Source organism: Equus quagga, chromosome 3 (assembly GCF_021613505.1).
Source record: "Equus quagga isolate Etosha38 chromosome 3, UCLA_HA_Equagga_1.0, whole genome shotgun sequence".
NCBI classification, from domain to species: Eukaryota; Metazoa; Chordata; class Mammalia; order Perissodactyla; family Equidae; genus Equus; species Equus quagga.
In genome coordinates this window covers 35,282,670-35,426,848 of record NC_060269.1, presented here as the reverse complement: position 1 = coordinate 35,426,848, position 144,179 = coordinate 35,282,670, and the positions used below count along the sequence as shown (strand labels likewise).

General features: G+C 39.6%; 1 protein-coding gene across 4 annotated transcripts; it reads right to left on the bottom strand.

Moving 5' to 3' along the window:
• Positions 1-40,475: 40,475 nt before the first annotated feature.
• Positions 40,476-120,747, bottom strand: EDNRA (endothelin receptor type A). Of its 4 annotated transcripts, none has more exons than XM_046657057.1 (11): positions 120,651-120,747; positions 112,372-112,490; positions 107,430-107,601; positions 93,678-95,214; positions 89,271-89,757; positions 63,966-64,093; positions 52,180-52,378; positions 48,911-49,063; positions 44,618-44,751; positions 44,079-44,187; positions 40,476-42,068 (listed from the first exon to the last, which is right to left on the bottom strand). In XM_046657057.1, exons 5-11 carry the CDS (start codon positions 89,688-89,690, stop codon positions 41,928-41,930), a joined length of 1,284 nt encoding a protein of 427 aa, XP_046513013.1. In that variant the 5' UTR covers positions 89,691-89,757; positions 93,678-95,214; positions 107,430-107,601; positions 112,372-112,490; positions 120,651-120,747; the 3' UTR covers positions 40,476-41,927. The 4 variants fall into 4 exon arrangements, with proteins under 4 accessions (XP_046513013.1, XP_046513015.1, XP_046513016.1 ...); XM_046657059.1 differs by having other exon boundaries at positions 94,984-95,214; XM_046657060.1 differs by lacking the exon at positions 93,678-95,214.
• Positions 120,748-144,179: the final 23,432 nt, after the last annotated feature.

Here is a 144,179-nt window from a genome sequence, read left to right as displayed (position 1 = left end):
TTTCTCCACACATGGTCAGGTAATTCTGAGTTCATTTCTCCCACTCGCCAGGAGTCTGCAGTTTAAATTTCCCATGCCTCGGTGTCTTCCTCTATAAATGGGGATAAAAATATTTAGCTCAGAGATGCTGAGTGGATTAAATAAGGAACGTGTTCAGTCCTTGTGTACAAGAGGTACCCAATGTGTGATGATTTTCTTCTGCCTTTCATCATCGACAGGAACACAAAAAACAAAACACAAGTCTACCTAAATTAAATAACTCCATGTTGGCAAAAACCAAAACTTATTTAAACTAATTTGTATAGCATCTAACATTCCAGTATATGCCATTCTTGCAACCCAATCATAGACATGCTTAATGAAATTAGCTTTGGAAACAAGACTTTGAAACCCAAAGTATAAATTCTAGTGGGTAGGGTTAATATTTTAATATTTTGTTAATGTTCATATGTTCATTTAATGTATGTTTATCTTTTGTGCATAGCATACATTCCACACTGTAAATCGATGTGAACGTTGAAAGTTTGTTTTAGAAGAAATCACCAAAGCATAGTTCTATGAAGGTATTTCAGGTTTTGTACTTCTGTTTACTCCAAAAACTGAATTATTAAATAAAATTTTATTCTGTAGCAAACTGGAACGTAGCCAGCTCCCCTTATGTAGTCACCAATAACGTAGAGTGTCTATGAAAATCAAACAAGGTGAGGATACCTTATTTTTCTTAAAAAAATTTTTTAAAAGTCCATATATTCAATGAGAGTCATCCTTTTCAAAGGAGTTACTTTGGAGGTCTAGACACTTCTTTCAACCATATTGCTATTGTTCTGAACATTTTAGGAACTTCTTTTGGAATTACCTTTAGGACTAAAGGATTATATATTAAAGAAAAAGCTAATATTATTTGGAAGGTACCTATTATTTAGGTTAAAACAGTTCTATCCAGTTAATGACCATCTGCCATATTGAATGACTTGGTTGTTTCTGAAAATGAAACTTATACCGATGTGAAAAAGATTCTGTTTTTAACCCTTAGGGAATTTCCTCAGTGTGTGAAGGAAGGCAGTTCCTAAATGGAGTTCCAAAACCATTTTAAACAATAGCAATATCTTTGGAATGTCGCTACCTATATATGGGGGAGACAGCATTTATGTGTATCGATAAATTCAGGTGTATTTGTTAATACCCTTGCCTCATAGTCAGATCTTTTGAATGTAAATATTATGGAGTCAAATAATCCTTTTGGGCTGAAGGACCTCATAAAAAGACAAATACTATTATTTCAAAGGAATCATTGTGGATTTTTAACCACAGTCCACTGTGTTCAGTAACAGACTCCAGAAACTTTTGAAAATAAGGAGAAAAATTTTGTGCCTAGACCAGGCCATCGATCTTCCTTTTATCCTCCCATGGATTTGCTTAGCAATTCACTGAAGTGCTTGTGTATATGATTAAATCTAAGCTAGTCATCATTCAGGAAAATTATAAAGACTACATGGTCCATCTTTTGAAACAGAAGCAGGAAAATAACATGAACTCATTGGAGGATGAATCCAGACTTTGATCTTAGCAGATATATAAATAGTAGCAGGATAGAAATAAAGACAAAATATTTGCAATGTATTTGTGTTTGGCTATTAATAAAAAAAGGGAGATTAGGAAAAAAGGAAGAGCTGAGAAAGAAAAATAAAGCCTCTGCTAAGGTACATTCCTTAGACCAAACAAAGCTGTGGAGTTGGCTACAACCCTCGAGTGGGACCTCCAGTACTTCAGCGTTTTAAAGCGTTTCCTGAGGACCCTGAGTCTTTCTGGCAGGGCATTCTCAGACCCTTTAGACTGAGAGGCTGCCAAACTGCTCATTTCCCACAAAACTTCAGCTGACTTGTGGTCTGGGCTGGCCATCTGCATGGTACATTCCCAATAAAGCTATATATTCTTTCAAATTACCCACATTGTAGAAACTGTCTCTTAGAAAACCTGGGATCCTTTGCTAAGTCATAGCTGTGCAGTCTGAACTATGAAGGGAGTGTCTGACTCACATTTGATTAGAAATCTTCTTCTTCTTCTGGAAATGATTTTTGGAATTGAAGTGGTATCCTTTTTTTTCTTTTTCTATAAATATTGTCTTTTTAAATAAGCCCATGAATAATTTACTTTGCTGCCAGAGATGTGCTTGCTTTTATTTTTATCAAGTCCTAAAGTGTCCTGGGACAAGCATCCTTGTGCCCCTCAGGGCTGCATGACCTGACGACCCCTACAGTCCTGCCAGGTCACTTTCCGGGAAGGAAGGCCAGCCTGGAGAGGGGAAATGGGCCCCCTGAAGTGTCCTCATATTCTCCACCCTGGCCCCATGTCAGCGTGTGTTCTGCTGTCTCAAACCTCCACGGAAAGAAAGAATTAATAGCACAGAACAGAAAGTCTGGGGCAGATGGATCGCAGATGAGTTCCCCAAATCTTGGTAAAATAGCTAAGTAGAAAGTTGGCGTGGTTTTAAAGACACCTGAAATTGTTTATATTATGGAATATATTCCACTTTCCATTTTTTACCTTCTCTTAGCGAATGGGACTCACAGTCTTCCTTAGCTAAGTGAGGGAAGCCAGACACAAAAGGCCACACAGTGTACGATTCCATTTATATGAAATGTCCAGAATAGGCAAATCCATAGAGACAGCAAGCAGATTAGTGGTTGCCAGGGGCTGGGGGAGGGGGAGTGAGGAATGACTGCTTAAGGGGGATGAGGTTTCCTCTCAGGGTGTTGAGAGAGTTCTGGGACGAGGTAGTGGGGATGGCTGTACAACACTGTGAAGGTGCTTAATCCCACTGAATTGTACGCTTTAAAACAGTTAAAATTGAGTGTTATGCTATATTATTATACCACAATAAAATTTTATTTTCTCTCTTAGGTAGAGCACAGTTTACATGCAAATAGAGAGAAGAATTTTTAAGTCATTTACACTCATCGATATCTTAGTAATTTTTAGGGCAATTAAGCAGTCTCTCAGCAAGGCTCCGATTATTGGCAAAAATCAGAAAATTGTGATGACCAGGTGAAGCTAAGGTTAAACATGTGAGGAAAAGACAAGAAAGCAGGTCAAGGTAGATTGACCAGGTTAAGTTTATGTGTCAACTTGATCCAGCCACGGGGTGCCCAGATATTGGGGTAAACGTCATTTCTGGGCATGTCTCTGAAGATGGTTCTGAATGAGATTAACATTTGAATCAGTAGACCGAGTAACGCAGGCTGCCCTTCCCAAGGCAAGCGGGACTCATCCCCTCTGTTGAAGGCCTGAATAGGAGAAAAAGGCTGAGCAGGAAAGAATTCTTTCTCTCAGCCTGACTATCTTTGAGCTGGGACATTGGTCTTCTTCTGCCTTTGTACTTGGACTCAGACTGGAACTCACACCAGTGGCTCTCCTCGGTCTCCAGCTTACCAACTGCAGATCTTGGGACTTCTCAGTCTTCATAATTGTGTGAGCCAATTCCTTATAATAAAAGATGAATTACATATGTATGTATATTTTTCTGAAGAACCCAGACTAAGACAGATTTTGGTCCTGAGAAGTGGGATGCTACTATAACAAAGACCTAGAAATGTGGAAGCAGCTTTGGAACTGGGTAATGGAGTAATGGGTAGAGGCTGGAAGAGTTTTGAGGAACACTCTACAAATATGGACATTAAGGGTGATTCTGGTGACATCTCAGATGGAAATGAGGAACCTGTTATTAGAAACCTGAAGGAAGGCAATCTTTGTTATAATGGGGCAAAGAACTTGGCTGAACTGTGTTCTAGTGTTTTGTGGAAGGTAGAGCTTTTGAGTGATGAGAGCGATATTTAGCTGAGGAGATTTCTAAGCAAACTGTTAGAGGAGTGGCTTGGTTTCTCCTGGCTGCTTATAGTAAAACAAAAGAAGAGAGAGATGAATTGAAGAAGGAATTGTTAAGCAAAAAGGAACTAGAAGTGGAAGATTTGGAAAATTCTCACCCTGTCCATATTGCAAAAAATGAGAAAGCATGTTCTGAAGAGAATACCAAGGGTGTGGCTGCACTATCACTCAATAAGTGTTTATGGGATTATAGGAGCAGAAACACTACCAGTGTGGACAAAAGGGACAGAGAGAGGAGGAAATGAAGAAAGGATGTTGGACTTCTTGGATTCTACAAGACAGGACCATAGAGCTACTTGGCTGCAAACCTGTGCTATCCATTTTTTTAAAGATTTTACTTTTCCTTTTTCTCCCCAAAGCCCCCCAGTACATAGTTGTGTATTTTCAGTTGTGGGTCCTTCTAGTTGTGGCATGTGGGAGGCTGCCTCAGCGTGGCTTGATGAGTGGTGCCATGTCTGCGCCCAGGATGCGAACTGGTAAAACCCTGGGCCACCAAAGTGGAGCGTGCAAACTTAACCACTCGGCCACAGGGCCAGCCCTGACCTGTGCTGTTCTTCAAGGAAAGGGAAGAATTATTTCGAAGACACTCAGAGATCCTTGGGACTGCCACTCCCACCACAGGCCCAGGGGGCAAGGCTGTTTCCTCCTCAGTTGCAAAGGACAGGGCCACCTCTTCTGTTTCTGTGGGCCAGGAAGATGCCATCAGTACCTCAGGAGTGGGGCTGCCCTGTAGAACCTTAGGGCCCTGGTCTCCCAGAGCCTTAGGGGCACAACCCCTGTTTGGCAAAGCCTTGGAGGTGGGACTGCTGCCCCAGTGGGTCCTGAAGACAGAGCATCAAGCCAAAGAAGATTTTTCTGGAGACTTAAGATCTGATAGAATTTGCCTTGCTAGGCTTTGGACTTGCTTAGCACTGATACCAAACCTCCTAATCTCAAGTTCGTGTGCCTGATGCACAGCAAGCCAAACACTGAGACATCAGCTCTTAGAGATGGAGAAAGATTTATTTGAATTGGCCAAAATGAGTAGGTGGAAGCCTGGGTTGGCTCAAATCTGCCTCTCCAAGAACAGAAAGCAGGGGGGTTTTATAGAGCTAAGGGGCTTGGCAGGAGGAGCTTCAGAGAAACAAAGGGGTCACTCCTGATGAGCCCTGGGCGATCTGACTTCTGGGCTTCAACAGCAGTGGGCCTGCCATTCACCATTTGGTGATCACAACCTCCCTGAAGGCATTCTCTTTCTTCTGCAGAACAAGCTCACAAATCCTCAAGACCCCTGAGTCACCCCTCAAGTTAAACAGGAAAACAGCAAATTGGTTTAATATCTACTGTAAGCATCAGGTACCTGGCTTCCGGACCTGCCTCCCTTTCCTTCCCTATTTCTCCCCCTTGGAATGGGAATGGCTAACCTATGCCTGTCCTACCACTGTATTTTGGAAGCACATAACTTGTCTGGTTTCACAGATGTGCAGCTGTTTCAAGTTTCTCTCAAGTTTCACCCATATCTGATTTAGATAATATTTAAATGAGACTTTGGACTTTAGACTTTAGGATTGATGCTGGAATGTTAAGACTTATGGGACTATTGGGATGGAATGAATGTATTTTGCATGCAAGACAGACATGAATTTTGAGGGGTCAAGGGCAGAATGTTATGGACTAAATGTTTGTGTTCCCCTCAAGCTCATATGTTGAAGCCTTAACCTCTGTTGATGGAAAATAACCAATAACCATTCTATAGATAAGAGAAATAAGGTGAGTTTTACTTGAGCCAGAGTGAGGATTATAACCTGGGAAGGCGTTAGAAAGTGTTCCAGAGAAGCATGGTTTTCAGTACGGTCTTATATCTTTTTAGAACAAGAAACATACATTAAACACACCCAGGATACATTTTCAAAGTTTCAAAGAGGTATTTAGTCACAAATTAGCAGGTCAACATGACCCTGATGTTGGGAAAAGGACTAATCTGGGCATTAACAATAGGGTGTAGGAGGGGAAGTATGCATTCTTATCTGAAGAGAATGTGTTCTTTAATGGTTAAATCAGATGTACAATATCTGTGTGATAGCTATAAGTCAGGTTTCTTTAGTTCAAGCTGAATCAGTTTGAAACCTGACTAGTTACTCCACATACCTCAATATGGGAAAATCTCTTGTCACCTCCAATGTGATAGTATTTGGAGAGAAAGGTCTCTCTTTCTTTTTGCAGGCTAGTGTTGGGGACTGGAATTGGCCACCCCAAGATATGTCTCTTTGGCATGAGGATTATTTTGGGCTGGTTACTTTTAAAAACTGCAGACATGAGAGAAACTCTGAAAAGTAGAATTTACTTACCCTTTGTTAAGAGACATTTACATTTGTAAAGGAAATCTCCATCTGTAAAGGTGTCTCCCTCTCTGTACCAGGAAGAAGTGGGGATGACCTTATCTCGAGAAACTCTTAATGTGGAAGGCAAGGACTTAAATCTGCATAATAACTTTACTTTTGTTTACTGTGCTTTTCTGGTGATCTCCCATAACTGACTCTCCCCACCCCCGACATCCTCCTTTGTCTTTAGCTGAGGGTGGTATTTAAGGTGACAGCTTCCGCCATTTTGGTGAGTTGCTCAGTTTGCCTGGGTCTCTCACATGTATACATGTTATAAAGCTTTGTTTAATTTTCTCCTGTTATTCTATCTCATGTGAATTTAATTTGTTGTCCGGTCAGAAGGACCTAGAGTGGGTGGAGGAAATATCTTCCTCCCCTACACTAGCAAAGAGGAAAGGCCATATGAGGATGCAGCAGAAAGCAGCTGTCTGCAACCCAAGGAGAGAGAGCTCTCACCAGATACTGACCCTGCTGGCACCTTGATCTTGGCTTTCATTCTCCAGAACTGTGAGAAACAAATTCCTGTTAAGCCACCCATTCTGTGGTGTTTTCTTATGGCAGCCTGAGCTGACTAAGACACCTGGTATGTCTCAGTGGGAAACGGAAAGAACAAGAATGAAGGTGTGCATGAGATGGGAGTGGGCTGAAAGCAAACCTACTATCTTGCATTCGCTTCGGGCTGGTTGTGCTTTGGAGCAGGAGAGCTTAGATTCAGGCAATGGTGTGAGTTTACCAAAGTGGCCGTCTCTCTTTCCAGGCCTCTCCTTATCATAAGTTCACCAGGCATGGGGAGGCACATTCTTGTGGAGAGCCCAGTGCTAGCCATAAGCAAGGCGACTGATGTCCATATGTCCCTCAGGAGACCCAAATCAAAGTGAATGTGTATTTGAAATTCTTTCGTGAAGAATGATCATATTCTTAGACCCAAATTCCTGAGTCATTAATGCACCATAAAGTATTTGGAGTTACTGCAACTATGCATGTTTACTTCTACTGATGACTGCTCAGTGACTTCCTGATAATGGAGATGATGTGGGCTCAGCGAGCCTCGGAGTTGACAGAAAGATTCCTTGGACTCTCAAGGTATGGTAGTAGTGCTCTTTTATTTAGAGAATAGCTTGGGGACAGGACCCATGGGCAGTGAAGAGCTGTCAGGGGTCAAGGGTAGGGCTAAATGTATAAGGCATAGGTATATGAGTTATTTCTTTACAAGACAAACGAAAGATCATGTAAAAGAGTCGTTAAAATGGTATCAGTGCAGGTGGGGTCTGGTTATGGGGCGGTCCTATAACTTTGGATATGAATCAGATCAAATCAAGTCAGGACATCCTATACTTCCTGGAGGATGACATGGATTGGTATGTAGGCCAGGAGGCCTTGGCCTTCTCTCCCTGGGGCAGCCTTGATCCTCATCAAAGAGAGGGGGTGGTGTGGGGAGGGAAACATTATCACTCCCATATGTTTGTGTGGAGAAAAACAACCCCCCCTAACTACACATCCATTTTCTGTAGTTGTACTTTTCAGCAAACATTAGGGTCAAACAACTTCTTGGTATTTGTCTGTGAGGAAACGCTATTAGTTTGAATGAGTACCTCAAAAGAGAAATTTCAGAAGTCATATCTCCATGTTTTGTTGAATTATGAGGAAGCAGATCTGACAGAGGCCTCCTCTTGTGAGCTTCCTGGCAGGGCAGGGGGTGGTTTGGCCCTGGCAGTCTAGCTCTCATTTATCTTTTCGGGCTTGCCTCCTCCTGATCCTCTCTCTTTCTCCCTCCCCCACCCTACACAGCCCCTTTACAGCAGCCACATTGAACTACTTACTCCCCATGCTTAGGACGCTGGGCTGCTTTGAAGAGTCCATGCTTTGCACATGCATTTCCTTGGCCTGGAAGTTCCTCTTGAATTCTTTGTTTGGCACAATTCCTTCATCCTCCAAACACCCCACGACATTTTATGAGCTATGAGAAAGCTTAGAAATCACATCACACTTGTCAGCAATTAACATTAGAAACAACTCTTGGGAAAATCTCATTTGGTTTTCTTACTGGGTCTTTCCTTTAGATAGAAAAGATACCATCAATATTTTTAACTGCACTTGGCAGAAAAATATACATGAAAGCATACTGTATGTGCCAATTCCCTGAGGGTGACTGACCTTGAGGACGCTTGCCATGTTGTGTGAAGAAGCACGGAGAAAGAATCAGGACTCCTGAGGCTTGCCACGCAGGCCTGAGTAATTGTCTATTTAGGCTACAAACTGATCCTCAGAACGTGCATTCTCCTGACCCAGCTGGAGAAGCCTGAGTGTGGTTCTGGAAAAGGAAATGGTGAAGAAAAGAGAAAGGCCATTACTTGTGCTATTATTATCTACCTCTGGGCTAAACTGAACATGAGATCAAAGTGGTTTGTTTGTTCAAAGTAGTTTTTTAGTGAAGTTCTTGTTTGTTTTGTTTTGAGGTAGTTTTTCAGAGAGATTAAGGGCAAAGCAGAGTGGAAATCCCTTGTTTCTTCCATGTAATCCTATAATAACTACAAATTTGTTATAGTCTTTTGGTTTCCACAAAGAAATTTGTATTTGTGTGTATGTGTATCAGGATGTGTGGAGACAGGAAGCTGAATACCGAAGAACTGAACCTTGATAAAGTAAGAGAAGGAAAATAGGGCATGCTGTGGTGGAAAGTGAAATAAAGAAAATGAATACAGCAGTATCTGGGAGAAGCTACGAGAAACTTGTAAAGGATAGTGATGAGAAACATAAGGATATGTGATACAGTCAATCACAGGAAGTTAAGCTGAGCTGGATCTTCAAGAATCTTGAATCCATTCTGTTCGTTTCAAAGATGAGGGAACTGAAGTCCGGGGAAACGATGTGAATTTTCAAAGTGGTTAAGATCAGAGCAAAGATTGGCACCCGGGCCTCCTGCCTCATGAAGTCGATGGCTGTGTATGGTGGGTGGCAGTCAGAGGGGAAGAGCTCTGAACTAAAGACAGGACAGTGGTGTCATTTTCCTGTTCATTACTGTTAGAGAATAATATTTTTAATTGGAAAAATCATGTGTCTGATAAAAATATAAGATGAACATGCATCATAGATTTTGTTTAACTTCTTAATCATTGAGGAAACCAGTAAGATGCTACTGGCTGAAGGAATTCAAAATACTACACATACATACGTAGGCAGATAAGGAATGCTGAAACGACTTAACAAATAAATGAGACAGATTTTATTTAACTCATTAATTATTGAGGAAACAATAAGAAGTTACAACTGACTGGAAGGAGAATTCTACAAACTCATACCGTCATGTGCTGCAGAATGACATTTTGGTCAATGACGGCCTGCACATACGAGGTGGTCCCATAAGGTTAGTACCAGATAGCCTAGGTGTGCCATAGGCTATACCATCTAGGTTTGTGTAAGTACAACTCTATGATGTTTGCACAATGGTGAAATTTCCTAACAATGCATTTGTCAGAACATATCCTCAATGTTAAGTGACACATGACTGGAAAATAAGGAATGCTAAAATGAACTTACAAACACATGTAACACAGGCAATAATCAACTGCATTCTGACACAATTAATTTGCATTTGTATGGACAAGAATCATTTGTATTATTTTCAGCTGTCTACAAATTACAGGTTCCCCCCACTATCCGAGAGTAGAATATTCTATGAAAACTTTTGTAAGCCGAAATGGAGTAAAGTGAAGAAGCAATTACTAGTAACTTATATAGGAAAAATTTGTGAGCCTCCCCAGACCCAAAAAATAACCTACCAAATCATATCAAATAATACATAAAACCTAAAATATTACTAACATATAGTAAAAGCCAGAATGATATGATAAATACACAGCCTATATAAAGTAGAAATGATGTATGGACGGTGTAGTTTCACTCACCAGAATTGGGGAGACAGCGAGCGCATGGGAAGGCTGAGAGGTGGTGGTGGTCATGATGGGGTGTTAGGCTGAGTCGCTGGAGTGGGGGGAGATACAGGAGCCTGGGGTGTAGGAGAGAGAGGAAGAGGGGCCTCTATTAACATCTCATCATCGTCTGAATCTGTCGGCAGGCAGGTCAGTAACGTCCACACCTTCTGTGTCTGCCTGCCTGGAGGTCAAAGGTTGAGGTCCGTGGCCTGCTGTGGCTCATGTGGAAAGCTTGAAACACAACAGTATCTCTATAACGGCTTGCTGCAAAACAGCGCTGAAGGCTATTTTTGCTTTTTGCCTTTTTTCGTAAAAGTGAAAATGCTCTTCAGATTTCTTTCAGTTAGTGAAAGCGGGTACTACTGTAGGTCTTCTGTAAAAGCAAAGTGGCATAAAAGGAACTTTCAGATAGCGGGGGAAACCCGTGAAGAGTTGTAAAATAGCTCAGAAAGAAGAAAAGGCAGAAATAACAGGAAGGATACACTAAACAGGACACTCAATAATCTTCTTTTTTTTCCATTCCAAAGTTTTGCACACTTTTTCCCAACAGGAGTACGTAGTTGGAGCGGAGGGAGATGCTGCCTCATCTCTTTTGGCTCACGGATTGTTGGCAATGATGAAACCAGGCTGAGAAGAGGGAAGGGATCAGGAATACAGCCAAGGTCCTGCTGTAGGCACTTCTGGTCAGGGTGCTACTGCTGCCACGGCCTCTGCCGGACCCTTGCTGCCAGCATTGCTGGATGCCCCATGTGGTCAGCTGACCCTGCCTCTTTGGGCCACAGCCTCAGGATTCTAGTCCAGGTCAGAGGCATCAAGTTGACCCCAGTCCCATGCTCTCACCCCAGCTGCTATGGGCTAGGGAGAAGGACTATCCAGTCATTTGGTTTTACTATGGCAAGCCAAGACTCACACAAGGGGGACTTCCCTCCAAACAGGAAGGATATGTGATACGCTGGGTAGTGAAAAAAAAAGCAAATATTTACGGCAAGTACTACACTAGAGATACACAAAGCAATTGGAGAGGCTCGAAGCTTTCTCTGCAGAAAGATAAAATAGTCAAGTACAAAGAGTAAGGGCTTTAGACCCAGAGGTACCTAGGTCTGTGCCAGCCTCCACCGTTTACTAGCTAAGTTATTACGGGAACATTACAAACCACTCTGAACCCCGGTTATCTCATTCACACCACTATTACTATTTATCTCACAGACACTCAAGACTCTGCATGATCTAATTCATTGTTATTTCTGTGATCTTATTTACTACTACTCTTCCCTTGCTAACTCTGCTCCAGCTCCACTAGCTTCCTTGCTGTTCTTTGAGTATACAAAGACTCACCTGCCTCAGGCCCTTTTCACTTGCTGATTCCATGCCTGAAAAATGTCTCCCTAATATGACTTGCTTCCTTATCTCCTTCATTCAGCTGTATTCTCAAAAGTCACTTGACTTTAGTAATGCCTTCTCTGACAACCCTATCAAAAATTATAGCTCCTAGTACCATCTCTCCCTTCTCCCTGATTTATTTTTCTCCATAACATCTGATTCTTGTCTATCTCCCTTCTCTAAACTGTGACATCCACAGGAGCAGAAACTCAAGTCTGTTTTTACATGGTTGTATCCCCAGCACCTTGAACAATGTCTGGCCCATAAAAAGTGCTCAGTAATATCTGTTGGATGAATGCATGATTGCAAAGTGCCTCGCATAGAGTAGGCACCAATACATGCTAGTTATAGGTATTTTTATCAGAGTCTTCTTCTTCTTCTTTTTTGTTTTTTCCATTTGTTGGCCAGCCACCCTCAAACTGACCTGCTTTCTCAGACGACTTCTGATCTGGTGATAGAATTTTACCATTCCAGGAACTTAACCTCTGAACTTCCCAGCTGATCAGCGTATTCGTACCAGAATATTATGGGACTCATTTTAGCCGTGACATTTGGGAGTTCATATTCATTCTGGTCCTTTGTTCTTTAATGTATCTGAACTATGGCGGTGGTACCAAATGGTTTACATTTGCAGCTGGGCAAAAGCTCATAAAATTATCTTGAAAGTGTATTTTGAGGCACATGAGAAATACAACATCTGAACATTCAGAAAGGTCACTGTATTAGTTAGGATTCTCCAGAGAAATAGGACACATACACTTAAAAAGACTTATTATACGGAGCTGGCTCACATGATGATGGAGGCTGAGAAGTCCTAAGATGGGCAGGGTTGACTGACAAGCTGGAGACCCAGGAGAGCCAATGGTTTAGTTCTGGTCCAAAGGCTGGCAGGCTGGAAACACAGGAAGAGCTGATGTTTCAGTTCAAATGGAAAGGCAGGGAAAAAGTTGATGTCCCAGTTCAAAGGTTGTCAGGCAGAAATTCTTTTCTTACTTGGGGGACAGACAGCCTTTTTGTTCTAATCAGGCCTTCAACTGATTGGATGAGGCCCACCCACATTAGGAGGGTAATCTACTTTATTCAGTCTACTGATTTAAATGTTAATCTCAGCCTAAAACACCCTCACAGAAACACCCAGAATAACGTTTGACCAAATATCTGGGCACTCCATGGCCCAGGCAAAGTTTATGTTGACACATGAAATTAGCCATGACAGCCACCTATCTTTAGATCCACTATTAATTCTTTAGTGTCATAGTATAGCTATTATAAAGAAACAATGGGCAACAATATTATCTTGAGTGAAAACAAATGCAGGTCAGCCACCCCACCTAGGTAAACCCCATTTAGTGCATGTTTGAAGGCTTTTAATGTTGAAATTAGCACAGAGAGACCATTAGCAAAATAAAATCAAGACTGCAGTGAGGGCTGGAGGACCCGTATTCTAGTTACTAACTAGAGATCCAATCTGAAGCAATTCACTGAACCTTTCTGGAATTTTGTTTCCTCTTCTGAAAATGAGGGGTTTGGACTAGATGATTTTTTTTTTTTGAGGAAGATTAGCTCTGAGCTAACATCTGCTGCCAATGCTCCTCTTTTTGTTGAGGAAGATTGGCCCTGAGCTAAGCCTGTGCCCATCTTCCTCTATTTTATATGTGGGACGCCTGCCACAGCATGGCTTGATAAGTGGTACTAGGTCCACCCCCAGGATCAAACAGGACTAGATGATTTTTAAAGATCACTTCCGGCCCCAGGATCTTGGGTTCTTGATGAATGCATAAACTGCAGGGGAAGCCTGGTGTGCTGGCTGGCACTGTTACACACAGGGACGTGTTCTTGAAGTTAAGTACTGCAGTGCCACCTGCGTTTGCAACTGAACTACAAAAATAATTTGGCCTGCTTTTATTTTTTCCCAGTCAGCTGAAAGTAAACAGAGATTATTCTGGAAAATATCATGTCTTCTTCATGAATTTCCTCATTTCTGCCCTCACATGTAATCCAAAATGGCTTCCCCACCTTGACTGATCATCCTTAGATCAAAATTTATTTATGACACAATATTACTTCAGCCAGACTTGGGGAGTTTAATCTTGTTATTTCTATTTCTGAAGTGAAAGGCTTAGTCCTGGTTCCAGCATTAGTAAACTGGGGAGAAAATGCGGGGCTCTGTAGTCCCCAGAAATCACATTTTGTTTAACCCAATGGATTACGAAGACTAGCATAACAATTTTGCTTTGCAGAATGAGAAAATACAGGGCCTGAAGAAATGGGGCATGGCTTTCCCACCACTGTCCCCAGTCCCGCAGTGAGGATGGAGGGGGGAGGGGGCGGGGAGCCACACCCAGGTTGCTGCTTGTTGGGGGTGGGATGCAGGAGCGCCCCCTGGAGGACCCAGCCAGCAGGGAGTCCGTGGGGCAAGTGCATCTCTCTTGGCCTCTTTTAACTAACTCTATCCTCTCCTTCCTCCCCTTCCAAGGCCCTCAGAGGTGTTTTATGTTTTCTGACACAATAATATTCCTTTATTTTGAGTGTCAGATGGTAAGTGAATACATTCACAGATCTTCTGTTTTTAAACCGTTGGTACATAGTTGGGTCATTGAACATATTCCTTTACCAGGAAAGACATTTTTGCCTTCTATATTGAAAGTCAGTGTTGCTAAATCCACTAAAGAGAGACCGCTTGCTAAAAGGAGTGAGAATTCAAGAAAAAAGTTTTGAATTTATTGAAAAGTTTAAAAATTGGCTGAAAAATTTACACAGAGGATTAACAGCGGTTATCTCTGGCATTTTCATTTTTCTGTGCATTTCTCTCTCTCTTTTTTTAACCCCAGTAATGAGCAGGTGTTATTGTTGTGAACAGGAGAGAACAATATTAAAACAATTTACAAAACAAAGCAAATCCACTTCAATGAACACCAGCACAATGAAACCATTTGGAAAAAAAAAAATCAAGAGCAAGTTTGCATCTGAGAAGATAATCGCACATCTATTTTCATAGAGCTCAAGAACTGTGAGAAGGGGCTGGCCCTGTGGCCGAGTGGTTAAGATCTCGCACTCTGCTGCAGGCGGCCCAGTGTTTCGCTGGTTCGAATCCTGGGCGGGGACATGGCGCCGCTCATCAAACTACGCTGAGGCAGCGTCCCAGATGCCACAACTAGAAGGACCCACAACGAAGAATATACAACTATGTACTAGGGGGCTTGGGGATAAAAAGGAAAAAAATAAAATCTTTAAAAAAAAAAAAACTGTGAGAAATTTTGGCCCTTTGAATAAAACTTATATCTCGTTTCAGTGTTGAATAAGTGGCTTCTTTATCACATTTAGCATACTATTAATTTTATTACTTTTTTTGCTTTACATAACTTTTTAGAAACTAAATATTATATTAAGTGGGACTTAGTTTGAAAATTATTTTCCTTATTAGTAAAGACTCAATTCCCTTAAATAATAGAACAATTACCAGGAAAGATCAGAATATATTGTTTCCCACATTACTGTGACATAACCATCCTCTTTGCTCTGGCTCATTAGTTATAGAATTGTCTAGGTGCCCAGGATTTCTGATGGTTTCAGAAGTTTTATTGTATACCAAATATCTGATGATAGTAATAACACTGCCATATGATTACAACAACAGTAACGTGTTTAGTGTTTTATAGTTTACACAGCACTTGTATATATATTCTCAAATGATCCATGATATTGTTATATCCAGATAAGGAAACCGATTCTAACTGGTCAAGAGGCCTACCCAGTGTCAACAATGCATGATGTACTGAAAAAAGATTGTGCACTTGAGAATTAGGCAGACTTGGATTCAAAACCAAGGCTAGTTATGTACCAATGGTAAACAAACCATTTATCCACTCAGAAACCCATTTTCTTCCTCATTCCTGAAGATGTCTTGAAATAATGAATGTAAAGCGTTTATAGTAGCGTACCCAGTACATAGTCGGTACTTAATTAGTTTTCTCTCTTTTTACAAACTGCATCCTGGGTTTAGAGCATCATTTGGGAGATGGATCTCTGGGTTATGAACTGTCTGGCCTCTCTATTCCTTCTTATTTTCATACTGAGAGGCTCTTGGGCATTTTCATGCTCTTGTAGACCAGGTTTGCAGGTCCACGAGAGCCGGGGCATCCATTCTCAGCACCTCGCGTGGTGCCTAGCACTAAGTAGGCCCTCTTACATGTTTCTTGTGTGAATTATTGAGCTATCGAATGAATGGATACTGCACGGGAAACACCATAGGGTGCCTGACCCACTTAGCAGTTTGCTCCGGTTGGGTTAGTTGCGTGGTGGGCTGTGAAGCCCTCCCTTCCTGCCTGCCCTAGGACTGTCCAGTCGAGACCAGACAGTTTTTATTCTCCATTCTATCTCCATTTTTTGAAATCTCTGATACTAGTGACAAGAGCGCTGTTCCCCATGCCCCAGGGATGGTAGTCCCTGATGTGCCGAGGAGCCCCAGCCAAGCTGGTGGAGGTGGGATATGAATGATCTCCACTAGAACACCCATGAGCAGGAACGATGAGAATTGGGGGTTCTGAGGCCGTGTTTCTTCATCCAGGCCTGTTGTCCCTTGTGAGCACTGAGGAAAGGAGAACTTTTGAAATCAAAGAGAGCCTCGTGGAGGAGTTCTCAATCTGGGGGCTCAGTGTGTGGACGGGAAAACATTACATTTTTATTTTCACTCACTTCCAACTGACATTAGCATTTTCTTCAATTATGAACATAGGCAACACATCACAGTAATGCTAGTAGTACCTATGACTTTGTCACCAATAGAAATCACAGATATTTTCACATCATATTACAGTGATTGGCAGATCTCTCAAAATATCACCTACACTCATCACTACTTTGAAATTATGATAGTTATTTGACCTGCCTCTAGATCTTATTATTTAGTGTGTTAAATACAGAGGATATGCAGTGACTTATCACAAATTTGTTTTTAAAAAATATTCTGATCACTGTATTTTGATGTAATTGATGTTCTTATAATTCTATATATTTTGTTTTATTATTCTTTTTTCCTTGTAGGGGGACAGAGGAGACCCCTAAACCAGAATTCCACCTCCAATTAATGCTTATTGTCATGTGTGTGAGTGAGTGTATGTGTGTGCATACGCACACATATTGTAGCTTTTCTATTCTCTCCCTAGAAATATATTCTATATATTTCAAAAATGCATTTAAGATTATTATTCACTAAACTTCCAAAGGGGTCCATGACCCCCGAAAGGTTAAGAGCCTCTGCTATGGTCTGAATGCTGGTGTGACCCCCAAATTCGTATGATGAAGCCTTAATCCCCAGTGTGATGGTATTTGGAGGTGGGACCTTTGGGAGGTAATTAGGTTTAGATGAGGCCTTGAGGGTGGCGCCTCCCTCAAGATGGCAAGAAGGTGGCCATCTGCAAGCCAGGAAGCAACCTTACCAGACACTAAGTGTGCGGGTGCCTTGAGCTTGGACTTCCCAGCCTCCTGAACCATGAGAGAGAGTTGTTTGAGCCATCTAGTGTGTGGCGTTTTGTTATGGCAGCCTGAGCTGATGAAGACAGCCCCTGGAAGAGGGGAGCCTTGCCCTGAGAAGAACTAGTCACTGAGGCGGAAGTGGTAGCACAGCATTCACTGAACAAAATATCCTTTATTCAGACCTTTCATGAAATGGTTGTAAGACTGCTTAGCAACATTTTGACATCAGAATTGTTCCCAACTAGCTCTTTGCCCCATATCACACTCAGTTAGTTCTAAGATGTGAGAATGAATGGGTTAAACTATTAAACTGTTTAAGACAACAGATAAAAGTGCTTTCTTGGGAGGCTGACTTTAGACAAAATTAACCAACCCATGGACTCACAGGCCCTGGCATCTTGACAGATGTTTCCCTGCTTTGGTAAAGACTCTGAAGACATGTCAGATGGCTTAACGTCTCACTTTTTTAATGTCCTGTGTGTTTGCGGGGAGGGATAGTTCTTCCTTTAAATGCCATTTTATTTATTTTTTTCTCCACATATAAACATTTCTCTTTGGAGAAATCAAGAGATATAAATTATTATTGATTTATTTATATTGAATGCTTTTATTTGGCCTTCCATGCGTGCTGAGTGCTCACAGAAGGTATTAGATTAATAAGTCTGGAGACTAAAGTCTTCTGTTTATCCACTTATTTGGGAAACAGCAGATCTCTAGGTCATTCAGTGTAAACTTGCCTGCACTGTGTAGCTAATTGCCTCAAACTTGACCCAGGAAACTCTAGAGCTTCATCCCTGAGTCCATAATAGGGCCAGAGAAAGACTAGCCTCGACTCTAAATCACTGTATAAGGAAGTCCTTCCTTCCTATTCCCTTCATCCTGTTCCCCTCTCCCCTCATATTACCAGGAGGCCACAGATTGGTATTCTGTGACTTTTTCTCTCCCTTTTGCTTCCTAATACTTAAGATAGTATCAATTGAGGAAAAAATTCACTACAATTCAAATAGCAGGTATTTATTTGGGCAATTAGAATTGCAATTTGGGAGACACAGATTCAGGTAGAAACCCAAAACGTGTTCCAAAAAAGACAAAGGAGGCAACAGTTTCAAAGACAAAAAGGGATAAATTACACAGGTTGTTTTGCAAAATTTGTGATTGGTGCTGGCAACAACTGTTGCCTCTTGGCTATACATGATGGGTTGTTAAGGCCATCTCTAAGGCAAAAAGTTTTATCTATGGGAGTAAGCTTTTTTTTTTTAAAGATTTTATTTTTACTTTTTCTCCCCAGAGTCCCCTGGTACATAGTTTGTATTTTTAGTTGTGGGTCCTTCTAGTTGTGGCATGTGGGATGCCACCTCAGCATGGCTTGACGAGCGGTGCCATGTCCGCGCCCAGGATCTGAACCGGTGAAACCCTGGGCCGCTGAGGTGGAGTGTGTGAACTTAACCACTCAGCCTTCAGGCCGGCCCCAGCATATTTCTTGAAAGAAGGTCAAGACGACAACAGTGAAGCACAGTTTCAAGAGTTACACTTCACCCGGGTAGAGATGCGGTGCGTGTGCATAAGCCCCATTTCCAATGGCCTCCTAGCCCCACTTCAAAGTCTTGCCATAGTTAATCCATTTTGTGATCACTGTCCACAGGGGCCATAGCCATTTCTTCTCTAGCCCTTGATAAATTCGTTTTGTTCTTCTCTCTACCTTTTCTGGTAGATCCTATGTACCTATTTTGCTCAGTGTTACTTGTGCTTATCAATTGCTTCCTGAACTAAACAGAAAAGTGGATAAGTGAATTTCCAGTAACCTGTGCAGCTCTTTTCCTTATAATCTGCCCAGAGGAGGAGACCCTGGTCCTTCCAGCTCCACTTCTACGAGAAAAATTTTTATCCATTTTATTTGTCTAAACACTCCTAGTAAAATTTCATTTGAAAAAAAAAAAAAGGGTTCTGTGAGTAAAGGAATCTAGAAACCACAGAAAATAGGGAATGCTCTTGGCATGATATACCACTTTATTTTGGCTCTGGCACATGCTTGTGAAGACTATGATTATCCAGTTATCCAATGATGTAAACCAGGATAAGTGTGTAGTAATAGTTACTCTGTTTTCCCCCTGAAGCCACATGTTTATGTGGCCAAAAGGACAGAGCTATGTGGTTAGTTATTTGTCTTTGGAGACTGTACTTGGTTGAATAGTGTTCCCCCCAAATCCATGTCCACCAGGAATCTCAGAATGTTACCTTATTTGGAAATAAGATTTTTATAAATGTAATCAAGTCAAGGTGAGGTGGACAGGATTAGGTTGGGCCCTAATCCAAGAACTAGTGTCCTTATAAGAAGAGGGAAATTTGGACACTGAGATACAGACATGCAAAGGGGAGGACACCGTGTGAAGACAGAGGCACAGAATGAAGTGATAGGTCTACAAGCCAAGGAATGTCAAGGATTGCCTGCAACCATGAGAAGTTAAGAGGGAGACATGGGACGGGTTCTCCTTCAGAGCTTCCAGAAGGAAACAGTCTTGCCAGCACCTTGGTTTTGGACTTCCAGCATCTGGATAAATGTGTAGTTTTAAGTCACGTTGCTTGTGGCAGTTTGTTACAGCAGCCATAGGAAACGAATGCAGAACCTTTAACAATTCCTTCCTTGTCCCTTGGTCCTCTCCATGATATCATTCTTCCCCCCTCATGAATCCAGTATCTCATGCAGTCCCTCCCCTTCCCCCATTGGGATCTCTTCTAGTTGTTTAAGCTTTGGTTTGGGTCTGTCAGTTTCCTCTCCAAAGAGTCTAGCATTTGAAGTCTCATTTCCATTGAGTGGAAAGTTGCTTTCGGCATCCCCAAGCTGTGGCACAGGTCCATTGCTTAGTCACAGAGGCTTTCTGGTGGCTTTGTGAAATTGCCTGCTGGAAGTAGACACTTAACTCTACCCTTTTATTAGGCTTCTTCTGGTAGTGAAGAGCCCTGAATAATGAGCCAGAGGATTGAGTTTGAAAAAACATGTGATTTTTAGGCATTTTTTAGGTTCAATGGAAATCTTAAGAGTAAGAAGAATTAACACCCTTTGGGACGAAGTAATAAAGGAATAATAAAGAAAGTAAGTCATAGAGGAGTGGGAGCTGGCAGATCAATGCTCTTGCTTCTCGTTCTTTGGGAGAATAATTCTGAGGTACATTTATGTGATTCCTCTGAGAATCCCAGCGGGATGGAGCCCTAATTGCCCACCAGCTAAAAATTTACCCTTAGTTGACTTTTTTCCCTTTCCTTTCTCTCTTCTGCTCCTTTACTCTGCTCCTGAGATCATTTCCCAAGTAAACTACCCAGTCTTGTGCTCAAGTCTGTGTCTAAGACAGGGAGCACTGACGGTGGCTCTAGAAAGTAATAATAATAATAATCAGCCTGGGATTGTTTAGTGGGACTGGATCACTCAACCACCATATGGCAACAGGAACCTTATTGCTGTTGGCAGTAGCATCGCAATAATCACAGGGATTGAGAGTCTCTGAGGAAGTCTCAGCTAAGCCAACAGGGAGCCCCAGGACAAAGATCGCCCATTAGAGTCCCGTGATGGACGGGAATGAACCAGCTCTAGAACCTCCGCCATGCTTAGTCTTTGACTGAGAGGAGGCTGGGGAGTGTGTGGCCTTGGAGTGAATGCTTCAGTAGAGCTGAAACTTAAGGCAGCCAGAGGCTGTCAGTTAACTACTCCTTACAGCAATTTCTCTCTTGAAAGGAGATCTGAGCAGTACACTCACTCCCATGGCTGCACTCCTAGAGCTCCATACTGCATAGAACTGGGTTCCATAGAGTCCATGGTGATGATGGAATTCCAGAATAGCAGAGGTCAGGTGATGGCACTTAACCATCTGAGGCATGGTAGACATAATTATTAAGTCAGGCAGACGGAGTAGAGTTGCACCCAGGGCATTGTGACCTGCAGTGATCTGTGACAAGGTCTAATAGATCATGGTTTTCTTGGGAGTGAATGAGATAAACAGTGAGCCAAATCATGACTTGACTTGTATAATCAGAAAAAAATTAAGAGCTGCTGAGAAGAATACTGATATCAGCTGTCATATTGGAAAGTTGCGATCTCTTTTCCAGTCTCCCGATCTAAGTCAGTTCTTATACCTGAGCCCATCAATCGAAGGTGAGGCTTTGTCCCCTAAAGGAAGAACCCTTTAATGTCACCGCAAGTATATGCAATAAATGGTTCCCATTCTATCTCAAAGGGAACTGTGACTGTTTAACAAAGTAATTGTACACTATGGAAAGAGATGGACTTTTGAGAGCTATTGGACGCAGGGTCTAAATTGACACCCATATCAGGGAATGTGAAAATGCCCTCATGGTGCCAAAGTTAAGAGTGGAGACATATGGTGTCCAGATGATAAATGGAGTACTGGCCCAGATCCATCTTATAATGTGTCAGTGGGTCCACAGACCCAGCGTATGGTCATTTCCTCAGTCCCCTTGTGAATAATTGGGATTGATATTCTTAGAAACTGGAAGAATGCTCACATGGTTTTCCTGACCTGTGGAGGAAGAACCATTATGATAGGAAGGCACAGCTGGTTAAGTACAACCACTTGGCTTCTGCTATTCTGAAATCCTATCATCCTTGAAATTGCTTCTCCCAGCAGAGACAGTAAGTCAGAAGGAATATTGCATCCCAGGTAGAATTACAGAAATTAATACCATTTTTGAATATTTAAAGAATACAGAAGTGGTAGTTCCCAGCACATCTTCATTCAGTTCACTGCTATCATCCCTGGAAAAATCAGATGGATCAAGATGGGTGATGGTGAACTTCCACAAGCTTAGTGAAATGGTGGCCCCCAAAGCAGTATCTTATTAGAGCATATTATCATAGGTCCAGGTCCAGCCTCTGGAACTTGGTTTGTGGCTGTTGATCTAGCACATGTGTTCTTTTCTTGTCTGGAAGGAGGATCAAAACAGAACATTCATACAGGAAGGACAGCAATATATATTCCATGCTGCAAAGATATGTTAATTCTTCTGCTTTCTATCACAGTGTGGTAGGAATGGACTTTGATCATTTTGATATTCCACAGAACATCATAGTATTCACTATCTTAATGACATCATGTTAATTGGGCTGATGCATAGGAAGTAGAAAGTAGTCTTGATGCCCTGGCAAGCTTGATACATTGGTGCCACAGTCTGGGAGATAAATCCTACAATGATTTAGGGCTCTTTCATATCTATGAAGTCTTAGGAGCTCAATTGTTTGACCTATGTAGGGATATCCCCTCTAAGGTAAAGGAAAAGTTATTGTGCTTTGAACTTCCTACAGAAGTTCAAAGAACAAAAACATGGCACAGCAGCAATGGGCCTCTTTAGATTTTGGAAGCACACATATTATTCTTGTGATTATCTGACCCATTTATTAGGTAAGTCAGAAGACTACATTTTAGGTGGAGCTCAGAGAAGGAGAGGGCTCAGAAGCAGGTCCAGGCTTGTAGTGAAAGCCAGTCTACTGCTCAAGTGACAAGACCAGGCATATCCCATATAATTTGGAGTAATCATGCTAGATAAGGATGATATGTGGACTTTCTGGAAGCCCCAATAAGAGATTTATAGGCAAGACTTCTAGAGTTAGCAAAAATATAACTTCTGTGTTAAAGAAGTACCCATCATTTGAAAAACAGTCTCTAGAAGTCTACTGTCCTAGAAACGGAATGCCTGAAAATGGGGATATCAAATAACCATGTGATTAAAACTGCCCAGTATGAACTTTGTCATAAGTTACATTCCTAAGTCATAATGTTAGAAAGATGAAGTTGCAATGTGATAGGATGAAGTAGTGCATCTGGGAGCTGGTCAAAGGGCATAAATAAGTTACAGGGATAAGTAATCCTGACCCCCATGCCACCTACTTCTCTTGCACCCATACCTTTCCCTCAGCTCACCCCTGTCACTTCTGGAGGAGTTCCCTATAACCAGCCTGGTTCATGGATAGCGTGGCTCAATATGTTAGTGATATCTGAAAACGGACTGCTGCTGCACTATGGCCCCCCTTGGAGTGTACCCTATAGGGCAGTAATGAGGTGAAATTCTCTCAGTGGGTAGAGCTTTGAGCAGTATGCATCTGCTAATTTTGTATGGTAGAATTGGTCTAAGCATTGGCAATGACTTGGCTGGTTGGTCAGGGGCCTGAAAGGAGCAAGATTGGAAGACCAAAGTAAAGATCTGGGGAAAGAGGAAGAGGGATGGGCCTATGAGTTTGGGCACAAAAATCTTTGTGTTCATAACAGTGTATGCTGGGAAGCATCTGTGGCAGAGGAGTCACTTGGCAATAAGGTGGACAAGATGATACATCTGGTGGATGTTAGCCAGCCTCTGTCAGTGCTTGTGCAATGGGCCCATGAATGGAGTAATCATGTGTTTCAATTATCTATTGTGGTGTAACAAGCCCCACCAAAACTTAGGGGCTTAAAAATGATTCTTTGGCTTTGTTTTGTTTTTTTTTTAATTTCTCCTGATTCTGTGGATTGTATTGGTGGTTCTTCTGCACTACTTGATTCTATTTGAGCTAGGACTATTGGCTAGGGAGTCTTGGAGCTTCTCCACAAAGCCCCTCTACTTAGCTAGCTTGGGCTTGCTCATAGTATGGAGGTCTCGAAGTAGTCAGACTTTTTACATGGTGGCTGGATTCTAAAGGGAAGCATTCCAAGAGCATGAAAACAGAAGCTACTGGCTTCTTGCTGCTAATAAGCCATCTCCAAACTTAGTAGCTCAAAATAAAAATGATTTATTATTTCTTATCATCCTGTGGGTCAGGAATTTGGGCCAGGCTGGTTCTCTGCTCCATGTGGTGTCAGCTACTCCATTAGCTGCATTCAGCTAGTGGTTGGTCTGGTCCTGTAGGTCCAAAAAGTCTTCACTCCTTAGTGCCTCAGTGCTGCTCTAAGTGGCCTCTATTTTAGTTCAGGCTCAGGTTCATAATTCAGTTATCTAGCCCAAGCTTTTGTACAGCAGAAGATGGGTTTACATTCCTTGCCAACAGTGCCTCTGATATTACTAGTGCCTTCTGACCTCCTGTACCTGATTTCCTGACATGGATCCTCCTAAACATTGTCATAGACCAAGTGACCCATTTTGGGGGAAAAAGATGTCTGATCATGGGCTCATGACCACAAGATCCATCAGTACTACAACATACCTTATCACTTAGAAACAACGGCCTGATAAAATGTTGGAATGGCCTATTAAAGGCTCAGATAAGATGAGAGCTTGGATACAACACACCTGTGGGTTTGGGGCACTGTCCCCCAATTCTGAGATGCACAATATCATGTTCTTCAGAGGATCCTCAGCAGGACCTTAGACCCAGTTACCTACTGATGTAACCAGCTCAAAATAGACCATTTATTGCTTTTTCTTTGATCTCTCCTTTAATTTTCTATCTTCTTTACTGTTTCCTAGAGTTACTTTTCAAATAAGCAACCTGCCCAAGTCTGTGTCTCAGGCTCTGTTTTAAAGGGAAGCCATACTTAGACACTTCTTAGAGTACACTACTTTTGGTATTATGAAAAAAATGGAAATTAGCATACGTAGTATGCAATGTGCTTTTCAGATTATTTTTTGGGTAGATTCCCAGAATTGAATTGTTGGGTCAAAAGATGTGGATTATGTTTAAGGCTCTTGCTCTGTCCATTGAAAATAGTGTACCTACTTGTATTATTTCCAGAAAAAATATGATATTGTTGTGTCTCACTTTCCTTGTCAATTTTCATTTCTGTAAGTTGCAAGGAAAAATTTTGGGAAGTCAATGGCTTGTTTCAAAGTTATGAAGTAAGAGTGACATGAAACAATGGTTCTCATGTCATGTTTCATTGTAAAGTCCACTTCTCCCTAATTGACAGAGTATAGCTAGAAACAGCTAAATGCAGTCGTCCTTCACAAAGGAAAACTCTCAGAAAACAATATGTTCATGTAAAGGAAATCCTAGGACTCTGAACACTTTCTGATAAATCATTTCAATAAAATTGCAGTGGGTTTTAGAGGGGCAAATGAGAGTCTCTTCTCCTTTAAGGGCTTTACCAGGTGCTAAAGTGTCAGTGAAGCCTTTCATCTTTTGATGGTGGTGGAGTTTGCGAAGATGTGCGCATAAAGAGAAAAAAATAATAATGTAAATCAGAAAATTCCTTTCCTCCTCTCAGATTTATAGGGTTCATTTATCTCTGTGTATAAACCACATCATTTGCTGAAGAAAAATGGACCTTAAAAATAGCTGACTTTCCTGGTAAAGTGATGCTTCTTTGTACAATAGGAAACTCCACCAACTTTGAAGCCTGACAACTTAATTGATATCCAAGTTTATTTTTAAAATGAGTTCCTATAAGAAATGATGTGAAACTTTTTAAGGGGAAGTACACAAGTGCCCCAGCAATGTATTATTTTAGTGTTTCTAAACTTAAGCTCTAGTTGCTACTACTAAGGTTAACAAATCAGAAGGGATTGGATAGTTTTAAAAGCAGAATACCGCCCACATATTTCTGGTTACTTAAACATTTGTTATTAGAAGAAACTGGGTTTTGGTTCAAATGGACATCTATTTCCTCTTCTTCTCGAAGATTCAAAATAACAGAAAATACACTTTCCAAAATAATAAAACCAAAAAATCTTTGGAAAGTGAGGAAAGGTACCCTCAGTAGACCAGAAGATCTGAGGAATTCCTGAATGATAGAAAGCAAAAGGTGTTGTATCGGGGCTGGCCCCGTGGCCGAGTAGTTAAGTTCGTGAGCTCCGCTGCAGGCGGCCCAGTGTTTCGTTGGTTCGAATCCTGGGTGCGGACATGGCACTGCTCCTCAAACCACGCTGAGGCAGCGTCCCACATACCACACCTAGAAGGACCCACAACGAAGAATATACAACTATGTATCGGGGGGGCTTTGGGGAGAAAAAGGAAAAAATAAAATCTTTAAAAAAAAAAAGGTGTTGTATCGATGGAAGAAGCAGAACAGTAGAAAAACAGAAAAATGGTAATGGCAAGGAGTTTAAGCGTATTTATTGGTAGAAGAGCTTGGAGAAATGCTTACCTGGGAGTCAGGGCCATCTTGACAGGCGTGCGACCTGTACAGCTGCATAGTGCCCTGTGCTTAGAAGGGGCCTCTACTTGGTTTAATGCCCTGCTATTGTCTCGAAATTCTGAGTAATTTTTAAACAAGGAACCCTGTACTTTCATTTTGCACCAAGGCCTGCAAATTATATTCCAAGTCCTAACTGTTAGTACTGTTCTTCCACTCCTTAAACTGGGGCTATGGGATCGGTTGCTTTACCCTCAGGCCCCACGTTATTAATGCTTCTAGCCAACAATAGGCTTGCATGAGGCCCCTAGAGGGATTACTCATGCCTGAGAGAAAGTGTAGCACAGGATTTAAGATAACTGTAGGCTTGTAAAATAAAACAAAATGAAGAAGAAGGAAGAGGACAGGAAGAAGAGGAGGGGGAGGAGGAGGAGGAGGAGGAGGCCAAGTCTTCCAGGGGTAAAATACACTAAAAAGTCATTCATAATTTGGTATTTGAAGGAGTTCTTGGTTTCTCACCCATATTGGCTGCCTGTAAACACAATTCTGTCTACTTTTTTACTGTCAGTTTTCAAGGGAGAGCCCCCTGGAGAAATGGACCTATACAACCATAGAGAAAACCTGTCTCAGTTGCCTATGTTAACAAATATCATCCATCATTGATAAACAGGAAGAGAGAACAGCTCACCAGACACAGGAGGAAAGCAAACAATGTGAAATGGAAGACCAAAGGTGAAATGATAATTGATCCAGGAGAAAACAGGTAATTCAAGGAATAGAAGAGAACTTTAAAAGTTTAAATTCTATTCCCAGAGATATTCAGGAAAATATTGTATATTTATAGTATATATTTATATCGTATATTTAATATTTAGGAAAAACCAGGCAACTATATAAAAGGAGAAAGCAGAGTTCAAGAAAGAATACATAGAAATTTAAAAAAAATGGCAAAATTAAAAAAAAAAAGGACTAAGTTGATTATGAAATTGGGGGGGAAAAAGATCAAGCTGATAACTAAAAGATAAAATGAGATAATCTCCCAGAGTTTAGAGCTGAAAAAAAAAGAGATGGAAAGCATGAAAAATCTTTTCCTTTATCTCTTATACCTTGCTTCTTTGAGTAAAATAAAAATACAAATAAATAATAACACATTTCCTTGAATTTTAAAAGACTCTAGTTTTCAGATGGACAGTGCTCACAGAGGTCCAAGAAAAGAAGAACAAACAAAACAAAAATGAAACTGAAAACATTTTAATCTGTTTTGTTCACAGATTTATCACGTGCACTCCTATACCACTTGTTGAGTAAAAATTTGTTGAATGAATGAACAGATGAAAATATCCTCTTGAAGCCTCAAAATTCCAATGAAAAAGACAAAAATCTTAAATGCGACCAGAGAGAATAAAAGAACAGATTATCTCAAACGAACAGGCATTTGTTGGTAGGTGTCTCTTCAGCAACTAGGGACATGTTGACAAGCAATACCTTCAAAATTTTGAGGGAAAATGATTTTGTACCTAGAATTCATTACCCAGCAAAATTACCATTCCAGTATGAAGAAAAAGACATTTTCTTCCATCTGAAAAAATTACCCCAAGATATTCAATAGAAAAAAATATAAAGAAACAAGAGTAACATACAGAATCCAGAAACATAGAAGCCAGAAGTTCAATGAATAGCAATTGGAGGATGACAGTTGTATGGAGACTTAGAAAGCAATAGTCCATAATAGAACAGGAAGACAGAGGCTCTGTAAAGCCTCTTTAAGGCTTTAAGAAGAAAATTATTTCTACCCACAATTTTTGTGATTAAAAACACAGAGCATCTTAATATCATGAAAGCACATTTTTCTTCAGTTGTCAAACTAATAAGAGGAAGACAATCAGAAGGTCTAAAGCTTTACGCCATACATAGTCTAAATACAAACTAAAGTCAGTTCCACTCCTCTTCTGGTTTGTAGGGCAATTTCTGGACACTTCTGCCTGATCCTGTCTTGGTTGGAAGATGAGGCTTTCCCCTTACGTTACTGTCATCTCACAAAGTATTAAAGTCTCCAGTGATGGATGAACATTATTGCAAACTGTATACTCATCGATGATGAGTGGTGGATGCTCCTTGGGTGATAATCTGAGTGACAGCTTGGATTGAGTCAGGTTCTATTCAGTCCTTTTTATTGAGATGGAAGGGTCTTCTCCCAACCTCTCCTTGAGGTTTGTTCAGTTCTTCCTTGATGATGATACTTGATTTATTAAAGGAATACATGAACATGACTTCCACAAAGACTCTCTTGGCTGTGGGTGATTGTCTAAGACAGTGTTCTCCAGCAGCTCCCAGACCATGGCCAAGAAGGGCTGGACTTCAGGGCCACAGCTGGGACCAAAGTCTGTATGCCTATAATCCAATGCACAGGGATGGGAGTACGGTGAGACTCCTCCTGGATCCCTTAGCATATAGTGCTGGATTCCCATAGCTCCTGCAGGGGCACCTTTGTCTGTAGATGGATGCCAAATTGTTGTTGTTGAGGGGGGCAATACAAGTGGGGGATGTCTTATTTGGCCATCTTGCTGATGTCACTCATAGTTTGAATAATTCTGGAGAGCGCTAGGGCATAGGGGCTGTCCCTAGTTGTTTGGTACCTGGCCCTGGGGTGATTAGGGCAGGGGAATAGTGGCCCCCAGAGGCAGATAGAGAAGGTGATTGGGGTATGGGCTGTGGATTGGTTGGTTTGTGTATGAAAGGTGTGCTTGCAGGCCAGTTGTTTGCTATCTTAGGGTGACTAGAAGGTTGGGCTCAGCTGGTTACCTCTCTCTTAATGCAGTTTCAGGGCTTCTCCATGTGGTCCCTCGTGGGAGGTGGCTGGTCTTCTTACATGTTGGTTCAGGGATTCATGAAACCACAGTGGAAGCTTCTAATCCTCTTAAAAATCTAGGACTGGAAATAGCAGAGTGTTGTGTCCACTGGTACGTTATTGGTAAGCAGTTATAGGCCAACCAAATTCATTCATGAGAAGGGGAAATAAACTCTATCTCTCCATGGGAAGAGTGTCAAAGAATTTGTGGCCGTCTTTAATCCACCAAAGCTAATAATGAAGAAAGGAAGCCCCTCGTCCCATCCTTTACCTCTCCTGATACCTGTTTCCCAGAGGCAATTATTTTCAACTTTTTAACTATTGTTACTGGTATTTATATTTTGAACAATGTGGTTACACTGCCATTTCCCTGGATTTATCAATTTTACACATTATTTTTTGGCTTCTTTTCAGGTTAAATGAGGTCTTACTTCAATCTCTCTCTCTTTCTCTCTCTCTATCTGTTTACACACACACACACACACACACACACCGCACACACATTTTCCCTTCTCTGATTACCTCAATAGAGCAATGTCATTATTTGGACGATATTAGATAATCTACTAATTCTATCTTTTCTTCCTGGAGACAAGATCTCCTTTCCAGAACTTTCTGTCCCCCTGCTCCTATCTGGACTGGCTGCTCCAGGCCTGCTTCTGCTCATCTGTCATCCTGGGACTTCTCTTCACTATTATTCTGGGAAGTCTCTTTGCCTTTCTCCTATGTTGAAGTCTCTGTTTTCCTGAATCCCATGTTTTCTCTTTTTTGATTAACCACCTTGTTTTACTGGAGTCAATTTCTTTTATCCCTAAAACTCATCTTGGGTTTTTCTTTTCTTTTTGGCATTAGTAGAAGTCATTTGTCTTATTGGGGATGGAAGGAAGGTGATAGTGAATGTTTGAGCAACCTTCTCCAGCATGGAAAGCAAAGCTCTTGCTTCCCTTTCAGGAATGGGAGATCTGGGAAAAAAGTTTCTGGAGAAAGCTCTTCCTGCTCTTGAGGAAAAGGAACTGATTCTATGGGACCCAGGTTTAATGGATGATCATGGCTCTACCTATTAGCCATTAATAGCTGCTGTCAGAAAAAGAGAAAATAGAGCTTTTTTGGTACGGTAACAGAAGAAGAGGAACATAGGTTTAGTTGGGAGAAACTGAGGAAGGGAGAAGAAGGGTATATGAGGTGTGGAGGTGAACTCAAAGGCTAGGAGATAGGGGTCACTGCCAGAGAAGTTCAAGTTCACACCATTGATGGTCCTGACCTTTATGGAGAATTTCATATTGCTGGCCTCAAGCGTCCTGCCAGTATATCATACAGCCACTGTGGGTATGAAAGCAATACCCAGCTGAATCTCCTCTCAAATAGAGGAAACTGCTTTCTTATTTGCACCCTCCCTTTACCTCCAGGACAACGATAAGATCAAAGGAATCCTTGAACACCTAGTGAGGAGGTTTGTGAGTTGAACTGAGCATGCTCGAGCATCTCAAGCTGGAACATTCGAATTGGTCACTTGCACTATATATACAGAGTAGGGTCAAAACTGAATCAATCTAAAATGACTGTGCAACAGTTTAGCTTCTATATTTCTATAACTGACTTCATCTTCCTCTGGAGCTACTTAAATTCCTGGTGATTGTAGAAAATCATTTTTTAAAGCTTATGATTAAAAGGTAATTTAATCTCTTCCAGTTTAATAGTTTCATTTTATGAGTGTATATATATATACTTGTATTCAAACAATTTAAAATTCAAACTCTCCACCAGAGTTGTTTCTCTTCTGAAGAGTCTCCCTTCCTTCTCCTTATGCCCAAGATGGTGTCTGGGTACAAGGAGGAGCTTATTTAGCCTCATAGCTTTGGGGAAGGGCTCCTTGTCCAAGTGATATTGTTCACTCTATTTTCCTGTTGATCACCACTGGGGTATATATTCACCTCTGCAGTTAGTGACTTCTATCCTCTCTGCATCCCCTGCTGAAATGTCCAGTTTTGTCCTCCATTGGCTGTGTGGCTTACCCTGTCTAACCTGTGGGCTTCAGTGTCATCTCACCTCTCTTGATAGTGACACAAAGGCAAGCCCTCTAGCTCTTGACTCTTGATTAGCTTCCGTGACCTTCTCTATATCCTTTCTACACTGCATGGGAAAGTATGGGAGACTTGAGAATAGCTAATACAATCCTCTCTGTCTAACAACTCATGCTTCTTTCTCCTTAGCTGCAGATACCCATGTTGGTTTAGGCCAGGAGACACTCTGAGGTGGTCTGCTCACGCGTTTCAAATAGGAACTGTAGCACACAAGGGCCTTTTTCTATGCAGGACACAATTCACCAGTCTGAGGCTCCCATCTCGTCTCTTCCACATCTGATTTCTGTCTCCACAACCCACCCCTCAACTGTCTGAATCTTAGGGGTGTGGGGCGGGAGCACTGAAACCCTAAAGAACCCAGGTGGGATGTGCATGTTGTTCCCTCCTAAGCTTTTCCACTGCTCACTAGAAGAGTATGTATTCTCCCCAATCTAGTGGATAGTTCTCTTATCATGTCCTCTTCTGTGGACTTTTGTTCTAGATGGTATCTGCCATCCCCTCTCCTCAGGCGATTAGGCTGTAATGGTGGAAAGAGCTTCAGAGACAAAAACAAAAACAAAAACAAACTCACAAAAATCTGGATTACTAAAAAGGAAAATGTTCTGCGAGGCATTGAAAATGATTTCTCATTACCTCTTTTAAACCCACTCTGCAGGTCTAATCCTATATCTGTTCTCTTGAAATCTTAGGCCAAGCCGAGAATTTCTGTGGTCACTCTTTAATAGTTATAAAGTGTTTTGTTCACAAGAACAGTCTTATATCAACAATAGAAATGTGCAGGCCAGTGTAACAACCAAAACCCATACTTGTATCTAATTGTCATTGTATAAGTTTCAGCTCAAAAATCTTCTCCCCAGAGAGGCCTTCTCTGACCATCCTATATTAAAAGTAGCCTCAAGGCAGCCTCCCAGCCACTTTCTATTGTATTACCTTGATTTAATTCATTTAACATATTTATACTGAGGGCTTACTATGTGCATCCAAAATTAGTCCAGGCACTGGGGATATTACAATAAACAAGATAGACCGGGTCCTTTCTCTAGTGGGAAGGGGTAGACAATAGACAAACTTAAATGAGCAGGGAAAATATCATTTAGCCATATGTGCTGTGCAGAGAATTAAGACAGAGTGCTATAGAGTGACTGGGTGACTAATTTACATTGTGCGGTCAGGAAAGGTCCCTCTGAGGAGGTGACCTTTAAGCTGAAATCCAAATGACAACCTTTTACTTGTTGCATATTGTGTAATCAACAGAGGCAAGAGCTTGTAAGATTGTACGTCATGCAGCATAACTCCTAGATGAGCATACTCGAGCGTAACCACACAATGTTCCCTGAGGTATTGGGACAACCTGGTGGAATGATGAGTGATCCCAAGCATGGTCAGAAGTTATGCCGTTATTTTGCCTGAACCAATTCATGGTTCAGTAGAATATTAATTTCCCATGACCCTTCTACTATTTGCTTGAAAGAGACCCTGGGATGCTGGGCTGATGACAAAAGTGGATGTCTGTATCAACTAACCAAGCCTAAGGAATTGTGCAATTTGTAATGGAGTTGCTAAATGTCCACAAATGATGCAGAATCTGAGAAACAGAAGGTCATGTGGAGGAAGTACTGAACTCAGGCTCTCTTCTGCCTGTTGAATTTTGGGCCCAGGAACATTTGGAAATTGCGCACTCAGTGGAGGAGGAGGACTTAGAAAAGAGTATACCATTTTATAAATTCTCCATGGACACACGGGAAAGGAAGAGAAGCCTGTTAGATGGCTTCAGGGCTTCCTCTCCACCAGCCCCCCGACCCACAGATTTGGAACACTGAGAAAGACTCTAATGTGGAGCAGCTATGAGACTGGGAGACATTTGTAGACAAAGGCTTTAAGGTACAGTTATTGAGGATAATATTCATCTCTAGTTTATTGGAATTATTTGAGCCAATTCCTGTAATAAATCTTATATATAGCTATATATGCATATTCTATTGGTTCTGTTTCTCTGGAGAACTCTAATACAATAATCAGTTGTTAAATTGAAGAAAGTTTAACACTATCATCACCAAAAATTAGAGATAAATTTTCTCCCTCTATATAAACTCATTACAGAGCAACATGTTCATTATAGAAAGAAGTCATAGTTATGGTTTCTATTGGTACCTATGGATAGCCTTGAGTGTGGATGAGACCCCTCTGACTCCAGCTATAGGTCAGTCTGCCCTGAGTCCCTGAGGAGCTGACCAAGGTGAAGAGTTCATCCATACACGTGCACTTGGATGGGTATCCTTCCAGGATGTTCCTGTAAGGTACTATTTAAAAATGGCACTCTTCTATCTATAGTACAAACAGGCCCTGTTCTTGTCCCTAAGTGTAAAATGTAGAAAAGGGGCATTCATGAGTAGGAACTCGTAGGAAATCACAGCCTGAAGAAACAGACGCTGTTGATTAGTCAGAGAGGAAGAATCTTTCTTCCTTTCTGAGGCTGCCATTTCCAACTCCTCTCATCTCTTCTGGGAGCTTGACCCATCAATAACCTTGCTTTCATCCACCTATTATCTCTTCATTTTACTGGCCTCAATTCTTCTGTCTTGAAAACGCTGAGGTTGTTTTTCTCTTGAAGAAATAAAACCCGTTCCTTTGAACCTGCTGTTCCCTCAAGCTGTCATCCTAGTTCTCTAGGACTCTCACTGTCAAACCCTTTGGAAGAGTGGCCTGTGCTTGCTACCTGCACTTCCCAACCCCCTGCTCACTAATCTCCTTACCTCTTTCGTTGATTTCCAGCTTCACAAATGACCTAAACCTTCATTTGGCAGCCACTTGGGAGAGGCATGTTCTCTTAAAGGCAATTGCAGTTAGATTTTGATACGAGGAATATTTAGATACACAGAAAAACTTAACAGCCATGCTCTAAAGAGCCTGAAATGGAGTTCCTAGAGTGGTCTATGGGAGCACCCAACAGAAAGGTCACGCTCCTTCACAGCAAATGGGACTGAAGTTGAGGGGGAGGAAGTTGGATTGCCAATTAGCAGGGAGATCTCATATACACTAAGATGCCCCAGATCGAGAAATTGAGAGAGTGGTTTCAAATATGAGCCCCAATTTAATTTGCTAAAGAATCTAACATTTTCAATGTCTGGAATTTGCCATTTATGTTCAGCAGTGAAAGAGAAATGTGTGCTGTCCTTGGTCAGTTTCTTCCGGAAGCAGACCTGGAGGCAAGGATTTGGGTGTAAGTGGTTTGTTAAGGCACAACCCCAGGAAGAAACCCATAAGGGAGTAGAAGCAGCATGCTGGGGAAAGGGAAGAAGCTAAGAAAGGTGAGGTTTCAGGTGAAGTTGCAGACTCAGCCTGATCTCCTGGGGTGCTTGGTGTTTACCTCACCTGAGACACAAGAGCTGGGCTTTTGCACTCCCACACAGTAGGTCAGGTCCTGGTGGGGGTGGAGGTGGACATAAAATCCCCAGGCACTGCCTGTTCCCCTTGCAGGCTAGGAGGCTCCAGTGTCTAAGGGCAGGCTGCTGAAAGTTGCAGGTGCAAATAGTTAGTAGCAAAAACACTGAAGCTGGGGATGGGTGAACAGAGCCCGTACAAGAGATCCAAGAGGATCTGGTCAGGTCTCCGACACTGTCTGCTACATACGCTTAAAGGTAGATGCTCCTTCAGGGTGACCGGGCCCGTGTAAAGTGGAACAATTGCAAGGCACCCAGAGCCCTGAAATCTTTAACAATGAATCAATCTAGGACTGGTGGGGCCATTCTGGAGACGATCTGGCAGTAGTAGGGATATTAACTATGCAAAAACCCCGGGACCCAGCAGCAATTCCACTCCTCTTTAATTGTCCTGGAGAAATCTACAAGTCTCCATGGAGACTTGTACAAAGATGTACAGTGTAGCCTTGTTTGTGGTAGCAAAGGACAGGATAAACTAAACATAACATACACACACACACACACACACACACACATATATATAATGTGCAAAGTATAGGCATTTTTCCTCCTTGCATACATGGATCATTCATTAATTATTGTTTTTTTCTGTAAGGGCTTTAAATATATTCTAGATCTGTTTTATATATTATTTTTATAATTTGAAGAGAAAAAATTATTTTTAAAGAAAATAATAAAAATTGAGAAATTGAGCTAAAAACGTGAAAAAGCAGCAGAACAAGGATTAGCAGGATATATGGACAATATCCTCCCAGATGAAGAAAGGAAGTGGCACAGCTATTCTCCCTGCCCTTTCTAAGGCCATGTGGGTTTTCCTTTGGGAAGTCACCCCCTTATCGCACCCCCCTACTCCAGCTCCAGGATTTGGCCCTTCTTGGCCTGAGCTGGTCAGCAGAATTCCACCCCTCTTAACAGGGTCTAGATTGAGAGGGAGGAGCAGTGATCAGGCCTAACTCCATAAGGCTTCAAAAAATAGAGAGAAGACTGGACCTCGGAGATCATTTTTTTCATTAGGCACAGATGTACACATGAAAAGCCTAAAAGAGCACAGATGTTCTTTAACCTTGTCACATTTAGTAGGTTTTCTTATTTCAAGATATTTTAAAAACATAGGAATTTAACTGCAGTTAATTCCAACTGTCACACTTTGAGAGAAATAGGGAGCTATAGTTAGGAGGAGAAATGGCTGTAATTCTGTAAAAACTTGCATAAACGGGAGTGAGTCAGGGCTGTGCCCGGTAGGCGCCTGGGGCCTGTGATTTGGCTGATCATATGCCACCACGCAGTCTGGGCAGGGTCCTTTACTCTCTCTCATCTGGGACAAATCTGTCACCCAACACCAAATATACAATTGTATCTACTGTCGTAGAATCAAATCCAATTACAGATGATCAGTTCTACGTAGATAAATTAGGTAAGGGACTGTGGTTTAGGACCAAAAAGGAAAAATGTGTGGAATTATCTATATTCCCTTGGGAAGAGTCCATGACTCTTCTGATCATATCTAGGTTTGACATTGCTGTTCCCAATTTATTACCTCCCAGGAAGAAAAGTAGAATCTACTGAATAATATTGATGCTAAAACCTTGGGAAACCACGAGATATTAGGACTGCTGGCTTCATCAGATCAAAACTGAACTCTGCTAGCATGCTTCATGGGGAAAGCGTGGCTTTGCAGTTACAAAATTATTTCCAGTCCTTGATTATTCCTTGATTCTAAGAACTGTGGCCTGTCTCCTTTCAGTTTTAGAAACAAAAAATTCAGAGTATCAGTGCTGACCAAATATAGACACTGGTTTCTCTTTGTTACTACTTAGAGGAAAGTGTGACACAAGCTTCTCCAAATGTAGGATTATTAAAAAACCCACTGGATGGGGCCAGCCCCATGGCTGGGTGGTTAAGTTCACGTGTTCTGCTTTGGTGGCCCAGGGTTTCTCCAGTTCAGATCCTTGGTGTGGACCTAGTATCACTCATCAAGCCATGCTGAGGCGGCATCCCACATGCCACAACTGGAAGGACCTGGAACTATGTACTGGGGGGCTTTGGGGAGAAGAAGCAAAAAATTAAAAAAAAAAAAAACCCACTGGAGTTTTTCAATGTGAAGACCCCACTGAAATTTTAGAAATAATCAATGGCATATAGTGGATTTGTGCCCTGATTTAACTTTGCTTGTTTGAAGTATGGAGAAAAATCAATAAATACAGTGCCGTACTAGATTATGTTACAAATAAAGGAATCCTAGACTCAGAAGACATAAATAGTATCTAATACTATATCGTGGACTGGTAATACTATTAAAAATAACAATAGAGGTAATAGGAAGTGAAAGATTCACATTTGTCTTGGCTGTTTCTTGGGATTAATCTCCAATTTGTTTCATTACCTTAATTATTTTAAATTTACTGGATAGGTTTCTTTTTGGATGGAGAAGAATATATGTGTATAGACTGAAAAAACTCATGATGTAGAGACAATACTATATTGCTTATTATTATGTGACTCTCCTAGCAGTAACATGCTCACTAAAATAAGAATTGTAGAAGCAGGAGACCTCACACTGTGTTCACTGGTGTTACCAGCTTAGGTTTAAAGAACTTTGACTACTTTTGCCTTTGTGCCTTTACTGTCCCCTATGCTGACATCTACTAAGACACCACTAAGCGTGTCAGTGCATTTATTTATTTATACATCTGGTTTCATGTTCCCAGCAACTAGCACAGTGTAATACGGTGGAGTGAAAAGATAAATCAAGAGGGAGAAGTAGTGGGGGAAGAACAGGTGGAGCGCAGGGGATTTTTAGGGCAGTGAAACCGTGCTGAATGATACTGTAATGGTTGGATAACTGTCACTGTACATTTGTCCAAACCCACAAAACGTACAACACAACAGTGAACCCTGATGTAACCTACGGACCTCAGTTAACAATACTGTATCGACATTGGTTCATCAAATATACCACACTAGGGGCCAGCCCCATGGCCAAGTGGTTAAGTTTGCGTGCTCTGCTTTGGAGGCCCAGGGTTTGTGGGTTCAGATCCTGGGCGTGGACCTACACACCGCGCATCAAGCCATGCTGTGGTGGCATCCCACATAAAAGAACTAGAATGACTTCCAACTAGGATATACAACTATGTATTGGGGCTTTGGAGAAAAAAAAGAAAAAGGAGGAAGATTGGCAACAGATGTTAGCTCAGGGCCAATCTTCCTCACCAAAAAAAAATGCATACCTTGAAAAAAAAATCACACTAACACAAGAGGTAAATAATAGGGGGAACTGTGTCTAGGGAAGGGGGAGAAAGAGAGTATGTAGGAAGTCTCTGTACATTCCAATCAATTTTTCCATAAACCTAAAACTACTCTAAAAAACATAAAGCCTATTAATTTAAACAACAAGAAGAAAAGATAAATCAAGATACCTTAGATGAGATGCTCTTAGAACATGTGTATTGTAAGCAACAGAAAACCAAACTTAACTGGCATAGGCACAAAGGTAAATGTGTTAGTTTGCTTACTCAAGTCATAAGAAAGCATTAGGGAAAATTGAACCAGGGACTTCAATGCTCTTTTCCATCTTTGTAACACTCTAGATTGACTTTCTTCATAATGCCCAAACCATGGTGGCCAGCAGCTCCCAGGCTCACAACCTTTCAGGCTTCCTACAGGGAGAAAGAGTTTTTCTTACTTTAGTTGTTATTAGAAAACTCCCCAGGGGATGCTGGGCAGCCTAGCTTGGAAATGTGAACACCTTTAGACCATTTACGGAGGTTGAGAGACAGGCTCCAATTAGAGGGTGGCGTTTATAAGGCTGGAAACAGGCATGATAGGAAGCAATTGCAGTTTTCCTGGCAAGAGAGGTTGGTGGCTGAGAAAAGGGAAGTAGTAGAGAGAAGTGGTCAGATTCTGGATATACTCAGAAGATACGGTTGTAAGGTTTTTTTTGAGGCATTGCATATAAGGTGTGAGATAAAGGAATGGGAAATGACTTCAAAGTTTTTGTCCTGACAACTCAAAGCATGATATCATTTGATACATGACAGTGCTAAAATAAAGCTGCCTTTAACTGAGCTGTGATGGTTAATTTTATATGTGAACTTGCCTGGACTAAGGGCTGCCCGTAAAGCTGGTAAAGCATAATTTCTGGGTGTGTCTGTGAGAGTGTTTCCGGAAGAGATTAGCATTTGAATCAGAAGACTGCGTCAAGTAGATTTTCTCTCACAGATGTTGGCAGGCGTCATCCATCTGTGGAGGGCATGAAAAGAACAAAAAGGTGGAGGAAGGGTGAATGCTGTCTGTCTCTTGAGCTGGGACGTCCATCTTCTCTTGTCCCGGACATTGGTGCTCCTCGTTCTTGGGCCTTTGGACTTGGGGACTTACATCAGTGGGCTACCCCACAGTTCTCAGGCTTTTGGCTTCAGATTGGGAGTTATACCATCAGCTCCCTTGGTTTTCAAGTCTTTGGGCTCAAACTGAATTGTATCACTGGTTTTCCTAGTTCTCCAGCTTGCGGATGGAATATTGTGGCATATTTCAGCCCACATGATCATGTCAGCCAATTCCCATAATAAATCTCCTCTTCTATCTATCTATCTATATCCTACTGGTTCTGTTTCTCTGGAGAATTCTAACACATGAGCAGAGGAATATTGTGGTGGCACAGGTGACAGGGATATCAGCTTAGTTTTAGATATAGTATATGTGTTAGCCTTCCAGTTGGAGATGTCAAATAAGCAGTTGGAGATATATGTGTCTCTTCCTCCAGGGATCCACTTGACACGTTGTTTATTGACTGTAATTGTTTATTGTCCGACTCCTTCCTCTAGAATGCAAGCTCCATGAGAGCAGGAACTTAGCCTGTTTTGTTCACTGCTATATCCCCAGTACCTAGAAGAACTCCTGGTGTATAGTAGATGCTCATTAAAATTTAATGGAAAGGTGAATGAAGGAATGAAGGAGAGAGTTAAGTGCTCAGTACAATAAAGTAGGTTGAGAATAGAGTACAGTTAGGAAGTATCTGTTTGAAAGTAAAATCACTTTCCTGGCTATGACTAGGGAGAGGTTTGCAACAGGTACTATGTATCAAACATTTTCTATGTAGAACCATGTAAAAATGAAGAGACACCTACAAGGCTCTGTAAACTTTTATTTTATCCTTACGGGCCACTACCAATGCAGGGCCTTGGCTTCTGGCTCATTTCTACAGATTTACTTGGAACGATGTGATAAAGGAAGAGACTGAAAATATTCCTACCAGTAAACCATGGTTACTGACTGGCCCATAACAAAATGCACATTGAAGCCTGTGTGGTTATTCAGAAATCTATGACCTTCTGAACTTATAAAATGCATTTTTCATATGCAAGAGACAAGGCATCTTAAAAAGAAAGACAATTGTCTAAACAAAATGGTGGGAACTTATGGCTTATATTATAGGCATATATCATTGCACGTGATACACCAGTGGAGTAATGGAATTTGACTGCTAACATATCAAGGAGCCCTGCAATTGGATCACCTGGAACCTGATATCATTTTATAGATGACTGTGCTAAAATATAGTCCAACAAATCAGCTTAGCTAATTTATCCTCAGTAATATGTCTGATGAAGTCTGATAGAAACATCAGACCACTTGTCAATCTCATCACCACATTGCGTGCAGGATTGGGACAATATAATACTTTAAAGTTTAATGACTTTTGCTCCAGCACAGGAAAAAATACAACCCCAAATACTGCTTTATCAAACCAACCAACCAAACAAAGCCCTATTGCTAACTCATGGCTCGTCCCCTTTCATGCTGCCTCCCATATTCCATTTGTAATGATAACACGGTCACAAGATTTATGAACACAGATAGATTAAAACTGACTGAGGCCAGTTGTCATGAACAACCACCTAGATTTCACTCCGAGTGTGTGCTTTGGCATCACTCCAGGGCGTTATTACTAGGTCACATTAAGTCCATCCATACCATCACACACATGCATGTATCACACACACAAATACATTGCATAGAGACAATCACAAAAAAACTGGTTAAAAGAAATGTACAGTTGTTTATATATATTTATGTACACACAGTAAAAGATTTTCTGCTATACTCACAGTCTGTAAACATCTTGGAAAATGCCCAGCAAAAGTCACTGTGGGCCTTTGAAATGGTGACCATGTGAGGAGTGGGGGTGGGGGAGGTGTTTAGGTTCCTACTGGAAACCCAGAGAAGTGAAGAACCATAAGTTCATGGTGGCATTTGGGGGTAATTATATTTCACTGACATGATAAACTCAGCTGGCTACTTTGAAACTATATTTCCTATATGGAAAAGAGAATGACCACAAAAGTCTTACTGCCAGTTAACATTTTAAGAGAAATCAAGAGACTATGAGGTGATATGTATAATGTTTATATATGTGTACATATATATACATATATGTACATATATATGCATGTACACACATACACATGTTACTATTACAAAAAAAAACTCAATGAAAATTTCTAATTCTTCTAAAAATATTTGACCCTTTTCTCCAGAGTGTGCTTTAGCTTTCTACGCATTACACTGACAGTCTTGGGCATAGTTAAATGACACATACATTTAAATTTTGGTACATGATATTGATTTTACAGACGATACATTAAAAAATGATTTGGACCTGTGAAAAATAGAACTATTTGACTCAAGCATTATTTTTAAATTTAACATAAAAATATGCTCAAGAGCTATGATGAAACACCATTAAAAAAAACCCATTAAAAATTCTTTGAATAGCAGCTATTAAACTGCCATACATGAGTATCAGTCTGGGCTGTAAGTGCTTGTATTTACTGTAGCTTGAGAATTCATGTTTTAAAAATAAAACAATGACATGAGAAACATTAACCTACTTGCTTACCTGAATTGTTTCACTTCTTTTTTTTATCTTTTGCAAAATATGTGTGAATAGGCTCAAATTAATCATTTTTAGGCTACCGTGAAGTTCAACAGTACTGGCACTGAATGACGTTTCAAATAAAGGTGACTTAACCCATACTGTGTTTGGCAAGAAAAAAAAACCACTTAAAAAAATAGAAAACATTGTCATAAATCTCTAAACTCTCATGGCGACCAGTTCTCATTGATCATATGACAGAACTGCCATGAAAGCTAGTCATGTCTTCAAAAACTGTATTTTCATGCAAAAATACTAAATATCCTTCTGGTTTAATTCAACAGTCTCTTTTCCCCCTGCCAACTCCCACCATTTTTTAGTGCTGAATGTAACATGCAGAATATGCAAATTAGATAAATTAAAGAAGCGAGATTCATTGATTTTATGGGTATAAAACAGTCCACCCTCCAATGTTTTGGAAAGCACTTTTCAGGGGGTGGGAGTGCGTCACAGGAGAAGGATCAGAGAAGAGATTTCTGGAGACACAGTTGCCGTGATTTTTTTTCTCCAATAGGATTTGAAGGCATATTGACTAATGTTTCGTAATATGTTTAGTTTATACTGTCCTTATGGCTGCTCCTCTCTGTGTTGTGGTTGTTTTGTTCGTGGTTCTTCCACTGGATGCTTGTTCCATTCATGGGGACCGAGGTCATCAGACTTTTGGATTGGTAACAGCAGCAGCAGAGGCAAGACTGGGAGAAGGAACAGACTCTAAACAACATGAGCCTCACAACCCATTCCCAGCAGAGTTTGGAGGCCTTGGGCCCCCACCAACAAGGGTCAAATCCAGACACATCTCAGGACAGAATGTGAGCCTTAACAGGAATCTAGAGTATGGAGCCTGTTATCCCTAGGTAGAAGTTAAACTGTCCATTCTAGTCCAGAGAAATGGATCCCTCGTTTCTTGTTTTAATTTATTCATCATGTCAAAGAGGAAGGGAAGGCAGTGTTGGCCAGAGGGAGAGCCTTCTCTGACTTGGGAAGGGCTGGGAGGGGCCTGGCATTTATCCCTTGTGCACCAGCAGCGTGACTCTCTGCATCGGGCACCTCATCTGATGCTCATACCAGCTCATAATTCCTAGGTGGTAGGTGCTATTTTCCTCATTTTTATGAATGAGGACAGTCAGGCTTAGAAAGGATATTAAGAGGCAGAACTGGAATTAGAACCCAGGACTCTCTAGATTGGGCTCTTAACCCTGGGTATGATGCCTTTTTATGAAGATCAGTCAAAAAAATGTGTTCAGGGGACCGGCCCAGTGGCCAAGTGGTGAAGTTCTCGCGCTCCGCTGCGGCGGCCCACGGTTTCACCAGTTTGGATCCTGGGTGCGGACATGGCATTGCTCATCAGGCCATACTGAGGCAGCGTCCCACATGCCACAACTAGAAGGACCCACAACTAAAAAATACACAACTATGTACCAGGGGGCTTTGGGAGAAAAAGGAAAAATAAAAAAACTTTAAAAAAAAAGTGTTTAATTTCTAAGAGTTTGCACCTTGATTTTCCCTTCCCGTCTAATTAATATGTAAATTAATGAGCAAACGATATTAACTCTAGATTATATAATGTATTAGTGATGACCTGCATTTTAGTCAATCTTTCTTAGGACAGAATCTTTCTCAGAGCATTTCACGACTCGCAAACATTATCAAGCAGACTTCAAAAACGTGGCATACCAAATTTCATCTACTTGTATGATTCTTTGCTTAATATATATATGTCTGTCTCCTTTTAGACTGTAAGTTCCACGAGGGCACTTACTGTGTTTTTCCTCTCTTCTCTGTCCCTAATAACAGTAAACTCATACTGAATGCTTATTATTGTCTCAAGAGCTTAAGATACATTAACCTGCTGACTCCTGCTTATGAGATAGATACAGTGACCATCTGATTTTACAGATGAGCAAACTGAGGAAGCAGGAGGGGCACCACCTGGACCTGGGTTAGACAAGTTAGCAAGTGCAGAGCTGTGACGTAAATCCAGACTGTTTGCTTCCAGATCCGGCACCCGTGACCGCTATGCTGCTCTTCCTAATACGGACCATAAAGTGAGGTTAAACATCCTTGGCCAAAGATAACAGAATCCAGTTAGGATTAACTCTATGCTAAAGTCATTCCAGGAACTGGAAAAATGACAGCTCAGTAGGAAGTGCTGGGAGCTTCTGGACGACATGGGTTGACTGAGTTGCAAGGAGGTCTGAAGGAAGGAAGGAAACTGACATTGCATGAAGTTACTTAGTTCAGATTTCCAAAGCAAGAAGCATTTACTTTCCTTGAAAAGACTGTTATTAAATATACTATTAAACAGCATTTAATAGGAGCTTTCTTAACAACAAAGTTTATGTTTTTTGAGACTGTGGTTAAAGTTTAAGACTATGTAAGGCATGAATAAGTTTATTTATCCTCTGTGGCCTGGAGCTCACATTTGAGCATTTCTTTTTAAAGGAGGGTACTAAATTGGCATGTTATTAAGTTAGCGCTCTTTAACTGTAACCAGTAAATATGCTGTTGTCTGAACAGATACTGGTTTTCTGTTATGCTGACAATCTGACCCTCTTCCTGGGTAACAAAATAGGATTTTCACTTCTCTACTGAAAACTTCAGCTGATGAAAGTAATATTTACAAGTGGAATTAGCGATGTCTGTTGGCTACTTATTATACTCATTTGGTTGCCCTTAAAAAAATACTTGCAAAACAGTCTTACCTGAAAACAATTTTTAAATTTCTTGCTCACAAAATATAGGGCTATTGGGTTTATACATGAATTCATGGTTGCCAAGTTAATACCGATGTAATCCATGAGCAGCAAGAAACTAGAGCAAAAGAAAATTGAGTAGAATAATTAGAACATAATGTTTTTAAATCTGCCACCTGGCATTTATCCCTAGAGTAAGCATTTTTCTTGCCCAGAAGCCATTTCTTATAGGTGGCAGTCAGAGTTTTCTTTAAAGTGCTTGTTTAAATGGCAGTTTCAGTCCTGCAGAACCTTTACAGATATACCCACCATGGATTAGCTCATACCATTACGCACAGCATCAGGAGGGGAGCAACAAAATTACAGATAACATGGCTTGCACGAATTTTAGGATCAGTTACGGGCTATGTCAGCTAAAGAACAATCATCAACTTTGCAGTTTTAATTTACAGGGCTAACGAGAATGTAGACTAGATGGTTTTGTAAAAGTATTATAAACGTGAAAATCAGAGAAACTCCAATTTCATAATGCGTGCATAGGATCGTACCTAAGTAATTCACATCGGTTCTTGTCCATCTCATCATACACGGTTTTCTTCAAAATACGACTTAAATGAAGAGGGAACCAGCAAAGAGCAAAAATTACAACCAAGCAGAAAACTGTTTTTGCCACTTCTCGACGCTAAAGGAAAGTGAGAAAAAAAATACAATTCAGTTTAGTGTTTTTCTACTAGAGGAAAGAGCTACGCAACAAGGAAGTAGTAGATAGCAGAGAAAGAATAACTCAGAGAAGAGCCAGAACAGCCCGCCTCATGTGCCTCCGCCTCTTCAAGATTTGGGGTCCAACTTTCTAATCAAGGAGTTGCTAATGATTCTTTTGGGCAGCTTCCAGGAAGGATGGTGACCTCAGGCTTGTTACTAGGGCCAGGGCAGAGCTTCGATGGCAGGGCAGTGGCGGGAAATAGCTGGAGTTGAGCCAACACTGTGGCTGAGTCTGTGTGTGTATGGTGAAAGTATGGGGGAAAGGGTTAGCAAAAAGCCTCAATAACAGGTAACTAGCATTAGTAAGGGCATGGCAGTCAAGGTGACTGAACCTAACATTATAAAGAATGGACAAATCTACAAAGAAGTTTGGAAAACAAAACAGGAGTAGGAAGCAGAACAGAAAAAGCAATAGCAACGTGTTTTCTCCATTTCTTGATCTTCTTTTTCTTTTTCAGTGAGGAAGATTAACCCTGAACTAATATCTGTTGCCAATCTTCCTGTATTTTATGTGGGATGCTGCCACAGCATGGCTGGACGAGTGGTGCTATGTCCACACCAGGGATCTGAACCTGCAAACCCTGGGCTGCTGCAGCGAATCATGTGAGCTTAACCACTACACCATTGGGCTGGCCCCCATTTCTTGATCTTGAAGAAAGCTAGCATTGGGATTCTTTGCTTTTAAAATTCTTTAATAATAACATGTAGTTTCCAAAGATATACCGTTTTCCAAACAGAGGGATGAGGGTAAAGGATTATCAGCAAAGATAATTAGAAAAACTGGGACATGTTGACCCTGGACTGACTTCCATCAAAGGTTTATATGCTTTCAAGTCTGTACAGGATCAGAAAAACCATAGGTTATGAATTATCTGCAACCAGTCATTTGTGTGCATTATGCTTGAATATTACAGTGCGTGCATTTGGAAGCCTAACTGGGAACATAAAGTGCAACTTGTCTGTAACTGGGATCAGTTAATGTTGAAATAAAACTGATTGAAAACAGGATTTGGAAGGGTGATGTTGATTCAACGTGAAGCATATAGCATTAAGTATGGGAAGCCTACAATAAGCCCGCATGATTAATAGAGCCATTTAAAAAGATTTCAGGGCAGTTGTCACAAATTGCTGCTCTAGCTCAAAGATCTAGGAGTTCTTTAATCTTTCAGAGTTATTGGGCTAGCTGGGATATGGCTTCAGAGAATGCATAAACTGGGCGATGATTGAGAGAAATAAAGGATTCCAACCTGCGCGAATGGGGGATCATTTTAAAGGGTCATTTTTGTACTCAGAAAGACAGTGTACCCAGAAAAACAGAAAAGGAGGGTTTTGCGGGCAGAGGTTAACTTTCCCTGAGCACATCCTCAAAGAGGATAAGTTCTTTAAAAGGTAATAGTAATATGTTGCCTGTCTGATATTTGCTTAACCAATATCCATTCTCCTCTTTTCCTTACTATCAATCAGAGCCTTTACTTTGTTATAGCAGCGTGGGAGCCTGGCTGGCCTTATCTGCATGGCCACCTGACACAGTTCTGACCAATTAGATTAAGTAGAAATTGTGTGGGGTTTCTGGAAAGCTACTTAAAAGTGGGGGATACTCCTTTGGTGCACACACACCCATGTGGTCTATGTTCTTCCCCTCCTTGCTGCCTGGAAATCAGACATAAGGGTAGAGCTGTAGCTGCTGTCTTCTAACACTGAAGGAAAGGTCAGCAAAACTGCAAACCCTTGGCCTCTGAGTCCCTTGACCACTGAACCAATGACATCTGAACTTTTTGCTGTGGGAGAAAGATAAACTCCTACTTGGTCTACTCAATGTTATTTTGGGTTTTCTGTTACCAACATCCAAACACAATTCCTAACTTTGTTGTCAGTATAATGAAGAGAAATTGGAGAGACCACACAAGAAGCAAGACCAAGAGCCCTCTAGGGTACTAGTCAAGGGTGGCAGGGCTTTTCACTCTGACCTAGCTCCCCCACAGTCCCCGCTGAAGACCTTCCCGATGGCTTGCTCTCTGCTGTTAGAATCTGCTACAGCTTTGACTGGGACGCAAGGGAACATCTATTGCTTGGAGACCCAGCCTTAGGCTCCAATCTCCATGTGGTTGAGCCAATCTCTTAACCACCTGTACAACAAGGCTAATGTCTGTCCTGCTTATCTCACAAGGTGCTGGAAGGAATCAAAGAAGAAAATGACATGGAAATGCTCTTTGAAAACTTAAAAAATGCCATGTAAATGTGAAGCAGCATCATATTATTACTGCTCCCAATCCCTATTCAGTTATTTTCAGAGCAGGTACCATGCATAGCTTCAACAGGCTAAAAAATGTTGCTAATGCAAAAATCAGCATTTAAAAACAGTTTTTCATAAATCTATTCTAATTACCTCCATTGCAGGAATGAGAGGTAATAATTGCTTAACATGTTTCACATCTGGAGTACCCGAAACATTTATGCCCGAACAAAGTCATACTAAAGTTTCTCAATATAATTTTCCTGTTAAATTTTAATAAAAGATAATAGCTACCATTTGTTTGGCATGTTAGATTTTACGAAATACATGTATACACATTAATTCCTTTGATTCCCATAATAACATTGGCTCATATATTATTATACCCAATTTACAGATGAGGAGCCGAGGATCAGAAAAATCAGTTCAGTAGTTGAAAGGAGTTGCTGATGAAGAATTACCCTTGTGTATGATAATGACATAGGGCAGATTTACAGGCTCCATCAAGAACTCAAATTAACTTTTGGTGTGGTTGAGTGTCCTTATATACTTCTCTGTTGAGACTGAGAACTTACCTGCAGTCCTAGTTTTACTCTTTGAATTTCTAAATATCAAAATTTCCTGAGTACTTACTTTGAATTGGGTTCTATTAGACACTGTACATGCATTAGGTAATCCCCTTGATGTATTATTATATACATTTTACTGAATTTTTTAAGACTTAGAATTGAATTAGTATTTGTACAGAAAGGTGCAGGTATTATTATATACATTTTACGAAGAACTACAAGTTCAGAGAGATTAAGCAATTTGCCCAACGTCATAGAGCCAGCAAGTGTAAGCGCCAAGTTTTGCCCTCTCAAGCCCAGAGCTTTATCTGTTCTGTTTGCTGCCTGGGAGGGACCAACAGCAGCCTTCTACAGACATGTTCAAATTTCTTCTAGAACTTTGGGCCCTCCAAAATTTGACCTCTTCTTATGTATTGAATCCCATGTTCTATCATGAGCCTTCCTTTAGATGTTGCTCGAATGCGGTTCCTCTCCTTTTCCCACTCCCCCAGTGCAAGGTGCCCATTCTATTTTCTAACCAGACTCCTGTCCTCCCACCTGAAATGTCCTCTGTCCTCTTCTTCCCCATCAGACCCACTTATCCTCTATGAACAGTTCCATCCCTCTCATCCATGACAAGTTTCTCCATGAACTTATCTTATATCCTCCTTGGCTTTCTATAGCGTTGGCTACTTTTACCAACACCTTGTGATTCTATTTTCCAAATGTTTCATGTTTGTATTTTATTTCCACAACAAGACTGCAAAGCCTGCTAAAGGAGAAAGTCATATGCTTCTTTGTGTCCTGGCATAGTTCCAAGCCCAGTTCAATCTATAGACGCACAAACACACATGTTCAATGTACTCTTGGCAGAATAAATGAATACAGTCACGCGTCACTTAACGATGAGAATATGTTCCGAGAAATGCATCGATAAGTGATTTTGTCGTTGTGGGAACATCATAGGGTGTAGTTACACAAACCTAGATGGTGAAGCCTACAACAAGCCTAGGCTACATGGTATTAATAACATGTGCAGAAACATCGTTATCAGCACGTAACTGTAGTTCCTACTTGGTCCCTGCCTCCAGGACCACCTGTTTCACAGGTAGGCTCCCTATTTCACAAAATAAATTCCTGATACTGTAACCATAGAGAAACAAGATATATAGACAAACAGGACAGTACTTTTATTTTTAGGACACTAGGCTAAATCTGCTAAATACAGTATTTGTAGGCCTTTTGTTGTCAAGGATGAAACAGTCTTGGCCAGATTTTCATGATTTTATTAGGTTTACCTGTTTCAGGTGTTCACTGAGGGCAATTCTCAAGCTGCCATTCCTTCTGTTTAACATCTCACAGGTCATGAGGGTGTAGAAGATGGCAGTGCACACCAAGGGCATGCAGAAATAGAAGCCGAAGAGCCACCAGTCCTTTACATCTTGGTAGAACTGTACAGAGCAGAAAAGGGAGAGAAGAGGAGGGGTGTTACAATGTCAATTAGCTGTGCAGCGCCTCTGCTGGCTCAAAAGCTTCACACATGCAGAAATGTTTGCATATTCACGCTCTCTGGTTGTGGAAATGGGCTTGGGGGTGGTGCTCAAAACTCAGTTAAATTGGAAACTCCAGGAGTTATCCTGGCTTTACAATAGCCAAAGCAACTGCATTTAAAAAAAATTATCCTGAAGAACACTTTTTATAAACTGAAGTTGGTTTTAATTACATAATGGAAGAGCCCTAATCAAGCAAAAGAATTCCCTTCCAAAGCCGATAAAACATGATTTTGAGACATACAGAATATGTATTTATCTTTATTTATTGATGAACCTCAAAAGTTTGCTAGTGCCTGGTTTACTTTTGACTACTGTGGTTAAAGTGTACTCACCTCGAACGTCTTGTTTGGAAACAGCGAAGGTTATGACTAGCTTATCTGTGTAGCTTTGTGCCTGGGAGTTAACCCTTTGCCTGGTATGACTGCTATGTGACCTTGCAGACAGACAGTTTGAGCCATCAATACCCACGCCCTTTCACACTCTCTTTTAATACCTACCACCTGGAAACTATTGAGGCAGAGTACCTTATCTGAAGGCATATTCAGCATTATCTCCCTGTGGGCAGGATTTCTAAACACCAGGATTATTCAGTTTTATGCCTTTTTCAAAGAGAAAATTTAATACCTTATAAAAGTGGAAATTAGAAAATGGTATCTAAATTCTTCTTCTCACTAAATTAATCACCAACTTGGGAAGAAATGCTTTTGCTTTCTTTATTTTGTTTCTCTAGATTGTTTATTTACTAAGGATAATGCAGCTTCTTGTAATATCTCAGTTCCCACAGTAAAAAATAATCATAGTGCTCTGTGAAAAACTGGACAGTTTCTGAATATAGAAAGAGGCCCAGGGGGCTACATTTATAACATGTCTATTAAACTAATCTATAAATGGGTCCTGAGGAAAACAAGTTCTGGGCAGGGGTTCTTAACTGTTTTTATGCCATGGACCCCTTTGGAAGTCTGGTGAAGACTATAATCTCTTCTGAGAATAATGCTTATATGTAAAATAGAATACGTAAGATTAAAATGGAAACCAATTACATCGAAACAATCAAATATTAAAAGTAAAATTCTAATATAGTAATATATTTATTAACAAATTAAATGACGACTCTAATGGTTCTAATGCTCTAATAACTATTAGAATGTTGAAGCATTGATGAATGTAAACGATATTTCAAGACTATACAACTGTTATGTGGTATGAATATGTCTGTTATTTCTATTAGTGAAAAAATCATGGTTCTGTTAAACACAACTGCGGTTTGTTGCCTACATTCATAATAGAAGGAGATGAAAAATTTTAGAAGTTAGTGAAAATAAACGTGATTTCTTTTTCATTTAAGTTCACAGGCCCCTGAATGCTCTCCTCAGGTTAGGTGCAGACTCCTAAAGGAGTTGGTTTATTCAGATCTGTTTATACAAATATTTCCCTATCTACATCCCACTGTAGAAAGATTTCAGTACTGAACTTAAAAAACAACAAAAATCAGAAACACTCCTTTGAGCAGCCCCTTCACTGGTACCCCCATCTTCCCGGCACATTGCTGGCTGGGTGTGAATACCCCAGAACAGCTGCAGAGGCTCTGGAAGCTGACCCCTGAGGTGACTGGATGGAGTCCCCTGCCACCTCCATGGTAGAGGACTGTAGAGAAAGGGGTCACATTTCTTTTTTGAATTGATGTCATCAGCAAGGGCACAAGGGCCTCCCTCCAGTCTAGGTTAGGAGCAAAGTTGAGGAGGAAAGAGCAGAACAAAGAGCGGGAATAAAATTAGAAAAAAAGAAAAGGAGGAGGAAGAGAATCCCAAAACTTTAGACTTGGAATGAATCTAAAAAAATGTCCCTTTTACTGCAACTCCATAGATAGCCAGCCTTTGCATCCCACCTCTGTCAAAGAGACTCAGTCTTTACAGAGTAAGCCACTTCATTGTCAGCTGGAGTGCTTAGTAAGCTCCTTCTTACAGCAAACTTCTTCTCTCCAACATTTTTGTCAGGAATGTCTAGATTGCTTATTTACACTGCCCAAATTCTGATAACCTCCAATCGTCTACTGTGTTTTTCACTGTGGGGACTGACTTAATAAAAAAAGTCAGTAAATAAACAGAAGACTTCAATTTTACGGTTGCCAGTTTGGCAGTTTTCATGAACGCTTTTATTTTGAAACAAGAATTTCCAAGCTGGATAACTGGTCAACTGTAAAAACCACGAATTTTGTGAATTTTCCAAGTTAGGAAAGCCTGCCTTGAGATATCTGAAAATGATCAAATGTGGAAATCTGAATGGCACGAAATTTACATCAAAGCACTAAATTATGCTGATTTAAGAGAATTAGTTATCCTTTTGGTTTTCCTCCTCAGCCCACATTTGACTAGTTTTGCAAAGAAAATATGCGTTTTAAACATGTTTCCCAATACACTCAGTCATGTGCTTCAGCTTTTCAGAGAAGCATTAATGTGGTCAGGTGTATTAAACAACAACTGAATTTGCTACACTAAAACATTTTTTAAAAAGTTCAGCAAATTTATATGCTTTGTATATTAGACATAGAATCTGTACTAATAGAAATACATGTAAGTATGACTTCCTACTTTGAGTTAGTAAAACTATCTTTAAAAAAATGTGTGAGCAACGTGCATTTCCCCAAGTAACATAAAATAAGAATCAGCATGCCTGTCAGATGGAAGTTGTTGTGTTGCGTTCCTCATGATAACAACAAATAGCATTACATATATACACATCTATCCTTAGTAAATTTGTTTCAGAATGCTGAGTTTGGTGTAGAGCAACAGTTGTCTCTACAGTTGTACTACAATATAAGAGTGAAAACAAAATAGTTGTTCTACTCGAGAAGCTAAACCCTGGTTTAATGTCTACTTTTCATGCATCTGAGAATATTCCACAGAACTAAGAGTCAACCCCACCGGGCATTGCAGAGATATCACATCTCGGTGATGGTAAAGTATAAATGGAGGTCTCCTCTCCTCCCCTATTAATTCCCTTTAAACTATTCGTACCTCCATGAATTTTGATGTGGCATTGAGCATACAGGTTTTGTGCTGTTCACCCTTGTATTCAAAGGGCACCATGACGAAGCCAATTGCTTCAGGGATGGCCAGGATGAAAGAAAGGATCCAGATGGACACAATCTCAATGGCAGTGATCAAGGGAATCCCGATTCCCTGAACACGACTCCAGGAGGCTACTGCTCTGTACCTGAAAAAGAAAATGGGGTGATGGAACAAAGTTATTAGGAAATTTTAAATTTATTTCAATTTAAAAAAAATTTAAAAAATACTGGAAAGCTCCTCCCCTTGGTCAGTGACCAACCAGTGGCTTTTTAGGAACTTTCTTGGAGTCCTGGTGTAAAAAACAAGCCGGGTCATTAGGAGTTCCACCATCTGGAAATCAATTGCCTGGCAGGCCTGAGGTTTACATCTTTATTTGAGTGTAGCAAAATCTTGTGAGGGTTAGAAAATCTTGTGAGAGTGGCAGTATCACATCGGGTGCCTATGTTTTTTAAGCTGTGGGAAAAATTGGCTGGAAGGGGTAGTGAAAGCTGCTGGTAATTGTTATGGTAATATCTTATTCCTCTTTCTATACTAAAAAAACTTGAAATATTATTTATGAAGTGGATCTAGATATCCTTATGTGAATAGTGACCAGAGATATTCCATCATTTTCTCCCTTCTTCTGCCCTCAAAATATGATCACAGTGGGCCTGTACCTGGTAGCAGTTTTAACGTATAAATAATATTTCTTTTTTTGTTTGTTTGAGGAAGATTAGCCCTGAGCTAACTACTGCCAATCCTCCTCTTTCTGCTGAGGAAGACTGGCCCTGAGCTAACATCCATGCCCATCTTCCTCTACTTTATACATGGCATGCCTACCACAGCACGGCTTTTGCCAAGCGGTGCCATGTCTGCACCTGGGATCTGAACCGGAGAACCATGGGCCGCTGAGAAGTGGAACATGCGAACTTAACTGCTGTGCTACTGGGCCAGCCCCTAAATAATATTTCTGCTAACTATCAAAGAATGACTATATCACTCCCCCTATGGTCCTGTGCTAGAGGCTAGAGTATATAAAACTGAATTAAAGAGATCCCTGTTCTTTTTTTTTTTTCCTTTGGTGAGGAAGATTGTCCCTGAGCTGACACCTGTGCCAATCTTCCTTTGTTTTGTTTGTGGGACACTGCCACAGCATGGCTTGATGAGCAATGTGTAGGCCTGTGCCCAGGATCTGAACCTGCAAACCCTGGGCTGTAACCTGCGAACCCCAGGCTGCCAAAGCGGAGTGTGTGAACTTAACCACTCTGCCACGAGGCCAGCCCCAAGAGATCTTGGTTCTTAATCTTAGGATTTACAATCTAATAGAAAAGAACGGTTCATACAAAAGTATAGAATATAAATGTAACAGAATAATTATATCAAAAAACAAACTTGGCATTAGGAAATTGTGTTTATCTTTATCTTTTACTTTAATATTTTTGTGATAATAATCACATTTCCATGTTAAGTCTAAAGAAAGTTTGGTTTCAGCCTCTCTATGCTCTTTGACCTGATGTGATGGTCTGGTGCTAAGTACTTTTAGACTTACTATTAAGAAGGGACCTGTGATGTGGTATGATATTTTTGTGGCTTCATTCTTGAAATTTTTGTTGCTGTTGTAATGGAAAGGAAACATTGTCTTTTTATAGCTTTCATTGGATAGTGCCAGAAGAAGGCTGTAAAACAGACCAAGGCGTTGGAGACAGGTACACATGCATTTGCAGGACATGCGACTTAACGTAGAGGATAAGTCAGTAAAGCCAAGGCAAGCTACAGGCTACCCATAGTCACCAGAATGAGCCCCTATCACTTACATTTAGTGTTCTGTCTCAGTACTTCAACAAGGTACATCTGTGAAAACACAACTCCTAGGAATTATGCTGCCTAGTTCTTCACTGCAGATTAGAACCTATAGTTTTGGTATGCACGATGATGCCACATGGCATATATACAGCACAATTTGCTGGAGAAATGTTTTGCAAGAGATTTTTAAGGTAAATAAGATTGGTGTACAATAAGAATCTCTAAAAAAGTCAAGATTAGTCCAGAATGGAATAAAATACAGCTATGCAAACAGACTAAGAAAATCCTTTTACGATATAGCCAAGATCGCATTTTGAAATTTATGGTTATTTCCAGTAGGATAAAGACAGCTATTTATTTTCCTTTCCATTTCTGTTTACTTTTCTTTGTTGCCTTATTAGACTGGCAGCCTGATGTCCACTAAAAGCTAAAAGGAATGGAGACGGGATGTCTGTATCCTGGGGCTGTCAAAGAGTTATATCTATATCTTCTCCTCTCCTCTTAGATCAGTTATCAGGAAAGGTGATTTAAATAGAACACTTTATCTCCTAAGGGAGTAAGAAAGCCAAATTTCTTAGGCGGGATTGGAGATAAAAGGGAGTTTAAGCAAGAAAATGTGTCAACATGTTCTTATGATGAATCTATCCACAGACCAGCTTCATGTTATAATGTGCCATGAGTCCCCAGAATATTACATTTCTATAATTCAATGTAAATTCAACATTTACAAATAAATAGAAGTAGTTGTTAGTGTCTAGTTTAGCAAATGATTAATTATCAGTGTGCTCCTTCATTAGCCCACATGACTGAGAATTAGAGTGTTTTCCATTTGTAATCACACTGATCTTGATAACATCTCCAGGATATGAGAAAACAACTGTAAGAGCAATTAGGAACAATCCATTGTGATGATGGAGATGGGGAAAGGTGTGGAAAATAAGAAATACTGGATGCTCCAAAAATGATTTCTATTTGGAATATAACAGCACAAAGCACATATACTCAAATATGTTCTCTTTACTAGGTTGTGATTATAAACAGCCTTCCATCTAGTTGATGTATCTATGTGACATCTTCACTTTCCATAGAAAACGTGCAAGTGTAGATCCACCACCCACAACTGCTATTCCAGAAATAATTCCTCCTCTTTGAAATTCTTCCTGCATTGGAAACCACATTCTGCTGGTTTTCCTCTGGCCTTACAGGCCACTCCTCATCTCTTCCGCTAGATCCTGCTCACTGTTCAAATTCTTAGCATTGGATTTCTTCTTTGTCCTTGGACATCTTTTCTTTCCTATCTACACTTTCTTTCTTAGTGATCTCATCTAGTCTCATGGCTTTAGTATCACTTAAACTGTCTATATGCTGATAATTAATTCTCAAGTTTATAACTCTAGCCCAAAACCTAACCTCTAACACTAGACTTGTATATCCAACTGCCTACTTGAGATCTCCACTTGGATATCTAATATGCATTCAAACTCACCGAAACCCTTCTGGTCTTCTTCCTTGCCCCCAAACCTGCCCTCTCTTCAGTGTTTACCATCTCAGGCTCAAAACTTTGAAGTTGGCCTTCATGCCTCTTTTTCTCTCCCATCACACATCCACTGCTTTAGCAAACCTTGCAACCTCTTCGTTCCTGATACATCCAAATGCGACCACTTCTCACCATCCCGCCAGTCACCATCCTGCCTGGATGACTGCAGTAGCTTCCTAACTGGTCTCCCTGTATCCACTTTGCCCTACCGCAGTCTACCCTTAATACAGCAACCAGAGCAAGCCTGTTGAAAGGTAAGTCAATCACGTCCACCGCTCTGCTCAGATCCCCCAGTGCTTTCCCACCCCGATGGGAACGTCTACAAGTATCCTCACTTCCTTCCTTCCTTGCCTCCTTCAGGTCTTTACTCAATTGTATCTTTTCACAGAGGCCTTCCCTGAACACCCAATTTAAAATTGCCAAAATTCCCTCCAGATTTACCCTGTCGCCCCTCACCCTGATTAATTTCTCTCCCATAGCACTTACCACCATGTGACCAATCACATCTTTGACTTATTTATTTTGTTTATTGTCTCTGTCCACTCCTCCCTGTAGACTATAAGCTCCACAAGGGCAGACATTTTGTATGTCGTCACAAGACCTTGAACAGCAGGTGCTGAATAAATATCTTCTGAATTAAGTGTCTCTGTTTCTTCATCACGCATTTGTCTTTACTGGCCAAAGCCAATATTTTGAAGCCACTACATTCTGAATATTTTCTTATTTTTCAAGACAGCCCTGAATTAGGCAACAGATAAAAAGCTACTACTTTTGGAATCTTAGAATCAAATAATTTAAAAACTAGGAGGGAGGGGCTGGCCTGTGGCATAGTGGTTAAGTTCACTCGCTCTGCTTCCATGGCCTGGGGTTTGCAGGTTTGGATCCTGGGTGCGGACCTAGCACTACTCAGCAAGCCACGCTGTGGTGACATCCCACATAAAACAGAGGAAGAGTGGCACAGATGTTAGCTCAGTGATAATCTTCTTCAAGCAAAAAAGGAAGATTGGCAACAGATGTTAGCTCAGGGCCAATCTTCCTCACAAAAACAAACTAACAAAAAACTAGGAGGGACATTTGGGCTGATCTTTCTCTCTTTCGTGTTCTGGTCAGGAACCTGAGGACTGGCATGTTACCCTGTCCTCTGCCTGGTAGCCGGTGAAAGTGGGGAGCCTGGACCAGGGCTCTGGTCTGCCAACTCCCAGGGAAGTCTTTTCCCATGACATTACTTTGTACCCTGTCATGTGATATGCCAAAATAAAAGTATAAATTGCACGTTTTATTTATGTAAAGATGTTTGTTACTGTATATGTCTATAAATAGATTTTTACATGTTTTCAAGGGCAGAGGCATTTAATGCATGTTTTTGAATCTTTAATGTAGGATTTGGGACGGTCATTAAATTTTAAAACATTTATTATTGAATGCACTTTAAAACTGTATAAAATAAAACAAATTCAAAAGATACTATTTCAACAAAATCTATTTTTATTTCTTCTTATTCTTTGCCCATTTCTATTCTATAAGCATAGTTTGAATATACATTATAATCATATCAGTTACAATTTTATTTTTAGCTTTATTTACTTTTCATTATAAAAAAAATACTCTCTCATGTTTCCACAGAGGCATGACATTTACTGATGGCAACACAGTATAATAAGATATCAATACAATTTACTTAAATCTTTTTCCTAAGTTCACATCACTTCTAGTGTTTCGAGGTTGTGAATAACACACCTATAAATATGTTCGTATATATAGTTTTTTTCTCTTTTTGAATGATTTTCCTGGATTAATTATCTTGAGTGGGATTACTGAATCCAAGAGAATGGAAAGGTCACTGAAGTACTTTAAAAAAAAAGTTTCTACATTAGAATTTATTTTTCCTTCAACTTTGCCGTTTCCATAAGGTAAAGCGGCCCTTCTGTCTTTACCTCTGCACATTTTAAATTAACAGCAAACGTGACGATTTGTAGTGTTTGTTTATGATTTATGACTCATGTGGTTGACAAACCAATTGCCATACAGAGGTTTGGAGACAAAATGCCAGCAGGAGGACTTTTCAAGAGAAACTGGGCATAGTGGATTAAAAGATATCTGCAAGTACTTTGACACTTCTTCAATTGAATTCTTCAACTGGGCTGGCCTGTGATGTTTTGACCAACTGAGTACAGCTGGAATGATGCTTTGCTAGTTTCAAGACTGGCCTCTAAGCAGAGCAGCAGGTTCCACCCTGGACCCTGAGCCTGTTGGAGAGAAGGTATTGCGAGGCCCTGGACCACACGAGAGGGAGTTGGGCTCCGCTGAGCTCAGACATCTGGCTGTTCTTGCCAAGGGGCCAGTCATGCGTCTTCAGACAAGCTCAGCTGCCAGCTGAAATCCGCCAAGAGACCCCAGTGGAGCAGACAAGGGAGCAGAAGAATTGCCCGAACTCCTGCCCACAGCATGGCGAGACAGTAAGAAAATAGCGGTTGTTTTAAATTGCTCAAGTTTTGGGGTAGTTTGTTATCAAAGAAAAATTAGGGAGCAAAATTAACCAGTCGCCTGATTTTGACAATACAATTAAAATGAAAGCATGAATTAACTGTGTGCAACAGGGAACAGACCCCAAAATGAGACCCTGAGTTGCCCGACAGGCAGCGTTTGACTTTGTCTCTGCTCAGTGCCAAGCTCTCTCTGCTGGCTCAGCCACTTCTTCCATGTCTTCACGATTGTCAAGCAGCAAAAGAAAATTGTAACACCAGGAGAAGAAGGAGAAACCAAGGGTGAGTCTAAATAAAAATGAAGTTTTTCAGAAAATCACTTTCATGCTTCTCGAATTAGGATAAATCTTTGAGAATATAATGGAGACCACTGAACAATTATTCGAAATGATGGGATAAAGAACTGACACAGGCTTTTGAGTTTGAGGCATATCGAACAAAGTTGCCTTATTATTTGCTCTTTGCAACTTTTCCAGGTATCTAATTACACAACATTTTGGAGCAGTCTCATGAAGAGTTTTATCTTTTACAGTCTCCTTCCCCAGGCAATTTTTACCTACAAGTTGGATCTGTACCCAGACCTTTTTACTGGTCTGACCCAGTCATCTTCCACATTAAATACCACAGTTAACTTTACAAAGAACAGCAATGAATTCCCCTCCCCCATCCCTGCCTCTCTTTTTTTCCCCCAAACTCAAAGTAACATATAAAACTTGTCACTTATGACATGCAAGAATACCGATTTTAATTATTGGCAATGGCTGGTTATCCATATTTTGATGGGGAAAATTCATTCATTTTAGAAGTGTATTGTCTTAGCATTAAAAAAAAATTATTCCACTGAAAAGGCTGTATGGGGTCAAAATTTGTTTCTAAATTTCCTGAGTTTCTTCCTGAAATTTCTATTTTATCTTTTTCTTAAGTGACTAATGATGCAAATAAAAATAAATAAAATTTAGATTTGAAGAAGAATTAGTGAAAAAGTTAAGCTGAGGCAAGTCCATAGTTGAAATTAACAATGAAAGCTCATCCATTCTGGCGCAAGTCATGTGCTTTCTCTTACTGTCTTGTTTACCTTATTCAGATTAAAAGCTGATAGTGAGAAAGGGAGATCTTTCCTTTGATCTTTCAGTATTCCGTAATCATTGAGTAATCACTGAAGTAATACAGAAATTGTATAGAACTGGGATATATAGTTACTCTCATTATTTTCCCTCAAAAACAACTCTGAAGTGAGAGACTATTACATCAAAAAATATGTGAAAAAATCACGGGAACTCTTCCTGAACCATAATTTGATTCAGCTCATAAAAGGAAAGCAGAGTTTCCCAAACTGCAAAGTGTTTTGTAACAGGTTCCAATTTCCCTCTTTTTACTCCTTGTTTTATTAACGAAAAAAAAAAAAGAGGGATTTTTTTATTTTTAGTAGAATATAATGCAACCAAATCAAGAATCAAAGCAAATGGTCTCTTGTCTTTAGGAATTAAGTGTGAATGATTCATTCTTTAGTGTGAAAGCTTCTGAAATAGAAATGTCAAAATAGATTCCCTACATTCAGGTCCCAAAGCTTAGAGTCAAGACCAAAATAAATGTAAAAATAATAAAGAAAGGGCCCAGGGAACAAAGAATGATGAGTTTATTACCAAGGACAACCTCCTGGATGAAGGCAGATTTATGTGGGAGCGAAATTTTAAAATAGTTCACCATCTTGATCTAAAACTGAGACCACGTTTTAATGATGAAATACATGCTTGACGTTCTTTTTTCTTTTTTTTTAACCAAGAACATTTCACTTGATACACAACAGATGATTTGCGATTGAACATTTAGTTCGTTTTCCCCCACGCATAAGATGGGGGAGGATGTGGTATGGGTGAGGTGAACCCACACCTGAAATAGGAATCTATGACTGAATCTCTTCATTCCCCCCACATTATCTCCCCACTCCCAGCATCAGTGCGGAGACTGAAGCGCTGCAAGGTGGTCCCCTGAGAGTCCCCCAAGGAAAAAACAGAGGGCAGAACAATGTGAACGTAGGAAGGAATGGAGGGTTTGGATGATTTAGATGATTTAGGAATCCCATTGCCTGAATACTTGCATCATGTATTTCATTCTCCCTTGTTCCCAGGTCGATGTCTTCACAACCATGAAAACTCCTAAAGGACAGCAGCCAGGCCTTATTCTTCATGTCTGGCCATCACACCCTTCCTGCCCAAGTCTCTCTTTTGAACTAAAGTGTGAATTATTCTTCTCAATCTACAGATAATTTATTATGTAGCATATCCCTGAGGAACAGTGCCCTAAAATATTTTTTATCAAAAAATTTATTAAATAGATTTATATGAAATACAAAAGGGACCACTATACCATGCCACATAACACTATTTATAACTTATATTCTCTAAATTTTGTAACCAGAAAATATATTACAAGGATAAAAAAATTGCCTATATTACTTATCAAACCAAGCAAATTCTTTCTTCCCTTTTGGCTTCTCTTTTCACAAATGTCTCTCTTCGTAGAGGATTGTACCTAGCTGCCTTAAAAAAGATTTTATTGTTTATAGGAGCAGAGCATCTTCCTCGCTTCATTCGATTTCTTATTCTTGTTTGTCATATGCGGGTCCTGTCTGGCTTTGGCTTTTGGTTAATGTTTCCTCACGGGTACAGTTTTCTTTTAGAATACCGAGTAACTCCTAAAGTTCGTTATTATCCTGGTTTTTACATAACCTTTGGGACAAAGTTTAATTTTTTTTATAAAATGATATTTTCCCAAATTCCATGGTGCCTTTGTAAAGACAACAGTAAGGATGGGAGTAAGTCTCTGTATTTCTCCATGCACACAGGCCTCTGTGCTCATGTCTGTGTGCTTACGTGTGCTTGGGTTTTAGAGCTGCCTGGCAATAGAAAATTAGTGTCAATATATAATAAAGGTCATAGGAATGAGCTGTGAAAATAAGAAAAATAATATGTACAGAATGGCATAAAGTAAATAAGGAAAATGGGTAACAGATAATAGAAGTAAATAAATTTTCAGAATTTTTTTCTGCTCATAGAAGAACATTAGAAAAACCCATCACTCCATCCCTAGCCATAATTACTAATAATATTTATCATATTTCTTCCAAGCAATTTTATATTCACATACCTATACATATAAATTATATTTAATATCCTTATCCATTTCCCTAATATGGGGCAATATGCTTTCAACTTTTTGCCATAAAAAATCTTGTAAAGAACATCTTTGTGCATGAATTCTCTGTTCAAATTTTGGATCACTTCCTTAGAATTGATCCTAAGAATGTTAATTACTGAGTCAGAAGGCAAAAGCATTTGTAGGATTTTATTTTCCAAAAGGGATGTTCAAATCTCTACTATCACCAGATATTTAGAAACATGCTTTTTAATTAGAATTTCTTTGATTACATAAACATTATTCATATGTTAATTAGCCATGTAAATTTCTTCTTTGGTGATTTTTATAGTCATGCCCTTTTTATACAAAAGTCTTCAGATTTTAATTACTATTTGTATGGCCTCTTTAAATACCAAGAATATTAACATGTTGTAGCTTTGCCTGCAATTATTTCCCCCAGCTTATTGCTTTATTGATTTGTTTTTTAATTTTGTGAATGTTTGATCTTAATGTTTTAGAATTTTATGTCTTGAAATACATTTATAATTTTATTCAGAATTTCTACCATCCTTTTTAAGTTCAAAAAGTCTTCCTTTTCAAGAGATCAAAAGGATTTTAGTCTATTTTCTTTACTGCTTTACGGTTTGAGTCTCTATATGCTTTAGCACAGTGGGTAAGAACGCAGACTACTTATATTTGATTGCCGGCTCCAACGCTTAGTAGCAGAGTGGGCTTGATTAACCTCTTTCCACCTCAGCTTCCTCATCTGTAAAATGGGGATAATTACAGCACTATCACAACGTGGTGGTGTAAGGAGTAAGTAAAACGATTTCTGTAAAGTATTTTTAACAGGGCCTGCTACATACTAATACTCAATAAATGGTAATGATTATAAATATTATTATTGATATACAGTACAAGATAAGACTTCAAGATATTTTTTCCCCAGATGGCTAAATAGCACTATATATTGATTAATCTGTCCTTTCCCCATTATATTCAAAGTGATTTCAGCCTTTGTTATGTTCTCGCACACTCTGACACCTGTTTCTGGTTTTCCCACTGATTTGTCAGTGTATTTATGTGTGTTTACTACATTGTTTTACATACTGTAGTTTTATATAACATTTAAAAATATCATTTATGAAGAGTATGTGTGTAGGAAACATAATTATTTTTTAAATTGTCATGATTATTTTCTTATTTCTTTTCCCCACAGGGATTTTAGAGTTATATTGTCATTAAAAAATTTAATTGGATATTGTCATGTGTAAACATAGGTACATCTCTAAATATACAACTTGATAAATACAGAAAAATCTTTTACATGTATTAGTAATGTAATAGATATAATTTAAAGGCTTTAAGTTTCAGATAATATAACACTTTGGATACAAGAATAAATGATGTTAATGGGATGCTAGGAGTAGGAACAGCAGAATGATCATAAATGCTTATTCAATTTTTTAGGACATGGCCACAAGTAACCTAATCTATTATTTACTTAACTAGAAGGGGTATGGTGGCTACTGATGGTATGTAAATGTCTTTATTGGCACACCTTAACACCAGATATGATGCAGAAGAAACCTATGTAGAACTCAGGTTTTCCTAGGAATCACTGAGAATGCTACTAACAGGTGATGAAATTATTTCTGATCCTTGTGTTTACCTCTGCAATGGTAGCATTTTTTCCAACAGCATTACTGCATTTTAAACCACTAATGGAATTATTTTTGTATTTTAATTTCAGCAATAAATTTATTTTTAATAACGCTACTAAACATTTTTGTTTTGTTTTTCAGTTATTGCAGTCACAAATTTATAAAAGGATGCCATTTATAATTTTCAACTACTAATGGAATGAGTATTTTTATGTTTTAACAATAACAATTTGGTCTTGAAAATTAATTGTAAATGATAAATAACAGAGTATCTGTAAGAACTTAATTTTTTTTAAGAAAGTGGGCCTTTTATTTCTGTGATGATAGGACTCAGGTGCTCTGATAGAGTGACCGTCAGAGTGTGACAGAAAAAATGGAAACCTCTTCTAATTGTGGGTAAGTAGTTAAATAGGACACTAAAGAGCACTTGCATAGGATTATATTCAATATAAAAGAGTACCATAGAATGTGTTAAAAAGTTCCTAATTCATTCTTTATAATTCCTGCTACGAAAATTAGAAGGTGAAGAAAATACCATCTAGAAGTTCATGGAATTCAGAGACTCCTTTAGAGAAGCCTTGACATCCATGTTTGAGAAGAATTCTGGAAAGAGATTTTCAGAATTGGATCAAGGCGTGCTTCTGTTGTTGCCCTGTTTTTAAAAATTATGAAACACTTCAGGCATTCAAAAAAGCACAGACAAGAACATAATATCATGTACTCACCACTCAGCCAAATAATCAAGCATTATAAATACAATTAAACGGTATCTTCTTTTTTCTAATGAGAAATCTACTATTGAAAATTCAGGATTTCCATCACCTAGAATCTCCTTTTCCAACGTTCATTCCATCTATTATGTTCATTTTTCCTTTATTGCCATAAGGGTGCCAAATGGATATAATTGGCAAAATGCTCTAATTACAAATTGCCTGAGCCTAATATGGCTAATAATCAGCAAATGTGTAAAGGGATTCCAAACAGTAGAGCAAGACTGTTACTATTTTAATTCACTTGAAACTAATTAACCGCTGTCCTGGGCACCAACTCTCAAGCCTCCTTGACTTCCTTTTGAGAAAAATGCTTTTCTAAACACAACAAAATGGTAAAGGGAAAGAAACATGTTACCTGTCAACGCTGAGAGCACAGAGATTGAGGACGGTGATCCCCACTGAGGACTTCTGCAAAAAGGGGAACAGCTTGCAGAGAAACACGCCAAAGTCATTGTGATCGAAAGGCCAGCGCCCAGCTAGCAGCTGAAAAAAGCAGACACCGTGGTAAGAAATGGCAGAGCTGGCATGGAATACACTGATATTTCTAACTACCCTCTGAACTTCCATGTGTTATTATTCATTACACTTTCCAGTTAGCATGGTCGCTAGAGTATTATCATCATTTTTTTTCATATTTTAAAGCTTCAGCAATTTCTTCATCTGCAAAGATGTAGGAAATGATAAATATAATAACAGAATATGAGATAAACCTTTGACCTTATATGAAGTAGTCATACCGCCTACATTTGGGGTTTGAGGGATAGCTGAACCAAGAAGCAGGCAGTCGCCTCTTATCAATTCTTACTAAACCACGAGTAAAGCAAGCCATTTTTGACTAGTGGCATTGGAAGGTTATATTATCTCCTGACAAGCAACCAAAGCTCTGAATGCAAGGTTATGGAGAATACTGGGAAAATGAAGTGGTTTAGGATGCGCTGACTTAGTCAGCAGGTTAACACCTAAAGCCACTTGGAACTTACCTCTTCCTCCATGCTTAAGCGGCTGACTCGGCTTCAGTGGGTGTGTTGTAAGTGGCCTTTATTTAGCCTTAAACTTCCCTTTATTATACAGGAAAATGTAGTTACTGTGACTGCTTTGTAGCATTTGCAGGAAAATCTATTCTTCCACGTTGACAATTTAAAATCTTTGTTGGAAGGAAAGGATGGACACCCTCCAGGGCTGTGGTAAGTAGCAGGAACATAAAGTCTCTGTGAGCTGCTGACACTTAATCTAACTGTCCTAGGAGCATGGGCTTATTTAACAGCTCGGCTACCGAAAATGGGGAAGGAGGTCCCTGCTGAATATGTGATGCCTTTTCAAGAGTAGAAACGGGATTGATTTCCTTTCTAATTTTTGCTTAGTGACTCAAAATTTAAACTTACTCCACTCAATAGGAAACACTATCCTACTAACTTGACAGACCTGTCTCTTTTTCTTTTTTTGCAAAGTATCTATTGCCATAGTAACTCTCAGTTGAGCTTTGGATTTCTGTTCTACCATTTCTAAAAGATTTTATGAGGTTTAATTTCATGGTCAGGGTGGTCATTAACACGAGTCCATTGAAAGAGGGTGAGAAACTACAACCCCAGAGATACAAAATCAGAACCTATGCTTTTTGAGATGGCTAAGACCCCGTATGACTTATTTTCAGAAGCTCTCTGTTTTTAGTTTTCAAACATATTTCCCTTTCTTCTGAATAGTTTTCTAAAAGGACCTTTTCCTTTAATTCGATCCTGCCTCTGGTCTCTTCCCCTCATTCTAACCAGACTTGGTCGGTCTCTCAGAATTTCCACATAAACTTTTGTCCAAGAACAACCAGTGGGCTCTTCACAGAAGCGCTGCCCTAAACTCTGATAGTTTTCATGAAGCTTAACAAGTAATTATGCCGTTGTTGATTGCCAGTTATTAATGCTTGATGCAAGTAAAGACATAAAGTACTATTTCCGGCATGAATCACCCCCTATAAAGAAAAGAAAACATGAAAACTACTTTTTACAGAATGAGAGTTCAGTATTTTGTTGCAGAATTGTAATTCTGCACTAAAGACTCCGGAGATGTAATTACAATGTGTAGGGACTGTTATAGGACGTGCTTTGGAATAGTTGAACTCTTATGGTTGGTTCATTCCCAGAGGCAGAGGATCCTGAAATCCACGTGATAGGATTTCCCAATTCACACATCCAACAACGTGAGAAAAGAAAAGGATGTTTCTTGCTTAACAAGGGAGACTCTGAAATCCAAATGACAAGTGCTAAGAAAAATGATCCAGAAAAACCCACAACTGAGCATGTATTGTTTCAGGCCCTTCCGGTCTTAACTGAATTTTCTCTTTTTTCATGCTTGCTTAAATTTTTAACGAGGGTTAGGTGTAAAGGAAAGACTGAAGGAAAAGATATCATGGAATTGGTGGGTCCCCAAAAGATCAGAGAATTGTCTTTCTTTGACACAAACGAGTGTTTTTTCTTTTCTCCAGGAGATAGCATTGATTCTTCTTGGGAATTATAAGGGGAATAAAAGAAATCATGGAGGAAATTTTTAGGTACACTCACTGTACACTTCCCTAACCTATATCTGCTTCATTCTGAAAGGATGTATGGATAGTAACTGTTCCAGTGCAGCCAGGGGGAAATTGGCCCAGGAGGCAACTTCTCTTTCTGGTTAAAGGTGGCTTCCTCAAAGAGACCCAATCTCAAGTAGGACCTGCTTGTTAATCTCTTTCATGGAACCAATGTTGGAGTAACCTTACGTTCCAAGTTTCCTTTCAGCTCACTGTGCTTTAGCAATAAAACATTTACCAAAGAAAGAGGGCATCAAAGAGGCAGAGAGTGTAGCTCACCTATTTTTCTCTTATTTAGAAGCAGCATTTTGGAACTTCTGAAAGACTACTGGGAATGCATCCTTTCTGTTATTCACTTGCATTTAAAATTGAAAATACAATATTTAAAATGGTAAAAATTAAGCTGTAGAAAAACATATAACAAAAAGTAAGTCTCCTTTCCAATCAAGGCCTCTAAACTCTCTGCCCAAAGGCAACCACTGTTAATCAGAAAACTTCCTATGTACATAAAAGCATATGCCTTTTTTCAAAACTAGTGGGAACATATGGAAGTAATATCTTTTAACAGTCTTTTATGATCTTTTTTTCCTAGAGTACTTTTCTGGGAAGCAGTTCTATCACCTAATTAACAGGGTTTGATTCTTAAAAGAACATTGATGAAACAATTTAGACTAAGATAGGAAAAGATAAGGAACTGTTTAGGATAAATCTAGACCACGGTAAAAGAACTAGTTGATTTCATTAACGTTAACAAGCTACTATACATTTGATGAAAGAAAAGCCAAACTGGTCTGACAAACTGACAAGTCAGAGTGGTTCAAAGGGTTAATATGGTGCCTTGGAGCAGTCATCACTTATTTTTGCCATAAAAGGATCTGTGCTATTATGTAACCCTCATATTTATAATTTCTGAGGACATCACACAGGACCTATCACATAGTAGGTGCTGAATGAATTAATGATTCCAACCCGTTAACTCAGCACAACGCTGTCATATTTTGAAATTAGTACCAATTTTTCCCTGAAAACACACTTATCTTGTAATTTGCTTTCTATTTAAAAGTTTATTGTCAGTATCCTGAAGTAGTATTTCCATTCTTTATGTTGAAAGAAGCAATGTACCTGCCAACTAGTTGCTGAGGAAGCGGGAGAATACCGTTCTACTTAAGAGGCCAGGTGGGAGGGGAGTGGCCACAAACTCTTTGCTTGGAGAGCTCTCAGTGTGGGCTGTGACGAGACTGTCCAGCTTGATAAGAGCCACAGAGCAGGCACTTGGAGACGACGCACATGCTGTGTCTGTGTTCTCAAGTGGATCACCATGGAACACCACAGAGCAATCACTGAGGCAGCAGAGGGCAACCTGCTGAGCACAATTTTACCAAAGGACACTTGTCCTGGTTCTAGCCTAGGGGACTTTTCTATAGTTGAAATGTAGCTGAAGTCCCTGATCACCACCTGAAAACTAAACTACTACTAAATGGCATAAATGAATGTAGAAGTTCTGTATTTGTGTGGCTGATCTGGATTCTGTCAAAATCAACATCATAAAATTGACAGACTGCCTTTTTTAACTTGTTAAAACAGATTTACCTAAGGACTTGTACTGCCTGATATACTGAGAGGCACCCTGTTTTTAGAATGACTAGATCCAAAAGCAGGATCTCTGTCCACTACATTTAGTACAAAGCAATATCTACCCGGTTGGGACCTTCTAAACGTGCAACATTATCTGTTTATGTCAGTTTTTTGGGCCATACCTAACAATCAGAAAGTAAGCAAAAATGTAAGGAGCCAAACGATGGATGCGAAATTTCTGCTCTAAAGCTCCTGCGCTTTACTTATGGGCAAACTGCCCGAGTCTTCACCGCAGGTTGATTTATTCTCACTTTACAGCCGGTGCTATAAAGTTTAGCTTTTATTCTTCTTTAATCCATTGCACATCCAAAGCTCCTTATTAAAAGGAATCCTCCAGAGGACTAATTCTCACCCTTGGCTGTACATTAGAATGATTTAGAAATGATTTTAAAAATCCCAGTGCCCAGGCCATGTCTTCTCATTTGGAGTGGTTTTGCACCCCAGGTGACATTTGGCAATGTCTGGAGACATTTTTGGTTATTACAACTGGGGGGGCAGGGGGCAGGGAGGGAGGCTACTAACATCTTGTTGGTAGAGGCCAGGGATGCTGCTCAACATCTTGCAATACACAGGACAGGCCCCCCAATGAATAATTATCCAGCCCAAAATGCCAATAGTGCTGAGGTTGAAAGCCCTATCATAGACCAAAAACCAGGTTCTTTGGGATTGGGACGCAAGCCTCAGTAGTTTTTAAAGCTTCCAGGTGATTTCAGTGTGCAGCTGAGGTTGAGAATCATTGCTCCAGTGCAGTGGTTCTCAAGCTTTAGTAGCATCAGAATCATCTGGAAGGCTCATTAGACCAGACAGCTGGGCCCTGTTCCCAGAGTTTCTGATTTAGTAGGTTTGAGGTGGAGCCTGAGAATTTGCATTTCTAACAAATTTCCAGGTGACCATGATGCTGCTGGTCCACCCACCACACTTTGAGAATCACTGCTCTAGAAGCACCATGATCAACAAAAAATGATAGCTGACAGCCAGATAATTCAGGAGGAACAGAAAATAGTATATAATATAGACATAAGAGATCAAAAGTCATAATGGTTTGGGGTCATGTAGTCTGTAGCCCATTACCCTCTCACCCTAGTAGTCCCTAAAGGCATCAGTATATAACAGTATAATTCAATACGGGTGACCTCATTGTTATTCATGACCCTAAACTTGTAGCCTAACGTCCCAGGCCTCACCAGCTTGGCACTACAAAATATGGCTGTTCTTTCCCTAAATTCAACTTAGGTTGTGAACTCATAAGACTTAGGTTCAAGTCCAAGATTTACCTGTTAGCAACCATGTGCCACTTACCCACTGTAGGTCTCATTCCTGTATGTGTTAAATGGGGGTGGTTCTCATACCTGCTACAATGGTACAACGACCATCTGAGAGGCTCAATGGAACAATGCATATGAAAGAATTCTGAAAACTGAATGTATACTACATAAATGTTAGTGATTTTGAACTGCTATAATTTGTAATCATAAATGGAGATGTACTCTTTATGCACGACAATGAAAAAAAGGATAATATAAATGAATTTACCCCTCTTTATCCATTCCAGATGTTAATATCCCCTGCCATTTAATGCCATTACTTGGACATTATTTTTATTATAATGGCATCTTAATAATTGGAGAAATGAATAAAACCAGTGGCACATTTTTCTTTGAACTAACTTTTCTTCCAGCCCTTCGGGTAAGGCTGAGGGATTCTCTTCCACCCCTTCATCTCGCTCTACCCATCCTAGACAGAAACAAGGACAGAGTACAGTCTGTAATGGCTGAAAACCTCAAAGTAAATAAAATGTTCTTTTCCTGTCATCATGAATGATTGTAAGGTCTCTTGTAATTGGACATGAAGGACCAGGTGCCAATCTTCAAAAAGTGGGGTTCTGAGGTTTTCTTTCTTGCTGGAAGAAAGGCTGGGATATAGAAATCAGCACACAGTTGAATCAGCTGTAAACAAAAACGTCTTCTGACAGCACAGACTGAGATGACTATAAAGCCTGTGATGCCCACGACAGGCCTTTAATGAGAGCATTCTCTCTGGCTGGGGCAAATCTCAAATCGAATATGATAAAATAAATAAATCACTTTGCGTGACTGAGAATGAATTTTGCTCTTCCACTATGCTTTAATTGCTGCAGGATTGTGGCAGAGCTTTCATAGAAGTAAATAAAAGAAAACCCGTGGCTTTTACCCTATTCATACACTTTTCCCTTCCAGAGGCTCCTCTTGCCTCCTGTCCTGCCCAAGAATCTGGAGTGTATTACAAATGCAGAGCAGAGCAGGAACTCCATAAATGTTCTAGACTCTGGCACTGGGTGCCTTCAGTGACCTGGGGGGATGGAGGAACACTCCTTTTTAGTTAAAGCAAGTGGCTTGCCATGGTAGTTCAGAGCGTGGGCCCAGAAGCTGGACTCCCTGGGTTGGATTGAATCCGGGCTCAGCTATGTTCCTGACCGTGTGATCCTGGCATGTTGGTTAGCCTCACTGCTTCTGAGTTTCCTCCTCTAGAAAATGAAGATAGTGATGGTAGATACTTTGGATGATAATTGTGGGAAACAGAAGAAAAGGCTTAGCAGAACTAAGTATCCAGAAATATGAACTACTTGCATGGCCTATGGTTATCAGTTTCTACTTTTGGTCCTGTTTTTCCAATGAGATTGTAAAGGAGGATCATCCAGGTCACCAGGTGCAGGGCGCTGGCAGACCACACAAGCACAAAAGTCCCCACTCTCAAGGAAATTACTGCCTAGAAGATGAACATCAATAACAGTTCCTAAAGAAGCTGTAAGCAACTCTCTGAGGGAGCTCAACAGAAGGAGAAGGCCATGTGGCACCATGGCAAAGAGAACAGGCCCTGGACCCTGCGCTTTGTGCCCTGGCATGACTCAGACCAGTTAACTGTGCTTCAAGGAAAACTGGAGATAAAAAGAGAAGCTATGCCATATGTTTGATGTGAGCATGAAATGAATCATCCACGCAAAACACTTAGAACAGGGCCTGGCGCATGGTACATCATAAACGTTAGTTCCTGTAAGAGATGGATTCTGAGCAACTACTCCTGCTCCTCTGCACTTTAGACTGGAAAACATGGGATTGTTACTACTACTTGCTGCCTACATCTTTCACTATGGAATATTCAGTGTTTCGGTTTTTGCTGAGGTCTTAACTTTTTAGAATCTGAAATATGCAGATGTTAATAACAACCAGGTGGAGGAGAGAAAAAAAGAGGGGAAAGTACTTTTTAAAACCAGAGTCCCCAAGACATGAAGGTTTTTTCCTTAGAGGAAAGATAGTTCACCCAAGATATGGGCTTATTATCCCCAAAATCTTAGTCACCTGAAGGCCAGGGATGAAAAGAAATGTCTCTTTTCAATAACTCTGTTTGCTGTAAAGATGCCAATTTAGAAGCAAGGGATTTGAGACTTCTACTTATTTTGCATGCATAAAACCAAAAGATCATTGGCTGGAGAAGAATAAAACTTCTTTAAAGCAGAAAAATTAGAAATACTCAATATCAACATTTCACAGATTAGTGCCAAAGGTATGTGCCAATACTTTAAGATTTAATTCATAATGGAGAGAGGATTTGTGTTGGAAAGACAGAACCCTGGCTTTTCCTGAATGGAAAAAAGATTTCACACATGTCATGAGTGGAGCCTTATGTTTCGTTGTAACAAAGTGCAAGAACAGTTAATTACAGAAAATAAGTGCTCTGATCTGGACACACAGGCCCAAAGCCTAATGAAAAAGTTTTATGGCTTATTTTAATCAGCAGTCTCTGTGGTAGTACATGCTAGTACTTATTTAAAAGCAAGAAGCAGGCAAAAACAAAGCAGAATACAACAAATTGGCAGAGATCTCCACATACAGATTTAGGTAGTGGCCCCGAAAAACTTTCCAGGAAGGTGGTAATAAGTAAGAAAAAGGGAAAACCAGATATTTGAAAGCATGCAGTGTATTTCATGATTTAATGTACAAAATCTTAAGAACTGGAGTTAGTTCTTCATTGTAACATAAGTCATGTGGTCACAATTATCCTGTGTGTAGATGGAAACAATGACCTAACCAAGATATGGTACACAGCATGAAGAAAATGATGCCATATGTGTCTTTTGGGGCTGGGGGAAGGGGGAGAAAGAATACAATTGATGCTGATCTGTTACAGTCAATAAGGTTGAGGTAATTTTGAATATTTAATAACAGAAGTTCATTAGAAAATAAAACTTCACAACTTCTAATAGCTGAGGCATAACGTGAAATAGGAAGACATACTCAAGATGTCTGAGTTACCAGTCATGTTAGGACACGTCACGTAAGAGTGACGTGCATTTCAACAATTCACCCAGTAAAGTTTTCGAAGCCTGGCTGTCTTCTAGGGAAATGCTATGGGTGCCATAGAGAGTATTAAAGCCACAAAAGTTATGTTTAATGTGAAGAGGAAAGGATGGAACATAGTGAAGGGGAAGTTAGAAATCCTGGCTTCCAGCTCAAGCCCTGTCGAAAACCTCTGGGCCTTGGTTCCCTTCTCTGCCAAATAAAAAATGTTGGGCTAAAGCTAGATTATCTCTAAATTCCCTGCCAGCTCTTAAATTGTATGATTTTTTTTTTTTTCATATCAGAACTCCAGTCTGTAACTGGTTTATTTGAAACTATTATTAACTCTAGTTATCCTTAACATAACCTAACCTCTATCCTTCTCTTCATTTTACATGATTAATTTTGTTTTCCCAATTTCTCTTTTATTTTTCCCATCACTGAGTGTTTTGGTCCTTTTTTCTTTTTGTTCCCACACAAAAAGATTAAGGATGTCAGAACCTGTGAAATCCCATAGTTTGAAGCTTTGAGACTATTTATTTACCTCAAATGTATGAACAGTATTTTATTACTCTCCAGGGAAAAGCTAAAATATATAGTAAATTTGTCCAGTGAACTATAAGTATCATATTGTAAATATAATTCTGACTGTATGTAAATTGCAAGGAAAATTAGTAGGTAAGTGGCTATTTTAAGCATCTAGTTGAGTCTGTTATAAATAACGATGTAAAATAAACCTTTTAAAGGTTTTGAAAATAAGTTGATATTATTTTATGTCTTATAGTCATTTGGAAATGAGATACTATTAACTTGTCCTAGTCAAGAATGATAGATTTTAACATAGTTTTACTTCTAGTCTTGATATTTGATATTTGTTGCATCTCCATTGTAAGCATTTTGTTTATTTTTAGCGCTACCTTGAACAAAAAAACATACAAATTTGGTGTCTAATGTAATTAGCCTACAATGACACTTGAATACTCAGAGAGACTTGTACCATTTCCTTGAGATTAGGGTCAAGGTTTTATTTCCTTTTCATCTCTCTCAAAGCACCTGGTACATTGTTCCAAATGTAGCAATTATCCAAGAAATATTGACCGCCACGAAAATCAGCCATTTAAGCAAATGTTATTGGCACATATCTGGTAAACAACATTTATCTTAAAGAATCATAGCATTTCAGACTTGGACAGGTGCTTAGAAATCATCTAGATCAGTGGTTCTCTACGTATTGTCTGTGGACCCCTCAGGATCCCTGAGAATCTTTCATGGGCTCTGCAAGATCAAGACGACACTAAGAGATGACTGCCTTTTTCATCAGTTGACATTTGCACTGCTGGTGCAAAAGCTACAATGGGTAAAACTGCTGGTGCCTTAACATGAATCAAGACAGTGGCACTAAACTGTTCTAACAGTCATTGTGTTCTTCACCATCAAAAATTGATGGTCCAAGAGTAATAGTGAGGAGTTCAGCAAGGTCACAAGATATAAGAGCAATATACAAACATCAATTTCATCTCCATACCAGCAATGAAAAATCCAAAAATGAATCTGAGACAATTCCATTCAAAATAGCATCCAAAAACAATGAAATACTTAGAGAAAAATTTAACAAAAGAAGTGTAAGACATGTACACTGAAAGCTACAATGTACTAGAGAAATCAAAGAAGATCTAAATAAATGTTCATGGACTGGAAGAATGAATATTGTTAAGATGACAATTTTCTCCAAATTCCTCTAAAGAGTCAATACAATCCCTATCTAAATTCAAAGAAATTAACAAGTTGATCTTAAAATCTATATAGATATGTAAAGGACCAATTTTGAAAAAAAACCCAAAACAACAAAGTACGATTTTCAGTAGCTGTTTAAAAACTTACTATAAACTATGGTAACCAAGACAGCATGGTACTGGCATAACAACAGACACACAGGTCATTGGAACAGAAAAGAAAGTCCAGAAATAAACCCTTACATTTATTGTCAATTGAGTTTTGACAAAGGTGCCAAGGCAATTCAATGAGGAAAGGATAGTCTTTTCAACAAATGGTGCTGGAACAATTGGATATTCCCAGGAAAAAAATGAACTCAGGTGCTTGCCTCACATTCTACCCAACAATTAGTTAATAAATGATTATAGATCTAATGTAAGCGCTAAAACTATAAAACCATTAGAAGAAAACATAGGATATTTTTTTTTTGTGATCTTGGCTTAGACAAAGATTTCATAGATATGACAACAGAAAAATGATCCATAAAAGAAAAATTTGATAATTTGGATTTAATAAAAATTTAAAAATTTTGCTCTTCAAAAGACACCATTAAGAAAATGAAAAGAAATCCATAGAGTGGAAAAAAATATTTGCAAATCATATATCTAATGAAGGACTTCTGTCCAGAATATATAAAGCACTCCTACAATTAAAGAATATAAAGACAAATAACCTAATTAATAGGTATAAAAGATTTAAATAGACATTTCACCAAAGTAGATACACAAATAGCTAAGAACATGAAAAATGTTCAACATAATTAGTCATTAGAGAAATTCAAATTAAAACCACAATGAGATACCATTAAGCATCATTAGAATGTCTGTAATGAAAAAGACTGAAAATAGTAAGTGTTGGTGAGGATGTGGAGAAATTGGAACCCTCATATAACACTGGTGGCAATGTAAAATGGTACAAAATGGTACAATCCCTTTTTTTGACGGTGATACTATCCACCGATATTATTGATGTTTCTTCAGTGCTCCATATACTCATTTGTGTATATTATATAGTTCCACGCAATTTTACCACATGTGTAGATTTGTACATCCACCACCAGTCAAGATATGGAACAGGTCTAATACCACCAGGATCCCTTATGATATCCTTTTATAATCACATTCCCCTCCCCGCTTCCTTGCCTTCCCTAACCCCAGGCAACCATGAATCTGTTCTCCATCTCTATAATTCTGTCATTTCAAGAATGTTATAGAAGTGGAATCATATAGTATGTAATCTTTTGAGATTGGCTTTTTTCACTCAGCATGATTCCTTTCCAATTCATCCAAGCTGTTGAGTATGTCAATAGCTTGCTCCTTTTTATTGCTGAGTAGTATTCTACAGAATGGATGTACCATGGTTTGTTTAACCACTTACCCACTGAAGTACATCCAGGTTGTTTCCAAGTTTTGGCTATCACAAATACAGCTACTATGAACATGCATGGACAGCTTTTTGCATGAACCATTTTTATGTCTTTGGAATAGATGACCAAGTGTGCAACTGCTGGGCCTTATGGTAAGTGCATGTTTGGTTTTATAATAAACTTCCACTCTTCTGGAGTGGCTCTACAATTTCCCATTCTCACCAGCAATGTATGAATGATTCAGTTTTTCCTCATCCTTGCCAGCATTAGATGCTGTCACTCTTTTTTTTATTTCAGTGTGTAGTGATATCTCACTGTGGTTTCAATTTGCATTTCCCGAATGGCTAATGATGTTGAATGTCTTTTCATGTGCTTATGGTCAACCATATATTGTTTTCAGTAAAATTTCTGTTCATATCTTCTACTTAGTTTCTATTTGGATTGTTTATTTTTATGCTGTTGAGTTTTGAGGTTTTCTATATTCTAGATACTAGTCCTTTGTTAGACCTGTTGATTACAAATATTTTCTCCTAGTCTGTAGCCTGTCTTTTCATCCTCTTAAGAGGGTCCTTTGCAGGGTAAAAGTTTTAAATTTTGATTTATCAGTTTATGAATTGATAAGGTACAATTTATCAATTCTTTCTTTTATGGCTTGTGCTTTTGGTGTTGAGTCTAAGAACTTTTTACTTAGTCCTATATGGCAAAGATTTCTTTTTGTCCCTAAAGTTTTTTACTTTTACATTTTTATGTAAGTCCATAGTTCTTATGAAACTTTTTTGGAATTTTTAATTGTGGTAAAACATACATAACATAAAATTTGCCATCTTAACCATTAGTCATGGGTCATGGATGCCTTTAGCAGAGAAGAGGTAGTCTGAACAGAATGTGTGGAGGCACTGAGGATCACAGAACCTAAAAGTGACTGAATGACAAATACTGAGTCCTAAGGCACTTACTTTTCTCCATTCATTCATTCATCCCAAATTTCTGGCTAAGAAATAACACTTTATTAGACATCTTCAATTCTAGTACCAGCTTTCTCTTCTGGGCCATTTCCACAAACTAAATGTTTACCACTTAGTTCATTAGTTACTGCAAACGAGTAAAGAATTTCAAGACCACAGTAGAGGGGGACTCTGGTCCATCAGCTGAGTTTGTCTTTATCATATTGTCCTACAAGCAGGATCAATTTGAATTAATGCCTCTGTAAAACTGTCAATAGCTCAATGTTCTGGTTCTTGACTCCTCACATTCTGAGAGTCTATGCTCCCTCCCTCTCTCCTTCTTCCCTTCCTCAAATATATATGAACTGTCCTCTGTGTGCCTGCTGAATTACACAGCGTCTAAGAGTTGAGTCCCAAGGACTGAGCTCCATCACCCAACTCTATCTTCTTTCCTTCATCCCCTGTAGTTCCTTCTCTTTCCCCCAACATTTTAGAAAGGTCTGATGTATTTAGAGAATATCTGTGCCACAAAATTACATGTATACATCCACACATACACACAGTGTTAAAAAAAGGAACATGGGGTGTTTCTTATCCCTTCCCCTGCCTTTCCCCCTTGTCTGTGACATGGCTTTTCTGTCTATTATCAAAGAAATATTCCTTGAATTTTAGAGCATAGAGGTGAGAAAATTCATCTATTTTTAGTTACAACCATATAATTTAATTAGTCTATCCAAAGAAATAGCAAGTGTGGTGATTTACTGGTCAAATAATTTCAAGTATGTAAAGTTTTTATCTTTAAGATCTTTAGAGTACCTCTATCTTTTAGTATGGAACTTCCCTAAAATAAATGGAAAAGTCTTCTTTACTTTCTTCTTTTTCTTCACTGAAACATGAATGGTTGCCCAAAGATCTGGCTACCTGGTTTCATGCTACGCTACTTGAAAGACAATGTAATGAACATCTCTGAGTGCACGGCAAAGAGTTTAAAAGTTGTTCAGTTCTGATCAGAAAATGCATGATTTGTTCAACAGGTTTCAAGGATCCCTGGTGGCTAAGATTCTTACTGAGACCAAAGTTCTGATGTTCACTAACATAAATGGGGGAAAAAATAGGCCTTGGTTGTTCTTCTAGTTGATGTCAGCAGTCACCTCAGAAACAGGTCTATTCTGTGATTATGCCTAATGGGGCTCCATGAGATGGGCTCTTCATTATTTATTTTATCATATAAAGATAATGACTTGAGAGATCAAGTGATTTAGTCAAGGTCACTGGCAAGCCCTTTTTAAAAAGAAACATATTTTGGTGCTGGCCTGGTGGCATAGTGGTTAAATTTGAGCATGCTGCCTCATAGCCTGGGGTTCATAGGTTCAGATACCAGGCATGGACCTATGCACTGCTCATCAAGCCATGCTGTGGTGGTGTCCCACATACAAAATAGAGGAAGATTGCTACAGATGTTAGCTTAGGGCCAATCTTCCTCACTAAAAAAAAGAGAGAGAAAAAGGAAACATATTTTGATTTCTTGGGATTATGCTCATTTACTTTTTTGAGGTTGGGGCATAAGCCACTTAAAATATCTAAGGTTATGAAGCCTTAGTCATATTTTTGAAGTTCAGATCTTGAGCTTTGGTCTCCTGTGGGGCAAAATGGAGGATAATGAGAGGCAAGGATGAAAGGTGGGGCAGAGCAGTTGCTGAGATGTCACTGGGGTTGACAAACTTTTTCAGTAAATGGCTACATACTAAATATTTTAGGCTTTGAGGACCATATGGTGTCTGTCGAAACTACTCACGTACGCAATGGGTATGGCCATGTTCCAATAAAACTTTATTTATAAAAACAGCCTTCAGTACTAGATTTAGCTTGCAGGCTGTAGTTTGCCCACCCCTGGGTCAAAGAATCAGACAGAAGAGAGCAGAAGAGATGAGCACTCAGTGCTTGCAAATTAGGCCCCAGAATATCATCTTAGTGCTTACTATTTCCAGATTTACTTCTCCTCCTTTATGGTGACCCAAGAGCTCGAGGCAATTTTGAAGTCATTCCATAAAACCAATGAAAATATTATGGTGAAGCTAACTATTTCCTTAGAATGAAAAGCAGGAGAAGGTTCAATAAATCATCTAAGTTTAAACGCATCTTCTGAAGATTGCAAAACCCAGTGCTCACACATTTCACCCAGTTCTGAATACCTTCTTGGGAGTATGTATTATTTGCATTGTTAGTTCCACTTAAAACGTAGTTAGCGGTTTTGATAAATAAAATGTTTTAGAGATGCTGCAATGCAAATTTTGTTATTGATATTGAGAGATTTTCTTTTAGATCTGTCTTCAAGTACTACAATCTGGTAAATTTCTATGACAACCCTCCCTTACCAATCTTGTCTTAGTATAATGTAGTAACCAGATTAAACTAAACCTCCAAATTTTACCTAGGACCTGGTACACCCAAGATATCTCGCTTAACAAAAATAAGCTCAGAGATTGCCTGGAAAATTTCACCAATCCAACTTTAACTCTCATAACATTTGCTGTCTGTGATCAGTGCTTCCCAATGTGTTTCATGCTGTGTTTTAAAATAAATAACCATTTACTATAGCGGCAATGGAAAATGCGAAAATCTAATTTTATTTCTGTATCTCTTGAGATTTCTTTTAGCTGTATATATTATTTTGGGAGAAGGAGAGATGACAGTTTTTCTGTTTTTAAAGAAAAGGTTAATAGGTGTTTCACATTCAAAATGTTATTTTTGTGTGTGTGTTCAGTGGCCTCAAAAATTTCAACAAAACACTGGAGTATAAAATTCCCCTGGCATTCAGGTTAACTTGACTGAATATATGCTTGTATCCTCAAATAGAATGTAAGCCACTTGAAGGCACAGCTCCTGGATTTGTTATTTTTTATAGGTACTTAGTAAATGTGTGAGTTGATTTGGGGATTATCCCTTTGGAGGCAGATAATGGATCTTCTTGAAAGGCAAGGAAGAATTATAATGAACAAAGTTTGTACATAGGCCACACAGCTCTTTAGAGCTTTCAGAAGTAGAAAGGAATTCTGTCGAGGCAACTCTGCCTAGTTCCTAATATTGTACCATGCCCTGGTATAGTTCTCCATAATTACTGATTAAAATATAAAATGATTATGATCAATATTTATATGAAAAGTATATATTTAGTATATAGGTATATATGTTGATATATAAATACTACATATACATTTTTATGGATACTAATGTAGGTTTTATATATATGTGTATATATACATTTTCAGCACATATATGCACAAAGATGCATATGAGAATGTCCACAGATGCACTATTCACATTAGCTCAAAACTAGAAACTATTTAAAAGCCTACCTACAGTAGAATGGATAAATAGTGGCATATTTAGACAGTGAAGTGCTATACAATAATGAGAATGAATGAGCTACAACTAAACATAGCAACATGGATTTCTCTTACAAACGTAATGTTGAGCAAAAGAAGCCAGACAGAAAGAATATAGATCATATGATTCCATTTATACGTAACACAAAATTAGGTGGACCAATGCATGCCTTTAGAAGTCAGGAAAGTGGGTGCCTTGGGAGTTAGGGTAGTTGGTGACTGAGGGACTTCTGGGTGCAGGTAATGTTGTTTCTTGATCCTGGTGACACAGAAGCATTCATTTGGTGAAAATTCAGAGCTGACATTTATGTACATTTTTCTCCGTGTATATGATATTTGAATAAAATGTTTAAAAGCTTATTAAGTATTAGGCTCTTAAATAATGTAATATCACCCTAATTTTCATAGATTTAGCTTCTACAAGAAAATTAAATGTGTGGTAACAATGGAAATATGCAGAGAAACACAGCATTTATGATATAAGCGACAGCATTTTAAAAGAGAAACTTTGAAGTGTTCTAAACATTTTTATTTTGTGAAACTAAGCTAAAAGTTCACAGCGGTCAGAGTGTTTTTTTTGTGTGCAGACATTCTGCAGAATTTCTTTATCTGATCAGTAAACTGATCAGTAAACTTCCACTCCAACTGTAACTATGAGCTAGCCATAGACGCTCATTTTTCTGTCTGATGTCCACAGACAAATTGCCTAGCCTTTCCAGAGATAACTGGATGAGACACTAGTTTGGCAAAAAGTGTTCCTATGAGCAGATGAGCAGATCTATCTGTCCAGGGAATTGTTCCATCAATGAACTCAACCTTTCTTTTCAGGATATTTTCTCATCTTCCAGCTCCTTCCTGTCAATTGACCTCACCAACATAACAATGGGTATAGAATACAAAAATCTGTTTCCCAGCTGTTCCAATGCAATCTGCAGGGCTTACAGCATAAATGCCGTGCTGGAGAGCAATCTCTGTATTGAACACATCTTCCTTTATAACGTGTTACTTCTGCCTTAAATAAGCAACTAAAGAAGCTGTTGGGTTTACCGGAAGAAAGAAAAGGGGATCACTTTGTCTTTGAAAATATATTTCTGTACTAGGGATGACATTTTGATGACTACAGAGTTTGCCTTATGAGGTATATAGAAGAGAAGAGTGTGGCAGCTTAGCTAACAGCATGGCCTCTGGGATCAGACGGGATCCAAATCCTGGCTGTGCCACTTGCTTGCTGTGTTGCCTTGAGGAAATCCTTAAACACTGTGCCTCAGTTTCCTCATTTTCAGGTAACAGTAGGTCATCAGAAATTTGTTGTGAGGATCAAATGAGTTAGCTTGGCACAGAGTAAACACTACTGAAGCTTTAGATAGTATTATTCTCAGTTACATATTGGTATACATAACATTTTAAGATTGCATAGTTTTCCTTCATTGATTCAGGAAATGCTCCTCAATACGGTAGCCAGAATGTTCTTGTTAAAACGTAAACCAGATCATGTCATTCATCTGCTAATAACCTTCTAAAATCTTTCTATCTCACTCAAAGAAACAAGCTAAAGACTTAATAAAGGTGTACACATTTCCTGGTTTTTCTATGACAGTGTTGGTTTATGCCTATTGTCCAGATGCAATTATTGACAGTGTCTCCTTTCACTTTCAAAGTATTCTAGTTTGGACAATAAAGTGGATGGTCTCCCTACTACTAGGCCCTATGTTATCTGCTTCCCCCTGTACCTTCCTCACCCCCATATCCCTGTGACCTCATCTATTACTATCTTCTTCCTTCCACACAACCACCATGGCCTCCTGCCGTTCCTTTAACCTTCCAGGCACATTCCTGCTGCAGGGCCTTTGCACTTGCCATTTCCTCTAGCTGGAATGCTTTTACCTTCAATAGCGGTATGCTTTGCTCCTTTTAAGTTTTAGGTTTTTATTCAATTGTCACCTTGTATGGAGGCCTTCTTCAGCCATCCACTCTCAAATTAATATCTTCTACCCCTTCTATTTCTTTTCTCCATTTTACGTTTTTTTTTAGCACTTCTCTCACATACTATCTGTTTACCTACTTAACTTGCTTACTGTCCTATTCTTCTATTAGAATGTAAGCTCCACGAGGGCAAGGCTGATTGTTTTTCTTCAATGCTATTTCCCCAATGACTGATATATAGTAGGAGCTCTATAAATATTTACTGAATGAATAAATAAAGAACACTTAGAGAAGACAGACCTGATGTAACTGAGTAGCCAAATGGCCAATCAACTGCCATCCCCATTACCTTCTGGCATAAAATTTCATCTAAAATCACAGGACTCCCATCTTTGAGGTAAGTGTTATGAGAAGCATGATTTGACTAATTCCCATTATCGATACTAGGCTCCAAATAAGTTGTTGTAAAATTGTGATGGCAAACAATGTCAATGAAACTCTTAGAGATGTTTAAATTCTAAAAAGTAACCTCTAAATTTGCCATCCAAACATAATATTAAATCTTTCTGAGGACACATTTGATTTTCGCTTCCTGAGTCCAGAAACATAGGGGACTTCAAACCTTTCCAATTTAAATAAATATTTTGGAGTATGTGGTTTTGTAAAATTTTTGATGTTCGAATTTAAAAATAAGACTACCAAAAATTAACACCGAGAGATATTCAGTTCTACTATTGAATTTAACTATTCACTTTATAATGTAAGAAAGTTTTTCCAAGGAAAACCAGATCTAGTTAAAAATAAAACCGTAGCTATAGAAAGCAATTATTCTAACTCCCAAGAGAAGATGGTGGATCCAGAAAGCAGTTGTAGAATTTCTGGCAGTGTATCAAATTTATTTTGACAGAATTTCTTAGAACATTCCTTATTTAACCACTCTCGTCTTACAATCAACTTCAGAGACAGTGAACTTGATTCTCATCCTCTTTCATTTTAGTTCGCACACTCTTTATACTAACTGTATAAACGTTGTGTGATAAAGAAATAACACTCACATCCTAGCAACTTATAAGAGAAAGGTATTTGAGAGATATTTCAGAATAAAATAGCCAGAACATCTGCCTTTATTGATCAGAATGCTGGAATCAGTGCAACGTTGACATACACACACACACATACACACACACACACTGTGTCCTGTGAAAATGTTCTTCTCAAAAGTAAAACTTTTATGCCTCGCTATTTTACGTTAAATTTAGACTACAGCAATCTCTGCCGTGAGCTGAACTGTTTGATGGAGGAATGTCATCAGCCATGATGCTTTTTACATCTCAGCACCTTCCTAATGAGAACAAGACTGAAACCATCTCTCCCTCCTCAGCCATGGGAACAAGCTCGCAGTTATGGACGGTTTCCATCCCCCATCACTGAAATGGGAATTACTGTGCTGTGAGCCAAATGCTGAGGGTTAGCAGAGTAACCTCACATGAGAATAATTACTTAACATGACCATGAGAGAAAGCAATGAGGTTCCCAGACACAGGAAACGAAAAGTCAGAAGGGGAGGTAGAGTTGGAGAGGGTTCTGAAGCCTTTCCAGACAGCAACTTCCTCATAACAAACAGCAAATTGGGTAATAAATTTATCACTCTGTCATTCTATATGGACATATATTCTTAAGTCAGCTAGTTAGCATAATGAACCTTTGCAATATGCGTGTGTCTTAGCAATACCAGAAAATCAACCTATTTCCTGTTCTCTAAAGAGCAAATAAAACCTTTTGGGATATGAAAATTCATTTTGATATCCCAAATCACTCGTAGGTTTAACATTTCAATTGAAACCACAATTACAACCATGCTCAAAGAATGCATATTGCATAGAAATCTTCAAAAGAGACTCTTCAATTGGTTATATACACTAGAGGAAGGGGAAATTAACATAATGCCTAAATCATAGGAAAAGAACTCTTGACCACTAAAGACAGAGAAAGGGGGAAAATCATCATATTGTTGTGTGTTGCTCTGCTTTGCATACATTTCTCTCAGGACTGTGAGACACTCCTGGTTTGCAGAGAAAAAGTAGAAAATCAGCTAATTCAGAAAGCAAGTCTGCCTTTAGATCTGGAATTGCATGGGAGAAAAACATTGTTATAGAGGCAAATACAGTACATTTTCTTATTTTATTCATTCATCAAGTATTTTTTAAGCTGGGCACAGTGCCGGATGCCGGAGTGCCAATGAAGAATGAGAATGATGGCAGCTTGCCTCAAGGAACTTGCAGTCTAGTGGGGCAGACAGGCAAGTGAATGGGCAAATACAACCCAGAGCGTGTTAACTACTATTACAGAGTTAATAGAGGGTGTCGTGGGAGCACCGGAGAAAGGCACTAACCCAGTCCGGGTCACAGACACTTGCCAAACAGAGAGATGTTTAAGCTGAGATCTGAAGACTGAAGTGGAATAAGCCAGCGGAGGCGTGAGGGGAAATATTCCAGGTAGAAAGATCACCTTGGTATTCTCAGAGGGGCCAGCTTAGCTAGAGTCAACAGGAGAGGGAAAGCTTGCAGAGAGAGGAGCCTGGAGAGCAGGGAGGGTCAGGGGGCCTGTAGCTGGGAGGCAATCACCAACAAGGGGGGAGATCTTGGTCAAGGGACACATTTTCTCTTTTAAAATTCAGGGAATACGGTTTCTCTGCCTAATTTTATGATTATAGCACTCTTATTGGAGAAAAGGAGAAAGGTCTGTTTTTATTTGCTTGATGATGAGTAAAAGGAAAACAACACCATTATCATGTATGCAGTTTGGTGAGAATTTGATCAATTTGGGGAAATAGTATGCGCAGACCATAGATAATATCCTGTGCCTTGTCCATAAATGAAGACTCTCTCTGATAAATCATCATCATCACCATCATCAATATTTTAATTTGAAGGTCTCAGAGAAATCTGATTAGAAGTTAATTTTACAGTAAAGACCCTAGTCAAATCAAATCATATCAATAAGCATTTATTGAACAACTACTACTTTTGAGGCATACAATCTATAAGCTGTGGCAATTTATTTTTGAGACAGAATTTGCCTCGGTGATGTGACGTGTTGGCAAACAGCTTTTGTATGGCTACCCCAACAGGATGGAGCCCAGTTGCATGAGATGTCAACGGCCGCGTGAATATGGAGATAACTGGCTCTGTGTGACTCTCTGGTTTCCACATTGCTCAGATCCTCTGCCAGAGCAACATATGGGAGTCTTGACTTTCCATTGCAAAATATTCCTGATAATTTCATACAGAAATTGTATTTGTTTATTTTTCATTGTTGTTCTCAAAAAGAGGTGGTTGCTTACAGTGGACCAACTCAGTACAACAATCAGTTACTGGATTCTGTCACCGGCTGTTTTGCTTGTTCTCAAAGATCCAATTTACACCACACGCTAAATGAAAACATTATTCACCTGCAGTATTATCTATGACATCACTGGTTTCAGCTCCCCGCTTATGCATGTCAGAGATTTCTATGCCAAGTCATTGGAATCAACTTCATCCCTCTTCCCATGGCCACCATTTTAATCCTCTCTACTCTACTTCTCTCATACGTACATTTCCCCACATTCCTGTTTCTACTTAAGAGGCTGAGGAACAGTGGTTGATGGGCATATCTGTGTGCACAGATGGTCTGGCTGTTATCCTGAAAGCACCTGGTGCAAAACTTTGGCCTACCCATGCACACACATCACTTTTAGGGTGTCCACTCTACTCCACTTATAACCCATCTCCCCATAGACAACACTTCATGGGATAAACATAATCTCACAAATCACTAAAGAATATAATTACTAAAAACTATACTTCTAATCAATATTGGCATTTAGTAATTGGGGGTTATTTTTGGTCCCTAAACACAGACACAAGTTTTAATTGTTTTGCCATTGTAATGAATGTAAAATTTTATATATAGATTAATTTACTTGGCTAAGTTTTTACATTTCTTGAAAATTCAGGATATCAGATAATGTAATTTCTTGACAAACTGAATCCATCATCAGTTTACGTTATAAGTGTGTATATTTTTGAAAGAGTCTACTAACTCCTTTCCCTTCCTCTCTCACGTTTTGTCAGTCTTCTCTTGCAATGAGTGATATTATGTTTTTTGCAATTAAAAATTAGATAGAGTAATCCTTTGATAAACTCAGTAACAGCTATTCTTCAACACTGCCATTTGCAAGGCCCTTGTAGGCTTGAAAACCAAGAAGGTAATTGGCATTCATTTGCTTCCTTTGGTTCCTTCTGCCTTAGACTGTCTCAGACTCTCTGATTTTATCACCAGGGAGTGTGTGTGTGTGTGTATGTGTGTGTGTGTGTATAAGTGTAAGCAAGGGCCAAAGGAGTTCTTCTCCACTTTTTGGTTCATTTCTTCTCTGTGCAGTGACTATGACTCCAGACCTAACTCATTTTTCAATTTGGGATCTGTAAATGCTTCAGCAGCAGCAATATGGTGATATATTTAGCCTCTCTGAGAATGTTATTTAGGGCACAGAATGTTACTTAGGGGTAGTGATGGCATTCCGACAAGAGCTGTGCATGCATGTTGGGAATTGCTAAGAAGTAGGTAAAGTATGGCTGAGTGGGGAGGACTTTGACTACTCAACATGGGAGCTCCTGGGTGCTTCTGAGCAAAGTGATAGTAAGTAGAAGCAAAGTCCAGTACAGGCTGGCAGAAGAAATCCTGAAGATATGGGGATCAATTAGGAAACTTTTGGAAATTCAGGTGTGGAGTGACCCTCTCTTCCATGCCCACAGACGATCCAGAGCCGCCTAGCGCTAGCTGCACAGGATAATGAGAGATTAGAAACCGCCTAGCTCTCTGGTCCTTGCTGCGCTGCTTTTCAGTTGTGTTTTACATCACGTTGAGATATGAAACAGTCTCAGTACAATCTCTTTCAAAGTGAGAGAAAGGGAATAAAATGTGAATAGAAAGAATACTTTATCAGGCGCTCTCCTTTTTCTTGTAACATTACTACAGTCTAATCAGCAAGTCTAGCTTGCCCCAAGATACAATCTTCACACTGCCTACTTTCACTTATGCTGACTCTGATGCGTCTCAATGCAATGCTCTGTGTCTGGAGACACCTTAGAACTGAGTATAACAGCAACTGATGGAATTGTTAAACACAATGACCTGTGTGATTTGAAAGCTTATCTTTCTTTGAAGAGCATAGCAGATACTTTCATTTTTTTTTCAACCTAATTCTTCTTATTGTAGGAGAGATAAAGAAGCTTCATGTATCCCTTTAATAGAATGTTCTCCAAGACTATGCGTTGTTTTTATAGGTACCTAAAACATAATGGTAAAGCGAGATGGACAGCTGCTACTGAGCTTGACATGGTCAGAGGAATCCACAGGTCTGACGTGTGAGACTCAAAGCATCAGACTCTTATAGCAGGAGGCAGCTGTGGAGAAAAGGCATGAGGGCCTGGAGCTCACATTGTTGGAAGGATTTCTCTTGACTATCCTGGGCAGAAATCAGAGAAACAGCAACATCTTATGGTCTCCTAACCTAGAGAAGAGGATTGACAGAAGGAAGTAGAAATAACCCCTAAATATTCCAAGGCTTTTTAGCTCATTCCAATGCCTTTCCCTCTTCCTCTGGAAGAAGATCGAAATGACTAGAATATTTTTTTTTAACCCAAAAGGTTTACTTTCTAAAATTACTGTTGGTTAAATGACTCATTACGAGTTTTAGAAAAACAGGAATTACACAAATGACTCCTGAAATGTAAAAACAAGTCAAACTGCCCATATTATTTAGAATTACAATAAGACATATAAAGTATTGGATTCCCAAGAGGGAAGAATCATATAGTCAAATAAGGATGTGTCAACTTTTATCCATTGTTATCTGAATGTAAAACAAAGTTTTATTTGAATTTTCACTGGATTTGGAGATATTCCAGATAATCTGACTTAAAATGTTGCTAGAGAATAGAAATGAAGTTTAGTTTGGCGATTGGCAGGTAGCACCTCAAAGAGATAAACCAAGTCTCCTTCTCAGGAGTTACAAATATTGATTTGCCATGAAGCTGCTTTGCATGTAGTCAAATGGGAATTATTAATTCAGAGATGGTTACTGTATTCTTCTGAGCCATAACGGGTTGGTTAACTAGTATATAAATATGAACGATCAACGTTTAATACTCTATACTGTGATTGCTGAAGAGTCAAATTTTGAAGGAGTCATGTCAACATTTTCAAACCTACTATTGCAGAGAGATGTAATGAGAAAGTCTGGTGTTGAGGACATATAATATTTCATAAGGAGAAAATAACTTTTTAAAAGAAAAAATTAAAGTTCTGTAGCATATGCTAAACATTTTAAATTAATTACACATTTTCAATTTTGCAGCATAGCTTGGTTCTAAAAGCCCCACTTTAAGTTCAAATAGAAAACACATGTATCCCTGCTATTCCGTGAAAGAGATGGTATGTGATTTTTTTTCTTATTTGTTGTCTAATTCCCCCAATTTTATAAACAGTATGTTGGAGTAATTTTGAAATGTTTTTTATTTGTAATGTTCAAAATTTTGATTATTGTTTCACCTTTCTTGCTAGACCACTGATTTTTCTGGTAGGCTAAGAGAATTTTGCCACAGTTTATCTCTTGAAACTGAGAGGCTACTGTTCTACTTAAAATTAATTGTGTCTTCAACTGACAAAATTTGCCATTTAAAGTCATATTTCAGAATACTATTTCTCAGAGCAGCTTTGTTTTTATGGATAATTCACAGAAGAAAAAAACACAGGCTGAGAAAAGTGCTCTCCCTGGGCTTAGAATAAAGACATTCGACAACATCTGGCACAGATCACGCAATTTCATTTGAATTTTAGTTCATCTGAATTCTTACAGCAATCTTCCCCTCAAACCACTGGATCAAATATAGAACAACTACTTCCTTTTGGCTTTCATTTGTTTCAGTACTAACAGTCCCTAAAGCAAGGTGATCACAGTAACAGTGGGTTAGTTATCGTCCTCTCCCATTCAGGCACCAACTTTTGTCTCATTTGTCTTGGATCCTTCTTGCCTGACTCTGGGGTGGGCTTACGTGGCACTCCATAAATGTAAACTGAAGAAATGAAGGAGGCAATAGTAAATGGATTCTTATTTTACATGGTTTTAGTAATACTGCTCAATGAGGTCAGCACTGGCCTGCTACCACGTGGACCCCATTATCTCTAAGTCACCCAGATAACTGAGAGAAGCCAGGATACCCTTTGGGTTCAATCATTAATCCAGATGTTCCAAACAGAATAGGTACTTTTCATTTCAAGCCTTATTGTGGATATCCGGCTTCTGAACAGCATCACTTTAAAAAGGTAACGGAAACTGAAGATAGATTTATTTTAAGTGCTTTTTGGGATCAGTAGGTCTCACCCCAGAAATTGAATCTCAGAAAAATCCAGTGACCTTCCCAAGACTGCCCATCCACCCAGCAAGCTCCGGGCTGGCATGAGACTCTGATTCATGGAAGACAGTGACTTTGAAGAGTCACCCCTGAAATACTATTTTGTTAACAATTAAGTCAGAAAATGTGTAACATTTAACAAATGATAAAATTTTAAAATGCCACTGGGTTTTAAGATAGCAGAAGTTGCTCTTAGTAAAAACAGAGATGAAAATTCCAAAGATCAGAAAAGTCTGCAGCAACTCTCTTACTGTGGAATCAGAGCATATGTTCAAACCTGTAAATACATTGGTGGTAACTTCCTACCTTAAATACATTGATAGGGAGATCAATGACCACATAGATAAGGTCTCCAAGGGCAAGGCTGGCTATCAGCGCGTTGGGGCCATTCCTCATGCACTTGTTCTGGTAAATGATCCTGAGCAGGGTTGCATTCCCCACCATTCCCACGATGAAAATAGTACAAGATATCACAGTGTTAATGTATTTGAAAGCTGAAGTAATCTTAGTCTGCTGTGGGCAATAGTTGTGCATTGAACCATTGCTGGGGAGGGCCAAATTAGTGGGTCGATGAGTGGTAACCAGGAAGCTGAGCTCCGTCCCATGGAAAGCGGTGAAATCCTCCACCTGAGTGCTCAGATTCGTGCTGTAGCTCTCAGGATTATCACTGATCACGCATCCAACCAGCACCACCCAAAAGGACACCCTGAGGCAAAAGGTCTCCATCTTGATGCAAATTTGAGGAAATGTCTCTTACTGTGTTGCTTTTACACCCCCACTTTTTTTTTCTCACCTGGAAAAAGAAAAGACGAAAAATAATTTTGGTTACAAAATCCAACTGCCAATAAGATTATAGTCAATGATAATTTACTGCTTTAATGAAAAAGCAGGATATATTTGGTAATTAGATAAGCTATATCTGTGTCAGGTTACCCCATGGCAGAACAAAACCAGAAAAGACCAAAGCTCTACTGGGGCAAGTTATCTCTCTATCTCTATCTCTCTCTCATCTCTATCCACAGGTATGTCTTATATCTAGATTATAATATAATCTCTATATATAATAGAGATTATATGCAGATTGTAACATAATATGTCAATTTTTGATTCAAGTGGTAGATAAAAAGTTTTCTCTCTATCCTACCTAGGCTGATAAGAACCCGAATTACAAAAATCTTGAAGCGTAGAGATAGACAATTGTATTTATCAATGGAAGAGAAAATGCATTATATGCTGAGTAAAAGTATTAAGGTATGTAATACTGTGTAATATGTAACACACAGTATTAAGGCAGAAAATCACCAAATCTGAACTAACAATTCAATATTCCAAAATGTGTGCTGTTTTGCACATGGTAAATAACGAACATGGGAATAAAATGCAGCCCAGGCAGCCATGTAAAGCGCTACAAAACGTTAACTGAAAATCAGAACTCTGGTTAACACCATCAATACATTTAACAATCTTAGTTTCAATTAAAAATGATACAGTAGATAAACATAAAATATTTATTTTATTGAAAACCTTGATGATTAATGTGTACAAGCTACATCTTCTGACAGGAGATTTTTGCTTTTCCACTCCAAAGAAATTATCATCACAACATTTGCTAATGAGTGATACTGGGAGTAATGGACTTTTCCAGGCCGAGCGTACTATTGGGTTTTCTAAGGGATCTCCATCCTACGCTCTCTTTCAAACATCCTATATAGCTACAGTTAGTAAGACCAGTCACTGTGCCGAGCACTTCACATGCATGATGCCATCTAATCCATACCATGATATGCACGTAGCTGCAAAGCAGATACACAGTTCCAGTATAAACATAGGGACACACAGGCTCAGGAAGCTCAAGTAGCTTGTCAAGGCCACAGGTGGCGTAGCAATGCTGGTGATTCAGAGGCAGGTTAGTCTGCCTCCCAGCCTGAGCTCCTAACCACTAGACCACACTGCCTCTCATTCTCAGACTTTGCTAGCACTTAAAATGTTTTAATGATATCTCCAGAGGTTTGATGGAGCAATAGACTCAGGAGGGTGGTTAGATATTTTCAAAAGACAATTTAGATGTTTTGCTTGTTTTTTTTTAGTCACTTGCAGAGAGCAAGTGGTCTTTCTTGCCCAAGAAGTCTTGGTTTCTACTTTAATCCTTAAAGAAAAGAGGTTGGGAAAATGGGTGAGGTTGGTGGCAACACAATAATCAAAGGTAAATAAAAATGGCTCCTCCCATTTTGATATTTTGTCTATTTTCTTTTCTGTGAGTTTTTATGAATCTTTAAATGAAAGGCACAAGCTAATTTCTGCAGTGCTGTGTGTCTACGACGTATACACCCAGGTCGCAATTTAACTTTTAAAAATTGTGTCCTTTTACTGACTCTGTGGGGTTGGTGTTAACAACTTTTTGGACTTTTGACAGTTACCTTGGGAAATCAATAAAGCTTAGGGTTAGTCAAAATGTGGATGAAATAAGATTTATTCAAGTTGCCTAGAAGGTCTAAAGGAAATATAAGGTACAAATACCACATGCTTTTGCCTTCCTCAGAGATTTGTCCCAGGAACCGGAAATAATAACATTTTACGTATAGTAGTAACCTATTATATCTGTATTTGTGGTCTGACTTGAGCTTTACAACTCTAATTAGGCAGGGGCAATATTCCCAGTCTACTCATAAGGAAACTGAGTCTTAAAGAAGTTAGTCAAGTTTTCACGGCCAAGAAGTGGCAGGGCAGATATAATGCCCCACTTTACTTTGCTTATAGGACTTAACTCACTTTAATTAAAAATATCAATTTTTCTATGCTAGGGGCATACTACATACCTGTCAGTTCTGTCCAGACTTAATGATAAGTAGTTGGCAGTTTTTTCCTGCTTCTTACAGTTTAGAGTGAGTATCTGACCAAATATTGACAGATCTACAAAACACCACTATTTCCATTCCACAGTGGAGACCAGGACTCTAAGAAGAAAGCATTTTGCCACCCTTCTCTTTAGATCATAGATACAGGAGAAAAGAAATCCTTCAATTTCTTGTGTTGAAAGCCTCCCAGTTACCCATTCGAAGCAGACCCTTCAGCAGTAGTTTTCTTATAAATAAGATAGGGGGAAGGCCCATCCCAGAAATGGAATGGCTCTTTGCCCACTAGAATCCGCTAGGAGGATAGCTAGTAAACTGACCTGGCTAACATGCATATTATGCCACTCATGAAAAGTTCCACTGGTGTTTGCACATTTGCCTGTTGTTTGCCTGGTCCACTGATAACCGCAGGAGCTAAGGAGGCCAAGGCTGTGGGTTCTTATCAAAGTGTGAGCTAGCTACCATTGAAACCACTTTCCTCCCTCCTCCAACAATGACACCACCACAGAAATCACTTCTGATGACATCTCCGTCAGCTCTCTACACGCATTACACTGCAGAGCTAACGGATACTTGGCAAAAGCATGTGGATACCACATCACTGGGTGAAAAGTACAGAACCAAACAAAAGAACCGTCTCAACTGCACGTTCCTCCAGGGATGCGTCTGTAGCTCATTTCCATGGATCTAAGCTATGTTGTGCTCTGAATCATCAGTCATAATCAGTCTAACTCTAGTGAAGCATCTCAGGTTCAGACCCGAAGGACACGGTTTATAGATTCAGCATTCTTCACGTCTGGGGGTCTAAGAATTTGCTAGAGTTCAAAAGCTACGATTAAGGAAGAGGACTGAACCCTTATGCTTACACTTTAACCATCTGACATCTTGGACTCTCAGGATCAAAGTTCACCCGTAATTAGTAATTTGGAAATTCCAACCTTACCGAAATGGCTTGAGTTTAGAGCAGGTAATTTACATGAGATGGTGTTTCTCAATTAGTTAACACTTAAAACAGAGGGAGTGGGAAGGTGGAAAAGCCATACACATCTACAAAAGGAGAAAACACACACACACAAACACACACACAAATAAACCAGGAACTTTTTTACAAGTTTTCCACGGGTTTTGCTTGCTGGGTAAGAAATTAGCAGCTCTCCTTACTGACAACGCCTGAGTTTACTATGCCTCCCACCCCACCCCCTCCACCGCCAACTCCATCCCTGAACGCCATTAGGATGGTGTAAACAGAGGCTGATTATCTAGAAAGAGTCCTTGTTTTCCGCACGTGAAAGGCAACAAGTGTCCTTTAAAGGAGAGCCCAGAACAAACGCCCAGACCTCCACAGGCAGGTTTCCAAACTAGCTGCGCTGGGGGTTTTCCAAAACACATCGGTCCCTCACACCGAGTGCCCTTGGCTACCCTTGGCATACCCGAGGTGTGCGGGGAGGAAAAGCGGGTAAGTAAGCAAAAGCTGCGGGACAAACTTCACAAGCAGGCTTTGGAGCCAGCGATGAGGGCGTGATGTTCCACAAAGTTCGTTCATGCCTTGGGAAAAAGGGAGACCCAGGGAGAACTGTTGGTTTTCCTCGAACTAAAAATCCGAATCCCGCCTGGGGAAGCTGAGGGGTTTTTGATCAGTTCCCCAAATCCCAAATATTTCCCGAGCGCACCCCTCCCAGGAAGGCGCCCGCCGCGCCACGCGCCCTTGGGCAGGTGGGTGCCAGCTCCTGTGCGGAGGGTCCCTAAGACGCAGGGCGCTGGGCGAGAACGCTTCCGGCTCGCCGTTCCTCCCAACCGAGGGGCCCAGGCGGCGTCTCTCCCACCCCCGCTCGGGTCCCCGAGAGGAAAGAGTTGCACCGACCGTGGAGCTGGGCGGGCGCAGACAGCTGCTCGGTCCGCGCGCGGCGCCGGGGCGAGAGGAAGCGGAGCCGGCGAGGGTGGGTGGCGCGTGTCCCGGGCTCCGGTTAGGCGGTGGCCCCGGCTGCACAGCTGCCTCCGCTTGGGAAAACTTCCTGGGCACGGCTTCTCCCGGGAGGTCTCCCCGAGCCTCCAGCGTCCGGCCACCGGGTGGGATGGAGCCTCTCCACCTCCTGTCCACAATCGCCAGACCAGAGATGACTGTACGCGCCCGCCCGCGCGCGCGAGCTCTCAAGAAAAAGAAAACTCCGGGGGAACACGCCTCCCGTCTGTCCTCCCCTTCTCCTCCCTAAGCTCCCAGACCCTCTACTTCACTTTAGGACTGCAAGGACGTCCTAACCTTCCAGCCCTCCTAGGAGGCAGCCTCTAGAAAGCGCAGAGCTGCCGCCCCCTCCCAGGCCCTGAAGGGCAGGAGTCTTAACTATTTCGTTCCCGAAATGAAGGTGTGGGGGGTGGAGGCGGTAATGGAAGGAGGAGGGCAGTTTGACAGACCGAGACTCAGACCTGAGGAAGGCCTTGCGGAGAAACCCATTTCCTTCCCAGTAAGTGCAGGCAGATTTGATCTGTGATGGAGCGACTGCAGACAGAGGCAGGGTCCGAGCATGGTTTCTCCTCTGCTTTCTCTGACCCCTTTGCCTAGCTTGTATGCTCCCTCTTAAGCTTATAGCAAGTTCAAGAGCCATCGTGGTCAGTAAATTACTGGATCAAGTACGCTGCGCTCCTATCTTGGCCCTTGAAGCCAGCACACCAAAGCTACACGCCGCTAGCCCAGCACAAATCAGGAGCCCCTGGAGAGTGGGTGGAAGGGTCCAGAGTGTGGCTCAGAGAAACTTATGATTCCCCAAGAAATCCAAACAGTGAGGGTGCAGAGGCTGGGTCTTAGCATCTTTATATGATAGAGATTTTTATCCTAATTGGGGAGTGGGAGAGGAGATGAAGTACGAAGGCCATTGCCTGTGACATGTGAGGAAAAATTGAGGGCTCCTTAGAGAAGGCCCGGCATTGGGGTCCTTCAGTGCCCTGCTGGTGTGGGGCATATTGTGGAAAGGAGAGTTTGAAGCACTGGTAACATTATATTAGACGGTTCTGGTTATCTATTGCCGCTAAAGAAAATCACCCTAAGACCACAGCGGCTTAAAACAACAACAATTGTTTACTTTACTCATCAAGCTGCGATTTGGGCCGGCCTTGGCTAGGACAGCTCATCTTCGCTGGAGCAGGAGTCTGCGCTGCCAAGATAGTTCACTCACTTGGTGATGAGTGTTGGTTTTTCTCCATATGTGTCTCTCCACAAAGTAGTTTAGGCTTCCTCATAGGGTGGTGGCTGGGTTCCAAGAAGGAGTGTCCCAAGAAACAGGAAGTGGAAGTTGCCAGTTTCTTAAGATCTGGGCCTGGAAATTGGTGCAGTGTCACTTTTGCAGAATTCTACTAGTCAAGCAGTCGCAGATCCCAGATTCAAGGTGAGGGCATAGAGACGCCACCTGGCAATGCAGAGAGTGTCAAAGAATTTGAGGGGCATTTTGTGAAACCATCAAAGAGATCCACAGAATGTTGCCATTGAAACGGGCCTTCATAGTCATTTAGTCCAATTGGACTAGGTATTACCCTGTGCGTTAACTTATTCTATCTGCAGCTTCCCCATGTTGGACAGTCAGCCAGCTAAGATAACCAGTAGCATTTTTTTTCCTTAAAGATTGACACCTGGGCTAACATCTGTTGCCAGTCTTCTTCTTCTTCTTCTCCCCAAAGCCCTGCAGTACGTAGTTGTATATTCTAGTTGTAGGTTCTCTGGTTGTGCTACGTGGGACACCACCTCAGCATGGCTTGATGAGCAGTGCCATGTCCACGCCCAGGATCCGAACCAGTGAAACCCTGGGCGGCCGAAGCAGAATGCGCCAACATAACCACTGGGCCACAGGGCTGGTCCCAACCAATAGCTTTTATAAGTGCCTTAGTTTGCTTTAAATAAAAAAGATGGCTTTTCAAGCACATGGCTTGGCAAGCTGACAATATTTTCAGAGAAGAAAAAGTTGTAGCTACTTCCCAGAAAAGGCAGTTCTACACCACACTTCACACTTTGGAGTTTGAAAAGTGCTAGATTTCAGCCTCTATCCACCCTGTGACCAGACACACTTGGACAGTGCACAACTTGCATGACTGAACATGTCAGTCTATCCATTCTTTGGTAGAGCACATGCATCAGCCCCTACCTTCTGGGACAGCTCATCCCACTGTGGTGCAGGTCTAGTTATTAAAAATTCTTCCTTCACACACGTTAGGGTGGCTATTATCAAAAAGCAGAAAACCCAACAAATGTTGGCAAGGATGTGGAGAAACTGGAACCCTTGTACCTTGCTGGTGAGAATGTAGAATAGTGTAGTATCTGTGGAAAACAGTATGGCAGTTCCTCAAAGACTAAACAAAAAATTAGTGTATGATTCAGCAACTCCACTTCTGGATATAAACCCCAAACAGTTGAAAGCAGAAACTCAAACAGATTTTTGTACATCCATGTTCATAGCAGCCTTCTTCACAACAGTCGAAAGATGGAAGCAACCCAATGTGCAGCTATGGATGCATGGATAAACAAAATACAGTATACACGCATACAATGAAATATTATTTAGCCTTAAAGCAGAATGAAATTATGATATGTGCTACAACATAGATGAACTTGAAGACATTATGCTAGGGAAATAAGCCAGATGCGAAAGGACACATATTGTATGATCCACTTATCTGAGGTACCTTTATGAGTAGAAGTCAAAATCCTAGAGACAGAAAGTAGTGTGGTGGTTAGCAGGGCTGGCGGAGAGGGAGGGCTGAGGATTTATTGTTTAGCGTGTTTCTGAGTTTCGGTATGGGATGATCAAAAAGTTCTGGAGATGGATGATTGTACAACAATACGAATGTACTTAATGCCACAACCGTACACTTAAAAATGGTCTAAATGACAAATTTATATTATATATATTTTACCACAATAAAAAAATTCTTCCTGACACTAAGATGAAATCTGCCTTCCCATCATATTACCTGTTGACGTGCCCTATAAGTTCATAAAGTGAATTTATAGCCCAAGAAGGACCTTCAAATATAAGTAAATATGTTGATGTGGATCACCAGCATAGATTTGCCTTTGTAAGGGACCGGGAATGCCTCATTCTAGGTGAGAACAACTCAAACTTTCCTTAGTTGTTGGAGATTTATAGTCTCATCTTCTCTGCTTTATTTTGGGAACAATGACTTCAGTGGATTTAAACCAGTTTTTATTCAAATTAACTACTTCCAGTAATCCCTCTTCCCATGGCCAAGACTTTATATATTTGCCCCATCTCTATATCCCCTGCTTTGTAGTATTTTTTTTTTGAGGAAGATTAACCCTGAGCTAACATCTGCCACCATTTTTGCTGAGGAAGATTGGCCCTGAGCTAACGTCCGTGCCCATCTTCCTCTGTTTTATACGTGGGACGCCTGCCACAGCATGGCTTGACAAGCAGTGTGCAGGCCCACACCTGGGATCTGGACTGGCGAACCGCAGGCCTCCGAAGTGGAGCGAGTGAACATAAGCACTATGCCACCGGCCAGCCCCACTGCTTTGTACTTTTAATGAACATATGATTAGTATGTTTGGCTAAGTTTCTCAACTTGATTTCCAAAGGTTATTTCTTTTCCCTGGAAGGTGGGTTGGAGGCCTGCTGGGTTTCAGGAAGACTTTCTTAAATCACACTCGATGTCTGGTTCAAGCAGCTCATTATATGGAGCATTACTGTAATGGTGGTTACCGTGACTTTTCTCAGCATCATATTATCATTATTGATTTCCTGAACAATAATTGCTGAAGATTGAGAACTACTCAAGATAGCACTTAAAAGCCAACTTTTCATATGTCCTTCGGGTAAATGTTATTATGAATTTAAATTTCTTGATTCAAACTTGCAAATCCATTTCACAATTGCTAGTTCCTAAGATCCTCGAACTTGAGATGCAATAAAGGGTTTGAGTCTCACAGTATTTTCTGGGAATGTTGTGCTCATTTTAGGGTTCCTTGGGGGAAATAAAACATGAAGGCTTCAGAGAAGAACCACAAAGATGAAGAAAAGCTGGGAAGCTGGTTGTGAGAGGAAAGGTGGAGGAAGTGGGGGAATGTGCATCAGAGACCTGAGCTGGTCACTGAGTCTTCACGCTGGGCAGTGCCATGGAGAAGACTTGCTGTTGGCAGTGAACATCACTGGCCTGGAGAAGAAAAAGCAAGCCCTGTGAGTTGAAGGTCCATTTTTAATTAAAATTCACTATAGGCAGTTTGTTTTCAAAACGAAGTATTCCAAAATGTTAGTTTGTCGATGGATTGCTAAGGATTCTGAAGTGTTTTCTCACTGCAATAATGTTGCGTGTGGTGGTCGAGACCGCAGGTTATCTCATCAAAACGTACTTAAGGCATCATTTAGCCCAATGTTTCATAAACTGCTGGTGGCCTCATTGGAGGGCTGAAAAATCAGTTGGTCTTAGCATCACTAATGACTAGGCAAGCAGATATCAGATGTCCTCTGATGATATATTCCATCTGGCCCAAAATGTTTAACTTGAATCAAGACTTTAGCTATTCCAGTTTCCAGGAAAGATAGGAGATAGACACACAAATTAAACAAATACCCTGAGGAAGGAAATAGGGAAATCCAGAAAGTATGACAGTTTACAGGACAACGAGCCCTGTCTCTTCAACAAGTTACTCAATGAAGAAGGGAGATTTTTCAAGATGAAAAGTGACTTAAAGAAACACAACAAGCAGTTGCCCTGTCCTGGGTTGGATCCTGGTTTTGATAAACCAACCATAAAGAACATTCTTTGGATAACCAGGAAAATTTAGATTTGAATGCTCTTAAGAAATTAATAATTTTATTAATTGTGAAATTAATTTTATTAAATGATTGGTTGGGGCATATAGAAGAATGGTCTTATGATTTAGAGAGTCTTTTAGGAGAGATATAATTTGCTTTTAACTGCCAAAGCAGAAACAAAAATGATATGAGTTTAAAAATAGGAGTGAAAAGTACCCAAAGACTTGGCACAAAATAGGATCTCAATAAATGATAGCTCTTTTCATTTTCATTCTTTCCTTCCTCGTTTGTCAGTGAGGTGACTGGTAGAGCAGAATAAGCAGCTTCACGTGACAACATGGATGACTTCAGGAAGGTGTCACAGCAGTAGTGACATACAAGGAGCTGCAAGGTAAAAGCTAGAAAGGATCTGAAGCCTAAATTTGGCCGTGAGGAGAGCAGTCCTCCTTTGCAGAGCTTATGCGACACTGCTGCTGGAGTCCCTTTAACAAGGTGGGAGGGGCCTGAGTGTTCCAGAATTTGCTCATGAGGACTAGAGGCCAAGATGGGTGCTATGATGACATCGCTGTGACTCTGACTCTTGAATGTTCCTTTGCTGGTATGGGCTTGGGAACTGTAGGTTGCACTTGTAATAACAGAAGAAAAACCAAAGCAAAAAAGCCCAAGTCTTTAAGTCTTGAATAAAGGAGACTTAATCAAAAGAGGTGATGGCAGCTGTCCTGTGGGGTGACTTCAGAGCAGAGGGGTGAGGGCAGTTAGCTTACAGTTGGTTGTTTAGATATGGCAGGGAAACTCAGGATAGATTTCGAAATTGGCAGAAAAAGATTGCTAGGTGTCCTGTCTAGTGCAGTCTTCTGTGTCACTTGTGACTTTTATCATCTTTGAGCTATTTTATAACTCTGTAAGTTGTAGACAACTGATAGCAATGCAAGTGATTCTTGTCCATAGAAACAAAAATTAACTTTGGTTGGTGGAGATGCAAGTGCTTCTTGCCTTGTGGATGTTGACCAATCCTCTTAGTCTGCTCAAGCTGCCATAACAAAACACCACAGTCTGGGCGGCTTGAACAACAGAAATTGATTTTCTCACAGTTCTGGAGGCTGGAAAGTCCAAGATTAGGGCACCACTATGCTCAGGTTCTGGGGAGAGCTCTCTTCCTGGCTTTAGATGGCTGCCTTCTGGCTTGTCTTCACATGGCAGAGGGAAAGAGAGAGAGTGTGACATATATATCATGTATATGTGTATAGAGAGAGAGCATGAACATGCACACACTCTGGTCTCTCTTTTTATAAGGATGCTAATCCTATCATTAGGGCCCCATCCTTATTACCTTACCTAATCCTAATTACATCCCAAATGTCCCACCTCTAAATATTGTGACATTGGAGATTAGGGTCTAATGGGTTCTCATCACCAATTTCTTTCTTTTTCTTTTACTTCTTTTTAAAGATTGGCCCTGAGCTAACATCTGTTGCCAATCTTTTTTTTTTTTTTTTGCCTCTTCTCCACAAAGCACCCAGTACATAGTTGTATATTCTAGTATTCTAGTTGTAGGTCCTTCTAGTTCTGCTGTGAGGGATGCTGCCTCAGCATGGCTTGATGAATGGTGCTAGGTCCGTGCCCAGGATCCGAGCCAGTGAAATCCCGGACCCCCGAAGCAGAGCATGTGAATTTAACCACTCAGCCAAGGGGCTGGCCCCCGATCACCAATTTCAATGTGTGAAGGTGTGTGTGTGTTTGGGGGGTTCCCCACACCACATCAAGCAATTCTCTGACACCAGCTGGGAGTCCTACAATTCAACTCAATTCTGACACTGTCTACCCAGAAATAGCATCAGACTCCACAGGTTGAGGGTCAGTCCCCCAAGACCGCCCTCCACTTCAGACGCCAATCACAAGCCCAGGTTGTTATCTGTACTTCTGACCAATCGGCTATAAATCAGAGATTCCCACGACCCCCTCGATGGGTTTGATTATTTGCTAGAGTGGCTCACGGAACTCAGGAAACTCGTTTGCTCACCAGATTACTGATTTATTACAAAGGATATGAATCAATAGCCTGAAGAAGAGATACATAGGGTGAGGTCCTGAACAAAGGAGCTTCTGTCCTTGTGGAGTTTGGGGCCCAGCATGGTGGCACTTGGAAGCCTTCTGGTTCCCTGACCTGAAAGCTCTCCAAACCCACCCATTTTACATTTGTTTATTTATTTATTTTTTGAGGAAGATTAGCCTTGAGCTAACTGCTGCCAATCCTCCTCTTTTTGCTGAGGAAGACTGGCCCTGAGCTCACATCCATGCCCATCTTCCTCTACTTTATATGTGGGATGCCTACCATGGCGTGGCGTGCCAAGCGGTGCCATGTCTGCACCTGGGATCCGAACCCGGGAACCCTGGGCCACCGAAGCGAAATGTGTGCACTTAACTGCTGTGCCACCAGGCCGGCCCCACATTTTGGGTTTTTATGGAGTCTTTATTACATAGGCATAATTGGTTAACACATTGGCCATTAGTGATTGATTTAATCTTCAATCACCTGCCCTAGCCCCCCTTAGGAAATCAAAGTATGGGGCTGAAATTTCCAACCCTCTATTCATGGTTGGTTCCCCTGGCAACCAGCTCCCTCCTTAGGTGCTTTCCAAAAGCCACCTCATTAAAATAAACCCAGTTGTAACAAGACACCCAGTTCACCTTCATGAATCTGAAGTGTTTACAGGCACTGAAGACGAGAGACCAAATATTATAACAAAAGTTACTTCCATTGCTCTTATCACTCAGGAAATTCCAAGAGTTTTGGGAGCTGTGAACCAGGAATCTTGGACGTAGACCAACTATATGTAAGACATATATTTTGGTCGTCTGAATGACCAAATATATATTTCTTATAAGTTACAATATCACAAGGTTTCAACATATGTATTTGGGGGGACACAAACATTTCATATAGTTTACAAGATTCCACCACTGGCCACCCACATTCATGTCTTTCTTGCATGCAAAATACATTCATTCCATCCCAACCGTCCCAAAAGTCTTAACTCATTCCAGCATCAACTCCAAAATCTAAGGCCCAAAGTCTCATTTAAATATCATCTGAATCAGATCTGGGTGAGACTCTACGTATGATTCATCCTGAGGCAAAATTCCTCTCCAGCTGTGAACCCATGAAACCTATGCTTCCAAAATACAATGGTGGGATAGGCATAGGATAGACGATTTCTTCCTATGTAAGAGGAAGTTATAAGATTATTTTATCTATAGGGTTTTTTTATGCTTTATGATTGTATGATTCATTTCTCATGGAGCTTATCTTATAATGGTGTTAGGATCAAAATGGATATTTTGGATGTAAAATAGATATTTAGGATATAAAATAGACTATATTTAGGAAATAAGGTGTTCTCATGTATCATTCATATGATGAAAGGTGATATTACCACCCAAGGGGTGTTGTCTGCCCCCCTTGCAACAAGACATGCCAATAGTCAAGAGGCAAGGTGTTAGGAGAGAAAGGGATTTATTACAGCTTGCTAGCAAGGGAGATGATGGCCGACTAATGTCCAAAAGAACCATCTTACAAAGACTACAGGCCAGTTGTACTAGAGGCTGGTCTCCAGGTAAGGGAGGCAGCTGGTCTCCGGGTGGGGGTAGACATCTGGTCTTAGTTCCTGATAGTCTTTTGTTTTACTGGATATGCATCAGAAGACGGAGCAAGGCCTATGATCTATACCCTGATCTTTCAGTTGTCATTGATGATGGTTATCAGCATAGGCTTTCTGCCCCAGGGGTCATCATAATCCTCAGGAACTCAAAAAAGCAAAGTTATCAACTTAAAGCAGCTGGGAAGGGCCATAAAATCTACAGAGCATGTCCATGCTAGTTAATCAGAGCTCATTCAAAGTTACAGTATGGTTTCTTTTCTACAATATGGCTTCCCTTATGTCAACCTAGTACTGAGCCCTTATCAGTGATATGGTGAAAGAAAACTTTTAGGAAGATTAATTTGGCAGAAGTGTTTTACATATCTGAATGGAAACTAGGAGCAAGAAGACAGGCTGGAGTGTTATCTTAGTATAAAGCATGAGAATAGAGAATAAAATGCTAATGGACACTGCTTTGGTGTTTTTGGGCTAAATTGTAAGGTACAAACCTTACAGACATTTAAAATGAAGAAGACAAATGTAGCAGTTAGCTTATGCTGTATAACAACCCCCCCCCCCCCACCAAAGAATACATATTGGCTTAAAACAAAATTGTTTATTGCTCATGATTTTGTGGGTCAGCAATTTGGGCTAGGCTCATCTGGGTGGTTCTTTTGCTGCTCTTGGCTGGGCTCATTCATGCAGTTTCCTCATGTATCTGCAACAAGCTCTCATTGGATGGCCTTGCTCACGTATCTGGCTCTTGGCTGGAATAAGGGATTGTCAGGGCCATGTGTTTTTTTTTTTGAGGAGGATTAGCCCTGAGCTAACATCCATGCCCATCTTCCTCTACTTTTTATATGTGGGACGCCTACCACAGCATGGCTTTCCAAGAGGTGCCATGTCCGCACCTGGGATCCCAACCAGCAAGCCCTGGGCCGCCAAAGCAGAACATATAAACTTAACCGCTGTGCCACTGGGCCAGCCCCCAGGGCCATGTGTTTTTCATCATCCAGCAGGCTAGCCTGTCTCCTTCATCTAGTGGCATCAGGATTCCAAGTGCAGCAAGAAAGGGCAAGCGCCAGTGACCAAGGATTCTTTAAGTGTCTACTTGCATCGTGTTTGCTATTATCCTAATGGCCAAAGCAAGTAACGTGGTCAAACCCAGAGTCAGTATTGGAGGAGACTAACCAAGGGCATGGGAAGAGAGAGAGGAAATTATCTCAGCCATTTTTGTAACCAATTTAATGCAACTGAGAATTGTTTTGGTGGGAGTAGGGTTGCAGATCGGATCTAGCGGATGAAGCAAGAAGAGTAAAAAAATGACTCCAAAATTTCCTGAAGGGAATTCTGAACAGTTTACCAATATTTATTGACTAAATACTGTGTACCAGGTTTTGTGCTAGGAATAGAGATTTAAAAAACCAACAATGAGTAGGACATGACCCTATTCTAAAGAAGCCCAGAGTCTAATGGAGGACAAGATGTGCAAACAGCTTAAAAACAACTCTGTAAGTACTAGGATAGAGCTATCTGCTAGAGAGGTGGTTGGGAAACATGTTCTGCAAAGAGCTATTTAGTAAATATTTTGGCTTTGTGGACCCTACAGTCTCTGTCACAACTGCTGAACTCTGCTGTTATCCCACAAAAGGAGCCACTATATAAGCAAAGTAGCCAGATGAGGAAGACTGACCGTGAATCCATCAGGGTACCTGGAAAGGGAAACCAGGCTTGAGGGGCAGGATGGGCTTATGTGGGAAGAAGAGGAATTCAGTTTTTAAACAGTTTGAGAACACTCAAGGTGACGTGACTGATATCAAGGTCATCTGGGTTTTAGGCCTGGGTCTAGGAGAGGGCTTCAGGCTTGAATTCTAAGAGCGTACTAGTCAGTAACTGAAGCCATGAGTTGGATGCATTTCATTTGGAGACTGAATAGGAGAAAGAAAAGGGCAAAGAAATCAGGAGGAGCCTTGTACAAAGCATTTGTTAGGATAAGTAACAACTGGAAGCTTGTCAAACTGAGAAGCATCAGAGAAAGAAGCAGGGAAGGGTGGTGTCTGTGACATGAAAGAAGAGAGGTTCAGGAATGAATGGGCGGTCAAGAGAGGTCAACGAGAATGAAGAGTGAGAAGGGGTCATGGATATGGGCAATAAGGGGGATATTGTTCTGGGGATGTCAAGCCGAGCCTTTAGGCAAACTCTTCGCTTTACACACATTCAAAATAACCTGGTAATTAGAAACAGTGCAAAAAGACATGCAGGAACGTTCCTAAGCGGAGAGTATAAATCTTTTTGCTAAATTTATTTTTGTAATATGTGGAAGAAAAATCAACACCGTCTACAATTAGCATGTGCTATACTAGGCTTTTTTCCAAGACTTCTTGGTAAATTTTGGTAAAGGAATTTTATTGGGAAACAATTCTATTTATATTTTTATATAGAGATGAACAAGAGACAAGGAAGCTTGCATGTTAAGTTTGAAGCAAAGCCATTTTAAGTTCTAATTTTTAGTTTTTAAATGTGAAACTGTTTTCCATTACCTTATCTGAATTCTGAGTTAAAGAACCAATGGTTGAGATTTCTAGCTTTTCATGTATGTTTATCAATTAAATGCAAATAATGTTTAATGCAGAGTGTGTTCTGTAGCAAAGGCTTCCAAATTTTTTCACCTTAATTTTAAGACTACTGTTTTGAAATAGATGTCCAAAACTGGTTATGGGTTTTGTGATGTAAAGAGTTCAGAATTTAGATTTCAGAATTCTATTCTCAATATGCTGTCTCCAACAACTCAGTCATCTCCTGTGGATATTAGGTGGCCTTCCCAGACACTCTTTTTATCCCTCAACTGGAAGATGTAGAGATGGATTTGCCTGAAGGATGATGGCTAGACTAGACAGCATCTCAAGAACCTTTGTTTACAGCTTTCTGATTTGGATATATTTGGGAGGACATTTCTATTTGCTTGCTAGGGCTGCCGTAACAAAATACCGCAGGCTAGATGGCTTCAATAACAGAAACTTATTTCTCACAATTCTTGAAGCCACAAGCCTGAGATCAAGATGTCAGCAGGTTTGGTTTCTTCTGAGGGTTCTCTCCTTGCCTTACTGATGGCAGCCTTCTTGCTGTGTCTTCACTTGCTCTTTCCTCTGATGAGTGAATACATGTATGTCCTAATCTTCTTTTCTGATAAGGACACCAGTCACATTGGATTAGGGCCCACCGTATGATCTCATTTTGCCTTAATTACCTCTTTAATGCCCTGTCTCCAAATACAGTTGCATTCTGAAGTATTGCGGGTTAGGACTTCAACATACGAACTTTAGAGGGGTCACAATCCAACCCATAACAATGTCTAACACTTGCACTCTGTGGCTGAAATGGCAACATAATTTTGCAGATGTGTTTAGCACACACCTCTACACTCTAGGCTCTATGGCCCCACTCCAACTTGCTGTTTCAGGTATCGTCCTTTGGGTTTGAAGCATTTAAAAAAATGTTCATTGTTTGCTTTATGTGCTTCATAAATGCATATATTTCTGTGGAAGTATTTTAAAGTAAGTCACAGACATCCTAACGTTCACTTCTAAATATTCGATTATCTCTAAAATGTAAGAACGTTTTCCTATTGAATTGATTTGTGATTTTATTAATGTTTATTTCTTCTCCAATATGTGAATTCAATTTTGATATTTTCCTGAAGCCCTTGTGTTTTGCTGTCCACTTTTAATCAAGTGTGCATAATATCTTCTAGGTTAGTGTTTCATCAACATTTTATAAGTTGTAAAGCCTTCTGTGGTTAAGCAACCTTAGGAAATGCGGATGTAGGTGAGTCTCAAGGATGTGGTGAAGTATCATTACTCACCGTTTTTGTAATCTTATGTTGATCTTTGTCACTACAGGTAAAGTTTATTCATGCTATAGTTTTGTGATTTCTGTCCATGTGAGACAAAAAGAAAATCATACCTCGAGAGGATATTAAGTTTTAGCCATTGTTTTTGACAACATTTTAAGCTCTTTGAGCCCTTACTCACTTTTTTCCTTGGAGATGCTCTCTTTTTCATCTGTGGGCTGTGGTAATGTTTCCCCAGAAAGTTTCTGTTCTTTAGTCTTAATACTTGGTAGGAAGTAACTTAAGAGTTCATATGAACAGCCCCACCCATCTTCTTTCTATCCTTATTCAGAACCAGTTGTACAATTCAGAGAACCTCTGTGTAGTTAGCTTGCATCTACATTCCCATCCCAGAATCCTGCAAGGATATTCACTATATAAAACTATATAAACTATATAAAACGGACACTCCTGATTGTCTTCTCTCTCCGTCAGCACTGCAAAACGAAATCCTACTGGTCTGTATTTATCATCTGTTACAGTTAAGGCCCTACTTTGGAGCCTACGTGCTCTCTGAGTTTAGTCAGACACATATATTTCACAACTCTCAAGCAAGTGCTATCCGATTTCACCCTCTCCTGTCATCCAGCCTTCACATACACCACTCGCTCTGACCAGAATACCCTCCCAATTCCTTTCAGAAACACTTCTCCTCCTCCCGTCACAACCTCTGACTCACCTCCCCAGTGAGCGAGTTCCAGACGGGGCCAGCGGAGGCCACTAGCACTCACCACTCCAGGAATTAGAAGGTGTCCATTTTCCCCATTTTCTGGATTACTTAAATGCGTGTTTAATTATATTCCTTTTTTTTTTTTAGTTTTCCTTATTTGAGCTTTATAGTTGAAAAGAATATGATAGATATAGTCCTTGGTCCCACAAATTTTAAAAGCTAACTGGATGAGCATGTAGAGCCACTGTGCTGCCCACCTCGGGATGGAGTATTTCCAGGGTAGGAACTGATTTTTTTGTTGTTGAGAATAGTTTGCATTCAGTTCACTTAACTTTTTCAAATTGCATTTATAGCCAACATTTTTAAGCCTCATAGTATTCCTATGAGAAAGATAGGGCAAGTATAGGCAAATCTCATTTTCTCACCAGAATGTCTCTGGAAACTGCATCACAAGGTGAGTCATTGTAAGGAGATCTTATTTTTCCCCAAGAGAAAATGTTAAATTTGGAGGTCACATACCTTAACTAAAGACTCCCACTTATCTTAGAGCTATTCTAAACACAGTATAGTAGGTGCTTAATTAAAAAAAACCTGACAAAATGCTTTCACATTCTTTTCCTCACTATCAATGTTCTTAAAAACAAAACCCAGAGAGTTTTACCTTCACTGTCTCCAACATCCTCCATTTGTTCAAAGTTATAAATGTGGTTGCTTGATACCAGATAGATGAAAGTTTCTATCCTTCAGAGACCTTGGGCCTCCAAACACTTTGTTGACAGTTTGATGTCAGGACTCCTCATACTTCATTGATATCTATAAATATTGTTACCAGGCTATAAGATAAAAAATGAAGCATTATCACAATTGTGCTACAACTACAATAAGATAGTATCTTAAGTACATATACTCTGGATGGTGGCAAATATGAATTACTAAAGGCTATAAAATTAATGTGCATATTAATTATCATTGCATGAATATAGCTAGGAGCGGGGAGGGACCACTCATTGTAACAGAGGATACGTTGATTATAGAGGTACAGCAACATGAACACTGGTAATATTTGCGGTAGAAAGATGAGAAAGCTATTTTCAGATCGCTTCTATTTTCTCAGTGAAATGGGAAGTAAAGCCATTAGTTGAAAGTGAAGATCGAGGATGAATTAATGGAGGTTTGAGAAAAAGAGAAGGGATGAAATGATTGTCTCTAGTCCTAGACCCTGGGACAGTGATTGACTAGGGTGTAATGTAAGAATGGCAAGCAATACAGAGGGCCCTGCAGAGATTTGTGTTAGCAACATGGAGATGAGGCCATGTTGAGTGTTCTTCAAATGCAGAGGAGGCAGAGACTTGATTTCAATTGTTCATAGTAGTGGTTCTCAACTGGAGGCAGTTTTGCCCCCAAGGGGACATTTGTGTCTGGAGACATTTTTGATTGACGCAACTGGGAAGGTGCGTGTATGGAGAGTTCGACTGGCATCTAGGTGGGAGATCTGTGTGGTGCATTTTTCTGGCATGCACAGAACAACAGAGAATTCAGATTGTATTGTAAGTTGGTGGGAAGTCATTGGAGAGCTTTGAATAAGGGAGAGAGATGATCTAATTTATTGATAAATATGTCACTCTGGCCTGAGTAGAAGACAGGGATGCTACTGAACATCCCACAATGCACAGGGAAATCCTCCACAACTGAGGATTAGATGCCCCCAAATTTCAATAGTGTCAGATGAGAAACCCTGGCCCACAGGATCATAATGCAAGTATTTTCTTTGACATTTGATACTGGGTCATAATTTATGTGTTTCTGAAGAAGAAAAACTGACTGTGACTCATGATTAAAAATAATTAAAATGCTCAGGCTTTATCGGATTATTACTATTAAGTTTAGGTATGATATTACTTTCAGGTTACAGGTATTTGGTCGTTCTGGGTACTCCACGGTGCGTTTAAAGTGTTTGTGACCTGTACAGTCTCATGGACTTTTCCCTTCTAGTGCTTACTCTGGCGGATCTGATGCGCTGAGGATGCAGAACTCAGTAAGACTCATTTATTTAGTTGTTTCATGTAGTTCTTTCACCATTGTTGATCCTGAATGTACCCTGGAGATGTGTGTGTGTCTGTATCTATATCTGCATCTGCATCTACCTATGTATACTTCTATGTATCTATATTTTTAATATGAATTCTCTATTTTAATTAACATGACTTTATAGTTTGTTTTAATATTTGCTAGGGTAAATCTCCCATCATTTTTTTTTTTTTTCAGTTTTAAGCTCTTTTTCCAGTCACATTTACTATTACTAAGTAAATTTAGAATCAACTTTTCAGGTTCCATTGAAAATAATTTGGATTTTTGTCAGAATCACATTGAATTTGTAGCCATCAATTGGCAGAAATTGATACCTTTACCAAATGAATCCTCCTATACAAAAAAGAATAATGTATTTTGATATTTATTCAGATTTTTAAAAGAGTTTTCAGAAATATTTTTCTTATACCTTTCTTCTTTGGTTATTTAAAAATATATGTGTATATAAAATTTTTAATTGCTATAAATATGATATTTTATTGCATTTAATAAGTTATTGTTGATTTATAGTAAATATAATTATTTTGGTATACTTATCTTGTATCTTGATCCCTCAGGAAACTCTCTCATTAGTTCTAATAATTTTCAATTGATTATCTTGAACTATAACTATTCAAAGCCTTGTCTATTTTCTTTCTAATATTTATGCTTCCTTTGCTTTCTTGTCTTATTGCATTATTTAGGAACTCCAGAATAATTTTGAATAATAGTGATTTTTTTTTTCTTAATTCTTTCTTACCGTCTACCCTTAAGAAGGTTACTTGCTCTATGTTTCAGGTAGATTCTCTTTATCAAATTAAGGAAGTTTCCTTCTATTCTTAGCTTACTTAGAATTATTCTTAGAGTTACAAAAGAATTGGGAATGGATATAAAATTTTCAAGTTGGTGTGTGTGTGTGTGTGTACCCATCTATCAAATGGTTCTTTAATATATTAATACAGTGAATTGATTTTCTAATTAGAAACCAGTCCTTATATAAGCCCTATTGTGTAAAATGTAATGCTTTCTTCTCTTACTCTATGCTAGATTTGATTTGCTAATATTTTAGTAAGAATTTTAAAATTCACATTCACGAGTAAAATTGGTCTATGGCATTTGCCTAGAGGAACCAAATTTGTTAAAAAAAAATTGAGTGTAGTAGATGAGGCTCACAAAGAGAGAAGCAGAGATTGTAGTAATGGGAGAATGGATGTTTGGTTTCATAACATTTACATTTAGCATTAAAAACAATGCTGTGTAAACATAATCATTGGCAAGAAGGATATGGCCCATAGAAGGCAGCTAGTAGCGTTTGTTATGTACGTATGTGTTTGTGCTAGCTAGTTAGGAGTCTTCTTTTTTTGTTTTATATGTCTAGGGACAATTTAAATAAAATTGAGACTATTAATTTTATTGAGACAAATTCTCCTGTAAAACAGTCTGGGCCTAGTACCTTTTGGGGGCCATGTATTTCCCCCTATATATTTAATTTATGCTATGATTATTATCCAGTTTGGGTTTGCAACTTCTTCTGGAACTATAAATATTTAAGTTTTCTAGGAACATAGCATCTCATCTCGAATTTAAAAATTTCTGTGTAAGTAGACACGTTTTCTTTTAGACTGTGTTAGCTGGGAGCAGATGTGCAGGCTGAGAGACCCCAGGATTGCCAGTGCAAGGAATATTTGGGTGTGGAAGTCACTTCCTTCTCTGTGTGTGTGTGTCCACTGTGGAAGTCTGGAGTTACCTCAGACTTGGCTGTGCTTCCGTTTCTTGCCCTGTGCTAGGAGCCCTGCCCAATTAGAGCCTCTGGAAGCAAACACCCCAGACAGAAGATTTCCATAGACAGGGAGAAGAGGGGACACAGCGGGCTCAGCTGTTTCATAGATATTTCTTTATTACTTTGACAATCTCCTCATCATTCACTCTTCCCCCTACATTTGTGGATTCAGCTTACAGTTTCTTCCTGGCAGAGTCCTTAGGGATGAACGTCTCGCTTACAGCTGTCTTTCCCACACCTATTGGATGTTGCAGTCTTCTCTGGTTTGGATTTTCCATCAGTCTGATCCCATCTGCTTTTTATTTCCTCAAAATTTTGGGTCTACTGATTATACTTTTTCTCGTTTCCAGTGCTGTTAGGGATTCATTGTTTAAAAAATATCTCTTTATATTTTTAAATAGGGTTTGGGAAAGAATGAAAAGTAAACACATGTGTTTAGTCTGTCACCTTGAACAGAAGGTTTTATGGGCTCTGGATAGCAATTGCTATTCCTTTATTAGACTCTTGCTTAGTTGCTTTTCTAACAAACATAACACTTTTTTTCTCTCTGTTCATTAGTTAATATTAGAGTGTTTTTATTGTTTAACATTATGGTATAAATGCAGTATTGCCTAGAAATATTTCTTTTAATCACGTCCAAATCTTTCGTCTACTTATTATGTTTGAACCATGAGCTTATTTGAGCATTGAAAGTTTTTTTTTTTTAAATTAAAATTCTGTGGTCTTTGTGGTAGGCCTTCAGTAAGGCCAGCCTGGAATTCAATCACAAAGTCCACTGAAAAAGATTGATACGTAAGCCCTTGGAAACAGGGACAGTACTGGTGGATCCACTGTCTTCTGCTCAGATACTCAAATGGAACATAAATGATGTCATGAAAGGACCATTGGGTTTGGAGTTTGGAGTCTTATAAGTGGGTCTTGCCTTTAGCACTTACTAGCTGTGGGAACTTAAGCAAGTCCCTTACATTTCTGAACCTCAGTTTCCACATCTACAAAATGGCAATAACTTCTGCACATCCCTATCTCATAGATTTTGAGAGAATGAACGTGAAGGTCCTTTAAGAAACCGAAGTGAGGGGCCGGCCCTGTGGCCGAGTGGTTAAGTTCGTGAGCTCTGCTTCTGCGGCCCAGGGTTTTGCTGGTTTGGATCCTGGGTGTGGACATGGCACCGCTCATCAGGCCATGCTGAGGTGGCGTCCCACATAGCACAACCAGAGGGACCTAAAATATGTACTGGGAGCTTTGGGGAGAAGAAAGAGAAGAAGAAGAAAAAAAGAAGAAGATTGGCAAGAGATGTTAGCTCAGGTGCCAATCTTGAAAAAAAAAGAAACCGAAGTTAGGTAAAAGTAAATTAGTATTAAGTATTCTTATACCTTACCAATGATTATCTTTAAACAAAGACTAGATTAAAAAAATGAATAGAATTGTTGACTTCCTTAAAGAGAGGACAACTTGAATTCAAATATTTATTATTTTTATTATTAAAATGAGATCTTTTGTAAGAGAAAAAGATAAAGGCAGAATAATAAATTCTTTGTTTAATAAACTAGAACAATTCATTAGATCTGATAAAAAATTGAGGTTGTTTTCATCAGTGTTTCAAAATTATGCTTCCTAAAAGGAACTAATTTGGAGTTGTTTTCATAGAAACATCTGGATAGTGGGTTAGAAATGTTTAGAATGTGCCTGGTCTAAATATCCTTAATTTACTTTGGCTGACTAAGACTTTTCTCTAGCATAGATATTTAGGACTCACCTTTCCTTGGTTAGGTCCTTACAATACTTGGTGTCAGCTGAAGAGACGAATTCTTCTCATCAGAATGCCCAATTTGGCAGTCTGTGTGAGTCAGTCTTTAATTTGAGAATTCTGCCAGGCTGGGAATTGTAAAAGGAAAAATTCTGAAGTCAGGCCATGAAAACTCAGGATTTATTTGTGCCCAGCGACTTCACCAGGGAAAATAACCTTGGGGTATATTTATTGCAGAAGAAAATTAAGCATTCTAATGGATTAGAATTAAGCCTTTGGAAAAAGAGAAGAATTCATTAACAAAACGTCCCTCTCTCCTATCCAACCTTCCTGTGACCTGAAATTATGGAAAAAAAATGCTCCAAAGAACAAATATTGTTGAAGGTTTGTTTGTGATAGTTAAAGGGGAATGGCATTTCACAGAAGTGGAACAGAACAACAGATGCTGAACAGAAAGCCCAAGGCTGTCCTGTTTTTCAGTGGCTAAAATGTTAAAAGTTTAAAAACTGATGTTGAGGGCTGGCCTGGTGGCATAGTGGTTAATTTCACGTGCTCCACTTCGGGGCCCAGGGTTCACAGGTTTGGAACCTGGGGGCAGACCTACACACTGCTCATCAAGCCACGCTATGGAGGCATCCCACACAGAAGAACTAGAAGGACTTACAACTAGGATATACAACTATGTACTGGGGCTTTGGGGAGAAAAAAAAAAGAGGAAGATTGGCAACAGATGTGAGCTCAGGGCCAATCTTCCTCACCAAAAAGTACACCTTTAAAAAAAGATTTTTTTTTAAAGATTTTTTTTTTTCCTTTTCCCCCCCCCCCCCCCCCCCCCCCCCCCCGATACATAGCTGTATATTTTAGTTGTGGGTCCTTCTAGTTGTGGCATGTGGGATGCCACCTCAGCATGGCTTGATGAGCAGTGCCATGTCCGCACTCAGGATCCAAACCGGCGAAACCCCGGGCCACCGAAGCAGAGCATAGGAAGTTAACCACTCGGCCATGGGGCCAGCCCCTAAAAAAAGATTTTTAAAACTTAATAAAAAATACAACTGATTTTACTGGTCTAAACATACTTCCTAATTTGCCAAACTCTTTGTAATAATAAATAGTTTGCATATGTGCTCAAATATAGACTATAATAGAATAAAATGTGAATGAATTTAAAACACCTTAATGTGTTTCTTGAGTATCACAAGCTTTCAATTTGTTTTCTTTGTGATACTTTCAAGGTATTGGGGGAATATTGGAAAAAAAAGGAAAAAAGATAGCAGGATTATTTTATTAACTACTCAGAAAGAATGCAAAAATCCTTCTTGAGTTCACTCCTACTCATCCCTGTCGCCTGTCATGGCCCTTTTACAAAGTTTTTTGAGAGAATTGTCTTTACTCATTGTCTCCAAGTTCTCTTTTCCCATTCTCTCTTAAATCCACTTAATGTGAACCAGCCCAGACTAACTGGTCATGTACGACTTTTAGCTTCTTTTTGGTAGATAATCATAGCCACCAAGAGAGGCAAGTGGGAGTTTGCCATTCCTCCACTGTCTCACTACCAGGTTATAATGAAAGCAAGTTTCAGAGCAAATTCTGACACATGCACAACACTTGCTAGAAAGCAGGCACAAAAAGAGTACAAAAATACCAAATCTTTGTCCTTTTAGGTGTCCTGACCACAGCTTGTTGGAAAATGTCATTGAGGCAAATGACAATATTTTGAGGCACCATTCAGACAACTAGAATCCCCTGAATTCAAGGCTGGACACAGGTCCAATAAGAGATCTTGGCTAGGGTACCATTCTGAAGTGCATAGTCTCCAGGGTGTACCAGACTTTTATACTATCTTCGTGCCAAGTGGGAGTGAAATATTTCAGTCAATCCATATTATCATGACTATCACTAATTTCACCTGTGAAAACCCATTCAAACCTCATAGTGGTTATAAGGGAGATCTCAGGTGTTAATCAGAGATAAAAATAACTGAAACGATTTTAGTAACTTCCTTTGTAGTGTGGGCTTTATGGTTTTAGTTGCACCAGAATCACCTGGAGGATTTATTAAAACACAGATTGCTAGGCCCCACCCCCAGATTCAGTAGGGGTGAGTGGGGTCTGAGAATTCACATTACTAACAAGTTCCCAAGGGATGTTATTTCCGGTCTGGGGTGCCCAGTTGAGAACCCTTGATATTATGATTGCAAGTCTATTCAGGTTCAGTCTTTCTTTTCCGGTTAATTTTGGTAAATTTTAGAAAAAGGCATATTGTATTCCATGTATGTTTGGAATCTTAATTCATTAATTTTTAATCCTGATCTTTTCTAATGTACCTATTTAAGATTAAGCTTGCTCCTTTAAGCATCACTTTATTGGCATTGTGCAAGTTTTATATGTAGTATTTTTTGTCGACTTTCAGTTCTAAGCATTTTATAATTTCCAGTATAATTTTTATTTCTTCAATGAATTATTTAGAAGTATAGTTTTTAGTTTCTAATTGTATTTTTTACAGACATTTTGTTATTGATTTCTAACTTTGTTGCATTGCTGCCAGAGAATCCTGTGTGTGTAATATCAATTCTTTAGTATTAGATGAATCTCCCTTAGAACTATAGGGCATGGTTAATTAATGAGATTTCCGTGAGATCTTGGAAACATTCTAAGGCCTCCAGACATCCTTTACCGTACTTAGGTTCTCTCCTTCAGTCCGTTCTCAGACTCTTGACCAGTGGTTCTTTAACTTTAGTATGCATCATCACCACCCTGGGGATTTGTTAAAACACACATTGCTGGGCCCCACCACCAGAGTTTTGGATTCAGTAAGTCAGATGTGGTTGAGGAATTTTGCATTTTTAAGTTTCCAGGTGATACTGAAGCTGCTGGGGATCACATCCACAGAACTGCTGGTCCAAACCATAATGCCTCTTCTTTTTCTCATTACTTTCTTGTCCAAGACCCCTGATTTTGCCTTGAAATCCATTTCTGGTCTTTGCTATCCTAACACCTCTCTATATTTGCTGGGGTTGTTTCATCCAAGAAAGTGAGCTCTATTCTACAAGGTGACTCCAACTCTGAAGGTTCCATTTCCTTTTTCCAGACTTCAAGCTGTAGCTCTACTGATCAGTCTCATCATTGGTTAGTGATTTTCAACCCTCATGTCACAGTACAAAGAACTGTGGAGGTTTTCAAACGTACGTGTTCATGACCCTCTCCCAGAGATTCTGGGATATGAACTAGTCATGTGTGAATTTTAAGTGCTTCATGATTGATTCTTTTTTTTTTGAAACATTGGCACCTGAGCTAACAACTGTTGCCAATCTTTTTTTTTTTTTTTCTGCTTTATGTCCCCAAATCCCCCCAGTACATAGTTGTATATCTTAGTTGTAGGTCCTTCTAGTTGTGGCATGTGGGATGCCGCCTCAACATGGCCTGATGAGTGGTGCCATGTCCACGCCCAGGATCCCAACCAGCGAAACCCTGGGCCCCCGAAGCGGAGCTGGAGAACTTAACCACGCGGCCACAGGGCCCGGGGCCGGCCCCATACATGCTTCCTCTTAACTCAGTATTTATTGACTAAATTACTTCTTTAGTAGTTGGCAGAATGATGGCTTTTCTTGTGTTGGTCATTGTCATTTAAACTATTTATCTCCTCTTTTAAATGCTAAACTTCTTTGGGAAGATAGGGGAATCTATCTGACACTTCTCTGTAAAGATTTAAAGGGGCCTAAAAACATCTTATAGCTGGTGTTTGTGGATTGAAATCAGATTGATAGTGGTCACCAAGTGAAAGTTCAAGAAATCTGGTTAGAAAGTAGAACCAAATAGCTCTGCCATTTTCCTAAGATGAAGTCAACCTGAATAGATCTTTTGGCATATGCTGATGTAAAAAATGAACATAAATCAAAATCTCATTGCAAGTATTTTTTAGTGATTTGGGCTTTGAAACAATAAAAGAAAGAACGGAGACATATTCTTACACTCTCTGCAAGTATTCAACAATATGCCTCATTGGCTGGAACACATCGTTTCTTTCCTTGGAAAAATTTTTTTTTCTATTGAGAAATACTCTTTCTGGCTACAATTTGAAATAACAACCAGGTTATAGGACATTGAAAAGGATCTCTGTGATTATAGCTGCTGGGATTTGGCTAAAGGAAAAGGTAACAAGAAACACTGGCTGCCAAGAATGAACGATTCTGGTATTAATTGACATGTCTGGGCTAAATTGTCTTCAAGGATGTGGTTAAAGTAACAAAGAGGTAATAATTATTTACTCCAAAGAGCTACGTGCTCGGTCTTGGCAGTCTTATAATGAATAAAATGTTTAATAGATTCTTTATGTTTATGTTTAACTAGAATATGAAACAGTATTCATTAAATTTAGGAGAAAGTCTTAAGTGACCAGACCAGAAGCAAGTAAAAAATTCAGGTAATAAATTTTGGAAATTTAGGCCAGCCAGGGCTAGTGCTCATCCCCTACTTATGGCTGTAAATAAATCACCCAACTTTGCCTGATATTTATTTTCTCTCCTAAAATAACCATAATAGATTTTTTTTTCCAGAGAAGAGATTTATTGCAAACTTATAATGTGACCTTGAGTTAGTACCGCTTTGGGTCTCAGTTTAACTATCTATGAAATTGGAGTTGAATTCAATAATCTCTAAGGGGCATTTCTACTCTAAGACATCCAGCAGTATATGACAGCATGGTTTTCTCCTCTATTTTATTTGGCTGGCTGTATTTCTTTGCAAGCTCCCTAAGTGGGGATTTCTTTCTTTTTCTTCCTTCCTTCTTTTCTTTCTTTCTTTTCTTCCTTTCTTCCTTTCCTTTCCTTTCTTTCCTTCTTCCTCCCTCCCTCCCTTCTCTCCTTCCTTCCTCTCTCTCCCTCCTTCCCTCCCTTTCACCCTTCCTTCCTTTTATCCCTTTCTCTCTCTGTCTCTCTCTCCCCCGCCCTCTCCCCACCTCCGGTCTCTATAAATACATCAGTAATATTTGTGGAAGGCACTGTGCTGAGTGTTTTTCGTATAATTCCATTTCAGTCACCTCATAGTTCTGTTATCCTTATTTTGCGAATGAGGAACTGAGGCTTGGAGAAATTTTGTAACTTATCCCATATCACAGAGCCAGTGAATGGTAAAAAGGCGTTTACATCCAAGTGAGTCCAACTCCAAATCCATGCTCTTTTTATCTATGTTGCTGCTTTTTGTCTTGTCTCTCTCTTTTTCTTTCCTTATTTTTGTACCAAATCAGCTATAGTATCCCTTTTCTTTCCATTTTGTTTGGCTATGGTGGCAATAGTCCTAAGACTTTAAATCCTCATGTGGTTGGAATTATTCCTGTTCTTACAGAACATAAACTTGATATATTATATGTTCTAGAATTATGCACCTTTTCTTAAACTCTAAGTAACCCCTTGGATAGCCAAAATTTCCGTAGTCTCTGTAAGTTATTTTTCCTATTTGTTCCTCAGTTCTGCTTTTAAAGCAAGATTTTCAGTAATTTTCTAAAATTCACGTTTTCCTTGAAAATCCACCTGGACCTCTTTTTCATGTCCTTCATAAGTGTCTGTTGGCACTCTTTCCCTTGATAGCTACATTCCCTTGTTTTATCTCTTGGTATAAGCCTTTATCGTTCACTTCTTAATCTTTCCTATAAGCTTTTCCCATGTGCCAGTGTTATGCGTTTGCAAAGACACTTCTCTCCATCATTCCAAAGAAGAATAAACGCACTCCTCTACTTCTGACATTAAAATGGAAACAAATCCGCTGCACTCCCAAAAGCTTTGCGCTATGGTACAATATCCAGGGTATCTTAAAATCCCATTAGCACTATTATTCCTTGGAGAATGCTTATTTATGAAGATAGAGACAGTTCCTGATATCCTTTGAAGATGAAAACCAATTCTACTGGATACCACCATGGACTGGCATCTAGCTTTGGTTAAAGTGGTAAAATTTGCTTTTGAATAACTGAGAGAAAGTAAGACTTTAACATATTGTTCATATTCTTATATATTTTTTCACAAAAATACGTTTGTAGCATCACTAACATACTTATTAACCTGTCATAAGGAAGAGCTGAAAAATAAATTTATGCTAAGATACAGTCTAGCACTCTAAGAAATACAAATGCAAGCAGCTCCTGCCATGAGACTTCAACTGTTACCAATCATTATTTATTCTAGTGGTGAATGCTTTTTGGAAAATTTACTTCCAGAGACAAAGGTTTTCTCCCTTGAAGTATTTGTATGCTTTCTTTCATTGGCGTTATATAACTCACTGTGTTTTCCTTTTGGTCTTGACTGCCAAGAAGCTTGGGGCCAAGCGTGGAGCTCAGTCATGGTAAGTCTATTATCCTTTGTGGTCAGGATATTTGTCTCTTTCTCCTTTTCTGGTTTTAATTTCTGTTTCAACAGTATTTATGCCTGCTTTTAATGAAAAGCTATATCAAATTCCCTCTCTCTCTTTTAAGTAGGGAAGAAGTAATAATAAATAAATAGTAATGGATTTATTACTTTGGATAAAATGCAATTCATTTGGATTTTTTTTCAGAGTCAAAAATTTGCTTCTAGGCTCCTCTTGTCTGACAGTAATTTAGAACTTGATTTAACTTTGCGTTAAAACACACACATGCATGCACCCTCTATGCAGCAACCCTGTGTAACAAAGTCTTTACTTTCTTCTTCTTTATCAGAAAGGAGGTAGTGGTTTTGTGTTTGGCTCTTTTAATTTGCTGTGGCCCACAGTTTTCCAAAGACTCCTCTTCCAAATGGAAGGCTCAGCTCTCTCGTCCTCCACCTCCTAGGGGCTCACATCTGAAGGTGGTGGGTGTGGTGTGAGTGAGGACAAGGTCTCACTTTCTGTAGTTCCCTATATCTGTCTTTTTGGATCAGCCAGGAGAAAATTCTCATAGCAACCTAGTCATTTATTCTTCTCAACAGTTTGGCTCCTTAGCTAAATTATTATTCTATCTAGCCTAGTCACCCCAAGGTTCACAACCTGCTGAATGTCTCTAGGTCTTTGCCAGTATTCTTAAAGAAAACTATAAATATGTATGCATGTATGTATATACATACACATACTTTTATACTTTTTACTATATACAATATATAAAAATATATATGTGTGTATATATATTATATATATTATATATACACACACATACACATATATATGCACACAAGCATATTCCAAACAACATTAGAATTTCCTAAACTTAAAAATTGTTCACTGTCCCATCATCTTAGTAAATTATGTATTATAATATTTCCTACTTGGAAAACCCAACTCTTCATATATTTTAAACCTACTGAAGAAAAATGGAATAATATTTAAAATAAAATTTAAAAATTAAAAATTAAAATTAAGATAAATTTATGAAACGGTACTCTTACAACCTAGGTTAAAAGGTAAAAATCTTTTTAGGATGAGCACATATTGGTATTTGCAGAGCCTTGCTTTTTTTCTGTCTCTCTCAGTTTCCACTCATCTCTTTCCATCATTTTGGTCTGATTTCTCTTTTCCCTCCACCTTAGGGCTCTCTTGGGTTCTTCTGGTTTGCCTTCAGTCTTTTGCTTTTTCTTCACCTATTCCCTTCGAGGACTAATTCAGCATTGTAAAAATCTCTTGCAGAAATAACATGTATTTTGTTTCTTGTTATCAGATGTATCATTTACCTCTGTTACATGTTTGCTTTATGTACGTGCCCACCCACCCCACCCTATACTAAATGCCAAAGAGTCAAAAAGTTTTTATGAACAAACTTGCCTTGCATTTTGGAACATCTTTCTTTTCCAGCCTATCATTAGCATATGACCCTAGTATTTGGTTAATTCCCATAAAATGTGACAACATTGAATTAGGCATACTTGTCAGCAAATCTTGTCCATGAAAAGTGGCTACTGCCTGTGGCCGAACGTCCTGGACCTCATTCAAGGGGATGTTTGTACTTTGTCTCAAGATCAAATGTTCCAAGAGGCATATTTTGAAAGCTCAAAGGACCTCAACTTTTTCTTTCTTTCTGAGAAATGGGCAGTCCCTTCTCCACCCTCACTGGAGCAATGACTCCTGAATGGTTTCTAGGAACTCTCCCCTTCCTGCACTCCAGCATGCAGCCCTGTACTTTTACTTGACTTGGATAATTACAATTACTAATTATCTTTGAAGGATTTGTCTGAAAAGAACAATCTGCTTCTAGAGGAAGAGCGTCTACAGAAATCTGAACTTCCCGGACACAATAAATCCAGCCGCCCCGGGGGCTCGCTCCCCCCCCCCCCCCCCCCCCCCCCCTTGCCTTACCTGAGCTTTCCCTGCTTCCACATCTGGAACTCCTTGCTGCTCTCCCCACCCCAACCCAAAATGTTTGGAGTAGAAATAGTAAAGGGCAGTCAAGGCTTGGAAATCTTATTCCTACCAAAGTGGGCGTGTAGTTGGCACCTCCAATAATAAATCAAAAAGGACCTGAGTTACCGTTCCAGCTCTGCCATAAACTACCTATGTGACCTTTGGAAAATTATTTAACCTCTGAGGTTCTCTTCATCTATCAGATGAGAAACAACTACCCTGCACACCTCACAAGGTTCATGAGAATGGAATGTGGTAATGTGTATGGACGAGCTTTAAACACGACTTATTCTTTTATTATAGTATGTGGTAGGGGGAGCGTCACAGTTTACCACTTTGCATTGGGCTAGGGAAGATTCAGTGGCAGACTTAGTAGATTTTTTCTGGCAAGAATAGGAGATTTGAGGCAATTCTGGGAGAGTGAGTGCACCCTGGTTCTTGCTGAAGTGTCCCCTTAGCTGGATCCCCTGTCCTTTTATGCTTCTCTATGTCATTGTTCTAAGGACATTTCTCCCCTGTCTTTGGGGTCCTGTGATCTGGAGACATTGTGCTACGTTGCAGAATCACTGGGCCTTTGGAAAAGCTGTATTAGCTGCTTAACCTGTGCCTGTGAAACTGTCTCTCTCTGGAGCTGCTTCTATTCCTTTCCATCCCATTCCATTTTCAACATTTATTTGGGCATGTAGTATGTCACGTGTTGGGAAGGAAAGAAAAATGACACATAGTAAATTTTTGAGTCAGAGCTCACAAATTACGAGAAAGATACACAAGTAAGCCCACCTGAACTGTGATAAAGGCTCCAATTCTGGTAAAGACAATGTATTCCGAAAGTACAGAGGAGGAGAGACTAATTCTAAGTGATTAGGTCTGAGAAGGCTTACGGAAGATATGGGATTTGAGCCGTAAGTACCTAGCACATAGGACTTTTGGTGGGTCTTAAATGGAAATGGGTTGGATTCATTCAAAGGTAGGAATGAATTTGAGAAGGTGGAAGGCAAGACAGGGTAGGTGAGGGTAGCAGGCGATAAGTCTAGAATGTGGAAAGGTGGATAGGGGGCCAAGTTGTAGAAGGGGTATATTCTCAGTCTATTTTTTTCACCCTATGTGACAGAATTTACTAGTTTCATTTCTGGAATTTACAGTGACTGTTGGAAACTAAGTCACTTTAATCATACACAATTCTTACACTTCCTCTGAAACCTATCATGATGAGATTTGGTTCATGGACTGTTTCAAAGTCTGCATCAAAGGGATTTAAATAACTGTACTTTTGATAATCTTTTCTCATCATCAGCTGAGAGTAACTGATAATCATGGAGTTTACTGATGCCTTTGAAAAAACATGCACAGAATGTAGGACTCGGTCTCAAACCCAGTGCTTAGAAAAAGCGTTCTAAGGACTGTGCCAAGCGTTCCAAGGTGAAGGCGCAAAGCTACAGCTCGATTGCAAGCTGGATATTAGTGCCTGTGATTCACAAAGTTTATGGTTAGGCGTTGGAGTCAGTGGTTAAGGAAATCAGTCTAGAAACCTGCTACCTGGTTATGTAATATCATTGTGGGAGGAAGGATTTCTGAGGATTTATAGCTTAATTTATTCTCACCCAGACAACACCTCTTCAGACTTTATATCCATCAGCTACAAATATAAAATTAGGAAGTTAAAGGCAGAAGGAACTTTCTAGTGGAAGGATAAACTTATATCTCTCATAGACCACGAAGACTGTGATCTGAAAGAATTATTTTTTTGTAGAAGGTGAGCAAACTCCCTTCTCTTTTATGTGCCAAACCCAGGGAAAAATTCGAGTTTGGTTTAGAACCCTGGAAAGGCTCTTTTAATGAAAATCCTTTTCCCCTCCAGCAGTGCTTGTTTTCTGAGATGCTCAGAGTGATTGACAAACATCTCGTTTATTTTCCAGATTTCCCAAGTGGTCATATAATCGGCAAAATGTAATTCCAATTTTCAGTGTGCTGGGTGGGCTTTGGCATGAGGGTGTTTGGGGAAAAGGGAAAAGCCAATGCTCTTCACTATCCCGTTGTCCTAGAGAAATCTCAGCATTGACATCAGGCATCCAGTTCTGAAAGCTCATGGAGACTTTGTGCTTGTCAACAAACTGAAGTGGGACAGGCGACAGGTGGTCAGCACAGTTAAGTGTGCCATTGTTCCAGCATGACTATCATTATAGTTTCCACTGGCGTAGCTGTTGAGTTTGAGGAAAGCAGCCACGAAGAGAGCTGGTAGGGAGGCCCCAAACACTAGGGACACAGAGCTAAAGATTCATAATCTCTATCCCCTTGTGATGGTTAATTTCCTGTGTCAACTTGCCTAGCCCATGGTACCCAGTTGTTTGATCAAACACCAGTCTAGACATGGCCAAGAAGGTATATTTTCCGTGTGAGTAATGTTTAAACCCGTAGACTTTGAGTAAAGCAGATTACTCTCCATAATGTGGATGGGCCTCATCTAATCAGTTAAAAGGTCTTAAGAGAACTCCCGAGGCCCCCCAAAGAAGAAGGAATTTTGCCTCCAGACTGCCTTCAGACTCAATACTGCAATACTACCCAGCTCTTCCCTGGGTTTCTAGCCTCCTGGTCTGCTTTGCAGAGTCGGACATGCCAGTGCTCACAATCACGTGAACCAATTCCTTAAAATCTGTCTCTGTTTCTACATTATATATATAATATCTTGTTTTATATTGTTATATATGTTATATATATGTTATATATAATGTGTTTTATATTATATTAAGTGTAATACTAAAACAACTTAAATTTTGTATATATTTTGTATATAAGTTTTGTAGATATTTATGTAGCCTATTGGTTCTGTTTCTCTAGAGAACCCTGACTAATATGTCCTCTTGGTTTCTTTGTGTTTTTGTTTTTGGTTGTTGCTGCTTGTGTTGAATAGTCAGAATGGAGTATTCTAGACACAGCTGAACAAAAAACTGTGCTCCACATCACCTATCTTTTTTCTCACTGGTGTTAGTTTCCCCATAAGTCACGAGATTGACTGATAAAAGCAAAGGGTAATGAAAATGGCTTTGGAATGAAGCGTGCAGAGCATAGGGCCTGTTCTGTTTAGCTTCCGCTGCTCTCTGTTACCCATCTTTCCCTTTTAGCCCATTAATGTCATGTTCCATTTGAGGTTGAGCTGTACTGCACTTTGCTGGGAAGAAGGAATGTAAGCTTCTTTTATTAATGGGTATCATGTTGTCCTGACCTATCTTTGTTTTTTTTCTGAGCAAAGATGGTTGGAATTTTATAGATGACAGTTCAAGATTTCACTTTTTGATTTGTTTTAAAGTGGAGTAAACCTTATATTCTTTAAATTTTTCTTTGGTAACTGAACCATCTCCAGTTCAGCATTGTTCAATAGAACTTTCCGTGATAATGGAAATGTTTTTCCATGCTGTCCAATATGGTACCCACTAGCCACATATGGTTATTGAGCACTTAAAATGTGGCTAATGTAGCTGAGGAACTAAGTTTTAAATTTTATTTAATTTAAAGTCATTTAAATTTTAATTTAAATAGCCACACAAGGCCAGAAGTTTCCATATTGCACAACACAAAACCAACTGAGTCTCCAAACACCCATTTCTAGTTTGTTTTTACTCAAGTATATTAGTGTTCTCCAGAGAAACAGAACCAAGGATATACACAGACATACATAAGAGGAGGTTATTATAGGAACTGGATCAAGTGGTTATGGAGGCTGAGAAGTCTCATGGTCTGAAAGCTGGAGATCCAGGAAAGCCAGTGGTATAATTCAGTCCAAGTCCAAAGGCCTGCAAACCAGGGAGCCGATGGTGTGGTCCCTGTCTAAGTCTGAAAGCCTGAGAACCAGGAAAGCTGATGTCCGGGGATAGGAGAAGATGGATGTCTCAGCTCAAGCAGAGAGAGTGAATTTGCCCTTCCTCCACATTTTTGTTCTGTTGAGGCCCTGAACAGATTGGATGATGCCCACCTGCAGTGGTGCAGGTGGCTTCTTTACTTAGTTGACTGATTCAATTATTAATCTCTTCTGGAAAAATCCCCATAGACACACCTGGAAATAATGTTTTACTTAGCTATTTTGGACATTCCTGAGTCCAGCAAAGTTGACATATAAAATTAACCACCATACTAGTAAAAGCAAGTCTGTTTTCATATATCAACTTAGTGATAAAAGATATAATAAAAATCCTCACTGCTTATAATTGAGGTCCTCGGACCAGCAAGCATCAGCATCGTCTATAAGCTTCCTACATGTGTAGAATTTTGGCCCCAAGCTACATCTGAGTCAGAATCTGCATTTTGACAAGATCTTCAGTTGATGCCCCATTCACGTTTGAGAATTGCTGATATAGACCAACCATACAGTCTTAGTTCGCAGATGGCAGGGAGGGAAGTAGTGAGTATTCTATCCAAATCGCTTATGTGACTCCTTCTGAATACCCTCCCTACCTGTCTCCAGCCTAGGTTCTGGGATTTATGGGCCTCTAACCCTGGTTCTGGCATGATCTTGTTAGGGAGAGTGTTAGAATCGCTCTATGCGTAGTTTTGATTTTTCAAGATGCTACTCCTGCTCACAAACTTCTGATTGTTTTCTTGCTCTCTTGGAGTGGGGAGTAGCATGTTTGAATCTCAGGGATTTCTTAAAGTGAAAAATCATGGCTCCTGAATAAGTATGTAGTTGTGCTGTGTGATGTGCTATGCGATGTTCATTGATAAAACAACAAATCAAAATCTGCATTCATTTCCTGTTTATTATCAAAGTCAATTATATCTTATTAACAGCATTAAATACAATAAATGTTGAATGCCGTATGTATTTGTGACTACAATATACCTAGCACTGTTCTGTCATTATTTTGAGGAGTAAAATTTGCAGACATAACAGAGACTGGACATGGTGAATTGAACATTTGCTTGACTTTGAATTCAATCTTTATCCCCTGTGGGTGTTGGTAACGACAACCAGTATGGTAGAAAAGTCAGGTAACTGCTGTTACATGTGGTCTTTTAGTCTACAATCCATGGTCGCATATTCATTAGGTTCTAACAATAATTCTGAACTACAGACTTTTCCGACATTATCATGGGTGTCATGTAAAGCAACTTATAGCAAAGCTGTCCTGTCTTTTTAGGACATAACTGGGTAATAGATAATAAATCAGACTGACTTAGAGTTTTACTGGCACACCTCTAAAATGCTGCATACGTTTATAAAGGAATAAATTCTCAGTGCATAGAAGGACCTTGTGATGTATGATTTTGTATTAGCCTCGATCCTAGCACCTTTTTGTGTCCCTACCATTGTGCTCACTTTTCTTTCTCATCTACCTTTAATTCATATTATCTTGCTATACTTTATGTATCTTTGTAAGCTACTTTTTGGTAACAAAGTGGGGCCATAAGTTAAAAAACAATAGTTTGGATTAAAAGTCAAGATTTAGTTAATTTGGATCAAAATTAGAAAGTGCCATCAGGCAGAGTTGATTTATCCATTCTGTTACTCAGTTAAGCACACATTATATGTAAATGTTAGTACAATGTCTTCCCCCATAATCTCAATAGGCAGCAGATGGGGAGAAGATGGAAAGCTTCGCATCTGTGGTCAGAGGTTAAAAATTAGCCTGGGCTTTGCAGTCTGACTTTGAATCTCGGCTTGTTCATTTGTTTGTACAGATGAGTTAACACCACTTCACTGAGAGGTAGCTCTGACTCTCTCAGAAAGGACCTGAGGCCTCCTATGCTCCTTGTAGGAGGTGGCCTTGGCAGCTTAGAAGTACCTGGGATGTAAGAATCTGATTACTGAAGCCACATTCAAGGTGTGATGTTATGATTGCGGGGAGATCTAACCCCAGATGTTTCTTATAAACACATAGCAGTGGCAGGTGCTGTGGATGATATTCTTTAATAGGTTCAATTCCGAAATGACTCACACACTGAAGAAACTTAAAAAGACTTGCAGCTTCATGAAATCCTTTTTCTTGAGAATTTCGGGGATATAAGTTCTTCTACTGTACTGCGGTTCTAATCATGCTCAGCCAGACTTCTCCAGCACTCGCACCTGTGGTGGCCTTGAGCGTGCCATGATTCAGTTGTGCAGTTGCTGCCTGGGCCCAGAACTGGTCCAGAGATCCTGACCTTAAATGCTACTAACCTCTGTGCCTCTTAGTACCAACTGATTTTGACATGGGCTTGTCCAGGTGCTTGACAACCATTCAGCAGAAAGCTGAAGTTATCTAAAATGCCAGGACTCAGAGATAATGGTTTAAATTTTTGCATATTTAATTTCAGGGTTTTTTTTTGGGGGGGGGCCGCCCATTTACACATACATAAGCACACATTCACTTGCATATGAATTATATTGGTATTTACCAATATTATGTTATTTAAGTAATATGAGGAATAAAGTAATATGAGATAATGAACGTTATTAAGTATTTTCTGAAAACAGGATCTTTTATGGCTTTCTCTTATCTATTATATGGATGTTGCATTACCTGTTGAACCATTCTCTCATGGTTGGACTTTGTTTTTTTTCAGTCTGTTGCATTATAAATAGCTCTTCATTGCTACTGCTTCATATGATTTGAATTCTTTCTTGATACATATTGCTAAATTCAATTCCAGAGAGATTGAGTCAGTTATGTTCCTGGTGGCGGTAACTGAAAATATTTATCTTTCAGGATCCCAGCAAGCACTGAAAATTAACGTTTAAAAGATGCTTGATGAAAAAGATTAACTAATTGTTTTAACTGATGAATTATTTTAATTTGTACTTTTTTCCTTTTTTAAATGAGGTATAATTGACATATAATGTTACATTAGTTTCAAGTGTAAAACATAATGATTCGATATTTGTATATGAGGCGAAATGATAACTGCAATAAGTTTAGTTAACATTCATCACTATACATAGTTACGAAATAATTTGTACTTTTTGTATGATCATGTAGGACTTTATATCTATTTTGTGAATTTTTAAATCTTCTTTATCATTTTTAAATATTGGAGTGTTGAAGTTTTCCTCTTAAAAAGAGTTATAAGTTTCCCATAATCAGAGTTGTAAATTTTCATCGCAAAAAATCAGAAAAATATATAGAGGAAAATAAAAGTCACTCGTAATCTTATCACTCAGGAGTAACTACATTGACACGGTGTGCTTAGAAGAAGATCCTCCATATTCTTTTCTCTACCTATATAAACACAAGCCACACAACCACCCACTCTTTCTATTCTGTTACCAAAAAGGAAACACATATTGTTTCTGTAATCTGATCTTTCTCAACTAAAGACATATTGTGGGAAAAACAGAGGTGGATGTTGTGGTTAGGAACATGGCCTGGGAAGTCAGACTCCCTGAGTGGCCATCTCAGCTTTGCCACTTAATTAGCCATGTGATCTTGAGCAAGTTGTTCAACTACTCTGCACCCATTTTCCTGGGAATAAGTGAGAATAATAATAAATGAGAATAATTTATAGTCTATTCACAGAGCTGTAAACAGCAAATGAAATAAAGCATGTAAAACACTAAGAATAGTACGTGACACACAGTAGCACTAATAAAAGTAAACTTCTAACATCTTCTCACATCAACAGTAGATTTACATTGCTGAGAGGATAATTGCATGGATTCTATCATTAGCGGTATTCTATTCTATTGTACATTGTATTTGTTTGTATCATAATTCCCTGAAACAATCCCCCTTTGAAGTACTTTTCAGTTGTTTGTAATTTCTCATTTTTAAACTTTACTAAGATGAATGGTGAGTGGAGCAGCACGGAGTTTAGGAATGCTGGTTCTTAAAAGGACTAGCTATGTCTCTGTGAATTCTGGCTCTGCCACTAACTAGACAAACTACTTAACTACTTAAGTCTTAGATTCCTCATGTATCAAGTAGACAGAACAAAATTCTCATGAGGTTGTTTGTTAGTTATCTATTGCTGTAAAACAAACTAGCCCAAAACTTAGTGGTTTAAAACAACCATTTTATTTGCTCACGAGTCTATCGTGGGCTGGCCTCAGCTTGGTGGGTTTTCTGCTTCTCTCACCTGGGGTCACTCATGTGGCTAAAACCACCTGATTGCTCAGCAGTGGCTGGATGGTCTATATTGGCCTCCCTCCTATGTCTGGTGCTTGGTACTGGCTGTTGACTGACCTTGAATCTTTAGCGAGCTAGGGGTTCTTAACATGTGGCAAGATTTCAAGAACAGAATGAGAGAGAAATCCTTTATTTGTGACATTTGTTTACATCTCATTGGTCAAAACAAGCGACATGACCAAACCCAGTGTCACTGTGGGATGGGACTATGCAAGGGCTTAGATACAGGGGGGCGTGATTCATTGGAGGAGGCCATTACTGTAATAAATATTCTAGTTGTTGTAAGGATTTCAACTTATTTTTCTCATCCTTAATAATAATAGTATCTACCTCACAGAATTATCATGAAAATCAAATGATCCAATGCATATGTACTATTTTTCACAGTACATGGAACATTGTAAGTGTTCAATATATGTTAGTTATTATATTGAATACTTGCTTGCTTATTTCCTTGGGAAATGAATGGAGGTATGTGCTTGATAAAGACATTAGATACATTGGCAAATAATATATTTTCCCACATCTTTTTAAAAACATTGGGTATTATCACTTTTGAAAATCATTGCCCCTCTGATGGATGAAAAATGATAACTCATTGTTATCATTGTTTCTTTGATTACTTGTGTTTCTTTGTACATAATTTCCATAGATTTTAGAACATATGCATTTCTTTAGTGATTTACCTATTCATTCTCCTTGCCCATTTAAAAGAAAATAAATGCTTATTTTGGAGTAATTTTAGATTTACATAAAAGTTGCAAAGATAGTACAGAAAGTTCCTATTTATTCCATACAACATTTTGCATTACTGTGGTACTTCTGTCACAACTGAGAAACCAACGTTAGTACATTACTGTTAACTAAACTGCAGTCTTTATTTAGGTTTCACTAGTTTTTCCACTAATGTCCTTTTCTGTTCTAGGATCGGGTCCAGAGTACCACATTGCATTTAATCTTCCTGTTTCCTTAGTCTCCTGTATGTGACAGTTTCTTGTGACCTTGACAGCTTTGAGGAATGCCGGTCAGATATTTTGTGGAATCTCTCTCACTTTGAGTTTGTCTGATATTTTCTCATGATTCATCTGGGATGGTGGTTATTTGGGAAGAATACCAGAGGGGTGAAATGCTTTTCCCATCACATCCCATCAAGGGGCACAGGCTGTTCACGTGACTTAGCACCAGTGATATTAACCTTGATCACTTGTTTTGAGTGGTGTTTGCCAGGTCTCGCCACTGTAAAGTTATTATTTTTCACTTTCCGTTCTATTCTTTGGAAGCAAGTCACTAAGTTTAGCCCACATTCAAGGCGGGGGGGTGAGGGTGGAGCGCCACCTCTGAAAAGAGAGTTGTATTAGTTTGCTTGGGCTTCTGTAACAAAATGCCAGACACTGGGTGGTTTAAACTACAGAAATTTGTTTCTCCCAGTTCTGGAGGCTGGAAGTCTGAGATCAAGGTGTCAGCAGACGTGGTTTCTCCTGAGGCCTCTCTCCTTGGCTTCCAGGTGCTGCCATCTTGCTGCGTGTTCACGTGGTTGTCTCTGTGTGTGTATGCGTTTCATGTCTCTGTGTCCTGATTTCCTCTTCTTATAAGGGCACCAGTCAGATTGGATTAGGGCCTGCCCTAATGGCCCCATTTTAACTTAATTAGCTCTTTAAGGGCCCTATCTCTACGCACAGTCACATTCTGAGATATTGGAGGTTACTGCTTCAACATGTGAATTTTGGGGAGACAATTCATCCCATAACAGAGGGAGTATATATTATTTGGAGCTTTTCTTTAAGGAAGATTTGTCTCTTTCTCCCCATTTATTTATATATCCAACCATTTATATCAGTATGGAATCATAGATACTTATTTTAAACTTTAGATTATAATCTAATCCCATGTTAACAAATTCTTCCAGCTTGGCCAATGGGAACTCTTTCAGGCTGGCTCATGTGCCCCTTTGACATGACCCCATCCTTTTGTTTTTTGAGTCCTTTCTTACTTTCTGGTCCTACAAGATGATCCAGGCCCACTTTGTGTTTTTGGGTTTTTTCGTACTCCAGTCTTAGAATCAGTCATCTCTCCAAGGAGCTGATTCCTTTGATTGGAGAATAATATTTAAACAGCAAGATGTGGGCACTGGGTGTGCCTATTTTTTATATGAGAATGAAATAATATTCTTATTAATTGGAATATCTCTTCTATATTAGAGATATTAACTTTTTGCCTGTCTTGTATGTTACAAATGTTTCTTCTTTCATTAGTTAACAGGTATTTAGTATCTGTTTTTTTTGTGTCTGGCTTTTGTCAAGTGGCTGGAGGCACTCTGAAGTAAATAAAACAAAGTCTCTGCTTTCATGGAGCTTATATTCCAGAGAAGGCAATTAGTCAACAAACAAGTAGGGAAATGAAAAAATAACATAACACCATAGCATAAGACCAATGAAGAAAAATAAAGCAGGGTAAGTGCTGGAGAGTAAATGAGAGGATGACTATCTTAGATAGGCCAGCCAGAGAAGGCTTCTTGGACAAGGTGACACTTGAACAGAGACCTGAATGAAAAAGAGGAAACAGCCATGGAGCTAGCTGAGGGGTAGAGCGTTCGAGGCAGAAGAAATAGAAAGTGCGAAGGCTCTGAGGTGGGTGCATGCTGGCTGTATTGTAGGACGAGCAAAGAGGCCACTGGGGCTGGAGCACAATGGATGAGGGAGACAGTAATGAAAGGTGACATGAGAGGTTGTGAGGGGCCAGATCATGCAGGGCCTCATAGGTCATAGTAAGAACTTTGGCCTTTATTCTGAGGGTGATGGAAGCCATGGGAGGGTTCTAAGCAGAGGAATGACATCATCAGATTTATATTTTCAAAGATGTACCTCTGGCTATTGTGTGAACAATTGGCTGTAAGGAGCTGCGGTTAGAAGCAGGAATCCCAGCTGAGGCTGTTGTGACCCACATGAGAGGTGTTGCGGGTTGGACTGGGGTTGTAGTGGTGGAGACAGAGAGAAGCAGTTGGATTCAGGATACATTTTGAAGCAGAACACCAGAATTTGTCGATTGACTAGATATGAGGGGAAAGAAAGAAAGGAATCAAGAATAACTTTAAGATTTTAAGATTTTGTGGTTTTAATATGTACATTTAATTTCTGTGTAATATTAATCAATATTTCTGAAGCTAACAATGTCTGGGCCTTTTTAGCTTATTGTTTTAATTAACATACTGTTAAAATTTTTCTGTATCTTCAATTTTATTTAGCACTACTCTTACGTGAAAAATAATGGAGTTTATCTATTTTTTTTAACATAAAGGGTGCTATTTCATACTTTTACCACTTTCTCACAATTAAAAACAGATGAAAATAACTATGAAGAAAACGTTGATATCAACGACATCGTAATGTCCATTGTATTGGTTATGACTGTATGTTGCAAGTCACAGAAAATCCCATACAAACCAAATATACAAGTGAATATTTTGATTTACTTAACGGGGAACTTCAATTGGTAGTTTGGATTTCAGACATAGTTGGATCCAGGGCTTCAAACAATCGCATCGACTCTCTGTCTTCTCTCTGTTGCTGTCTCTGTCGCTGTCTCTCCCTGTTTGTCTGTCTCTCAGTATTGCTTATCATGACTCTGTTTTATTCTTAGACTCTCTCTATGGCAACATATCCCTAGTGGCCACAAGCATGCTTACAGCTTGGGATCAAAGTGCAAAAGAGACATCCTTGTCAACCCCTCAGAAAGGACTTGGATGAACCCTTCTTGGGTTGTTGTATGAGGAAGATGAATTATTCTGATTGGTCAGCCTCGGTGATGTGTCCACCACCTATAGCAGGGAATGTAGAGTTTTTTTTGGTATGGACTCAATAGAACCACAGGGAGAGCAGGAGGACATTTCCCACAAGGACACCACGCCACGCTGCCAGCCTGCCTGTGGCTGTGAAAGTGATTCCACTAGAGAAGAGCCTGGGCAGTATTCGTAACACAGATGGTGAGAGCTGAGCAGTTCGATGACTTTTAGATCCCCAAGTGAGCCTAAACTCCTGGGATTTTTCATTATTGAGTCAATTTGGCTTAGTAAGACTTAAGTATTTTCACATCCAGTTAAAAATTTTTTCTTGAATTATTCTGTGAAGTAAACACATACACACACACAGACACACACAGACATGAAACCACAGAAATAAAGAGACTTACTGAAGGCTAAGGAGGTAGTCAGTGGGAAAGGTAGGACCAGAAAATAGGCCTTATTTCTGAACCATTGCTCTTGTCCCTGGAGGAGACTACCCTGAGGACCAGGGAGTGGTCGGTCACGTCTGACCATTGGAGATGAAACTCCTTGGTGAATGTGAGCCTCTGTGACTGTGGGGCCGGTTTCAGGAGTGAAAATTAGGGACCTGAGTAAGCTTGGTATTTAGGGAGGCAGGAGGGAGTGGGAGAGGACGACAGTGATTTCTCCATACTTCACGCTGCCTAAAAGCATCTCACAGAGGTTATGTTGGTACAGAAATTAAGGTGACAGAGAGTTATGGAGTTTATCAAGTTACATAGTGTTCAGTTCAGTGTAGTGGTTAAGCTGGTAGGCTCCGGGGGCAATTTTGCTAGTTTCCTACATTTACTAGCCCTGTGAGCTCTGGTAAACTACATAACCTTGCAAAACCTTAGTTCCTTTATCATTAAAATGGTGGACAATACTATTTACCTCAAAGTAGCTGTTTGTCCATCCCTTACCCCGAACCTGACTTGAATTCAATGTTCATACTTTGAATGTAGGATGAGCACCTATTTCCTCTCTTAATCTCTCCTACTCTCTCTCTCTTTCAAAACTTTTTTAAAATTTAATTTTAGACTTAGAGAAGAATTGTAAAGATAGTATAGAGAGTTCCCGTGGTCTTCACCCAGCTTCCCGTAATGTTAACACCAGACATAACCAAGACACAATTTGCAAAACTAAGAAATTACATTGATACAATATTCTTAACAGAGCTAAAGACTTTCTTTGAATTTCTTCAGTTTTCCACCAATGTCATTTTTCTGTTTGAGGATCCAAGCCAGGATTGCACATTGTATTTAGTTATCATTCCTCTTTAGTCTACTCAAATCTGTGACAGTTCCTTTGTCTTTCCTTGTCTTTTGTGACCTTGAAACTTTTCAAGAGTGTTGGTATTTGGTAGGATGCGCCTCAATTTGAGTTTTTCTGATGTTTGTTCGTGGTTAGATTGAGGTACAGACCTTTCTCTCTCTGTTTAAATAACTTCTTTCCTGGCTACCCTTTCAGAAATACTGATGTTGAGTTTTTTAGAATCAGTATAGCTCCACTAACGAATGAAAGATAAGTTGTAATTGTATCCCCTGTAGGAGGAGAAAGGATTGGAATGAAGCGAAATAGCTTTTTTTTGTTGTTGTTGTTTTAAAATGGTTGGAAAGCTCCTCCTTAAAGAGAATCAGTAATTACCTTTAGGCCAAAACATGATTTTGAGGCTGTTTTGGATGATTTCTTTTGTAAGAATATTTAGTTATTGAAGGGTGGGTTGGGCTGTGAGAAATAGATGTTAAGTGCTATTGCAAGCAAACGCAGCCTAGGCGAAGGAGGTTTGTAAAGCCATCGTGCTGAAGGCTTTTCAGAAGATGTAACTAAATTTGGATTAAAAACAGGTGTATTATGACATCTGTTATTTCTATTTAAGACAACGCTAAGTTTATTCAACAAACATTTATTACCCATTTGACTCTGTTACATGCAGCTCATGGTGCATTGATGTAATATTTGTGGGACTCATGAAGGAGTTGTATATACAGTCGATTTTCGTTATTCACGATAGTTATGGTCTATAAAGTTGCCGCGAAGAGAGAATGAGCAAATACTGAACCATTGCTCCAAGGGAAGATATGGAGTTAGGTTCCTGTGAGCCTCTGGTCACAACATTTTTGTTAGCCAGGCAGCATGTAATCTTGTTTGTGTGTGTTGCTCTTTAAAGACACCTTATTTAGCATATATTGCTGTTGATTCATTAACACTGAAGTCACAGCCAACAGCACTGTAACTCATGCCCGAATGAAGCTTATCTAACACCTGTATTTTTTCCCTAAGGTACCTCGCAGCCTTCTTGTGCTCAGGAACACTAGACAGCTCTTCAGCACTGCACTAGGTGGCCATTTTAAACAGTGAAATCACTGACAAAGAGTACAAAAATGTGAAAAATGTGGCATTAAGGACACCGTGAAAAGGACACTTGTTTACCATCTGAGAACTGAAACAAGAAGGCAGAGCATCGCATATTCAATCTTAGCTGGGACCGTGTGGGTTGTGCCTCAAAATTTTCCCTGCGCTGAGCATGTTCACAAATGATCAGGAAAGCGCTGTGAGTATTGATTTTGAGGTTGCAAACAAATTTTAGCAGGTAGACAAATTCACAGAGATGGAATCCATGAATAATAAGAATTGGCTGATTTCTTCATCCACACTGTGTGAAGTAAGAGTTATCTTTATCTCACAAACTAAAAAATCTCTGAGGTTTAGGGAGGCTGAATCACTTCCCTCAGGCTAGCCAGCTAGTTAGTGGGGTGGATGGAAGGTTAAGGAGTCTCCTCTAATTCCAAAGGCAGTGCTTCCATCTTTGTACTATGTCTCTCACTGCGTTGAGAAAGCTCAGCTGTCTCAAAGGACACATTCTGCCATCAGCCAGGTGCTGTTCTCTTACCTATACAAGGTTGCGATAAGTGAGCCATCTCCACTTAGGTGCTTGTCCCTAGACTGGCCTCAAACAGGATTTAAAGTCTATTTAACCAAATGGGTCTCCTTCAGAAACATATATTTTATTTCCAATAGTCTCAGTTCCTGGATCTTTCTTATAGGAGTTACAAGTTAGTATTCTAGGAGAACCGTTACTTTGTCATCTTTATTAATATGACCTCTCTCTTCTCAGATGCTTTTTCCTAAGAAGTGTGTTTTCCCTCATTATAAAAGTGATCCATGCTATTTTAGTGAACTTTGAAAATGTAGAAAAGCCCAAAGAATAAAATACAAGTCATCCATATTTCTTACACCAAGAAATAATCGTTATTAACACTGGGTGTGACTTCTTCCACCTGTTGTTTGCTTTATGTGTACATGTCTATTCAAACATATATACATGGTATTAAGAATTGGGGTCATACTCTATTTGCTATTTTTAACTTTTTCACATAAGACTATATTTTGGAGATTTCTAAATATCATTGTATGGTCATACTATACTTTATTGAACTATTTAGATTGTTTTCAAGTTTAAGGTATTTCAAATGCATTTTTTTTTTTTTCAGGAAGGCTAGCCCTGAACTAACATCCGCTGCCAATCCTCTTCTTTTTTTGCTGAGGAAGACTGGCCCTGAGCTAACATCCATGCCCATCTTCCTCTACTTTGTATATATGTCGGACATCTGCCACAGCATGGCTTGACAAGCGGTGCATAGGTCTGCACCTGGGATCCAAACTGGCAAACCCCAGGCTGCTGAAGTGGAATGTGCAAACTTAACCACTGCACCACTGGGCCGGCCCCTCAAATGCATTTTTAATTGAGCCTTGTTTAAGAAGAATATTAGCACATATTCCTAATTATTATGTGGAAATAGAATTGTGCATCAAAGTGTATGGACATTGTAAAGACTTTTTGATGATTATTGCTAAGTTTCTTTCAAGAAGCTTATATTAATTTATTTTTCCCACCAGCTGTGTCCAAATGCCTGTGTCCCTACCTTTTTGTAAGCAGGACATGACCTCAAGGCTTTACCTTAAGTTGCTTCATTTTAGCATGTAAATACCTTTGAAATTATATGAGCTGATACTTTATTTAAAAAGCAAGATTTAAGTTTTTAGAATGCTCTCTAACTGAAATGCACTATTCAGATTCCATTTCTCCCAGCAATAGGCTCTATGTGCCACGTGGTTGTATGTACCATCTAGTGAGAGGGCAGGGCGTCCCAGGGCACACCCACAGAGTGAGCGAGGAGGGCAGGGGAAGATGAACCCGTGAAGGAGACAGAAACAGAAGCCAGAAAGATGCCCAGAGAACCTGGGGAGCTGGATGTCACAAGAACCAGGATGATGCCATTTCCATAAAGCTGTAAAGTTTCCATTACACAACAGTGTAAATGCTTCAGAAAGGATTCAAAAAGTCATGTGAAACAAGAGCTAACAATTGTCCGTTTAATTGAGCAAAAAGGGAGGAGAGAAATCTGGAGTACCGTGGGCTGAGGTGCATGCGTCAGAGGCCTGTGTTTTTGCATATGCCTGTTTCTGTTTAGTTCCTGCTGGATCTTTTGGAGTGTGTGTGTGGGGAGTGAATATACAAACATGGGTTATTCTGGAAGCAGCTGGCACAATTTGCTTTAGGCCACCTGCTTTGGGGAAACAGCAATTCCATAAATGCAAAGAAGCAAATAATTGCAGATACTATCTGTCTGTTTTTGAATCACCATAAAAGGCCAATTCCAATTTTGTTCTAAAAATGGGCAAAAGTTTTCAGCTGACCCATCATTGATGAGACCTTTTAAAGATGAATTTTCATCCATACAGTAACAATCCGAACTCTTATCAGGAGGCAGTCAGTTCTTCAAGTAGTAAGTTGGTGGTGTTTCCTGTTAGTACCATCCCTGACCTGTGGCACCAATTGAAATGGCACTTTTATTTCAGTGAGTGACACAGGTTTACATTTGGTATCGAATCCTATTTCCACAAATCCATTTAGAAAGAACCACAGAAACCTGTGTTTTGGAAACGATAGAGCAGGCATTGCTGAAGTTAAGAGCTGTGCCCTGAATCCTAGTGTCTACTCAGATGCTTCCTGGTGGCAGGGACACTTCCAGGTGGGAAGAATGACCTATACTCTGAAGGGTCTCTTGGGACTAACTGGGAAGAGCTGACTTAGATCTGGAGAGCATGGGGAGTTCTTTACCCTCTGAGCTTTTTCTGACTTTGCCTGAGAAGAGAATGTGAGATAATGGAACAAGAATAATGATAGTGCCGCTATGAATAGCTAATACTCACTGAGCAATTACTCCGTTCTCGGCTACGTGCAAAGCCCTTGACAAGTGTTATGTAAGCAGCCTTCACCATAACCCTTATGAGATATGAGCCATTAGATTTTACAGACGAGTGAAGTGAGGTACAGAGCAGTTAAGTGACTTGCCTGGAGTCGCTCAGCTAGTGAGAGGTGAAGTGCAGACTCAAACCTTGGTCTTCCTGACTCCAGAGCCCTCCTCTCACCCAGTGCTACCTCTTATGCCTGTCAGGGGCCCAATGTTGAGCCTGGCCCGTGGTAGGTGCTCTGATGTCTGTTTCCTTCTTTTCTGGGTAGTGGTGGGCTGGAGCCGCAGCCCTGTTCTCTCTTGTCAGATAGGGTGGCCACACACTAAGAACACTGCCTGGACGCTGGTCAGTCTGCACTGGAATGACAAGCATGAGGAGGGCAAAGGTTGCAAGGCCCTCTGGACCCTCTGGGGATTCGAGAACATTATATAACCTCTGAGTCATTTTTTTTGTATTGCTCACATCCTTAGCAGCAGTTTATGATTTTTGTTATTAACTAATTCTTTAAAAAAATCATTTAATAACTGGTGTTTCTTTACCAGCTGAAGACTGATTGCTGTGGTTTGAGGGGGATGGGGAGGTGTCTGGAAAGAATGTTCTTTTTGTCTGAAACCCTAAAATATGCTGTGAGGTGAATGGGGAGGAGGTTCTTCCTGTCAGTTGGGAGCCGAACCAGGAAGTGCTGAGTGGGGCTGAGATTCCCTTCCAGAGGTGGAGGGGGACCTGGCTCTTTTTCTCTTTACACAGAGACACTGAATTTCATTGCTGCTTCCAGTGCCCGAAGGCCTGAGGGAAAATGGAGAGGGTCCAAAGAGAAAAGCTAAAGGTTATGGTTTCTTACTTCCCCGCTCAGCTTTTGCTCACTGGGGAGGTTGGTGGAACTGTTCGGAGCACCAGAGCCAACTCCTTGCTGGATGATGGGGGTGGAATGGCGCCTTCCACAGGTCTCTGAGGGAGAAACAGGGACGGTTAGTGGGAAGCCGCCTCGGGCATCGGGGGGCCTGACCATTGAGTCTTCTTCAGGGCCCAGCTGGGACGAAGGGTACTTGGCTCTTACCAGGAGTGGAAGTGCATTCAAAGGCACATATAACTTAACAGTCCTTTCAAAACAAAGAATTAAAAGCCTAATCCCACTTTTGCCTTTTAAGTATAGCGTAGGTGCCTAAATTTGAACTTTGGTATTGTAATTAAATTATATTAATCAGGTTTATATCTATAAGGCCTATGGGCTTCAACTACTTTGAGGTACAGTCTAGCAACCAAGGAAAGAAAGTGAACTCCGGAGTCAGACTGGCTGGGTTGGAATCATGGCTGCAGTGTTTCCTGGTTGTAGGCCTTGGACAAGGCACTTGAGACCTTAGAGCCCCAGTTTCCTCATCTGTAAAGTGGAGTTAACAACAGCGCCTACCTCATAGAGTTGTTGTGAGGGTTAAATGAGTCTTAGGAAGAAGAATAATAATAATAACAATGATACATGTAAAGCAAAAAGCATTATGTAAGTGTTAGCTATTCTCATTTTTATTATTGTTGTGTTAATGTTACAAAATGACATATGCTTGGGGGTGACTTCTTACCAAGACTTCAGCAAAAATTGTTTGTTAAGGAAGTCAGTTGATAGATTTCTCTATGTTCAAGATTTATGTAAAAATATTGGAAAGTCCACAATGAGATATCACTTCACATCCACAAGGATAGCTATAATTAAAAACAAAAAGCAAAATGGAAAATAACAAGTGTTGGCCAGGATGTGAAGAAATTGGAACACTTTTAGATCGCTGATGGGAATGTAAAATGGTTCAACTGCTGTGGAAAATAGTTTGGTGGTTTCTCAAAAAGTTAAACATAGAATTACCATATGACCCAGCGATTCCACTCCTAGTTTTATATCCAAAAGAATTGAAAACAGTTACTCAAACTAATACTTATACGTGAATGCTTACAGCAGCATTATTTACAATAGTCAAAAGATGGAAACAATCCAAATGTCCATCAATGAATGAAAAGGTAAGCAAATTATGGTGTATACGCACGATGGAATATTATTCAGCCATAAAAAGGAATTAAGCACTGATCTGTGCTATAATACAGATAAACTTTGAAAACATTATTCTAAGTGAACAAAGCCAGACATAGAATGTCATATATTGTATTATTCCATTTATATGAAATATCTAGATAGGTAAATCTATAGAGACAGAAAGCAGATTGGTGGTTGCCAAGGGCTACGGGGAAGAGGGAGTGTGGAGTAACTGCTTAATGGGTACAGGGTTTTATTTTGAGGTGATGATAATTTTTTGAAACTAGATGGAGTTGGTGGTTGCACAACATTGTGAATTTACTAAATTTTACTTTGACCTTTGTTGTTGTTGTTGAGGGATATTGGCCCTGAGCTAATATCTGTTACCAATCTTCCTCTTTTTGCTTAAGAAAGATTGTCTCTGAGCTAACATCTGTGCCAATCTTTCTCTATTTTGTATGTGGGATGCCGCCACAGCATGGCCTGATGAGCAGTGTGTAGGTCCGCACCTGGGATCCGAACCTGCAAACCCCAGTCTGCCAAGCAGGGCATGTGAACTTAACCGCTAAGCCACCAGGCCGGCCATGCTAAATGCCACTTTAAAGTGGTTCATTTTGTGTTACCTGAATTTCACTTCAATAAAAAAATACAAAATGAGATAAGCTGTTTCTGATTATAGAAAACAATGATCTGGTTCACACTATTTTAAAAATTATTGCTAAACTTTCTTTCTATGACATGTCAAAATTTGTTTCGCTTTATTGTTATAATTTACATATAATAGAATGAAAAGATTTTAAAGGTACAGTTCAGTGAGTTTTGATGAAGGTATAGGTACAAGTAACTATTACCTAAATCAAAACATATGTTTCCATCACTCTAGAAAGTTTCCGCATACGTTATTCAAATAATTCATTTGATTTCGATTACCAAAGAATATTGTTACCTTCTAGAAATAGATTCTACAAATAGGATCAATATTACGTACTCTTCGTATCTGGCTTCTTTCACTTAGTAGAATGTTTTGAAGATTCATTCATACAGTTTTGTGTGTCAGTATTTCATAACTTTTTATGCTAAGTAATATTCTTTTGTATTAATATACTGCAATTTGCTTATCTATTCACTCATTGATGAACATTTGGATTGTTCCCAATTTTTGGCTATTATGAGTAAAGTAACAAATGAATTATGAATATTCTTGTATAATTCCTTTTGTAGAAATTAATTTTCTTTTTTTTGTTGGTAAAAATTTAGGAATGAAAGCCCTGGGTTAAAAGGTAAGTATATATTGACTTTATAAGAAATTGTCTGTTTTCCCAAATGTACTTCCAACTACATTGTATTTCTGATTGCCTTGGAACCTTGCCAATACTTGGTATCATCAGTCTTTTTCATTTTAGCTATGTGTTTTAGTAAGTATGAAGTAGTATCTCATTGTGGCTTTACTTCGCATTTCCTTGATGCCTAATGATATTGAGTATCTTTTCATGTGCTAATTGACCATTCATATATCTTCCTCTCTCTTCTTTTCAAATATTTGAGGATTTTCTAGATATCTTATTTTTATTAATTTCTAATTTGGTTCCACTGCAGTTAAAGAACAATTCTTTGAAATTTCTTGAAATGTCTTAGGGAATGTGCCACGTGCACTTGAAAGGGATATACATTCTGTAGTTGTTGAGGATAGTGCTCTCAAATGTCAGTTTGGTCAAATTGGTCAAATCTTTATATCCTAATCAAGTTTTTTCCTATTTTTATCAATTACTGAAATATGAGCAATAAAATCTCCAACTATAGGGGCCAGCCTAGTTGCATAGTAGTTAAGTTTGTGTGCTCTGCTTTGGCAGCCCAGGGTTATCAGTCTGGATCCCAGGCACGGATCTACACACCACTCATCAAGCCATGCTGTGGTGGCATCCCACATGCAAACTGGAGGAATATTGGCACAAACATTAGCTCAGCAACAATCTTCTTCAAGCACAAAAAGGAAGATTGGCAACAGATGTTAGCTCAGGGCCCATCTCCCTCATCAAAAAAACCCAAGCAAAACAAAGCTCTAAATATAATTGTAGTTTTGTTTCTATTTCTTCTTTTCATTCTGTCAATTTTTCATTCATTTACTTTGATGCTTTATTATTACTTGTATACAAACTTAGGGGTATTGTATTTTTATGTCTGGTAATATTCCTTATCTAAAATTCTGCTATGTCTAAATTAATGTACCTACACCAACTTTCTTGTTTGTAGTGCTTGCATTGTATATGTTTTCCCCTCTTTTAATCTCAAACATTCTGTGTCCTTATATTTAAAGTGGGTCTCCTTTAAACAGCATATAGCTGGGTTCTGATTTTTTTTTTCTTTCATCCAGTCTGACAATCTCTGCCTTTTAATTGGAGTCCGTTTGCATTTGATGTTATTAGATGGGTTGAACTCTGCCATCTTGCTATTTATTTGTCACCTCTGTTTGTTTTCCTTTGTTATTCTTTCCTTGTCTTCCTTTAGGTTAATGGAGAATATTTTCTTTTTCTTTTCTTTTTTTTTTGTGAGAAAGATTGGCCCTGAGCTAACATCTGTTGACAATCTTCCTCTTTTTGCTTGAGGAAGATTGTCGCTGAGTTAACATCTGTGCCAACCTTCCTCATTTTATGTGGGATGCCACCCCAGTGTGGCTTGGCAAGTGGTGCTAGGTCCACACCCAGGATCTGAACCTGCGAACCCTTGGCCACCGAAGCCGAGCACGTGAACTTAACCACTATACCACCTATCACACTTTTTCTTTTTTAGCTATACTTCTTTAATTTTTAGAGTCTGCTTTTATGATTAAAATATGTCATTTATCCTATCACAGTCTTCCTTGAATTGATATCATAATTCCTTAACTATACACAAAACAATATAATTTTTTTTATGCTCTCCCATCCCACCATTTGCTCTAATGTTGACATATATTTAATTCTACATACAGTATAAACCCCACAAAAGACTGAAAAAGGCAAGTCATAGAATGAATGAAGTTATTTGCAACACATATCACCAATAAAAGGCTTGCATTCAGTATACTTAAAGAACTACGAATCAATAAGGAGAACACAACCTATTATAAAAAGATTTTAAAAGATAATTTAAAAAAGGAGAAATTCAGATATCCAATAAACATCTTAAAAAAGTGATCAATTTCATTAGTTATCGGGGAAATGCCAGTTAAAATCATGAGATAGCACTACATACCCAACAGAATGACTCAAATAAAAAAAAAAAAACACCCTCTCATACACAGCTGGCAGGTGTGTAATTAGTACAGCCATTTTGAAAAACAGATTGGCATTGTTTTCTAAAATTCAAGATACTGAGGTCTCTATAACTTATCAGTTCCACTTCTATTGAAATGCATGCAGATAGTTCATTGCAGCCTCAACAGGAGCAAGCATCCCAAGTTTCCATTAACAGAAGATTGGACACATAAATAGTGCATATTCATCAATGTAAAGCTATTCATTAAGAAAATGAAAGAACTACAGCTGAACGGATCATCATGGACAAATCATACCAACATAATGAGGTAAAGAACGCACACGCACAAAAGAATACATACTGTATATGACACCATCTTTAAAACGCTCAAAAACTATTTAGGTATTTAGCATGTATACTTGAGCTATAAGACTATAAAGAAAAGCAAGGAAATGATAACTATAAAGGCGGATACACAGATGTTTACTGTATAATAATTTGTTAAGTTGCAAATTTTTGTTTTATGTACTTTTCTTTATGTGTATTTCACAATAATGAAGTGACAACCAAACCTGATTAGATTATTCTTTGAAGGATGACAGTGACACTCCCCTCCACCCCCACTGAGCAGATCCTTTACTTCATAAACTCATTAGCCAATAAATATAAATATAGACTTCTCTCCACTTTATCTTAAAGAGGTATATTTTGAAGCCCAGGAAATGGACCTTTTTTCAGACATAATGCACATTTGAAAACTTCTTTGGGGTTTAGCACAGTGCTAACAATTTGGCGTCAATAAATGAATTAATGAATGGGAAAGTGACCAATGTAAGAATATAAAGACAAAGAAGAGAGAAGAATGTGTGATGAGTTGCTAATCCTTTCAAGTTTCTTTCAATTGGGATCGTTGGCATTCCATGCTGTCTACTTCAATTTTGCTTACTCTGTGTTTAGAAAAGTAGTTACAAAATTTTGAAAAGGGTTGAGTGGGATCTTAAAAGTCATTTGGTCCAAGCAGTTACTGACAGACAACCCAAGTCAGACGGCTGTACCCCTCCCTTATGAGCACTGTCTTTGAGTCA

Bases quoted from the DNA above. Each gene is read 5' to 3' on its own strand.
- EDNRA (XM_046657057.1), bottom strand. From the start codon at position 89,690: ATGGAGACCTTTTGCCTCAGGGTGTCCTTTTGGGTGGTGCTGGTTGGA. The intron at 49,064-52,179 runs GTACGAATAGTT...TGCTCTGTACAG, and splicing joins CCACATCAAAATTCATGGAG to TTCTACCAAGATGTAAAGGA. The intron at 42,069-44,078 runs GTAAGACTGTTT...TCCTTCTCCCAG, and splicing joins AATTTAAAAATTGTTTTCAG to TCTTGCCTCTGCTGCTGCTG.